The sequence below is a fragment of the Cyprinus carpio genome, chromosome A22, assembly GCF_018340385.1.
Source record: "Cyprinus carpio isolate SPL01 chromosome A22, ASM1834038v1, whole genome shotgun sequence".
Classification (NCBI taxonomy): Eukaryota; Metazoa; Chordata; class Actinopteri; order Cypriniformes; family Cyprinidae; genus Cyprinus; species Cyprinus carpio.
This window is the reverse complement of record NC_056593.1, coordinates 21,322,714-21,466,892: the sequence shown is the minus strand read 5'-3', so window position 1 is coordinate 21,466,892 and position 144,179 is coordinate 21,322,714. Positions and strand designations below refer to the sequence as shown.

Here is a 144,179-nt window from a genome sequence, read left to right as displayed (position 1 = left end):
AAACCTGTCCATTTAAAGGGATAGTCAGGGTTGCCAGGTTTTCACAACCCAATCGCGTTCCTGTTGGGGGTAAAATACATGTAAAATACACATTCCAAGTGCTAAATATCACATTATTGGGGTTGCTTCAAATCACGGATATGAAAAACACCCCGTGGCAACAGTGTAATAGTAGCCCGATTTCACTGGAAAACCGCAGACCTGGCAACACTGGGGATAGTTCATCTACAAATGAAAATTGTCACGTTGTTCCAAACCTGTATGACTTTATTTCTTCTGTGGAATTTGATTTTGAGCTGAAATATTTCCACGTTGTTCTGAATATGAGTCTGATTGTGTGCAGTGGCGCCGTCCATACCTCCAGCCGTCTCTCACACCAAACGCTCTCAGGCCAACAGTGTGGAGGGAGAGAAGAAGGAGGAGTGTAAGCTGCCCTCCTCCAGCTCTAAAGGAGACATGGCCACCTCTCCTCTGGTGGCCCAGGAACGCAGGAAGTCCTCCACAGCTTCAGGGGTGAGAGGTCACACGAGCCGCTACATCACGTGACGAATACATCTGACTAACACTAGCTCACATTCTCAGTCTGTAATAATGTGTTTGTGTGAGCAGAACAGCGCTGCTGGCGGAGTGACGAGGAGAAATACGTACGTGTGTGAGAGATCCAGCACAGACCGGTACTCAGCCGTACCCAACGGCAAAGACAGCAGGTGAGCAGCGTTTGACAAACTGTGTGATGATACGGACCTCACCACATGAACATTAGCTCAACAAAAACACTGACATGAGCTCTCCGTGTCCATTCCAGATCAGATTGTATCACATATCACATATGATGTGAAGACTGATGTTTGCTGATGTTTCCTCTGTGTCTTCCTCACTTCTGTCTCAGTTTGACCGAGATGTCCGCCTCTGCGAGTGCATCTTCCTCCGTGTCTCCAGGAGCGTCCTCCGCGCTGGCGTCCACTCGGCCGCGTCATGTGAAGTCCATGTCGGCCTCAGGCCACCCCAGCAAGTCTCCGCTGCCACCCATCGAGGACAACGCTGAGCTCAAGGGGTGAGCCAGCCCACATGCTCTTCAGCGTTTCACAGAAAGTTATTCTGCTATCATTCAGATACTCTTATAATGTTTGTTTCTGTATTTTCTTATATTTTAGTCTTTATATATTTCCTGTTTTCTTTCAACATTTTTGCTATTACTCGTTTTTTGTCATTTCTACTATTTTTTTTTAATGGCTACATTGTTTGTATATATATATTTTTTTAGTTATATATTAATATTAGTTGTATTAATTTTAAAGAGTGAACAGTTTTGTCTTGAGTCTGGTTCCTTGAGAGATGTCGTCTGTCTGCAGCTCTGGCTCCAGGGCTCCGTCCACGTCTCCGTCAGCTCACAGCATCAGCAGCATGACTCCGGATCGGACCCGTTTTCCTCGGGGCACCTCCAGCCGCAGCACCTTCCACGGGGCGCAGCTCAGAGACCGCCGCAGCGCCACATACAACGGCCCTCCCGCGTCCCCGGCGCTGTCCCACGACACGGGCGCTCTCGCCCAGGCCCGCAGGGGAACCTCGTCCGGGTTCATCAGCAAGCTCACCTCCAAGCTTGTGCGGAGGTCAGTCTCTAGATCCGTCACCAGATGAGCCTGAGTGTGCATGTCCTTTACAGTCTCCTGAGGTTTGTGTGGAAGTCAGGTCAGGATTCAACATAACGGCCCGCAGTACTGTGAACAACTCAGACAGAGCTCAATAATGATGAAGTGCACTACTAGTCAAAAGTTTTGAATAATTACGATTATTTGACGTTTTTGAAAGAAATTGTCTCTGCTCACCAAGATTCATTTGTTTGATTAAAAATGCAGCAAAACGATAATATTGTGAATATAAATCCATTTAAAAGAGCTGTTTCTATTTTAATATATTTTACATTTTCAGAAGCCATTATTCCAGTCTTCAGAAATATGTTGATTTGGTGCTCAATTATTGATAATGGTTCTTATCATTATAAATATTGTTCATGAAAATATGCATATAACATTATAAATGTCTGTACTGTCAATTTAATGCATCTTTGCTGCACAATTTTTGATATTAATCAGTATATTAGAATGATTTCTGAAGATCATGTGACACTGAAGACTGGAGTAATGATGCTGAAAATACAGCTGCACATCACAGAGATAAATTACATTGTAACTGATAATCACATAGAAAACAGCTATTTTAAATTGTAATAACATTTCACAATATTACAGTTTTTACTGTATATTTGATCAAATAAATGCAGCCTTGATGAGCAGAAGAGACTTCTTTAAAAACATTAAAAATCTTACTGACCCCAAACTTTGTGTACCAGTTTGTTGTTCTTATAGTGCTTCTTAGAATTCAAATGTAAGTTTCTCATGTAAGTTAGAAGTATTTAATACTTTAAATTACTTCACCTTGAGGCGCCCTTGGAATTTTGCTGTCGGCCCCCAGTGGATCCTGGCCCCTGATTGAGTACCACTGCTTTACACTCTTTACAAACCATTAGCACAGGAAATCTCCCTGTAACAGCTAAAGTTACTGCAGTGTGTGTGTGTATGGAAGAGAGAGAGCCAGGTGGCCTGACACACACACACACACACACACACACACACACACACACACACACACACATACACTCAGCGCTTTTTTCATTATTCCCTGTTTAAAACTGTAAAGCTGCTTTGACACAATCAGTATTGTATAAAGCACTATACAGATAAAGGTGACTTGACTTGAATGGGTGCCGTCAGAATGAGAGTCCAAACAGCTGATAAAAACATCAGAGTGATCCACAGCACTCCAGTCCATCAGTTAACATCTGGAGAAAACTAAAGGTGTATGCTTGTAAGAGATAAATCCATCAAGACGTTTTAACTTTTAAACTGTTGCTTCTGCCAAAATATGAGTCCATAATCCATATTAACGCTTCCTCCAGTGAAGAAGTTATCTGGTCTGAATCTGGAGAGAAATCTGCACAGATCAAGCATTGTTTACAAGCTGAAACAGCTCTAAACAAACGTGTTGGTGAATTTAATGTGAGAGACAACAGGAGATGGACTTCTTCACTGGAGGAAGTGTTAATATGGATTATTAAATCGTATTTTGGCAGAAGCAACAGTTTAAAAGTTAAAACGTCTTGATGGATTTGTTTCTTACAAACACACAGCTTTAGTTTTCTCCAGATGTTAACTGATGAGTGCTGTGGATGATTGTGATGTATTTATCAGCTGTTTGGACTCTCATTCTGACGGCACCCATTCACTGCAGAGCATCCTTTGCTGAGACACTGATGTGATGCTACATTTCTCCAAATCTGATGAAGAAACAAATCTACATCTTGAATGGCCTGAGAGTGAATTTATATTTTTGGGTGAGCTAGAACTTTAGGTTTTTAACAAATGTATGGTGTTATTATAAATAAATGAGTCTATGTGTGGCCATTTTCACTTTAGTTGATTTATTCTTCAGATTTCATGGCTGACCCACAGGTCTCGGGTCCACGCTTTGGTTTTGAACATGCTGTGTTTGTTTGTTTGTGTTGTAGAACTCTGTCTTTCAGAACGGCGAGGTAGGGAACAATAGTTTGGCATATTTCATATCTGACTTGCGTATGGAAATGTGTCCTCACACACCCTTCTCCTCAGAACTAGACTCCTGTGTGTTTCTTACTAATGGCCTGTGCATCCATCACCTCTGTCAATGTGTGCACGGCTCGCAGACTTCCTCCTGATGATGATGATGTCACTTCCCCCACTGCAGAGTGCTGGTGTTTAGCTGTAGTGTGTCTGGATCTGTTGAATGCTGATGGTCTGTAGTGGTCCTGTACCCGTTCCCCTTCCTCCAACTCTCTGTGCTCAGAAGAAGCTTTCTCAGTTTCCACAATCTCACAATAAGGCAGTTTTTGGACTTCTGTTATGCAGTAAGAATGATGAAGTAAAGAATAAGAGGCTGTTCCTTACAGTGATTTCACTAAAGTTGAGAGAAGTTCACAGGCACACATGAAGCAGTGGTAAAATCACTGTAAAACACCGTTCATGGATTATGGCTTTTATAAAAAAGCAGCAACATGATGAAAACACCAGCAGCAGTATGTATTGTTCTGTTCACATCAAGGACGATAACTGTAAACATAAAGTTTAAATAATAATCCTAATTCTAAGAGAACAGCGACGTCTACACCACAGTTATATAATAACAATGGTGGAGCAGTGCTGTTGGAAACATTTTTTCATGTGATTTTTTTTTTTCACAAGCCAGTTTTTTAGCAAACCAGCTGATTCTAAAGGTTTCATTGGTCATGTTAATCACATCGTTGATTGCCTACATAACAATGAAACAAATACTAACCCCAACATTAACCGTAACTATAAAGTTTTAATAATCATTGTAAGAGAATAGCAATGTCCAGACTAACAATATTGATGGAATGTCTTCAAGGTTTATTTATTTATTTATTTTTCATGTGATTTCCAACCAGTTCAGCCTAAAGTTTTCATTGTCTCTTGAATCTTATCTTCTGTTAATGTGGATGCTAATATAGTTATTATAGTTATTGCTCTTGGTGTGAACGTCCCTCAGCTGTAGGCGGTTTACTGTTGTCTAGGCACTGTTGTACTAATCTGTGGTTTTGGAGTTTAGTCGTCCACTGTTTTCTCAATATGACCTCTGATATTTCCCAAGGTACCCAGTGAAGGAGAGGCCCGCGGTCGGGCGTACAGTATGAGGTGAGGTTTTTATAGATCCTCTGTCTTATGTGAAACTGTTGCTTGTGGGGTATTTGTTGTTGCCTCCTCCAGTCAGTCGAAGAGGCTGTGTCGATTGAAATGGTTCAGACGACCAATGTGCAGTATTTGACTATGCCTGTGTGTGTGTGAGATTTCTGATTGTTTGGTGTATTTTGCATGTTTTCTAATCATTGAGAGCTGTCTTCTATCTTTCTGATACAGGTGTTATCATTATAAGCTACCTTGCTCATTTCTCAGTCCATTTATAGTAGGGAGGCACTGATACTGAACATCTTAATACCTCAAATAAGCAAAAATGGACGTTCAACCTCAGCCAGCAGATGTCTAATGGCAACCAATTCCACTATATTTACAAAATATAATGTGTGTCTAATTTACGGTTTTGGTTTAGCTTTATTGGCCACAGATGTTTTGTAAAGGTGCTTCAGAAAAAAGGCCCGTTCACACCAAGAACGATAAATATACAGATAATATATTAGCGTTCACATTAACGGACAATAACATTCTGTTTATTATAAGTGCGTGTACAGTTATGTTGTCTGCTGATTTAAATGCTTAAGCTCTCTAAATTCAAGCAGATTCTGATTGGCTGTCAATGTTTTTAATTGTTCATTAGCCGAAGAAAATCACTCTTTGAAGTGTTTCTGACGATATTGTTCCTTTGTGTCGTTATCGTTATATCTGTGATATATACGGATATAACGGACTGTGCTATTATCAGAGTATTATAATGCTTATTTTGTTGTCTTCCACTTTAAAAGCTCAAGCGCTGATAAAATCTTATTGGCAGTCACTGTTTTTTTTTTATTCGTTCATCAGTTGGAAAAAAAAAACATTCTGAAAGTAATTCCAACGATATTGTTCCTTTGTGTCCTTTTCGTTATTGTCGTAGTGTGGATGACGCAATTATTTTTAATTATTGTATTTGATGTGAACGGCAATTCAAGTTCTTTTCATGCCGATAATGATAATCATAATAATAACTATATTAGCGTAAAAAACAGCTTTTGATAAAATTGTTTATTACAAGTTCGCACTGCAGTTTTGTCGTCTGCCGCTTTAAAAGCTCAAGTGCTTTAAAGTTGGATGGAATCTGATTGGCCGTCAAAGTTTATATTATTCATAAGTTGGAAAAATCGTTCTGAAAGTAAATACATAGATATATTTCCTCTGTGGTGTTATCGTTATAGTTGTAGCATGGACATCGCTATTCTCATAGTATTTTAACGATTATTAAAACTTTATATTTATAATTATTGTATTGGATACGGCCCTTAAATAACTATAACCATAATGTGCTAATGTCCTATATTAGCACACAAACCAACTCTGACAAAATGATGTATTGTAATCGCGCACTTTAGTTTTGGCGTCTGCCGCCAAAGATGGATTCTAATTGGCTTCCATTGTTTGTTCATTGGTTGGAAAAATCATTCTGAAAGTGATTTCAACGATTATCGTTCATCTGTGTCAATATCGTTATAGCTGTGGTGTGGATTTCACTATTCTCATAGAATGATTATTAAAACTGGACCTGTTACTATAACGATAACTTTATTAGTGTACAAGCCAATGCCTCTTTAAACATTCCAGTTCCTTAAAGTTGTGTGGATTCTGATCGTCAGTGTTTTTATCATTCATCAGCTGCACAAATCGCTCTGAAAGTGATTCCAGCGACATTGTTCCATGGTGCCATTCTCATATCATTAGAATGATTATCAAAGCTTTGCTTTTATTATTGTCCTCGGTGTGAGCAAGCTTTAACTCTTCTAACTGTTGATGAGAATCAATCTGACGGTCTGAACGCTTCTGTGTTGGTCGTCAGGAGCGGATCCGGAGAACCCAAGGAGGAAGGCCGTGACTCGAAGCCCAGATCGCTGCGCTTCACCTGGAGCATGAAGACCACCTCGTCCATGGAGCCGGGAGACATGATGAGAGAGATCCGCAAGGTGCTGGACGCCAACAACTGCGACTACGAGCAGCGCGAGCGCTTCTTGCTCTTCTGCGTGCACGGCGACGCGCGGCAGGACAGTCTCGTCCAATGGGAGATGGAGGTGTGCAAACTGCCCCGCCTGTCGCTCAACGGCGTGCGCTTCAAACGCATATCCGGGACGTCCATCGCCTTCAAGAACATCGCTTCCAAAATTGCCAATGAGCTCAAGCTGTAAGCAAACGGTTCGAGAAAACCATAGGGAACACTAAAAAAGGAATCTCACCAGGAAGTCTTTGAGTTACTGCTTCTGTAAGCTACTGCTGTAATGTGTAGTGGAGAAAAATACGAATGCAAAAAGATGAAAAGAGAAAAACCGCCCCTAGCCTGATCTTCATGACCTCTCGCATATACGCCTGGTTAAAACAACCATCTTGCAATAATATCGAAACCCCTTCAGGGTCGGCAGGACAGAGATCTGTCGAGAGAATTATCGTTACAGACTCAAACCAACTTTTTCCACATATACAGTCAAGATATAGAATGTTTTTGTTGTATTGAATTAATGATAGAGTTGTATAATACAAGACTTTCAGCCTACTTATGTGGAGGTGTTGTAGAGTCACTATTGAGCTCTGTACAGAAAAATTATGTTCAATGTGTCATACTTGTTTAGTTGCTTTATTTCCCAGGTTTTTTTGTTTTCTTTTAGATTTTGACACCACTCAGTTTTAACAGTTCTTTTATAACTTATCAACATTTGTTTTTAAAGGGACAGTTGATCCAACAATGGAAGTTCTATTATTTTCTCACGCTCATGTGCTCACAAAGCCTGCATGTTGTTATTTTTCATGGAAGTAGAGCGTTTTAAAGAATAATGCAACTTTTTCTGTGGTGAACATGACTCCAAAAAGCTCCAAAAATGAGCAAACACCATAATAATATTCCACACATTGCAATAGCCATGTGTTACACTTTGTGTAGCCATCTAAAATGTAAGTTGTTAATCATTGAAAATGTGCAGTCTTTAATAAATAACAGCATGCATGGAATGGCACGAGAGCAGGTCGATAATGACAGAACTTTCATTTTGGGTGAATTATCCTCTTAATTCAGAGTGAGAATTAGATGCGATCATAACATCAGAATTAAAGAGTAAGTGTTTTGTAGAGAAGGCAGTGAGTTTCCCAGATGCAGATGGTTTGGATGTACAATTCAGTTAATAATTAGTAAACGAACCTTGAACGAATCCTTTTTTTTTTTTTTTTTAGTAAAATGTAATTTGTTTTGTAATAAGTGGTGGTGATGATGATGATGATGATGATGATGATGGACTACAACCACTCGTATTGGTACTTTCTACTAGTTCTTTTGTACTGAAGTATCGAAGGTTAAATGTGCAATGCTGTCTATGTTGTATTACTGTAATGCTGATTAAAGAGGTTGTGACTGCACACTTTTAAGGGAAGATGAGCTCAAGTTTAAGTAGTTTGAGAAAAAGGATTAGTGACTAAAAATATTAAAGGGTAAAGCTGTGATGAAAGCTCAGAGAGGCACTGAATGTTGGAATGTCAACTGTGATGTTCCATTTTGTGAAGGTACATTTCCAGGATTTCCTTTCCTGGTTTTTTAAAGGCTGTATGGGTGAAACAGTTTGGATGGGAAGCAAGCTGAAGGCTGAGGATCTCCAAAAATGCAATTAAACTCCAACACATTTCATCCTTCCACACACTCTTCACATTTATTCTCTGGACATAGTACTGTACATTTCTGTGGAAAAATCCCTTGGGCCACCGTGGTGCAGTCCCACTGGAGCACATTAAAGCTTACTTGAAATGAATCTTTGAACTGAAATGTTGTGTGTCCTTTTTCTGGAGTATATAACATAGCTATTTATTAGAACCAACTGAAAACTTAACACTCTGTTCTTCTGTTTTGCAGATGATCATATAAGCTTAGGATATAGTAAAGTGCTGACTGGTAAATGAGTCTGTAAACTCAAATGCAATGAAAATCCTATAATGTGTAGTTTTCAGTTCAAAGAAACAACCAGGTCATATTTCAGCCCCAAACTGAAAAAAGAAAAGAAAATGAAGCCTGTTCTAAGACTATTACGATTCTGTATTGTGACATTTTTGTAAAAATGTGTGTGTTGGCTTAATGAAAAGTTTTTAATGGACCTAAAATAGGCTTCATTTTCTTAGGGTGAAATATAATCTGCACATTTCTTCATGAGATTCACCCTTTGTGAGATTCAATAAACAACTAGCATCAAAAACACTTCAAAAACAAAGTAAAACTTGTAAAGTCTCCTTTTCATCCTAGTGTTGATCAGAACAGAAGAATTCTCTCCAGAGCAGTGATACTTCACTTCTCATAAAACACTTCTGAGCAGGTACCAGGTCATCGATGCCACCGTTGTTTTCCAGTCTTTTCTACATTTGGAGGAGAAGTTTGACCCCATCCACTACTAGCTGGGTCAGCTCGACTTCATTAAAACCAGTGGTCTGCAGGTTGCTGATTTCGTAGATGCCCGGATATACAAATAATGCAACTGATTAAGTTTGTTTAGAGTAGCAACTAAATGAAGTTAGTTTCCATTGATGGACAAAAGGAAATAAAGTTCAACATAGGAGATCAATCTTGAAAAATAGCAGTGGCAGCTACAATATCATTTATGCATGACAAATTAAAATGTTATTTGTCCTTGCCATCATCTTTTTGAGGCCTTGATTAACAAGCTTGGTGTGAAGATCATCTGAGCAGAATTTGGTTAATGTTGCATTAAATTGGTAGAATGAATAGCAAAAATGATAGAATTTAAGGAAATAAAAATGGTAGAAACCACTCGGTAGACCATTTCAAAGTTATTAGCGATGTCAAAATTCGGACTGCTTGTGGCACTAGAAAATTTAAGAGAGACCCCAAAGTTGCAACCAGGAATGTTAAGACCATTCCCAATCAATGTCCAAAATTTCACAACCTTTTACATGTGGCATAGACTTCCATGGCAGAAGAAAAATAAAGTCCAAAGTCACATACTCTCTGAGTAGGTACCTCTTTTAAATACATACTTATTTCGCAACCATTAAAAAAGTATGGTTTATACCGTATGAATGTGTGTAGCATGAATTTAAGCTGGATATACTATATCTGTCATTTTGTCACTGAAATGTGACCTTCAGCATCAGTTGCACTGCTTCACTTTTTTTTAATACTGCAAAGTCTGACATTATTTTTACACACTGTTTTCACCTTCTATTTAGAAGTAAAGTATGTATGTTTGGAATCGGATGCAGCCTAGTTACATTTTTATGTTAAACTGTGGCTGCGTGCATAATTTTACACTACAGAATCTCTAATGAGTTTTGCCATACCAGTTGCTTCCATCTGAAGTCGTAGTCTGTCCAGAATGTCATCCAGGCATTTGTTCTCGGCGAGATGCAGCATTTTCACTGCAAGGCTTGCCTTCAGGCCTGTGCCAGCCTCTGCAGGTGAGCTGACCACCCAACCCAAGTGAGGCTTCCAGATAAATGGATGTCTCAGTTTCTTATAAAGTGTCTCCATCTAAAAAAAAGAAAAAAAAATGTAGATTGTTGGTGTGGACTGAATAGACTATAATATATATTTAGGGCATACCTCAGGGTTCAATATTAGGACCTTTTTACTTCTCACAGAAAACATGATATCAACATGATATTGTATGAGGTAGTTGATTAAAATGAACCTTGAGCACATTATTAATGCAGATTGTTTTAAACGCCTCTTGTAAGCAGGCATCACTTCTGTAAGACACCAGTTTCAGTTTCTTCCATGTTCACCCAAATAGCTAGGGTCCCATCCTTACTTAACCTGATCATAGGGCAAAAACATACTGTAAACTGCTCTGATGCAAGCATATAAAACCATAAATTGTGAACTCTAACCAACCACAGGGCCCTTGCATCAGGCCAGTCACGAGCCACACCAATCTTTATCAAAGACAATGGTGGAGAGTCCATCGTAACCATGCGGTCTTCACTCTCATGGCTGAGTTCATCTGTGGAGTAAAGCTTTCCTGGCAGGTCCTCACCCAGCTCCTCTAAAACTACAAAACAAGTTATATTATCATACAATATATCCTTCTGATCAACTGCTGTACCTGTTTTGGCCAGTGTGAGGAGCTGTCTGTGCTCTCCTCTAGAGCTGAAGATCTTTGCCCGAACCCGATGGGACCCGACGGGTTCGGTCGGGTTCGGGCTTAATTTATATCATCTTACCCGGGCTCGGGTTTGCGCTCCGGTTTGCGAGGTAAACGAGCGGTCATGTGATGTGTTCCGATTAGCGCGAGAAAGATGCGAAAATGAATGCTGAGTGGGTATAACGGAGGCTTGCCTCTGGCGATTACGTTTTGGTTGCACCAGCAACTAAAGCAAGGTCTGAGGTGTGGAAAAGTTTTGAAAAGTTTGACCATGTTTATAATGAGAATAATGAGTGAATGACGCACCATCAGTGAGCGCAGGAACGCGCTGAAGACATCTACAGTGGATTCAATAATTTTCCTCCACAAAACACATGTAGGATTAGCCAAATCTCTGTGAGTAAAGGTTTTTCAAATGATAACTAAATATTCATTAAGTCTAAAAATGCATAATGTGGACAGAGTCTATACGCTATTGTTGGCATTATTCTTTTATTAAATGTCAGCTGATAGTGGCGAAGCAAATCCGGCGGAGCCTTTATCTTAATTTCGTTATTGCCAAATACCCATCTTAATTTAAAATTAATCAAAATTTTAAAAAAAAAAAAAATACTCATATTTCTGAGATGTTAAGATGTTACAGAGAAATTACTCAATCTCTACTATTTAGAGTGCTGAGATGTTAAGATGTTACAGAGTACTTATTTTATTTCTTTATTCCAACTTCCAAGAGGCCTAGTCTACGTTAGTTATGAACAAATTATGTTAAAACATGTATAAATGACTCATTCTTGACAAAAGGCAAAAGAGCTGTGTGTGCGCGCACATTTGAATAATGTCGGGCTGTGAACGGGTTCGGGTTTTTAAAAAGCTGTCAATCAAAATGTACTTGTCGGGCTCGGGTCCTGTCGGGCCTAACTTTTAAGGCCCGATTACAGCTCTACTCTCCTCTGCTGCAGTGTGTGGGGCAGCAGTAGTCCTCAATGCTGTCTGCAGTCACCTCACAACTCAAAGCATATGCTTGGTCAAAGTCATCACCACCCTACACACACAGAAACATTTTACACAGAGGCATGCTACCTCTCATCATTACATCATAATGACAAATTTTACACTGAGATGAAATTAAATGTAATTATGTCTCAGAGTTTATCCTAAAACTAAAATGTGACACTGGTGCTATAAATTGAATGAGTGGTTCTATTCATCTGACTATTCATTGCGTACTTGGCTAGATTAAAATCTATTCCGAAAATACTGAGATGTGAAATTGAGTCTTTTTCTCAGATGAAAAATCAGGATACTTCACCAACATGTCCATTTTGTCTCATTTTGAGATGAGGCGTTGTCATTAGGTATTCTTTTTTTCTTCAGGTTGTCATAATTGAAGTCGCTCTCTTGAACAGAGTCAGTGGTGAACTTGTAGCTGTGGTAAGACTCAATAATACGGTCACAGAACAGGATTGAGCATCAGCCGCTTTTGGTCCTGTAGACTGACCTGTCAGACAAAGTCAGACAAGAACCCAGATGCTAAATAAAAATTAAATATATATATTATATTAGATTAATAAAAAATGTTAATTAATAATATAATTATTATTATAAAATAATAAAACATTGTCATATATATATATATATATAAACTATTTAAATATTGGACAATGAACCACCTGTAGTACCTTCATAGAACCCCAGGGGTCCACAGATATGTAGAAACCAGGACTTGATATTCATTTGAGCCTCATCTGAAATGCTTCCTGTGTGTGTGTGTGTGTGTGTGTGTGTGTGTGTGTGTGTGTGTGTGTGTGTGTGTGTGTGTGTGGATCAGGCAATTTTGTTACCAAATGCCCCCAGAATGAAAGTAAAACTTGAAACCTGAATAAATGCAGTCCCTTGCAAAAAATAAAACTTTGTTGTATTGAATGTACACTTAGTGTACTTCAAATCTTAAAATTACACGTGAGTGAAGTGTGGCCAAGCATAGTCTCCCATACTTGGAATTTGTGCTCTGCATTTACCCCTCCAAGTACACACACACAGTAGTGAGTAGTGAACACACACACCGGAAGTAGTGGACAGTCATACTGCAACGTAATTCACAATTCAATTATTGCATAAATACATTTTCATGGAATTACAATTAACATACAATTAAATGTCCAAAAACATTAAATTCAGTTCACACATATGCATATTCTTTAAAAGGGATATTATTTCTATTATAAGTGCTCATTTTTTTAAAATATGCTAATTTGTAGGCCTGCTTCCTTTCCACATGAAAATGACTTAATAAACATAAATGATGTCTTCAGATGTATTCCCCTCTTTGAGGCTAGTGGGTGTACACTCAGTCAGAGAAGTGATAGTTTCGTTTCTCTGCAGTCTGCAGCCGTGTAAGTGTTCACTGGAGACTGTGACTCATTTGATGAATTGATGCTTTGTGTGAGATGCAAGACTTTGATGCTTCATACTGCCAAATATGTACACACACACACACACACACACATATATATAGTATCAGTAGGCTGTTTCACTAAAATATCTTTCTGTCAAAAAAATAGCTGACCTGGATCCTCAAGTCCGTGGCGTATGATATCATCAATAATGACCCGCTGTCAGTTGCCCGGTCGTGTGCACATGTGCAGGCTGAGGATTCGGCTCATGAGGGTCTGGTTTCTGTCCAGGTTTGGGAACTCATCTTTAGGGGAACTTCTCTTCAGACTGATCCTGTCATTGGGTCACGGGGGAGTAAACTCTGACAGATACTGCTATTAATACATTTTAATTCAATGTTTTTGTCATTTTTACAAGTTATTTATTTATTTTACTTTATTTTTTATATGTCTGTATAGTTTTTATTTTAAGTTTTAGTTTTAGTTATTGTAGTACATAAAGTTAAACTAAACGAAAATGAGAAATGTGTCTTTGGCAGCTAGATGAAATAACCCAGATCTCAGTTTGACGTCAAATATGAGTCCAGATTTATCAAGAAGCTGTAACATCTTAACATCCTGGAAAATAGGAAGTTAATCCTACAATGAAATTGGTTTAATGTATCTGTAAGCCAATATATTTGACATTCAAATTACATCAAATCTACGTCATGGCCAGTTATTGACATCAGATTGATTTGCATATTTGACACTTTTTTTTGGTTTTTAAGTCAGGTATCTTTCCAACATCAATTGCCCACTAGTAATTTTGGTTCGTTTTATTTCAAGTACTGAAAATGATTATTATTATTATTATTATGGTTTTAGTTTTAATGAAATGTAATAAACAGTTATGAACAGGGCCGGCGCAAGCTCAAATGCCGCTCTAGGCAGAGCACGATCGTGCCGCCCCCACCTCACACTCACAATTAGGTATCCTTAAGATGCATGTAAACAAATTAATATTTTCTTTATCTATAAAATTACACTAAGACACCATCTTTAGCCAGAGCAGACTTTCTCTCGCTTTCACAAAAAAGTTTACAACAAAAGCAAAACGTTGCGTCCTTGCTAATCGAATAAACCAGCCATGGTCTGTCAAGTTTTTCCCCGTTAGCTAATGTGCGACTGTAATGAGCCTCTGAAAATCTCCTGTTCCAACTGTCTTTTGGGAAAATAATTCCTTTGGTTTGATGTGGCCCTCCCTGTACCAAAATGTCTTTAAGTCCAGGATTTATTACTGCTGGCCATTTGCCGGGATCGTGACATATTTCCTCACCTTCTGAGGGTAATATTTCTCCCTGCTGTTCCGTCTGTCCCTCATCAGACGAGCTAGTTATGGCTAAGCTGTCTCTGCCTCCTCCAGGACATTACTACCAACGTCCACACCTTCCCTGTCATTAGCATGGTCGCTGCTGATTTTTACTATGCTGTCCTCTTGACTTCCAGAGGCGATGAATTTCAAAAAGGAGCCTCTTTGTTTCTCCAGTGCTTGCTCTTTTAAAATCCGTCGTCTTTTGTACTCATGACCAGATAATTTTATTCGTTTTGACATATTTGAATATACATTAACGTATTGCACGCATATCGATGCCGCTCTTAGTGTGGTGGGGGCAGGGCGCAGCCGGGCGGGAATTTTTATTCTAAATTTAAAGTTAATTTAAATTTATACTAATGGAGTGGGAAAAAATGCTGTTGATATAAGTGCGATAATTGTAACCTAATGTAAAACAAACAAATAATAATATTAAAAAAATCTCTCTCTCTCTCGCTTTCGCTCTCTCGCCTTCTCTCTCTCTTGCCGCCCTGGCTGAGCTGCCGCCCTAGGCGGCTGCCTAGTTCGCATACAGCCACCCACCCGACATCGTTATGAACCAAATTATGTCTCAAACCTGCCAAAAATGGTCAATGTTGTAGAGCAAGCAGCGATCGATTCGAGATCTGTGCAAGAACGAGATTTGAGAACTATGCAGCCTGGCAGCACCTTTTTTTTCTTGGGTTTTTTTTTATTTTTTTGTCCACAAACAGGCAAGAGTACGGGACTTTCCACTAGCTGGGTGTAAATGAGTTTGGTGTATCTGTGAAGGGGAATACCTCCAGCACAGGCCTGTATTTTGACTCCTTTGGGTGCTCAGTAGGTGCTGAACCAGAAATCAGACATGAGACGTGAAGTCTCAAATACCTCTACGTTTTCGGTCTAAAATGAGTAGTTAAAGGACGAACTGGTTCTGGTGTTCAGTCCATCTCCACCACATGCAATGGCATTTAATGCATCCAAAATATGACACACACTTAATCATCCAAATTTTTTCTCATTTCCACATCTTAAGCTTTCTTTTGTCAGTTTTTTTTTCTGAAAACACTTGTACACACACACACACTTCAGTGAAAAACAGCTAGATGTAGCTGTGGATGATATCTATGAATAGCCAGCGGGGCTCATCGTCATATGAGTGGTTACTGTCCCATCATTCACCACACAAAGCACAAGCACCCATGCTGGTGTCATGTTGCCTGTCTGTCATAATGTACCTATTTATACAGTTGTGTTAGTGTCATACTTCTAGACCTTGTAGGCCTGTTCATTACCAGGGACAAAATAATTTTAGTTTGGTTCATGTGAAGACATTTGTGGGACTGGATTTTGCATTGCAAATGAATCTGATGATTACATGCTTCGAGAGGAAAACGCTGCACACCACACACAATGTGTGGTCTAGGTGCGATTTTTGAGCTTTCGCAATGTACCTTCTTTTCACTTGAACACCACAACTGCAAAACATTGCTGTTAGCACTGCTAAAAATAAATGTGAAATAAAAAACAAAAACAAAAACAAAAAAAATAGTCATTTTATTGATACAGACATTTTCAGGTTAAACATAAAAACGTAAATGCACAATCATCATTCATTTAGGAATCAAAATGATCTCTACACTGAAGAGGGTCATATTTCTGTTCACAGTGTGTGAAGTAATGCTGGTGAGCAATGAGATTTTTAGATTTTCTGAAGAAGATTAGAGTGGTTTTTGCTAAAGCCATTACCTTGCCAGGTTAGGGTGTTTCTAAAGGGTGCAGAGTGTTTTTTAGTGCACTTACTTGTGTGTTTTGACAGGGTGTTGTATTTAGCATGTCGATATGCAGTTTAGCAGTGCTTAGCATGATGCTAAGGTGTTGTTAGCGGTTTTAAGCTAAGGTGTTTCATGTGGCTTCCAGATGTTTATTATGAACTACTGTATTACCCCCCCCCCCATCGCAAAAACCATAAAACTCTCATCTCAGTCTGAAAGAAATGGTTCACTTGAGCCCGATCCGAATGAAATATCTATCTGTTGTTGAAAAATAATTGCCATTAAATCTTTAACTATTTCCATAACTGGACTCAAAAACACCACATAGTGTAATACACAGCATGTGCGTCACTACAATATAAAAACATGGTGACGCCATTGAGGAACTGGTCGATAGAAAAGAAGATTAGAATACACTTTACTTCTCTTATTTGTTTGATGTGTTAGAATATGGCAAGTGTTGAGGTAACACATTACAAGTAACGCAATCAGATTAATTTTTAATTGTAACTTGTAAAGGAACACATTATTGCAAAAATTATAACTTTTGTTATTAAAAATCATACAAGCAAGCCCAGCTCAGATTAGAGAAAGTAATGAAAAAGTAATGTAAAACATTACTTTCCATAAAAAGTCACTAGGTAACACAATTACTGTAGTAACTTTTTTTTATGGAGTGATAAACACAATATTGTAATGCATTACTTTTAAAACTAACTTTCTCCAACACTGAATATTGAATATGAACCAGAGGCATTCAGATAGCTAGCTGGAAACCATTTAACTAACTTTAACATGAAAACAACTGTAATGTTTGAAAATATCAGAGCCAGGTGTTGGGGTGGGCTTTTACCGCTGTGAACACTGAGCTTCAGAAAAACAAACTAACCACTGTCCGCTGTCCTCGACAAACACCGAGGATAGCAACGATCAGCCATCAAGACACTATTTGAAGCAATTTTTTTTATTGACTAAGTTGTAGACAGAAAATCAGGGGAGAGAGATGGGCATAGATTAAAAAACATTCAAACATGACCCAGGCCAGAATCAAACCCAGGTCTATATGAGCCAGGCATGTATGCTACGATCTGCACACCTCACTCAGACAAGATCAAGACTTTTAAGCAGACACGGACCTTTGGCTGGAAATAACCAGTAGCCATCATACAGTACTGTAATTGCAGAAACAGTTACTGACACTGTTCTTATGTGCAGAATTTTGTCATTCACATCTAAACTGATATTTTCATAAACGGCACATAAGTGTAGTACATTCAACACCTTCAGCTGGTTTGAACCAAAGACTGTATAAAAACATAGACGCAGTGTCCTTGACGTCACCCGTAGGTTTCTGAAGAGCGTTTTTGAAGCTCAAAGTGGGCGGAGCCGGCCGTCGCCATCTTGGCAGCATGTGACCGCACGTCACTCCCAGATAATCGATATTTTTTTCTGTTGTAAAGAGGCGGGAGCTGGTTGCTGAAGCCACGCCCACCTAGCTTGACGGTGTCAGCAACAGCAATCCACCTGTCACTCAAGTGGCCACGCCCTTAATTATGCAGAACTTTAAGGCTTAATATAATTTAAACGGATGAGTTATAAAAAACTTCACCCCACTCACAGTTGTCATGAAGGGCAAAATTAGCTATATAGACAAAAACACATTTTGTACCAGGCTGTGAAAATAATTTTTTCTGCTGTAAAGTTGGCCGTTTTAACATGAGGAGTCTATGGGACTGACTCCCTTTTAGAGCCAGCCTCTAGCGGCCAGTCGATGAATTGCAGGTTTAGTCAGTTCCGTGTTGGTTTCATGACCGACCGGAAGGTTGCCGCTTGGTTTGTACTCATTCATGAATGAAAATCTGTGCATGTAAACATAATAATCATTGCTACTACAACAAACGCCTTCAATTGACACTCCAGTGAATCCTGAACACTACAAGTCCTCTAATCCAGTTGTGTCCACCTTTACTTTGATGAACAGCGTGTCGTCTCTCACATAAACGGCATTTCGAGGAGCCTCCAGATCGCCGTGGGATATGAATCTCGGGAAACCCGTGGCCACATTAGCATCAGATGTTGGCCGATGGAAGCTATCGCTGCTGGTATCGGGGGTGAAAGTGTTGCTCACGTGGTTCTTGGAGCCGCTTTGGTCCAGCAGTGTTAAGGTTATGTTCTGTCTGAATGGCCACGGTAGGAGCGAGTCGAAGTCTCCGCGCATTATCGTGATGTAGAGCGACAGGTGAGTGCCTCTCCCTGAGTTGTCCCCGCCGAGGTAAGCCCGCACACTGAGCTTGTAGCCGCTTCGACTGGTGTAGAAGGGGGTGGAGTTGAGGGGGGTGCCGGCTTCTTTCCGGTGGCAGTAGTCACGCACTTTCCAGATGAGCTTCCCGTCGTAGGAAGTGGATTCCAGTTGGCGGAAGCGCTGCTCGTTACACTGCAGCTGCTCGACGTGGATGTCTAACAAACGGGTATGACGCTGACACGTCTGCTCTAACACACCTGAGGGACACAAACACACACAGTACTACTGTTACAGTTCTACAAAGACCAGAAACACACTCTAGAAAGTACTCATCCAAGCCTGTACAGGCCACGACACACTAAGCCAGGGGTCTTGGAGGGCCACTGTCTGAAGAGTTGAACTCAACCTTGCCTCAACACACCTGCTTGTAAGTATCTAGCATGCCTAGTGAGAGCTTGATTAGCTGGTTCAGGAGTGTTTAATTAGGGTTGGAGCTGAACTCTGCAGGGCTGTGGCCCTCCAGGAGTGTAACGCTGCTTTGACTGTTGGGTAGCAGTCTGCTGTGGAGCTCGGCTCAGTGTGGCCTCGGCAGAAGTGCACATCGAGGGTGCATATGTCTCTGTGATAGATCTGCTGGTTTGGGAGGTATTTGTTCTATCCTGTCCTGTTTTCATGTGTGTAGATACATGCATGTATGCTGATGCAGTAGCTTGTATTCTTACATGCATTTATTTGGCTGTATTGTCCATTTCTTGTGTCTCCTGCTTTGTTGGGGTTTGTCTCATATATGTGATGTGTGCAGCAGCAGCAGTATTTGTTACATGCTCACAGCAGCATGTCAATGGATGTACTGCAGCAGTGTAGCAGATCTATTCCGCCAAAACCAAACACATTGACATTGCCATGTATATTACCATGCTAAACTCTCCGAGAGCTGTCAAGGCAGAAATGACGTTTAACGAGAAAGACGTTTATTTTTAATAGTCAAGTTTTTGTCACCATTTCTGAACAAGCTTATGATTAGCATTATACACAACAATGTTTTACAACGAGCCGTCACCTTAAAGGAAGCCCATGTCTCAGATCAGCTCTTGTCGAGTTGCGCTGACCTGCAGAATGAATGGAGTGATGGAGAGCTGTCTCTTTTCAGTCACTGCTGTCTGGATTTCATCTGATTCTCATGGTGGTCTTAATATGAGAACTCAGTTTCACTGATTCTTTTGATCAAAGTAATTCCAAACTTCGCAGGCAGACGACGACATTCTGTGATCAAATGCAACTAACTTGTTAACACGCTCCACAGCGCCACCCAGTGCATTGAGTTATAACTGACTTTTATTCATGGATTCCCTGCATTTATAGACAGCATAGCAACACGTCGTAAAATTTGAATAGTGTTTTCATTTTAGGGCTTGGTGATATAGCTAAAAAATGTATCACAATTTAATGTTTCATATCATTCGGGATCGATAATTATTGAAATTGTTTTATAACCTCTCTTAAACAAAGAGCAGTAAAAAAAAAGGTTTACATTTAACCAATTTATGTTTAATTTACCCAGTTTATTGACAAGCACCAACTTATTTTAGTTTTAACAGTCAAACACAAAATAAAATTGAAACAAATATTTCCTTATATTTTATATGCAGATTAAATAAGTGTTATGGAAACATTTGTCCTGTCTCGTGAGGCCACAGGAGAGCGCAATGAGCAAAATAATGCACCTCATCAAACTGCTTATTCAATGCAATGAAATAACGGCTGTCTATAAAAAAAGTGCATACCGTCTAAACTATTATTTATAAATCAAATATGATTTCGTAAATTGCATAAACAATATGAACAAAACAACGATTGCATTAAAAAAACATATGAGACACAGTGGAATGGAATAAAACCCCCACAAATTCTCCAGACATGTTTTCTAAAAGTTGAACCTCTTTTAACTTTACATGGCTTTCTATTCATCTCTTTTGTGAGACACAAGTGCAACAGTCATAGTGAAAGTGAGAGTGAGGTGACATACAGCCAAGTATGGTGACCCATATTCAGAATTGGTGCTCTGCATTTAACCCATCCGAAGTGCACACACACAGCAGTGAACACACACACACACACACACACACACACACACACACACACACAGTGAACACACACCTGGAGCAGTGGGCAGCCATTTATACTGCGGCGCCCGGGGAGCAGTTGGGGGTTCAGTGCCTTGCTCAAGGACACCTCAGTCGTGGTATTACCGGCCCGAGACTCGAACCCACAACCTTAGGGTTAGGATTCAAACGTTGTGTGTCTCAAGAATGTGCTGAATATTTGTTCTGTGTGAATGGCTTGGTTTGGGTTTTAAAGGGGTCATATGATGCAATTTCAAGTTTTCCTTTCTCTTTGGAGTGTTCAAGTTGTTTGTGAATAGATAAGATCCCTAAAGTTGCAAAGACTAAAGTCTCAAACCCAAAGAGATATTCTTTACTCGTCCACAGCCTCCTAAAACACCTCGTTTAAACAGACCCCCACATGTCTGTCACTGTGTGGGAAGATTTGCATAACACCACCCAAATGTTCACGCAAAGAAAGAAGGCGTAAGTTTTTTTATTGTTGTTGCCGCCGGCGTCATGTTGTGGAGACGCTGTTTCGTTGTGAAAGCGAAATTACTTTGTTTGGTCTTTCAAAAGAGGACACAACTAGAAATCAGTGGTTAAGTTGTATTCACAACACTGTTCCAGAACAGTTCAAACTAAATATTTGTGTGTGCAATGCATTTTATGAAGGAATGTTTCCTGGGAGCAGACTACAATGCCGGCTGTTCTGACTCACAGTCTGTAAGTATGTTTTCATATTTAAAGGATTTGCCACTGATGATTCAAACGTGAGTTTTGAGCAGTGTAGAGTAGAGCTTGTTGTTTGTCATTTCTCCAATCACAAATGCAGACAAATGTTTACGCAACACGTAAAACACAGTATAAGTCATTATAATCAGTAATTATGTCCCCACTGGATGCAACAAATGCCTCGTTTGTAATGGGTTTTATTGGTTTTGTCTCGTCACACCGGGACACACAGCACCACAGTATGTTAAGGGACATAACATTTCCGTCACACGTTTGAGGTATTCAACACACTGGATAGCTGGCCAATCAGAGCACACCTTGCTTTTTCAGACCGATGAGCTTTGTAAAAATCAACACGTTTCAGAAGGAGGCGCATAGAGGAGAAACAATAATGTACAGTATGTGGAAAATAATGTTTTTTTAACCTTAAACCGCATATATACATTGCATAACACCAAATACACAAAATAATGTTTGTTTTAGCAACATCATATGACCCCTTTAACCTAATCAATATATTCTCCGGATTGAGCTTCTATATTTCTCAAATTTTCTGAATGAAAAATGCAGCAGTGGCACATCTTGTGGGTTCAACTGGATAGACTAACAAAAACGTTCAAATGCAACGATGACACGTACATCATCACCGCATCTCGTGTGCCGTTGATAAGACTCCTAACATTCAAACACAATGTTTTTGCATTCGAATGCAAATTTTTATTTTAAATTGGACTACTATTCCTTTTTCTATCGTTATTGATGATGGTGTACCGTCGATAATTATCAATACTGTTTTATTTCCCAGGCCTATGTTCCATAATAATTACAGATATTCAAATATTGGACTATTCATGCACACCCCCGGAGGAAACACACAGGGAGAACATGCAAACTCCATACAGTAATGTTTTCAGCTCAGACATGACTCAAACCAGGGACCTCCATGTGCCATCTAAAACTGAGCTTGTGTAGACAAACACATTTGCATTCTCATACGCAGAAGAATGAGTTTTGAGTTTCTCCCATCTTGTCCAGGAGGTCACTTTAAGTAAACTGTGTCAGCATTCATGTGTCCAGTCAGATCTGACTTACCGAGGTGTTCCCTGAGGCTTTCAGTGACGGCCACCTGCTGTCTGAGAGAGTCCAGCGATGCCCGAAGGCTCGGGAGCTCTTCGCTCAGTTCAGAGCCCAGAACGCCCCGCAGATCCCTCAGTTCACGCTGAACGCTGCAGATCCGCACTCGCTGCTCCTCCACGGACCTCTGTCACACAAACACAGAGCAGACAGCTAAATCTGACTGTTGCCTAACAACAACTATGTGCCCATCCATGCATTTGGCAAATAAATACAATTGAGGCAGATCATTTTTATCCAACAAGAAGACAAACTATTATAGAAACACGATTTACAGAGTAAATTCCTCAATGTGCAACGAAAAACTCAAGTGGCTCAGCCTGAACAGATCACATGACTGGATAACTGGACTAACTAGTGGACAGATCTCTTTGCACATCATCTTAAATTGGCTCAGGCATTTCAGGATGACTAAAAAACAAAGTCTGTCATCAAAGTGATTTGGTATGATTACCTCACAGAACTGTTTTCCCAAATATCAGGCATCTGAACGCACCAGCATTTGTTTCACAATGAATTTATTATGTAGCAAAAAAGAAGTTCAGTGGCTTCTATTACTGATCATTTGCGCCGGTTTCCTCAGGAAACTGAACACGTGAGATGGAATCAGTGCTTTAATTTGTGAATGTTTTATGTGATATTCCATTTTTTCATAAAAGTTTAATGCGCAACTTTGGATGGAAACAGAGCTAATGGCACATATTCCAAAACAGCTTTCTACACATGTACAGTATGTTAATTTAAATATTCAATACTTTTAATCACGGCGCCACGGTGACACTGGCAATAATGAATGAATGTACACTGATTGGTGATTATATGATATATAAATTGTAGTTACACTTTAGTGAAAATTATGGTTGCTATATATTCAAAAACAAGGCAACTGTTCCTTTATCTTGGTATTATGAGGGTTTATGAGAAAGACATCGTTTCTAAAGTTACACAGCAATTAGCTGTGTTTTGCTCTTACTAGTGTGACGAAGGGTTTGTTTACCTGTAAGGTAGTAAGTGTGCTGTCACACAGGGTGATATCCCGGTCCAGACTGCTGACCACAAGACTTTTGTCCTTCAGCGCCTCCTGCTGGACTAACATATCCTGCTGCAGCTGCTCCACCTACAACCAGAACCAGTCCTGTATTAGAGCATGTTTATTTAGGCAGAACTATTCAGCACCCAAGAACACAGCAATGCCTTTTGTTATATCTTTTATGTACTTGGAACTATTGTTTCATGAGCCAGAATTTCTCCATGACAAGTTTCATACCTGTTTCTCTAGTTTGGTGTTACTTTCCAGAACAAGCCGCACATGGGAACTGAACTCTGTGTTTTCATGAACTTGCACTTTGCCTCTTTTATCCTGAAGGAAAGACAGAGTTCAGAGGCTGAGATCTGCAAGTGCATTACAGCTCCAGACAAACGGAAACACTTACTGAACGGCGGCTCATTAAACACTGATAAAGACACGTTCCCTTGCTTCAGGGTTAAATTATAATGTTTTCTTACTCTGAATGTGCAGCCATAGTTTTTGTAAATGCAGTCAGCCTCCACTTCAAGACACTCGTCAGCATGAGCTTGCAGCTGCAGTGGGGATCAACAAGCAGCCATGAGTTTCTCTGAGAAATGTTGTGTTTGCTCACAAAACTTTTGTAATGGAAATAATATGAGGTGGGAAGATACATTATATATTGCTTTTGCAAGAGAACGCAGTTTCACAGGAGAACCGAACGTGATACTTTTGCAAGTAAATGCAAAAGCATTTAAATATTATTTTCTGTGGCCTGTTTTTCCATCATTAGGTGCTCCTCCATATTAATCTGTAGAGAGCAATTTGCTGAAAGGCAGGACTAGATGCATGTTCACTAGAACAGAGCTTTCTTAAAGTGGAGTCTCTGACTGCGCCAGACCTTGTGTCTTCTGATCATCTGGGGACACTTGTTGGGACATGGGACTTGGATTTCAGGGCATGAAGTCTTCTGATGGGCCTGTCGTAGTTAAGAGGCAGGGTTAGGAGCGAGCACGGCTCAGATGACTCACTGCAGTGCTGAGAGAGGGGAGCGTTCTGACCTGCAGCTGAGACGTGAGGAACGGCTGTCTGCAGTGGAGGCAGGACTCCAGCCGGAAGGAGCAGACGTTCCTCTGATGCTCCTGCAGGCTTCTGCGTAACACAGTGTCGTTGCACCCTACGTTTGAACATCTAATCCGCTCGTACTGGCAAGCTTTCAGATGATCCTGAGAAAGAGAGGTCGTACTGTGAATGATGGAAACAGATGCTTTTCATCGTCAGTTTACGGCATGTTACGTCATGTTTCGCCCTTTACCTGAAGGTTGCATAAAGTAACCGTCTGTGTGCAGTCTGGGGCGTTGGTACAGTAGACCTCTAAGTTTAGCAGTTCTCTTTTACAGCAGTTGTCTTGAAAAATCTGCAAGCATTGGAGCTGCTATTCAGTGGAATATAATGGCAAATAAAGCTACTCTTCTGATAAGTGCACATAAATATGCATTGAAAATGTTAATATTCTCACCTCTTCTGATTTAATAGGGATGCTGTCTAAAGGACATTTCGAACTTCCTCCATTTTCACTGCGGAGAGGAAGGTTTACACACTGGCAAATCATTTTAGATGCATTTGCATGCAATGCACTTTCAGCAGAAAATTATGCTTATCTTTGTTGATATACAACAAATTGTTTAATTTGTGTAACGAATGAATAATTCTTACATGTACGCCCTCACGCACCGAGCGCAGAAGATGTGCCCGCAGCCCGTCTGGTGAGGGTTCAGGACGATCCCGCCGCAGGACGGGCAGATGAACTGCTGCTCTAAGCGCAACACGAAGCGCAGCGTGCGATTGGTCAGAATGGCTTCCAGCTCCCATGACCTCATGAGCTCTGAGTTCTGCCGGGACAAGCCGGGACACTCGTTCTCCTCTGCGGCCATGAGTCTGACACAGAAACAGACATGAGAAAGTGCACTGATTAAAGCTGATCTATCAAAATCCTCTAGTAACACCTGGAACAATACATTACAAAGAAGCAATAAGGGTTCAATTAAGCAATTTATCATTCTTGTGCTCCAAGTTCAATATATTTTAATACTCGCATTCACAATTTCACATTTTTCTGGCTATTACAAGTTAGGATAGAAATGACCTGGTACCTATTTAAATATATTGTATTTTATATTGTGTTTGCATTATATTCATATATTGTATTATATTACAATGATTGCTGATTTGAAAGTTTACTTGAATACTAACAGTTAACATTAAAATAACAGAAATAAATATCACAATTAAGTTAACAAGGGGTGAATTTTAAATTATTTGTCTGCTTTAGTTTGGATGCCAGCATTTACTCTGTGTTTTATAAAACGTTTTAAAAGATGTTCTTAATTTTTCCCTTTAAAGTGTTTTGAAGCAAACATGTTTTATTGGAAGATTATTTTAATTGGTGATGAATTTAGAATCGTCTTCCTTGTCCTCATATCAAGCTCCATCCTGTTAGTCTTTCTAACTTTTCCTATTTTACCAAATTACAAAAATATCACCCTCATGTACGCTAACTTTCATTCTTTAAATGATATCTGTAATATTCATCAATTATGTAAGCTATACAATTTGAAATCTGAGCTCGATTTTCAAAATTTCCAAAAGTCTGGTGAATCTTTTCACACCTTGAAATTTTAGAAAATCATATGTTTAGTTAATAAATGTGCTTTATTCGATCTAAAAATTTTATTTTTAATAACAGAGCTAAGTTACAAGGCTGTGACAGTTACAGTTTAATTTGACTTTACATTGTAGAAGTGTGAACAAATATCCATCTTCTCGATGAGTAACTTAATTGTTCATTTATAAAATCATGGTAGCAGGGTTGACATTTAATATCGCCAAAAAGTATAAACGCCACAAAACATGGAATAAAGTGATAAAAAGCCGACTTTAATATATCATTGCACAGGTCCCATCTGTAAAAACTATTGTGTTAAGAGAACACGCGTGTATTAACCTGCGGAGCCGTGTGTAGAGTGAGAGGAAGGTGTTGCACAGCGCGCGCTGTTCCTGTGTGTGCCAGAGCGCAAACACACGGGGAATCCCCAGAGCAACAGCAGCACTGTCAGTCTACACTACACTGAGCCAGATCACTATTACATGCCTTTATACGTGCGCGCATTCACCAGCCCAGACACGGACATCGTGAAAAACTCTATTTAACCATGTATTCCACATTTAAACATTTACTTTCACTTTACACTATCAGCACTACACTGTCATATAAATCACAATAATAATTTTAAAATGCATGGGGCTACATACCTGAGGGTGGATGGGCTTAACAGCTCATTTTGACTAACGTGGTAGCGCGTTCAGCTGATATAATCCTAAATCTATCAGTTGACAGCTACTCGGCTCAGTGCGCAGCGCCGACGCACTTAGTACATCACGCTCTTTTCGGGCGCGCAGCCACGCGATTGAAGTGAGCGGAAAACGGAATGACCAATCCTAGCACGGCGAAGCCTTGGCTCATGAATATTAATTAGGTAGAGTCACAGGACAGTTACCACGCAACGTTAGCGCGACCTACTGAATATTCATGAAGGAAGCCTTGGCCGTAATAGGTTTCTTAATTTGTTGAACGGAAAGTGCACCGCAGGAAGTTAAGCGAAACTAAATTAAATGTTCCAGAAATAGAAAGCGGCCGAGACACACTTCAGTGCCTCTTTAGGCTAAATGAGGAAAGAACACGTTAAGCAAACACTCGTGAACAAATGCTGTTTTAATGACGAGCACATATGACACTTCACATATGAACATGCTTTAGGCACAAATTCAGAGAAGAGACTTTTCTTTACTTTACATGTTAATGCCACCACACTCTGAGCTGCCCACAACCTGTTCTTACAATAAGGTTGTGTGTATGTATACACACACACACACACACACACAAATAGATATACTAAAAGGAGTATCACCCTTACCCATAAAATTAAATATCCGAAAATTTTCTTCATATCGTCAAAAATGGTTAAATATGAGACATTAAGCAATTTCCAATATGCAGCCAAACTGCATACAGTAGAAACTGCACTTTTCTGATGAAATAATCATACCAGTACAAAAAAATAAATTAAAAAAAAATAAAACACAAAAAAAACCCCAATTGTGCCAGAAGCACAGCTATACATATAAAAAATCTAGTTAAGACTTCAAAAAACTACCCAGAAAATAAGAAATTATGAAGATCAAAATCGTCCATTAGTGAAAAGTGTTTACACAGTGACTGTTCGCATGCACAAGAATATCCCAGCATTAATCAGTCATATTCTGATTACGTAATTGTCTTGTATAAGCATTAAACATCATACGATTAACATTTCGGTTTTTAGAAATCTGAATAAGGCCTTGTATGTCTGTTGTAATCAGCATTTTGAGTCAAATAAATACCTTAAAAACACTGTAACTGATTATCTGCGCATCCAAACAAAGGCAATGCTGGATTATACAGCTATTCCTGGAGAAAAACTACTTTTTAAATTAACATTCGACAAAGTGTCTCATGACAAATCTCTTATGTTCATGTGTTATATTAACATCAGTCAAAACTTAAATTGCTTAAATAATAGGCAAGAGGATCCTCGTAATTTCCAGAAGAGAGTAAAGGGGAAGAATGTAGACTGGTTTATTCTGATAATGCTCATATGTGCACAGTAACATTCAGAGCCGTGGATTACGTCTTTTCAGAATAAAGGTTTAACCAGAATATAGACCTTTAACTGGAAATGATGTGCACGTGACCCTGCTCTGAATCCCCAGTCCAGGTCCTGCACTGTCACAGGGTGGGAAGGGTAACGCTACGTGCTAAATCCTGATGAACAAACAGCACATCACTACTGAAGAGCTCAGGTCAACAGCTTAGTGTCTGGACACAAAACATGGATCATTTACACATTTCTGAAAGTCAAACAGGTCTATAAACAAACCCAATTACATCCAAATATACAAAAATGATCAAATGCAGTTGAAAATAAGTGTTTATACTCAAAAGTAGTTTTCGGTATCCCATGTTCAGTAAAAAATAAAAAATAAAAAATAAAAATGTATGACAGTAAGAGGTTTCTACGCTTTTCATCAGCAATTGAGTATGAGATTATATTTTGTTGTTAAGAGCACTTTGATGGCAAGAGAACACGGACAGGGAATTTTCTGTCAGTCTGTAGCACCAAATATAAAAATACGAAACTCGTAAAAATGACATGACAGAGTAATCAACCACAAACACAGATGAACAACAGAATGACAAGCAAAGAGCTCTGCCCTCACATGATGGAGACTAACGAACAACAAGAACAAGTGCTGAGACCGAACACAATATTTTAAATACTTCAAGTACAATATTACCACATGATTACGAAATCTAGAATAAAAAAATAAGTTCAAATAAATAGAACGTTACGCAACTAATATATACAGTTTAAAACAATCCTTTTTTTTTCTAGTATTCACAATGAGAACTGCTAACTAATGTCAGAAATACAGAACACATCAGTGTAGAGAGGAGGAGGAGGGCGACTCGGGCGCGGCTGAAGCTGTGGGGCGGGGGTTGAGGCGCGGAGGGAGGGGGTTGGAGGGCCGGATGAGCGGCGGAGGCTGGTTCAGGGCAGGACGGGGCTGAAGGAAGCGCACTTGCTGCTGCAGGGGCGGAGGCTGACGGTGTAGCGCTGGGGTGGCAGGGAGAGATGGACGCAGAAGAGGTGGAGGCTGGTTGAGAGAGGTGGAGCTGCTGGAGGCTGTGGCTACAGGAGACGGACCCGAGGCTGGGGTCACCTGACCCGGATCGTGAGAGAGAGGAGAAAATTACTCTTAATTTAAGAGGGACACAGCTAGGTGCTTAAAGAACTTTAGTCAGAACAACAAGAACTGACATGAGAAAAAAATATTTTCAAAACTGATTTTTTAGGAAGGTCAAACTTACACTACACTCTTACTATACTAAAAAACCTTGTACTTTTATTTTAGGAAGTATAAGGTCTTTCAGTGCAACTATAAAACGTTCACCCTTAGGCCACTGTATATGTGTGTGCTTATACAAATCATTAATTTCTCAAAGTGACATTAGTAATATTTAAAGATGAACACTCACTGGACCAGGGTCGTCACCCGTCCCGTATTTAACGGTAAAATGATATAGTTATGATATAGCACATAGCTGATTAAACACATAAGGATTTTGCAGTGTGGAGTAGAGGTGGGCGATATAGCCTCAAAATTATATCAAGATATTTGCGATAATTATATTTCTGACGATATAGAAAGAAATATGGAACAAGGTTTTATTGGTGACTGCAGCTGGCAAATAAAAAGCAATTATTTATAATATTAATATTATAAATAATATTTTTAAATAATTTACTATTTATAAGCTACATAAATTGTATATGGCAGGATTATTTGTTATGACAAAAAAAAAAAGTTAAATTATTTTGATTAAAAATGAGAAATATGTACATAATGTAGTCCTGATTAAAAAATCATCCCATCCAGGTAACAGCTGCAGATGCACGTTTGCACAATTGTCTAAAGTGATAACTGCTTCCAGAAAGAATGACTGCTTAAAGCACACAGACATTTCCTGAAGGAGTTCTTTAAAGGGATCCCCGGATATAAAGACATGTATAGCTTAATATAACATAAATGATGTCTCTTATTGAAATATGTAATAGAAAACCCACGAAAGATGCATGTTATTTAAAAAAAAAAAAAAAAAATCGACATTGTTTTTACGCTATGGGGGGCGCCATTATTTTATGTGCACAGTACATTCTGCGTTGATGACGTCAAATGGTTGCACCCGGTGAACTACTGGCGCTTTTTACCGCGACACAACTCAAGAAAATAAAATACTGATACGATACCACATTGTGTGGCTTTGGGTTGTAATTTTCAGTGGGAGGGCAACAAAAGAAGCAATATAAGGCTTCACTGATTTCCTAGCGATAAGAAGAGAGAAAAGAGAGAAGAGAGAAAAGAATTGGAAGATGCATGTGGATGAATAAAACTTCCTAAAGACCCGCTTTTTTATCTCCACTTCAGCCCCCAAGCCTTTGAGGTTTTTAGTAGACCATTTAGCCCCTAAAATGTGAATATTACCAAGGGAACCCTGCCAAAAACATGTATTTTTATCGCCCGGAACGAAACGCGATTGGACTAGTTTTGAGAAGCAATTGGGCAGGTTTTGTTTTGAAAACCTGGCAATCCTGATCTGAACGCACGTGCTGGAGATATACTACTAATCACAGGAGCGCCTTTACTGAAGAGATGTGCATGAAAAAAAATTAAATAAATAATTTGCATTCGATTTTTTGCACAGCCCTATAACAAATGGATGAGATAAGAAACGCTATACCATCCTGTTAGGATGTAAACATGCCGACGCTAATCATGATGCTGCGGCCTGCTGGAGGAGTTTCTCAGCGTGGATTTCCCTTGAGATCCGGGGCGTTTAGACACCTTGTGCTGATAAATCGATGGTACGGCATTTGGTTTAAGCCTGTACTTATATCCATCACCACCTGTAAGCTCTTTCAGTAGCTGTAGTCATCATATCAGTATCTTCCAAATTGTCTTTTCCGACTTGTGTTGCAGTTAAAACAGCAACATGTAGCGGCAGCAGCTCACCGAGTGCAACTATTTTACGTCATCAGAATAATGGTGCCCCCATAGTCCAAAATATGTATAAAATGATGTGATTTTTAAAATAACAAATCTTTAATGGGTTTTCCACTACATATTTTTAGTAAGGACATAATTTAAGTTATATTAAGCTATACAAGACTTAATACCCAGGGATCCCTTTAAGAATAACATAATCAGATGTGTTCTGCTGAATGTGCACAGCCTACATGTTCTCATGTTTTATTGTTGAGCGGTCAATTTCTCATGTGTTGAAATAATTTTAAATAATCAGTTCATGTCTTCTTTTATTTGTGTGTGTGTGTGTGTGTGTGTTGGGGAGGTTTACTTGATTTTCTATACATCAATTTTTTCAGAAAAGCCATGGTAATATGCATTATATATCATAACGCAAGCCTTTGAGAAACATCTGTTTGTATATTCCTCATCATCATTGCATTATACGTTTTGCCCGACAATAAAACCTACAAAGCTTTTATCATAAAACCAAGCAATAATCTTAAGAAATTATTCAGAGATGCAGAGTGTCAACTGATATTTATATCATTGTATGAAGTAGTCTGCTATGCTGTTAAAGATCTCATTGATGTACAACACAAGCTATCAGAATTTCTTATTACTTTTTGACGATATAAATATCAAAGTGCATATTTAGATTTTTCTATTGTTTTCTAATGATTCAGTAATGTTCCATTTAGAAAAAATCTAAAAAGAATCAGATTTGTCTGACTGATTTGACAGGATTAAGGCGTACCTCTTCCTCTTCCTCATCCGTGCTCTTCCCTGAGGAGCTGTTGCTGTGTTTCCCGTCCTCACCAGAGTTGGCACCGTCTCCGCTGGGAGTGTGAGTTCCCTGCTCCGCCTCCCATTCCTGAAGCACCTCGTCCAAGTTAAAGCGCCGCCGATAGTTCACAAAGAAATTCTTCACCTGCCCCACCGTTTTATTCCCGATCACATCAGCAATAGCCTGGAAGTCCTTCCCGTATTTCCGTACTCCTGCTTAATCAAGGCAAAAGATGTTGTGAATGAAATCTGGTATAAGAACAGAGATGCAGAATTCATATCATTAACCGTTTGCTTGCCTTGTACTGCCAGAAGCTGCTCATCTGTTGTCCAGCGGGCATTCATTTTTTGGGTGCACTGGAACAAAAACATAACAGTTGGGAAAATGATGGTAATATGCAAACAAACACACACGCCTCAGATTATAATACACATGAGCACAAGTGAGTCACCTCAGGCAGTCTGAATTCATCAATTCCATCTTCAATCTTCTGCTTAAGTCCACTGTTTAACTGCTTGGCATTCTGAACCTAAAGAATGTATTATTCACCAAGTTAAACACTTTAAAATGAGTTGATTTCTGTACTGTGCAGATAATGTATAAAGCATATAATACATTTACTTCCAAATAGTTTTCAGAGGTTGCTCGACTTGAGAGAAAGTCAATATAAATTTAGGGGAATGTATATGTTTAAAAAAATAAGGGCAAGGACAAAATAAATATTTATATTTATATATATATATATATATATATATATATATATATATATATATATATATATATATATATATGTACATAAACATTTTATATATGTATATATATATAAATAAAATATGTGTATCTGTCAAAGTCTGAGAAGAAATTAAAATGTATAGTTCACGTTGTAAATTTAAGGAAATGTTTTAAGACATGGTGGTTAATGGGCATACAACAGAAAACTACTAGTTTGAGATTTATTATTGAATAAATATTTGATATGTATTTTTGTTATGTATGTATATTATAGAAATGTAACCATTTTTTGTTGTCTTATAATTTGTAGTTTTTTTTGTTGAGAAAAGTGACATTTAGATAAATATGTATAAAGGATGTATTACAGGCTTCAGCCTATACCTTTTTCAGTGAATATGTGTATCGTGGAAATTATTAAATAAAATGTTATATTGTTGTGGGTATCAGATAAATGTGTGAGGAGGAAAGAAAACATTAAAAATCTTCTTCTGGCATTCATTGTTTTCAAAAGGATTAGTTCCCCATGGTTTTGATCCTTTTAGAGACTCCTGCGGTACCTGTCTCTTCAGAGACACCAGCTCCATGTCGAGCTGACGCAGGACAGAGTTAGCGGCGCTGGAGCTGCAGGAGACGGCCACCACATCCTCCTGTGTGAGGTACATGCCTTTGGGCGGGCGGCACTTGGAGCGCTGGCTGTGGTGACGGTGCTGCAGGGTCTGGTGCTCTCTCCGTCCCAGAGCAATTTTGGAGCTCAGTATCTGAGGTTCTGCATGAGTCTGTCAGGAGGAAAAACAAATCCCTGCACTGAGACGCTGGAAAAAGATGAGGTATAAACATACGGTTCACAGCAATCTGTAAACAGCTTTTACATGCTGAAATCATTTGAATACGCATTTAGTACAGATGCACATTACCTCCTTCTTCGCCTCTTTCGTGGGGTCATAGTCGCTGTCGTGGGCCTCAACGGGGTTGGCTTCTTCCATCTCTTCCTCACTATTGTCAAAAAAAAAATAAAAAGACCAGAAACACTAAAGACTTGAATCAACTTGTAACTGAGCTCAAAGATCAAAAACGAATCAAGTGACCTTTCATCTGGATTACTCCGGTTTGCCAGCTTTCGTGCCTGTCTGTCCATCAGGCTCGTCCGGGAACGTGTTTTCTTCCACGAATAGTAGTACTTCACAAGACTGGATATGGATTTGTCCGGCAACTACAATCAATTATCAAATTCAAGAATTAATAAGGTAAAATATAAAACTGTAAATAATGGTTTTATGAAGTGATGTGTCTGATGACTTCAAGAGGGTGAAGATCACAAAGAGACATTTATACAAAAATAAAATGGCATTATTAACAAAAAGGTGAATTACATTTTGCAGTAATGTTTTTTTTTTTTTTTTTTTTAGGAAATCAAGGCTGTAATTATTTGATCAAAAATACAGTAAAACAGTAATACAGTGAAATATTAAACATCAAAGAACTGTTTTCTATTTAAAGGAGCATTGCGTAGGTTCTGAAATTTCTAACCGTTACTGACACCAGTGGCCGTTAGAGGAACTGCAGCCAGTCTCATGCTCGTTCTCAGTGCGCACGCTCTCTCTTGTTGCCACACTAGATACGTTTTCTTTTTTTTTTTTTTTTTTTCTTTTTTACTTACGAGGAGTGTTCATGGGTGTCTGAATTGTGCTGCCGGAGGCTGGTCGCTTCTTTCCATCCACAGAGTCCATCTGAAAACACTATTGCCGCTGCTTACTATAATGGCTGGCGTGCCGTACGGTTGTAAGCCCAAGTAGACGAGAACGCGAATGGCGTCACATTTTGTGAATTTTCGCGCCAATTCGGGCCCGACTACTCCACACACAATTGAGCCTACAAGGCTTGATAGAGGCAACCGTGGTGGACAGTCGAGGTGTCATTCTTTTTTTTACATCATGGTTGGCTCATACATGTACAAATGAAAACTCTATCTTAAAGATTTTTTTAAGTAAAAACCTCCACATAGCTCCTTTAATAAATATGAAAATGTAGTTTATTTCTGTGATCACAGCTGAATTTCCAGCATCATTACTCCAGTCTTCAGTGTCACATGATCTTCAGAAATCATTCTAATATGATGATTGCTGCTCAGTTATTAATAATGTATTGTACAGTATTATCTTATTGGTTTTGGGGCTTAAACCAGGATGCATTTTTTCAGGATCCTTTAATAAATAGAAAGAACAGGAAATGTTTAAGGATCAAAAAACAGGATTTATTTGAAAGAAGCAGCACAACTCTTTTACTGATAATAATCAGAAATGTTTTTTGAGCAGCAAATCATCATATTAGAATGATTTCTGAAGATCATGTGACACTGAAGACTGGAGTAATGATGCTGAAAATTCAGCTGCACATCACACCGTCAAATACATTTAAACAAAACAGTTATTTAAAATCTAATACTTCACAGTATTGCCTCGCAGAAATAAAAAATATTTAAAAACATTTAAATGGAAAACAGATTTTTTTAAATTGAAATAATATTTTATAATATTGCTATTTATACTCTATTGTTTCTGAATAGAGAATTATATAATAGAGAAAAATCTTAATTATTCAAGTTTTGTCCAGTGGTGTATATAAGTGTCACAATGATAATTATGCACATGACCTTAATGCTAATTTAAATGAGATTTTATTCTATTGTTAAGGCTTTTTTTGTATATCATGTCTTGAACTTAATTTAGCATAAAGTAAATGCAATACTATGAAAAATTACTGTATTACAATAACAAGAACATAATGATAATTGTTTAAAACACACACAAACCTGGATGCATTATTATAATAATAATGAGAAAATTAGCTCTGCATTATGGTTATGAGAAACTGTTGGTAAATATTGGTACTTGTCAAAAATTTCACAACGCAAAATCTGTTTGTGTTTTCTTTAAGCAGTATATATGATCTGGTTCTGAGATTAAATGTGACCTGGACACATTTATATTGAGCTCTCGTCTCTTAGTTTGAAGACGTGTCATCGTTCCCTCAGCAGCACTAGCAGTGAGGACTCACCATCTGCTGGATCCTGTGGAAGCTCTTCCCATGAAAACTGAACGCTTGTTCAAACAGCACCTTGTCCTCCACCGTCCACTCATCAGGGAAGGGGGTGAAGTTTGGCAGATCAGCAAGGGACTTCTCGATGTTGTGTTTATGCCAGAAGAGCATGCCGAGAGCCTGTGGAGCACAGAAACGTTAGTGATCACTGACAACAAGCGATCGGTGAAGACTGCTCTCGTAACTCACCTGCTCAACATTATATCCATGCTTTTCTTTTGCAATTGCAATGTACTCATCCACTAAGGGGAAAAATAATACACACACAAATAAGCTGCATGATGTTGTCTCAAAAAAATAAAATGACAAAAAAAAAACCAAGCTGCAAATACTTACATTTAGAGTCAACTATTGTGTGATATGGAGACCAAACCAACATGCCACCGCTGTCTTTATCACTGTATTTTGTGGAGCCTACAAAATCCCAATACAAAAAGTGTGCATTACATGTGTCAGTAAGTAAAATAAATATATTCTAATATTAACGAGTTCCTTAAAATGTAAAAATATGTTACAATTTAAATACAGTACTTCAATTCTGCTTTCTAAATGAAAGACCGGAGTAAAGGGACAAATAGGCATATTTTTTCCAGCACATTATTAGAATAATCATTCCCAAATATACCCTACAAGCTAAATAGCAAGAAAATTGTTGATCCAAAACCTGTAAATAAGCAGTAACTTTTTATATGACATTCAATTCGTATTCAGTGTTGCAGGTATTTGAGGGTTAAATCCGATTTCGTTTACAATTTTACACCCCATTTTGCCAAATACACAAATTAATTAGTCATTTAAAAGACACTCTCAATCCAGTCCTGAATACTACACAAAACTGATATTTTACAGCCCTAGGAAATTTGAGACGTTATTCAACATTTTATTTTTTTCGGTTTAAAAAGGTGATTTATAAATGAGCAAAAACCAACATTAAACGGACTCATTTTTAATCATATGTCATATCATAAGTTAGTGGGTATATTAGCTGATGAGTGGCTAAGCGAGAAAGCTAACAACCTTTCACAAGAAGCGTTTCATGAGAATGTAATCATACAGTAACATCAAAAACCGATTTATAATAATAATATTGCCCATTCGATCCCCAAAATCCTTGAATGCACGTTTAAAATATTAATTGTTCTACACGAAATGCTCGGCGCGATAAGTGTGCCGAGGCTACCCCAGTCAGTCAGGTTCTTAAAGGCGAAATGCAGTGCTTTTCCCTACCTGGATCAAATTCAGGAATATAAACTTGATAATCTGATCCCACACGCATGCCCACATCTGAAAACAAGAACAACTGTGTGACGTTTTCAACTTATTAAGAGATCTGTATTTCATTAAACTATATAAACAACCTCCGCAGGGGTGTTCGAGGCTATACCGTGCTCGTCGTCGCTGCCGCTCTCGTCCGAAAAATGTCCATTCGAGGCGTTCGACGGGCTTTTCGTCCCATTTGAGCGACCTTTCCCCAGATATTCCGACCCTTTGTCCATCATTCCCGGCATAATGGCGATACGTTGGATTATTTTGAGCAAAAATTAAATATTTCACCGCTTCAGCATTTATTCTCTGTGCAGTGGCTCTGTGCAGCTGCGCACTTCGGTATCCCTCCGCGGCATCGCTCTCGTGTTCCTTAGCTTCACTGTCTCGCTCTACACCGCTAACATATTCTGTGTATTTTCATCACATGTTCACAGTAAATGTGCAAGTTTGCGTGATTTTTGTTCTTTGTTTATGGATAAACTCAAGTGTCCAGATCTTGTTTTCCTCGCGGAAGGAGTTGTAACGCATGTAAACAAAGGTGAACCGCGGCTCTTGTGCGCGCCACTGTTGCATCAGTGCGTTTTCAGCATGTTTTCATTTTTCCTTTTAAAATTTCAAACTATTCATCTTCTGTGTATTACATTTATTAATAAACTGAGTAGAAATGTTTTGTATCTAGTTATGAATATTAACTATTTTTAATGAATCGCAATTTATGTTGACTATTTATAAACGCGTCTCTTTTAAAAGTGTTTTTAAAATCCCAGTCTTCATGATCTGCAAGCTCCCGTAACGTAAATCTGACTTAACAGTATTTATGTTTATAATAATTACAAAAGGATCTATAGTTCTGGTTTTAATCAGAGCGTGACTAAATAGAGATAATCAGAGTACTGTGACATTCATGATCTGCTTCCCAAATCAGCGGTAGACTTCAGCTGAAGAAAAAACACTCTGTTATTGTCTTCTTGCATTATTGACCATCTATTTTCCTGTTTGACTCTGTAAAGCTGCTTTGACACAACCATTATTGTATAAAGCACTATACAAATAAAGGTGACTTGACTTAACTAGACCCCTGTCAGGAATAGGCTAAATCTCTAGTGATTTAGTACATTATAGACATCATCAAATCAAACAGAATTTGTGTTTTCAAAGTCTGTGGGTTAAATGAAAAGGTACACATAAAATGCACTACCTGGTATATCTCTAAATAACCTATATAACTCCTCTCCTGACTTCAAGTAGAAAACAGGCATGGTGTGGCCGATGCTGAACATGTGTTAGTAAATTAGCTGATATATGCAAACCAGCTGAAAACAATCACTGGAGATGTAAGAGTCTCTGAGCTGATGGTTTCTAGCAGGCAGTCATGTTCTGCATCAAACTCTCAGGAGGAAATTACTTTCTGCACTCTAATTGGTTCTGTACTCACACTGCTTTAATGCTCATTTGCATAACGTTCAGCCTCACAACATCTGGTGAACTCATACCTGCAAAAATCTCATATGCTTGAGTAATAGAGAGACACCTTGTTCAATTCGTAGTCTTAAAACCTGAAACGGAATTAGCACTTTGGAGTCTGAAACAATTAAAGTTAAAGACACATTTCCTCAAAAAAATAAAATACATAAAAAAAGTAAAGTGCCGCTGCTTAAGCAAGGATACACAATGACCTCAGATTCAAACTTGTTTGACACAATCTTTTACCACAGACACTTCATATATGAAAAGCTGATGGAAAGAAATAACAGGACATTATGATGTAAAGGCTAGATGTAAAGACACAGAAACAGCTTACACTCCGGAAAAATGAATGGGTTTTGAGACTTGATCAAAGCACTTGATCTGAGGTACAGTATGTGATACTGAACAGCACTTTAATGAAGTTCAGTTGCTGCGATTGTAGCCTATAGAGAAAGCAGAGGGAAAATGTTTTAGTTCTGCAAGCTGACGAAAAGACTGGACATTTGAGTAACATGGTAGGACATGGATGCTCTTGAATCTGTGAACAGAGCATCGAGTCCTTGGAGTTCACAGATGCCTTGTCTGGAGAACAGCATGCAAGCGTTTCATACTTCATCTTTTCAATGAGGCCACAGGATGATGACATCAAGATGAGAAACAGGCAGACCAATCCACACAGGAGCTGCTTGACAGGGCTTCCTTCTTGACCCTCACTTTAAAACCGTTAACGCAGAATGAGTGGACATGAAGGGCAAAGTTGCACCAGGGATGGAGAGTCTTGAATTTGACACTTTTCATTCATTTCACATTTCGCTTTAGTCGTGACAACCGTAATAGATCTATTAATTGTGCAGGGGAATTTTTTTCCTTTATTCTGAATTTGGGGGGCCATTTTTGTTCATTTTGGTGGCATTTGTATCCTAAGCCCCCGTTAACTTCTGACCCTGATAAAGATGTTAATGAAGAACTATCCTCATGAGAAAGGCCCACAGAGAGTGAGCCATGCTGATTTCGGGATAGTGTAGAATCATATACTACTCTCAGCAGTATATGCAGTATGCAGTTATTCATCCTGAGCACATGTGCGCATGCTCTCATCACACCTTGAATGTGAATTCACATCCTGCAACAACAGCAATCACTAAGTTAAGTGGTCTAAATGTATTTATATGTATTTATATAATCTGTGAAAGGCATAGGATCAGTCCGAAGATTACCAAAGGCTTTTCATTACGCTTACGCTTTACATTACGCATTGTAATTAACATATTGCGCCAATGCGTTGTTTGCTTTCAAACCAAAGCATAAATACACATAAAAAACGGATCCTTGAGGTGCGGCTGACACAGAAGAGCGTGCGCTGCCGGCGTACTAGTCAGATTTTCCATAATGGCGCTACGTTAATTTGGAGAGGAATTGTTGAATAAAGTCGTTATTTTTGTTATCTTCGTGTACAAAAAGTATTCTCGTCACTTCATAACATTACGGTTGAATCACTGATGGCAGATGGACTATTCTGACAATGCTTTTCATACTTTCCTGGACCTTGACACTTTTATATTTTTGAGAGTCTATGGGACAGTCTCAAGCCTCCCGCTTTTCATCCAAAGTATCTTAAATTGTGTTCCGAAGATGAACGAAGCTTTTACGGGTTTGGAACGACATGGGGGTAAGTGATTAATGACAAAATTTTTATTTTGGGATGGAGTATCCCTTTAAGGAGAAGTCACATTTACTGTTGCTCAGTGAGAAAGGAATCAGTGCAGTCATGTCAGCAGGTTTCTCTCATGTTCACCACGCTGACCTACAGAGAGGTGCTTGGTTTGAGAGTGATTTCTGTGTGAGCTGTGCTTTATCCATCACTAAACTATTTACAACGGACAATAGACTTCCTTTTTTTTTTTGAGAAATTTCACTAAAATTTACATAATGTGACAATTTCAAGAACTTAATTCACTTAATTTTTATACTGGTTTTACAGACAAAAGAAAACTGCTTCATAAACCAGTTTTATATTTAAAACTTTATGGTTATTTATATATTTTGCTTTAGTGTACCAGTAGGAAATTTTAGATTTTCAATCATTCTTTTTGCGAATAATGTAATAATTCTGAGTGGACAAGAAGTCCTGTAACAGACGGTGAGACCCACAGAGATGTGTTCACATCTCACCATGACTGATTCAGTCAGAAGCAACTCAGACTACAGCTGAGACCCAAAGAACCGTGCCATCTTCTCCAAGATGACTGGAAAATGAAGTAAACACAAAGTATAGAAATTGAGGATCTTTTTAAATATAAAGCATGGATTGTTTTTATTTATCAAACTTTTATTAACCAAATAAAAGTCATAGTGTACACGCTCTCTCTTTAAAATGGCCTGTTATGTAAATTTGCACAGTTTTAAGGTAGTTCAAAGTAGAGACCTGTGCGGGACGGATTTGGCTCTGTAACATCTCCTAAGCTCCACAACATCCCAGCAGCATAAACACTACCGATAAAATATTTGTTATTTAGGCTAAGCATCAACATTAACCAACCACTGTTATTTTTAACAGAAAAGCAAGCATGGGCATGGTTTGCCATGTTCTATATTATAGATCAGTGGAATTAACACTAAATCAAACTTGATGAACAATATAATGATAAAAAAAATATCCTGAGTGCAGACTTCAGTTTAATTTTGATTATGGAGTAAATTGTGACCACACAGTGTGATATTCATCCAAAAATAATATACAGTAAAATAATAAACAATGTAATAAACCAATCAAAATCCAAGTTTGTCAACAGACGGGTATGAAAGCCAATGTATGTTTAGCGTATTTATTTATTCATGCATTTATTTATTATTTGAAACATTCACACACGTGTTTAGTAGACTGCTTATTTTTACTTTCCATTCATAACCGTGAACAGACGTTTCAGTGTTAATGTTTTTGTGCTGATCGTCACAAGACTGTGTGGCATGTGATATTGATCAGACTGTTGAGCACAAACAGCGATGCGCAGCCAGTGTAGACCGCTACGAGCTCCTCAGGGGGCGCTCACCGGCTCTGGAAGACCAGTCCTCGACTGGGCCGCGTTCAAATCTCTAGGCGATTTTTGTCTTATGTAAAACATTTGAACGTGATCACATATAATCGTTTAAAACGTTTAACAGTAATAATTAGTTCCTGGCAGACAAATTAAAATCAGCCCCATGAATCTTTATAAAATGGTTTTTAAAAATTATTGCTAAATAAACTCAAACGACTGTGATTGGTTCACCCTATCAGCGCTGAGAAAAGTAACAGCTGCCTCGTGATCACCCTACGCCTTATCTGACGCTTCAGCAGTGGTCTGAACAATTTATTATCACTTGAATAACGACAAAGAGAAACTTAAACAGCAACTGAATTAAAAATACACAGTGAATAATTAAAACAGCTAAAAGGATATTTAGACCGATCGCACCTGACCAATTAGAGACCGCTTCCGGGCCGCGAAACCACGCCTCTTTTAAATAGCCGTGTCACGCGAATTGTTATTCTGTCACGTATTCTCTGTTTCTGCAGCTCTTCCGTGGTTCCTCACAGACATGTAGACTCCGACCCCCGCCGCAGAAATGGTCCACGTCTATAACTGTCACCCGTTCGCGTCTCAGCACATCGTGGCGGCGGAGCAGGAGCCCGGGCTGGTGTGCTGCGGCGGCGGGGCGGTGTTCGTCGTCAGCGCGGGAGGCTGTAAGATCGAGGCGTACGAGCTGCAGCGCGAGGGATGTCCGCTCATCTGCCGCTTCAGCAGCATGGGCTCCGTGCTCAGCATCCGCCACAGCGCCGTGGGTCAGTGCCAGCAGCACAGGGGGACCGTGCAATCAGTCCGGGGACATCCAGCACTGTCTTAGCAGAATCTAAACAAAGTACAGCTTAGCCTAATTAACAAAGTCTGCTTATAACGGAAATAATACCCTCTAAAGGAGTATACAAAAGTGTTAACCTGAATGCAATGTTTTTGGACACTTAATTCCATGTTATTTGCCTTTATATATATATATATATATATATATATATATATATATATATATATATATATATATATATATATATATATATATAAAACACACTACAGTTATAAATTATAATCAAGTACTTCACATGCTTTAATATGTTAGTCAACACATCAAAATAAGTGTATTTCTTTAAGGCAGACTATTTAAGATTATGAAAAACAATGATTTAAAATGAAATTTTAAGTATAATTTTTAATTTGAAGTTCAAAGTGCAGTTTTTTAAAAGTACTTATGAAACGTAGTCATGAAAGTACTCTCATTACTGTGTTTGGTGTGTTATTTCTATGGTACATTAATAAATAACGGTGATTTTTGTGTGCGATCATGTTTTTGTTTTGTCTGTGTTTGGTTGTTTTTGTTTGTAGGGGACTACCTAGTGACCATTGAGGAGAAGAACAAGGCCACGTATCTCAGGGCCTACACTAACTGGAGGTACCAGGCTGTTGAGAAGACTCGTGTGGGGGTGCGTCTGTTGGGACACCTCCTGCGGGGCTCGTCCTTCCGCGGGACTCCCAAAGAGCAGATGGAGATTATTGAGATCCCTCTGTTTGAGCCGCCGCTGTGTATGGCGTGCTGCAGTCTTACTGGTGAGAACAGTTTAACACTGAAAACTGTGTTTTGGTGCTGTGTCTCATTCCAGTCCTTAGTTAATATAAAATAGATGTTTTCTATATGAATATATTGTAAACTGTAATTTATTTCTGAGATGTGCAGCTGTATTTTCAGCATCATTACTGCCGTCTTCAGTGTCACATGATCTTCAGAAATAGCAGGTCAGAAAGTGAACAGTTACAGTGCACAGGAACAATCTTGAGTATGGAACAACCCAAGAAATGACCTCTTTATTCTCCCGCCACTGAACTGAAGAGCCATAGTTGTTCTATGTGCTGTCTTACTTGCTGAAGGCAAAAGTGGCCACTCATAAGTCTCTATGATGCTCTCTGTGTCCATAACATTAAACCCTCGAGTTTAATAGGATGTCCCTCAAACCGCTGGTCAAGCCAGAAGTCAGCATGTCAGTCTCAGTGTTTGCATTCATCAGTTCACTCTGCACACTTCATAATCGATTCATATTTCACACATCTTCACAGCTGAGAAAGTTTGCATGTCCTCTTGCGTTACTTTGGCAGGTGATCTTCTGGTGGGCTGTGCTAAGAGTTTGGTGGTGTTCAGTCTGAAGCGTCAGACGCTGAGCGAGCAGCTCTCTGTGCTGGACTTCGAGCGGGTGCTGATTCTTCATATCCAGGGCTGGAGCCCGTCTCAGGTGGCCTTCTGTGCCGGATACGTAGCCCTTCAGACGGAGCTGGAGGTGCTGGTGGTAAAGCTCACCCCGCAGCAGAAGAGCAGCGCGGCTGCAGAGGAGCACGCACTGCTACCAGAAGATATCATGACTGAAACCAGCATCGATGAAGATGCAGGTAATACTAACAGAACTGTGCTGGTGATTACATCTGTGTCATGCACACTTGCTTTCATTTTCTGATCTTCCATATTTTTTGTTTCAGAGATGACAAAAGATGGATTCAGCCCCCTGCATGCGCAAGAGGACTTCTTTCTGTTCCCGAAGCATCAGGAGATGCTGGGAAACGAGGCGCAGGAGTGTGGCATCTCTCTAGTTCTGGAGTGGACTGGTATGGAGGCAGAGAGCCGAGGGGACATGAGCGTGGTTTACGTCTTATTCAGGTATAGTGAACAGCTCAAGACGATCAGCTGCTTTCTGTTTGTCAGATGTTTGTCACCTCTCTAGTTTGCTCTGTCTAGGCGGTTTGCGCCTGATTTCTTTCAAGGTTGCAGCGTTGAGGAGACACGCTTGCATTCCCTGCAGCTCCACCCCATGTTTACTGGTAAGTGAACACTGCATGTGCTGCACCCACACGCCTCTCTCTTCTGGACTGAATGGTTTCCTCCCTCTGTCTGAACAGGCAAACAGAAAGAAGCCTCCGACTCCAAAAGAGGGGAACCTACTTGTGTGTTTGTTTTCTTCTCCTTGCCGAACACTGGCTACATGTACAGCTTGAAGAACACAGTGGAGCTCGTGTCCACCTACCAGTACCCAGAAAAGGCCCATCAGGCTGTGCTCAGTGACCAGTTCCTCTACATCATCACCAGGTAGCACAGACAAACTCTCGCTGAAATTAGAAGTGCTATAAATGGCAGTCTATGGCTGCTGTGACACACTTCATAGTGAGAAAAGCCGGTTTTTAGTTAAAATGGTCTTATTTTGTCATTAACAAAACATTTTAATATTTTTGAAGTAATATATTATGGTATTATTCCATAGTTTTCTGGAGTACTTAGTTTTGACTGGCCAAATGTTGTCATTTATATTTAAATGTTTGTACTGAAGCATTTGGATTCAATTTGAATTAAAAAGCAAACAGACTCGATTGATTGTGGTTGTGTTTGCTGTAGGAATGCTCTCCAGTGTTTCACTGTCAGATGCAGTGCGGTAGCAGCTCGGGTTGATGACCCTTACATCGACACCACCATGAAGGTATATTTTTCTCTTTTTTCACCTGCGTTTTTGAAGCCCAAAAAAGTGCATCCATCCATCATAAAACTACTCCACACGGCTCTGGGGTGTTTATAATTCTTCTGAAGCGAAACGATGAACTTGGGTGAACTATCCCTTTAACATTGTAACAGCTTACAACACTACAGCAGACTGCTTACATAAAGTGTATACATATCAGTTGTCTCTCTATATCTCCCAATGATATGTTGTAATAAGATGATATAAAAATGCTTAGTTTTATGATTAAAGCTCTCTACTTTTTATTGTGGGGACAATATCATATAATGCAATGCAATACAATGATGATTGAGAGATCATCAGGCTCAAAAGCAACTCATACAAATGATGTTTGATGTAATGATGTAAAAAAAAGATATTTTCACAATTATACTAAAAGGCCTTTAACTTGCTAATAAACTAACTCTCAGTCAGATGACAGAAGGTATGAGCATGATTGTGTACAATTATTGTGTATCAGATATGATACTGTAGGCTTTATAGGGTTAAACCTTAAAATTGTTCTGCACTGTTGGCTCTGTGAACCTAAATGATACATAGGGATGCACCGATACCACTTTTTCCAGTACTCGCCCGATACCGATACTTTTATTTTTGGTACTTGCCGATACCGATATATTTATTGCATTTGTAATTTTTTTAAATATTGGGTACAGAAACCAAAAGAGTACAATGTTAGCTGGTTAACTTAATTTATTAAATACAGTCAAACCAAAAATTATTCAGACACCTTTAATATTTCACATTATCACAGTTTATTCGCTATAGTTTAGAAGATGGTAATAAAAATATGACAAGAACTCATAGTTAAACACAGTCAGAACAAATTCATCTTGATTATGTTAGATAACTTTGATAGAAAGGTATGTAATGGATTACAATCAACCAAAAATCCAGGTTCATGCAAACCTGAACTTCAGTTTTTTCCCCAGATTTGGTCTGAATAATTTTTGGTCCCAAATTGGTCCCCACTGTTTGAAGAATTTATGGGTATAATTTGTCACAGTTTTTTTTTATTTTGCTATCCTCACTTACATTAATGAACTATAGTGTCCTGCACCCACTAGTGAAAAAATAGAAAAATTAATATATTAAAATATTATATATATATATATATATATATATATATATATATATATATATATATATATATATATATATATATATATATATATATACATATTGGTTATATCCTTCGGTTATTTTCACACTTAATTATGGCCATTAAAATGTTTTTTTTTTTTTTTTGCTCTATGGTTCATTATCTGTAATTTAATAGCATTAGAGCTGCTCCATTGCAGCGACTTAGTACTGTAATGAGGCGTTTTGCTGTAATAATGCAGGTTACCACTCGTTATAAATCTCCTGTGTTATTTTTCACAAATAGAAGTCGCGGGGGTTTTTTTTTACCCTTTTTTTTTTTTATCTGAAACGTGCTGCGATTTATATTCCAAAGCCACTCATATAATGCAGAAACACTCAAACCAGCAAAACGCGCAATGCGTGCATGTATTTGTACTGTTGCAGAACGAGAGGGACAGTAACATACTGCCTAGCGCACTACACACAGGCTGCTAGATTCACTTTTGCCAGAAAGTCATATATGCCTAAGGTTGAAAATAAATGACACTTATAGTGAATGCCCCTATAAATTCTTTTTTTACCATTGTTTTAATCCAAATGCGTGTGCTAAGTGAGTGAACATCAATGATCACACAACAGAAGTGCACGAGAGAGAGAGAGAGAGAGAGAGAGAGAGCACACACTCTCTCTCTCTCTCTCTCTCTCTCTCTCTCTCTCTCTCCCTACCGTTAAGTAACTTGTGCAATGTTTTACTTACTTGTTTTTGACATGTCCGACCGAACTACAAACTTTCCAGTGATGAAATGTATATCACTCGACAAGCTCGCGCATCTCCGCCGCTGCACACTCAGTCCACTCAGCGTGCTTTATCAGCTCGCGCACATCAGCTATACAGGCGTTAATACTGAATGTTTAACATTATATTCATGGCATAGATATCCTATTTAGACTACCTTAATCTCTAATAACTTCATTCTGCTGTCTGTTGTCTGTGTTTCTTTGTCTGAATATGGCACTTATCACGTGCTGTGTGGTATCAGCGTTTGGTATCGGGGCATTTTAACAAGTATGAGTACGAGTATCGGTATCGGTGCATCCCTAATGATACAACATGTGGCTATTATTCTGCTATTATCACTTTACACCAGATTTTCAATTGCCAGATGGATCAAAATGTCCCAGAAACCTACTCTGAGGAAGAGACTTGATTCATATCTTGACAAAGAAATAGCATAGTGGCTTACAGTCACATTAGTGAAAGTCCTTTATTCCACAGAAATCAGTTTTAAAAAAGCCCCATTCTGTTGATGATCAAAGTGGTAAATTTGTGTGAAAAACTAATGTTGCCGCACCTTTGGAAAGAGCTAAGATTAGAATCACTCAGAAAACCCTTCACAAGACCCTAGAATCATGGCTGTGATTTCCGCATGTCCAGGAACTAATAACATTGTTCGTATCTGAACGCTGTCCTGTCAGGCCTGTCCTCCCGTCACGATGGAGGTGTGTGCTCTGAGGATCCAGCTCTTCATCGGGCTGAAGCTTCTCTGTCAGGACGGAAATCAGATCGTTCTCCTGACAGCAGCAGATGTGGACAGCAAAGAGGACACGGAGAGAACAGCCCGCAGAAACACGTATGTGTGTGTTCACGATCACTGCAGTTCAACACATTTATATCCTGATTACTAAAACCCCTCGGGAAATGTTTCTCAGATGGGGTGAAGTGAAGTGGAATGAATGATGCTGTTTGGTCTGTAGATGTATCGTGGTGTCCTGTGTAAATATGTGCTGTGTAAATGGCCTGTGACTCTGATTGTAGTGAATCGAGGGAACACAGAGCCCTGACAGGCATTTTAGTAGCTGTAGGTCTAGAGCCGTCCTCAACGCCAACACTGGAAAGCCTTCTGTCCAGGTCCTTCCTGTAAGTTAGCGAGTAGCATGATCCTAAGTTTGGACCGGTGTGAAGCAAACCCTAAAGTTCCCCCTAACCCGCTGTGAGTGATACCTGCATGCGGCCCTCATAATTCATAACATTCATAACATCTCAGTCATGTTCAGAGGTGACCATCCAGTCATCGCAAATTAGATGCAAAGCTTTCACTGCGGCTCGGGACTTCCTCTTATTTTGAGAAACCTTTAATGTATATAACTGAATTTAACCAACCACAGCTAAACTAATCCCAGCAATTTGAAAAGTAATTCATTGCAATTACGTTTTTTGAATTGTATTTGTTAGTAGCCTGTTACTGACACATGTAGACCAGTGTATGTGGACTAAAGGTATGGTCATATTTACAACATTTTGTTGAAATTCGTCAAGATTTTGTGGGCAAAAATGGTCAATAGTGCTGTATTAAGTAGAAGTCACTTAGAAATCTGCTTTGCAACCAATTCCAAAATCTTTCCCAAATTTTCTGATTGTGTGGCTTCCAACAGAAATGACTGGATTTCGCCCGTGAAAATTCAGCAAACAGCAGTAAATGTGGCCGCATCTTAACTCTGCAAAACATGAGCAGTAAATGCAGTTGTGATCTATGACTGTTGTGCTCTTCAGGTCCAGGAAGACCTCTGTCTGCAAGCCCACAGAGCCGGCTGACAGCGGTCACGGCTGGAACCTCTACGTCATCACTTCTGTGTCCACCCTGCAGCTCTACAGAGAAATAGTACTGTATCTTCAGCTGTCTTATCAAAACATAAGAATTCAGTTATCACAAACGATTGTAGAGGTCCTATGTTTTATTCTGGCCAAGAGCTGCCCACATCGACAGAAAAAGAGTGTGTGACTGATGTGAAAAGTGACAGACAGTGCTGGGCAGATATGGCCAAAAATATCAAATCTCTGTGTTTTTTGGCTGAAATGCAATATACAGTATATATATTGGTATTTTCTACATTATCTATTTGAATTAAAATAATAAAATAGGTATATATACAATTAATTTTTTAACATCCTGCCCAATGTTGTCCAATAAAACAATGTTTATATTAAAGACACATATAGTGAAAGTAGGCTATGCTATCCATTATGTGCAAAAAAAAGGGCTAAAATGCCATTACTTTCTAACATTGTAACATTACAATCTAAAACAAAAATAATGCTTTTTAAAGCAGAAGTTGAATTCACTAAATTAAAAATGAAAGCAAATAAACACAAGCACAGATTAATTGCATTTTATTTTTAATTACTCCATTACTGCTATCTGCTATCATAAAATACACGTACATATATAACACAGTTATTGCGCTCCTATTCTATTGCGCTCCGTCTGTTTGGCGCTCGTTCACTGAACTCTGTGAAGTTTAGCAGAGACTCACATGCAGAAGGCTCCTGACAGCAGAATGGAAATATTACCATGACTTTCTAACATTTACAGATGGAGAATATAGCTGTGAAATGTAAGTCCTGCATCTCAAGCACATTAAACTGCATGTAGCCTCTCTGTCAGCAGCACTGAGTCTGTCAGAGCCTCTTTAAACTGTACGTGTTAATTATATCTCACCAGTTATTTTAAAGCCCTTCATATAAAGCATGTGTCATGTTTAGGACTGATTGTATGATGCACTTCACCCGCAGCAGCTCACTCTGTATACTCTGCTGTTATATCGATATAAACGCTGTGGCCTCATAACATATCGCCTATTAAAAATATAAAATACAAACTCGATGCACCTCCCAGCCCTACTGGGTAGTAACTGATCACATGTAATCTGGATAATGTGATTAGATTCCACAAAGTAAGTACTTGTAATTAGAGTAAATTACATTTTAAAATTCTCCTAATCAGACTACATTTATTTCTTTATAGGTTACATGATTACGTATTATTCACACAATGGCAGTAAATTATTCCTCATTTTTTGATTCACTTGATTTATTTGTCTTTTAAATTTTCCTTTCTAAATGAACTGACCGCTTATATACAGTTTGGGGAATCATTGTGTCATCAGGTGGAGTACAGTAAGCGATACGAGCAGTCGAGCCCGTCGTCTCAGAGCTGCGTGCACCTGCTGAGCGAGGGTCACCTGCTGCTGCGGACGGCTCTGCTCCTGCAGGACTGTGAGTCTGCCGAGAGAGCGCAGCTGCAGGAGGCCTTTCAGGAGAGCTGCGCTCAGTTAGGAGACTGCTTCAGCAGGTCAGCAGGGTCTCACGATCACCCGATCTGTGATCGCAGATATCATTCTTTGATTTGGTGTTTGATTTGCAGGTTTGATAAGAAGGACTGTCATTTGGCTCTTCCATACTATAAGATGTCAGGCCTCGCCGTGACTGATGTTATTAAGAGGAATATGCCCGTTAGCAGCATCTCAGCTGGTTATGGCAAAGGATTCATCTTCTTCCTGAAGCATTCGCTCTATGAGGAAACCATGGAGGAGCTTAGCAAGGTACCAAAGGAAACGCCAGATGATGATTTTACATAGCGGTCAATCCGATATGGGGACAAGGCAATGCTAAAATGCAGTTCACTTATATCAAATGAGATGTGCAGTGAAATTCAATTAAAGATTTATTTACAGTTTGCTTGTCAGGTGGGCAGGTTACGCAAATGCGAATATAGAAATTAAGATAATCTCAAAATGGCCTAATTCCTCAGGTAATAATTGTAAAAACACAATTCTTTTATATAATTTGATATAATTGTTTTATTCTGCTGGGATTAACTATTTGGAAATCAGTCATTTTATTTTAAGCGCTCTTGCTTATAACAGAAAACATTTTTTTTTGTTATGTTTATACATCTAACAATGTGTAGAAAAATATGTACTGTGTCTACTTGTGCATGGTTTCCAGATAATATTTTAATGATCTGCTTTAGTATAATGACAGTATAAAAGCCAATTATTACATTTTGAGGGGGAAAAAAAAATGATCTTCATTGCAAAATTGTAAATACATTTTTTTTTTTTTATAATTTCACACTTTATATTTCTCTCATTAGGATACATGGGGTAATACACACAAAAAATCTGCCTTTATATTTTAATAAGGGAGTCCCTCACAAGGGTCCTGAGTTTTAGTAAGTTTGAAAAACCATGGTCTGATGTATAAGAGCATGAGGGAAGAGTGAATTATTTTTTGTGTTCATCAGCGTAACATCACAGATGCTGTTGGTTGATCTTAACTTGCTCTGCACCTGGAATATTTATTTATTTATTTAATTTCTTAATTTAGGCTAAAATGACAGTCAAACTACACTTCTTGCTTCATTCATTCATACACAGGTCAACATTGGTGTACCATTATTCAGGTTTGATCTGCAGATTAGGATATAAAGCAGCAGTAACCGTCCTCCTGTGTTGTGTCTGTGCTGTAGGACATGGCTGATAAAGTCCTGGAGATCTTCAGTGTGGCCGAACCCGCTCAGCTTCCTCATGTGGTGAGCAGTCCGTCCATGCTGAATGCTGATCCGTACAGCGCCATGACCCACCTGAGACAGCTGGAGGCCTCGGGCGCCCCGTCCATCACCCTGTCCCTGTGTGTAGCCTCCCAGGCCCTGCGCAAGGGTGACCTGCACACCTACAGGCAGCAGATGGACCGCCACGCTGAGGTACTGCCCTAGCTACAGGTATTGAGTGATCCAGCCAAAGAAACACATCTAAACTCAAAAACACGTGGTCTCCAGATGCTGCAAGTGTACGGCTTCATAGAAGAGCCCAAACTGCTGCTGCACGGCCGAGGGAAGGGCGTGCTGCCCACCATACTGGCCCAGCACCTGCACGACACACACGAGGGGCTGCTGGTGGCGGCGGTCGTGGCGCTGCACGAGAACAGCAAGATCAGACTGGAGGAGGCCGATCTCTTCTTCCAGGTGCATGCAGCACACAGAGAGGCGTGAGTGTGAGTCTGTGAGTCGTTCTCATACCCGTGTGTGTTCATCTCTCTCAGGAGCTGTGTAAGGATGGCGCCGAGGCTGACAGCAGTCCTCAGTTACTGGTGGATTTCTGGGAGGCTCTGTTAGTAGCGTCCTCTCATGAAGCCATCATCCAGGAGCTGCTGTTTCGTCTCACGTCCGTCTATATCGACCGTATCACGCGCAGAGATCGTTCCGGCGTCAAAGCCCTCAAAACTGCTGAGGATCTGGTGAGCAGGATAAAGCACCCTCACATAGCGGGTGTTGAGAGTGCTGGTTTTCTAACTGGGGTCCCATAACCACCAGTGCTTGTCTGTGGAAGAGTTTAGAGAAAAACTAAGAAAATATGTAAAAATTAATAGATAAAAAAAAGAAGTAAATAATAAAAGTGATCTAAATAAATAATGCACTACTAGTACTAGTGAATAGGAAAAAATTTGTATTTTTTTTTATTACTAATATACAATTATATTATTATTTTTTCACTATAAATTGGGTCTTTATATATGAAAATATATACCCTCATATCTTTCTAAATCATATTTATATTTGGTGATCCATGGCATCCAAAAGATTGGATATATACAGGATATATACATGTGTGTTTGTTTTTATATATATAGTATGTGTGTGTAGGTGTACATACATTTTTAGCATGTTATAGCACTTTCCTAGGGTGTTGTAGGTGGTTTTCAACATATTGCTATTAAATTTAATTATTTAAAATTAACTAAATAATCACAGAGATTATTTAATCCTGATTAATCACACCTAACATTAAAATCTGTAATCATAACTATATTTTGACATTGACTTCATGTGATGTCCACATCAGTTTGGAGATTCAGTGTTTTAAATACTTGAATGAGGGCCACTTTAGTTTCACAATGAATAAGTAATAAGATGACTAGTTAAACATTGGCTATCAGTGTTTACCACAGATGGTGCGGTAAAGCTGCTGTTTAATACCCAAAGTACAAATCCAGTTTAAACAAGGTTTTCAAATCAGTATGAACAAGCAATAGTTATTCTCACCTTAGCAGATATTAGCTAATTAAGAAAACACAGACTATAAGCTAAATCATGTATAAAGATGTCATGTCCCTCCTTCCAGTTTAAAATCTATCAAATGCTGTTCATGTCCAGATAAACTCCTGCTCTCATTATGGGATGTTGTATCCGTGGGTGAGCATCCTGACGCCGGTCCAGTTCAACATCACCCATGACCACCAGGAGGACCTGCACAAACTTCAGGTGTGCACTGATGTACTTCTCTCTTTCTGGCAAGCGACAGTAATGTAAATGATGTAAGTGAATAGCAAGCACCTCTAGGAAGTGCAGCCAGATCAACTGAAGTAGCTGAAATTTACTCAGCCTAATGTCTTTCTCATGTGGAACACAAGGTGTGCTGTATATTTAGTTTGTGTGCTGCTCTCCTCACTGTGCAGTCTCTGCTGTGCGGCCCAACGCTGGAGGTCTCGTCTATCCTGCCTCTGCTGGAGCAGCTGACCGACTCTGACCGCACCGGGCTCAGCGTACACGTGCTCTGCGCCACCAAACTGGGCCAACACGAGACATCCATCGACAGACTCCTAGACCGGTGTCCAGAAGCCATCATCCCCTACGCCAACCATGAGCTACAGAACGACAAACTGGTAACACTCTTAACCGCTCTGGTGGTGAGGCCTGAAGCGTGTGAGGCTTCTAGCTACATATGATCAATGAGTCACTGCGCTCTCAATGTTACTGGCCAGTCATAAAATAAATGAAAATGGTTAGAAAGGTTTGGAATCAGCGGTGACTTGACACTCTTTCATGTTAATCATTTTCTGTTTGTCACACCTCTTCTCTGTCTCCAGTCTCTGTGGTGGCAGAAGCTGTTCCCTGAGGTCTGTGACAGGATAAGGACAGCAGGAAATGACAACACCGTCCTCCTCTCAGCACTCAAAGGTAGCAGTCGTTTTATGCTTCTGTCTGTCCAAACACAACTGAATGAAATCTGCTGCTCGTGAAAACACTGTCTTTTCTTTCACAGAAACTCTGGTTGTGGCAGCGAAGGAGTTGAACCCGCTGGACTTCCTGGACTTGTTGCCTGATGATGGAACGGCGCATTTCTTCCTGCCACATCTACTCGAATGCAGCCAGTGAAATCTCGTGACAGTTAGCATTTATTTTAGACAATCAGAGGATCAACACTAAACCTGTTTAAAGGATCTACAGTCTTCCTGCTGCTTTGAATGCTGATAGCCAAAACAATAGTTTGTTCATCTCATCAGTCATGTGTGACCGCTGTGAACGTGATCTGAAAGGAAGCATGTTACAATCATTCATATAGTCTGGAATGTTATAAGTTTACTTCAGAAAACAAGCACTCCCTTTATTATCAGAACAAATATAGACTTCAAAATATATTCTGAGATATATAATGAAATAATGTGCAATTATTAAATTAAAAGTGTCTTTTAAATGCTTTTGATTTTGATTGATTTGTTTTTTTTTTCTTTTGATTGTTAGGCTTGTAGTGTTTTTGTTTGAATATTTGTCTGATGTTGTGTGCTGTCATCTCATTTCATCTGATTTCTCAGAATGAACATTATAAAGTGTCCTTTTTAGTTTTTTTTTTATTATTAAATGATATTCAAATACAGAATCTTGTGTGCCGCTCATTTTGTAAATAATATTTTCCGTGTATATTTAGCATATTTTCTTCCTTTTCTATTTTCTTACTAAATCAACCCTATTTAATGTTTTCTTTCCTGATTTTCTTGTGCAAAAAAGAAAAAAAAAATTCATGAAAAGAACTACGTGTTTGTTTAGAAAAATCATGAACACACTGCAGGAAAAGCCCACTGCCATCACACTGCTACTCTGAAACATTCACACTCAATGAAGAAAATGTGTGTGGTATTTGGATGGATGAATTGCCTTGTAGTCAAAGCTGTGGCCGTGGAAGTGTGCAGTGTGTATGTCCACCTCGTTTCACATTCCCATCAGATACTAGTACACTTTATCTCCAACCTTCATGTTCAGGCCTTTAAGATTGACGTAGACTAAACCATTGATTCCTGTAATGAACAAAGGAATAATCACTAGTTTATCATCAACACATCAGGCCCATTCAATCATTTTGGCCATTTTACACTAGAATTTTTTGGTGAATAATAATAACAAGATGAATATTGCTTACAATTTAATGCTTTGGCAATGTTTTAATTGAGAGGAAATTTAACAGTGCTAACATTTAGCACAATATTCTATGAGAAGGTTTCAATTATTTGCATCTTGATGCTCTCAATAAACTCTTCATCCTCCAGTTCCTCGAGAGGGTTTTGACACATTAGCTTTGATGTTGTCATCCAGATACCAAGATTCATTCTCATCAAAGACCATGAAGAGCCGAGCAAACTCCTCGATCTCTTTCTTCAGCCCCAGTGTTCACGCCAGGCTCTTCTTGCAGATGACCAGCGTCCCGATCAAACCACTGTACATGTCCTGCGTGAGAAGACAATAAGATTTACATAGACTCTGGCTCCATTCCAAAACCTTACTTCTAGAGATGTATAATTGTGCTACCTTCTGACCAAATTCTAAGGCAGCATCACATTTGCACTGAGTGTGTTTCAATGGAAAAATAATTGTTCAAAATGGTAGACACAACCCAAACTTTTGGTTTGCTACTTTAAGTGACTTTGTGCAATTTGATTCTAAATCATTTGGTTGGGTAAAAAAACAAAACAAAAAAAACAAGCATGAAGTAGCATCTTTAACCCCATCCCTAAGCCCTCAGTGGGACGTGAGTGAATTGTACAAAAACGTACAAATGGTAGGAATCCATTCAAATTCGCCACAATTAGCCAAGACAGCGTTGGTAGAAAGCAAGGTCATTAGGTAAGAAACATCACACTTAGATCCACACTGGTTCTAAACAAGGTCCCATGATCTTATTTCATTTGGTGAGAAAGGTACCTTGATAACATCTACGGTTGAGTAATACGCTCCAACACTGCATTCCTGCTGCTCTTCTGTCAGCCCAGAATTCTTTGGGAGGTACCAGGTATAGGTTTGAGTTTCACCTTGAGTAAGCAATACATACATTTAGACATAATAAACAATATGAACCCCCATTTGTCTAAAATACAACTGTCAGATCTTACCTGGACGTGTTAGAGACACCTGAGGACTGTCAGTTTTGACTCCATGGGCGTGTACGGCCTCTTAGCCATATTCTTAAACAGAATCTTCACTTTTTCTCCCACTTTACCATGGATCATGGGTCCTGAGATGAGCATATTTTGAAGGTTTTCAAACATTTAGGCCAAATGATGAGCCAACCTTCAATGTACAGCATTTTCTATAAATATGTACCCATAATTCTCAAGTGTTCCATATCAGCAGACCGTTCCTTAAGGTTTGGTGAAAGTTTCATCAGTGTACTCTCTGTACAGCATCTTCTTATATTCTGAACCAATGAATTTGCCTTCTTTCTTTAGGAACTCGTTGCCTGGACTGAATATATCAAAATAAATATGATTTAGAACTTGCACTTTCTGTACTGACACTGCAAAAACACACAAAATGAATGAAAAGTCTGTCGTTAATTACTATGTAATTAATTAATGTCGTTCCTAACCCGTAAGCCCTTTGTTCACCTTCGGAACAGTAATTAAGATATTTTTGATGAAATCCGAGAGCTTTCTGATCCCCCATAGACAGCAACGCAACTGACACGTTCAGTGCCCTAAAAGGTAGTTAGGTAGGTAGGTAGGTAGTTAGGACCTGGTTCTGTGGTGGCTCTCTAGCCAGTGGAAAGGCAAACCGGTTCTTAGAAGGCTCGCCAGTTGAACCAACTCCAAACCAGCAATAGCACGGGCTCTGAACTAGCACCCGGTTCATGCTGGTGGAAAAGGGGTAACTGATGCAGTTTTTTCACGGACAACCTTACCCTTCACCATAAATCTCAAATCTCATTCACATCTTCATGTTGATGATTTTCACATAACCACGTTTGGTGTCAATGAACACCACTGGTGTTCTTCGTGTATTTTTGTAAATGGGATGTATGAGTTCTGGTGAAGGACTTGGAATACCTGTCTTTCAGACTATGGTGCATTTGTTCCACCTATGTGCAGGTGGGTGAATAGTCCCAGTCCATCTTAACTGCAGCGATGTAATCTCTCAGACGTCGTCTGTCGTCTGTCGTCTCAGACTGACGGTTCCAGAAGCGACGCTTCTCCATGGTGTAGTTGGCTCTCATGCCCACATGATAATGATCTGTGGTTTTACATCCCACCTCAAACTGTCCTGCAGATGCCACGTTACATCATCAGAATAGCACAATATGTCTACAACTTTGATATTAATCTGAAAAGCATATTAATGTAATTGTGTAAATTATGCTGATTTTGTTGTTTTAAGCATAAATCTAACAATGTGTAAACATGTCTAGATAATCATTTTTAAGGTGGAACATTTCTATGTGGATGAATTTCCAGTAATGTGGATGTGGATGAATTTGTCACTGCTGTAAATTCTTTATGTGTATCATATGAAAATGACTGTTTACTGGTTTACTGTACATTGTCATGATGTGAGATGGAAAATATCTTATGTCGCATATAAAATATATATCCATATATATATCCACAACATTACTGTGAGATCCTGACATTTGAGCCCTGAAGTAAAGAGAAAGATTTGTACCCTTTTTACATATAATGAGAGGTCCAATAAGACCTGAGGCGATGTCTCTGGGGGCTTTAACATGCGAGTGGTATATTCTGGTCAGACAGTTAGTGTCATCTTTTCCAGGAGTATGGGGCAACTGAATCATCAGCTTTCTCCACCTTTTCTGATGAGTCGGGATATAGTGCTCCTGGAGAGGAATCCCATATACTAGGGGAAGTTGTGGCCTAATGGTTAGAGAGTTTGACTCCTAACCCTAAGGTTGTGGGTTCGAGTCTCGGGACGGCAATACCATGACTGAGGTGCCCTTGAGCAAGGCACCAAACCCCCAACTGCTCCCCGGGCGCCGCAGCATAAATGGTTGCCCACTGCTCCGGGTGTGTGTTCACTGTGTGTGTGTTCACTGCTGTGTGTGTACACTTTGGATGGGTTAAATGCAGATCACGAATTCTGAGTATGGGTCACCATACTAAGCTGTATGTCACGTCACTTTTTTTTTTTCTTTTTCACTTTCATATTCACAGTTTTCATGATGAGCAATTTGTGCACATGAGTTAAAGTGATCGAATGAATTCACACGCTTATTTGACATCACCATGTGCATGAATGGAGTACTCTCATCTGGCCTTGTTCTTCAGGTGCACAATAACTACGTTATCTTCTTGTGCACTAATGAGGGGTCCGAGGTAGCCCATCCACTTGGGTTTTTCTATCTCCTGCCTGTAGGTGGCGTCAGTATATTGCAGGTACACTGCCTTTTTTTACACCTGTCCAATCTGCTGCTCTCCCCTCTCCAGAAACACCCGTGCTTCTCTGTCAAACATCAAAAGTTTTTACATGCATTGAAATTGTATCCATAAGTAATAACTTAGGGTTAAGGGTTTGTTGAGGACCCAGAATCTAAAGCACACTGACAACTATCTGCATATAAAAAGCAACCAGAGCTCATTCATCTTCATTGCTAAAATCAATCATTTTCAATGTACAGCAACAAAATATTTTTGAAGCGGCAATTCATCTTTAAATGAGCAGTGGTGCAGTGACTTCCACTGGGAGTCAAACAGTGATTCATTAATACAGTTGAGTAGGACTGCCTAAACAATAGGAGCAATATACAAGTAAAATTGTCATTAAAGTTCTGAAGAAGGCTATATATTGCAACTACAGTGTATTTAAAATTATTCAGTGTTAAATATAAAATATTATTATAAACTAATTTCTTGCATACTGAACTCATAGCTCAGAAGTTTTTGTACTCACTCATCTTCTTCTATGGTGTTGTTTTGAATCAGATTTTTACCACTAGGAGCATAATCCCACTGAATCTTGTTAATGGCAAAAAATATTCCCTTGTGATAGAAGAAGCGATTCCAGCACAACACAAAACCCTGAGCGGCGTCCACTGCAGCCCCTTCATTTTGGATCACTGGTATTCGCCTACCAAAATTGTGCAGATGCTTCACCTCTTTAAATGATGAAGAGACAGCAGTCAGCCAATCACAACAGACGTGAAGAGGGCAAAGTTGACTTTTACACACACAGCTGGGCGGTCTGGAAAATACACGACCCCATGAATTTACCGACAGTATGTGACCCCATCAAACCCTGTGTCAGTTTTCTTTGCAATCATCAGCCATTCGTCTGATAAAGCTTGCACCTGGATCAGTGTTAATATCACCAATTTAGAAGCTTTGAATTCATTTTGAGACATTATGCTTTCTTGGTTGAACAGGTTATATATACAATACCAACCAGGCAAACAAAAATGTTTTTGATTTGTAAAGGAAAGTAGTCACCCCATTGCTTGAGTGCGTGGTAGATGGGGAAAACATAGCTGACCAAAAACCCCAACTTGCTGCATTACGTAAAAATCAAAAGGGTATTGGGTATTTGTCTCATGTTGAGTTGAGAAATGTTTATCTGTTGGGACTTGAAAACTCAGCAGTTGAAATGCTTTGAATCCCTATTGCAACGCACTGGAACAAGTCATTTTAAAATAATGAAGCAAGCTTCATATACTATGCTAATATTTGTTGGCAAATCATATCTCACTTCTTATGAACCAGCCAAGGAGAGAAAGTCAAGAATTTTGTTAAACAATGATTGACAAAGTCCTCTTTCATTACATTCAGTTATGGAGCTATTGTATTTCTCAAAATTTCACTTTTTGTGTTCCACAGAAGAACAGGTTTGGAAAGGCATTAGGGTGAATGACAGAAATAAAGGGTGATATAAAACTATTGTTGACTTTGCAGCTTACAATAAAGTCAACCTATAAGCCAGATATTTTCAGCAACATGAAGTCGGCTAAAAGGTCTCACTTATTTATGCCAAATAATGATTATGAGGAATAAAATGTGTGAGATGCAGCAGTCTGGGAAGGGCAACAAAGCTATTTTAAAGGTTCTGGGACTCCGAAGAACCACAGTGATATATACAAATCTCTAAATGGATAAAATGTTGTACCACAATTGGCTGACCTACCAAAATTCCTCTAAAAGCAAATCAACATCTCATCCAGGAAGTCATAAAAGAGCCAAGGACAACATCCTAGGAACTGCAGGAATCTTTCACATCTACAGAGGTCAGTGTTCACAAAGTGGATATCCCATGGAAGAGTGACACGGCAAAGACCACTGCTAATCCAGAAGAAGTCAAGCCAACTTTATTTGTATAGCACTTTTCACTATACACGTTGTTTCAAAACAGCTTTACAGAAAATCTAAATGTTAATGTTTAGAATATCTTAACAAATTCATACCATATTAAGGCTTATCTAAATTTGGCCAAAACACACCTCAATGATCCTCAAAACTTTTGAGAGAATGTTCTTTTTGTCGAAAGTGGACACTAAAACTGTGCCTTTGGCCTGATATGCTGGGATGGGCTCTAGCATCCCTGTGAACAAGCTGATTGGATGGATGGATGAATTCTGTTTTCTACCAGAAAATACCGAAGGAGAATGTCACCAGCAAGTGGTTTAAGTAGCAATGATGCCATGCTTTTAAATAAATACAGTACACCCCCGAATATCTAGTCAGAGTCCTGACTTGAACCTGACTGAAATGCATTTGCAGGACTTTAAAAAACACCAATCAGACTAAACTGCAAAAAAAAAAAAAACAGACCGCAAAAAAGAGTGGGCTAAAATGCCACTTCAGCAATCTGAAAGACTGTCCTCTTAACCAAAGCATTTGGTTGGAATTTTTGCTGCTAAAGTTGGCTTGACCAGTTATTAAGTTAATGGGGCAGATATATATATGTATATATATGTATATATGTATATATGTATATATATGTATATATGTATATATATATATATGTATATATATGTATATATATGTATATGTATATGTATATATATATATATATATATTCATAGGGATGTATTTAAGGGATTGTTTAGGGTTGCCTTGGTTTGAATATCTGAAACTATATTACTAGTATGTTTTTGCATGAAAATACAAGAAGTCACAAATAAATGTTCATAGCTCTGTACCTAAAGACTTTGTGCTCACATACTTGTCTAGCTTATGTTGGGCCAGAAGTCTGCATGTCCTCAAATTATGAGGATTTGGGCAAGTTCTGCAGTGTGACACAGATTTATGCTCTCGAGATTATTGCTGAGACCGGATAAAGAGGCTTACAGCAACCCTTCCCCAGTGGATTTCTGCAATTTTCTTGTACTGCAAAATGTGAAAACCACCAAAATGTGAAATTAACCACAAATTTAACAAAAAGGAGTCTAAAACCAGACCTATTTATTCATTGATGGGAATATTTAAAAGATATTACAGCTTTTATAGGTATATAAAACAACATTCATCATCTGTACTTCTATTACTCTCAACATTTAAATTATTTACAAAACAACTTCCTTTACAAAAAACGAACAGAACTCATGAACAAAATACATTAATATTTTAGCAAAATGCATATTGAAGGTAGTGTACAATAAAAACGTTTGTACAATACAGACAACATGCACTGCTAATACAAACTCGGCTGGAGTGATGTGGAAATGTCCCGATGCATTCAGCTGAAACCTAATGACTTAGTGTTTTTATCCAAAGCGACGTACAGCTGTTCAGAAGTGTGTGATTGACAGATCTGTCGGCTCTGCTGCAGATGAGCAGTTCTGTTTCAGACTGAAGCTGGGAAACACTCAAGCGTTTAGACTGTACTCCTGTTTGTAGCAGCATGGCCGGCACACTGCATTAACCAGTCCGCTGATGAGCTGCAGGAAACAGAGGAGGAACTCCAGGGTGCTGAGACCCAACAGGATGGACAGCAGCGTCACATTCCACTCCACAATGTGTGCCGGCTGAATGCAGTAAGACCACTTCTCTCGAGCAAACAGATACCTGAACAAACAGAGGAAAAAAGTTCAAGACTTTTTTCTCATGAAGTCACCATCAAAGCATTTTGAGCTCATACCTTCCACCATCATTCTCAAAAGGAGACATCCATCCCAGCACAGTGAAGCAATACGGCCCCTTCAAGAGCGCCACAGCAGAGATCAGGAAGCAGTATGCAGAGCCAGCTAATCCCAGCAGAGCCGCAAACACCGAACCACACATCTACACACAATGTGAAACTCATGAATCTGGCTGAGCTGTACAACATGTCCTTGAATGAAGGCTCAAATAAGGGCCTCGGACGCCCTTCCCAACACTCACCGCACAGCTGTCTGTTCCGCAGGAATCCGCACACTTCCCCATTCCCAGAAACACACAGGCCGGTATCAGCATCTGAATGTGGACAAGGTGTTTTTAGTACAATACAACTGTCTTAATGAGAAATCACACCCCATTACTGCATTCTACTCCTGGCATAAACCAAATATTCAACATGAAAAAAACTAGAATGGAATGATGGAACTAGTTGTAAAAAGTCTGGAGATGTCAGCAACAATAGTATAGTAACAAATTAGCAGTCTGAAGATTTTGAGCCAGTACTCGTAGTTTCGATTAATTCATTACAATTTACACAAGTTTTGATTGCTAACTATGAGAGTAAGCACTTTGGTATTCTTGTTTCCTCAGTTGTATGTTTTGAGGAATAAGGTCTCTTCATCCATTTATTTTAGTGTTAGCTTTTCGTTTGAGTTGTTCATTGTCTCCACACTTTGAACAGCAACCAACGCCCCAGAAGTTTACTTTGTAACTCTCATTCCAACCCAGTCTTATGAGAATTGTATGAGTTACCAATTTCATTTCATAAATTCACACCTGTACAAAAAATGTTTAAATGACCGGGACCGCCCTTAGACCCACGCCAAATTTAACCCTCAGGAAGGAAAGGGTAGATTATACGAACAGTTATGAAAGAGATCGTGTGAATGCACCACCAGATCTCTGAACTGTAAAATACTTTCAAATAGTTTTTGAGAGTGTTGATCATTTTACACTCACAGCAGCACAGATAAGCTTTTGTACTGACCAATACACAACCAAGAATCTTGGACACCTTACACTTCTCATTGACTTTTATTATTATTATTATTATTTTATTAAACTTATTATATGATCTACACCCTAAAACAAAATGTTACACATACTTTTGCATCAAGTTGGTGATTTTTCATTAGCCTAATCCCGATTTTAACCATTTAAACTAACCCTTAGTAGCCTAACCCTAGCTCTTAAAATATTTAGCGTTTTTACAGTTGAATTAAGACATTAATGTGTTTATTTCCTCATGGGGATGGTTGGGACACACTGCAGAGAAGGTTTGTCCAGCAACCTCAATCCACCAACACTATTCCACATGTCTGCACACAACCAAGACATTCACACAAACACAAATCTGATACTCACCACCAAACCACCTCCTCCGATTCCCATAAAGTACCAGACATATGTGGTCACATGCTCTTCAGTTACGAAGTTCACCTTTCCGTCAGGAAAGAAGAGCAAGACGTTTGCCACGATGCAGCAGGTGGCGAGAGGGATGAGGGCAAAACCCAGAGACCTGGCGAAGCCCAGAGAACACATCTTCACACGGAGCAGAGGGAGAGAGAGGCGGCTGTAATCCAGGACAGGAAAGTAGGGTGGTGGACGGAGCAGTGGAAGGGTTTTAAGAGACACCCCCCCCCCCCCCCCCCTTGGCCCCCCATGAGCCGCTGTTGCGCTGAGGAGGAGGAGACAGGAAGCGCGCTGACATTATACATTATGACTGGAAACTCTCTGACAGACGATATGACCGGGACTTTGTGGGGGGTTTGAAGAGAGTTACAAGATATTTCCATACCAAACCTTTCTCGTCATTTTGTTGGTAATCAGACAAAGATGCAGCTAACATAGAAGAACCATTTTGGAGCCAGTTAACTTTTCTTAAAAGAACCATTTTTTATGGCATTAAGAACATTTTTCCTCATGAAAAGGTTCCTCATGGAATCATCATGGAATCATCAAAGCCAATAAAGAACCTTTATTTTTAAGAGTGTGCCGTTCAAAAATTCAAATGTTTTTGAAAGAAGTCTCTTATGCTCAGAATGGCTACAATTATTTGATCAAAGTACAGTAAAAACATTTCTATTTTCAAAATATTATTACAATTTAAAATAACTGATTTCTTTTTGAATATATTTTAAAATGCAAAGCTGTATTTTCAGCATCATTACTCCAGTCTTCAGTGTCACATGATCTTCAGAAATCATCCTAATATACTGACTTGATGCTCAAGAAACATTTCTGATTATTATCAATGTTGAACACAATTGTGCTGCTTAACATTTTCGTGGAAATCATCAGGATTTCAGGATTTGATCAATATTAAGTTTAAAAGAACAGCCTTTAGAAAAGATAAATCTTTTGTAACATTATATATGTTTTTACTGTCACATTAAATCATCCTCGATGAATAAAAATATTAATTTCTTTTGAAAAAGAAGAAGAAAAAATCCTACTGATCCCAAACTTTTGAGCGGTTCTGTATGTAGTGTACCTAAGGAACACAAATGTCTTGAAAGGGGCGTGTGGTGGAGATGATGTGCAGATGGCTTGTGTTTTGACACTGTACTGTAGATAGCATCACTTACTGTAAGGTAGATCACACACGTGAAAAGACATTGAGGGGGAAATCAGGAACAACACCTGAGACAATACTGAAATTGGAAATCAATGAAAACAACTAATAAACATTTCTGTTCACTTGCACACTTTTTGTTTACGATGTAAAAATCTCTACTGAGCCAGATAAATCTGTAACAGGATGAAATGTCTGCAGTGTTTGTGTGATCCAGGATTAGCCGCTGGTGTAATCAGGCTTTATGAATAAAATGGCCTGTTATAAGGAAGTATGCCACTATATTATGTAACTCAATAGTATTCCACAAGATACAGACATCCACTGTTGTGTTTGCTGTGCTGTGTGCCGAGGGGATCCGAGAACAAAACATATGCTTGTGCCTTGGGAAGCATCTGTAATATGACAAAAATGAAAGCCTTGATGAACTTCATGTTCATCTGGTAGATGTTGAATATCAATAAATGTATTTAATAATTCAGAATTTACTATGCCATTTATGTAATGGTGTTTTATTACAACTTTATTAAACGTTACTAAAACTTCTTGATTTCTGTACTTAATATGTGGTAATAAGAGTTTAATAACTTCCTACTTGTGTGTTCCCTTGTGAAAAAGAAGTACATTTTAAGTTGAGTCAAGTCAGCTTTATTAGTGTTGCGCTTTATACAATACAGATTGTGTCAAATCAGCTTTACAGTGTCAAACAGGAAAAGTGTGTGCTGATAATGCAAGAGGACAGTTTATCAGTTAAAGTCAGTTCATTGTTGTCTTCCAATAGTGTCTGTGAGTCAATAATGTTGCCAGAAATACTTATAATAAGGGTATATAATATAATATATAATAAAAATATAACGAATATAAGCAAACCTGTAACTGCATGTTAACTGCAATTAGATGAAGATGTATTATAGTTTAAATATATATTAAATGCAATAAGCTGAACTAGTGTTGTTTGACCCACTTAAGTAGTAATTAAGTATGTTTTTTTATGTATTAAGTATTCCAAAATTACTTTTATTTGTATTTTAAATATGTTTAAAGTGTACTGCTGAATGTACTGACAAGTGCTGATAAAAGAAAGAAAAACTAGATATTACTAGATAGTTACTATGTAACTATACAAGTTGCAATATAGTATATTTAAAAAAAAACTTTAAATGTAACATTGAGCAAGTTAATAAGAACTGCTCTTATTATATGTTAAAGCACATGTAAAGCATGAAAAAAGATTATTAAAACATAATTTAAAATGTACTTAAGTAAAACTTTTAATTTGACATTATTACAAAGTGCCCTTTTAGTAGTGTCTTTAAGCATGTTAAGAAACAGTCAGAAAGGTGTTCTCTCTTCAAGTACACTTAAGTGGCCTTTCATTATATTAATATACAGAGACAGAGATGCATGACCCCATGTAATAAAACTATACTTTATGAACATGTTGTAAAGCAGTACTTAAGTGTGGTAAAATCACCAATGTTCAGTTAATAGGTACATCCACGTTTAACAATAATCAGTTATTCATAAATTCTTCTATAAAGTAATATAATTAATTCAAGTGACTGCTGGCTGTTGCCAAGGAATGTGTTAATTTAAAACATGGCTCATCCAGTCAGAACTTTCCCTTTCTCACAGTCCTCTGACAGGGCGTTTTTTGGCCTTAAAAACTTCCTTTTATGAGAGCAAATTAAACACACAAATGGGGAATGAAAACAACGGAAGCACAATGACATGACTTCCTCATTAGTTTCTTACTGAAGTTGGTCAAATCAGCCCTGTGTTTCCTGAAGACACACACTTCTCCTCCACCCAGTTTCCTTTCTTGAGAATGGCTGAGCAAATTCCAGCATCCTGACACATATAGAGGGCATTTCTGCTGTGAGCTTATCATGACCCGCCACTGCCAATACTTGAGTCATGTGTCACAGTGTCACACCCAGCCGCGTGTGAGCGCTGAACTACAGACTATGCCCAGTGACACGAGTGAGAAGAAAAAACATTCATTCTTCTGTTGTAATCAATGAATTCATCTCACCTGTAAGATATTCTACTGCTTTTATTGATTTACTTACTCTGTTGTTCACATAACAAAACAGAAACAGAAAAAATATAAAGTTTGAATGTGGAACTTCCCAAAGCTCATAAGTACTTAAGTAATCATTAATAACCAAATTAAAAAAATGACATCTTCAGTAGCTTCTCTCAATAATATTTACCATCAGTTATGAACGAGACAAAATCATATATATAAATATATAATAAATATATAGAAGCATTATTATTTATTTATTTTCTGAAAACAACTATGTTGTCTGTATAATAAAATGTTTATGGGTAATTAATTCTGGCATTTTAATTCAGAAAAATTAAATAAAAACTGCTCTTATGGTAGTTATACAAATTTATTTAATTTATTTTAATTCTGTTTTAAATTAAACATTTAAATACTATATATATATATATATATATATATATATATATATATATATATATATATATATATATATATATATATATTGCTAGATAAAAAATTAAATGAAATTAAAAAAAAAATGAAATTAAGATAAATTAAATATTAAATTATTCACATATAACCCACAGTCCAATATAATCAGTGTTGATGTGTGCAGATTTATAGTTCTGTAAACGGTAAAAAAGGTGAGATTGTATACAGTATAACCACCTGCCTGTGTAAACTGCTATAATAATTATATTATAACTATAAACTATGCCATCAGCAGGCGCAGTTTATTCTTAGTGATTTGTGTTAATATTTTTAACTGGAATGAATCGCTGGGACTGTTCAAACATGCTTGTGGGATTCATTCTGAACTAGCCTATTAAGTAACATCTGACGTGAGCGTACTATCATTATGTACAGCAGATAATATTACGTCATACTGTATACTCTGAAGTGTGCACAGCAGGCCTGATAAGAATTCTAAAGGGTAATGTTTAGCTTTTTAAAAGCAACGTGAGCAGCAATGATCCAGATAAGACTGAGATTTGTTTGGGTAAGAGGTTGACTATGTTCAGGCTCTTCTGAAGGTTTGTAAATACAGTAAATCTGGGCCGAACTGAGGTAAATGCTGTTCATTCTGAAGGTTTGGTGTCAGTTTGAATCCGGGTTCAGTTTATGAGATTTCTTCTTCCCGTCTTTCCTGTAAACATCTTCTCTCACTTCTGTTTTTGATGATAAAATACATTTTCTTCCCCTATCAGAGTCATACTATAATTAAACCATTAATTTACCAGTAATGGAAGATATTTATATTCACATTTGTCTGAAAATCATTCAGTTCTTGAAATTTGCAAGAGGATCTGAACAGTGACCACGTTACCACGACAACCGTCCTGAGAGAAAATAGCACCTTTGTTCTGTTACAAATGCAGGACAAGAGACAGAGAGAGGGGGAATCGTACACAAATGCTGTTAGACAATACACTATAAACCTTACTGGGACCAGAATATAACCTAATGAAGTCTTTCCTTCAGTCTCCTGCATTTCATCCAACACCACAAGAGGTTCAAAAAAAACAAAAAAAAAGCACATGGGGAAACCATTTCACTTACATATTGACCACAGGTTAGATCACTGCCAGGATGAATTCAACAAAGTATTCACTAAAAGGACAAAACCTAAAAAGTTAACAAGCAGCTAGGATATTTGGCTAATCATTAGAACATGTGTCTCTCACAACATATCTACATCAATACTCCCACTGAAAAGAATTAAACTACAGTTTTTGTTAATCATCATCCTTTGTGTACTATATATACAGTAAATATCAATGGAATAAAAGGCCAATTACACTAAAGTACACTTTTAAAAAGTACAACAAGTAATAATGTCAAATTAGCAGATTTAAAATTCCATTTGAAATCATTAGGTTTAATAATCTTTTGTCATGCATTTTGATGTGTTGACTAACATACTTGCACTCATGTAAAGTGCTCTGAAATAGTTTTAACTCTAGTGTTACAAATATATTGAAATAGGTGATATACAAGTTTCAATCGAAATTAAGTATATTTTAGCTTACCATAAATGCTTGTCAATACATTCAGCAGTACTTTATCCATATTTACAAGACATTAAATAATTATGAATTTATAAAAGTTTAGTTAAATCTGACTTAATTAAATAGAAAGGAATTCCGCTAATTGCATTTTACATAAATTTAAAGTATAATACATTTTCTTTTAATTGTGATAAACAATTTCCTGTAGCTCAAACAGGCACTAACAACTCTAAAGTCATGGCTTTCGATTCCCAGGGAAAGCAAGAACTGATCAAATGTAAATGTGCATCTTGAAGTCGCTTTGCATAAAACATCTGCCAAATGCATAAAGGTTTAAGTTCACTACTTTTTTTCACAAGGGTATATAAAGAATTAATAAAGTCAATGACAATCTAATGAAAACAGTTTTGAGTGCCAAAGCCCATGGTAAGCTCATGTGGGCAAAAAAGCGGGAAATTTCTTCCTGTCCACTACAGACAAATGCATTGTGTCACTTCCTGTGGGAGTGCTGACACACTCCTGGCCCTGTGGACAGAGGGCAGATCAGCCGAAGGGTCAAATGGACTCATATTACAATAAAACAAAGTCTCAAGCTCTTATTAGCATCTGTAATCAGTCCTCTCAATCCTCTGGATGCAGGTTGATTGAGAAACACATAATTCTGCTTATGTAAGTGAAACACCTCTCACAACAATGCATGCTGAAAAGTTGTGGACAGCGAACTGAATTCTTACTCAGTTCATAAATAAATAAATTATATAATATGATTATTGTTCTGATAATCCCCATCCCATCTTCATGTCGGAGCGAGAGTCTAAAGTCTGCAAGTAATGCTGTTCCTCTCTCACCATCGACTCTTAATATTGTCTTATCAAGGCGTCAGCAGATGGAGAAGTGAAAGATCACATGGGTGCAGAAGAGGATAAACAAACAATACTATCTAATGTAAGCACAGGACCTGGCACTGCACGGCACCTACAGAGAGACAAAGACAGAACACATTTAAACATACTTTCTGACTAATAATCACAAACAAATTATTCACAGTCAATATTAGCCAGAAAATATCAACACACCACAGCAGTTAGTATTTATGTGCTCTGTGCTAATAGTAATATTAAGCACATAAGAGAATAATGAAGACTAATGGAGACCTTGTCACTAAATGTATTAAAACCCCTAAAGTTGCAAAGACTAAAGTCTCAAACCCAAAGAGATATTCTTTATAAAAGTTAAAAGCCCAAAATGTTCATGCAAAGAAAGGAGTAACTTTGATTCTCGCTGTCGCCACCGGCGCTATGTCTTGGAGACGCTTCATTGTGATAGCGAAGCTACTTTGTTTGGTCTTCCAAAAGAGGACACAACTAGAAATCAGTGGTTAAGTTGTATTTACAACACTGTTGCAGAACAGTTAACATAAATGATTAATAAATCTTGCTGGAACTGGAAATGTATATTTGCATATGTATATTTGTTTATATATTTAAATGAACAAATTTATAGCACCACATTGACAAGGGTACACAGACAAAATATGTTGAATATATGATAAATATATGTTGTAAACAGTACAGTACATAAAATGTTTTTGTTCAAATTTTAAATTAATTTCTTTTAAACATTCAAATGCCAAAATATATTAGAAAGTATACTTCAAATGGCAAGAAAAACATTTTGGGTGAATGCATATACTAATATGTATATGTACATATATGTATATAAAAACATATTTTGTGGTTCTTTTATTGAAACAAAACAAGCACAATTAAAAGATATACTGGGTCTCAGGAGAACAGGAACACAGAGGAACTAGAAACCAAACCTTCAAGAAACAACAACAAGAATGGATAGCCAAGGACTGAAACACAAGGCTATAAATACACATGCAAAATGAGGGATGAAGAGAAAAAGAAGAGAAGAATTAATGAACCAGTGAATAACTTAGGTAACAAATTATCAGGGACAAAGCAAGCGAATAATCTAGATACAAGGAACCAACTAAACAGATAAAATGTGAGAGTATATTGGTTATATATTAACATCTTAATTAGTGATATATTGGTAGTGCTAAAGCCAGTTGTATACTGAAAAATATAAAAAAAAATCTTCCCATAAATAAAGCTTCCCATTCTCTTCTTCTTCTTCTTCTTCTTCTTCTTCTTCTTCTTCTTATTATTTAAAATTATTTATGGTTTATTTAAATCATTTATTGCCATCTCTGTCAGTATCCTAAGATGGTCATTTTATTATTTTAGTAAATAAATTGAATGTGTGCTCCTTTGCTCATTACATACCGTAACTGATCCCGTTTTTATCCTTAGAGTCTAGCAGTAATTTAAGGAAAAATCCACCGGAATGACCTGAGAATGTTTGCGTGGCTTAGGAGCAAATAATGATTGAACAGAGGGTAACCCTATAACCAGGTCCAGTATCGAAATCCACTGGTTTTGTGTTGCTATCCCAGTTATTCATAAGTAAGTAGCTCATATTTGTATAAGCTGTAGTTGTAGTCAGTGTGGCTTGGTTCAGTGTAAGTGTAAGATATGAAGCTGGGACAGGAGCTGGTGAACATCAGGATGAGATTCCCAATTTGATAATATTTTAAATATATAAATATTGTTAAAAAATTATATAAGGGAATGATTTTAGCAGACTAACTGGTGCAACATATTTAAAAAGTGACTTTAGAGAGTGTATGTAGGTGTACAAGGAGAACAACAGAGGACCTAAGACAGAGCCTTGGGTCACACCATATTTCACTTATGTTAGCAGTGACGTTTCTTTATGTACTCAAAGTTGGAACAAAGCGGTCGGATTTAATCCAGGCTAGTTTCCATCTTTAACTACAGCAACATAATTCTCCAGACTGTCCATGAAAACGGCACAATCATTAGGGTCTGATTCACCCATGATTGTCATTAATTACTGCTGTGTTGTGATTTCTTCATAAGCAGTTTAATAGCTGCCAGTTGGAAAGTTTTTGGCAAACCGTAGGGATTTATTAATAATGAAAAGGGGTTTCATATCTTCAGAAATACCTTTCTGTAGCTTCAAGTGTAGTTTAGCACATCCTGTCCGATAATTGTGAAGGACCAAAGATGTAAATCCCCAGTTTTGTCATGTTTTTTTCCTATCCTCTTTTAAATATCCTTAAAAACTATAATGAAACTCTCAGTGAGCTCAGAAGGAAAAGTGCTAAAGAACATTGAAACCTGTCATTGAGAAAAGCTCTTGATTGGTGTGTTGTGAAAAACAGGTCACAGGTCTGATTTTATAGGGTTGAAAAACAGTGCTAAATGCAAATGCCAGTAATAAAATCATGAATACTTAGGAATAGCAAAATAAATAGCTTATTAGTTCTAACAAGGGAAAACAAAATGTTACCCATGTATATTTTTATTGATGTCAAAGACTCTATTCAACTGTATCAAATATATTTTCAAACAAATGAATCAATTAACAAATTAGTCTGATTAAAAACTGATTCGAAACTTCAAAACTTAGTCTGATTCCAGGAGCAAACAAGAAACACTACTGTATACACTAAAATAGTTACATGTACACAGAGACTAATCATTTTAGGATCTTAAGTATGTTTAGTGGTAAACGTGACAAAATGTCTGTGGTATTAGACTCATCCTCAACTTTGACACATGCTAGATAAATCCTTTAAGCTTAGCAATATGTAATAATTCTGGTGATCATAAATGTGTTGTTCTGATGTTTTACAAGTGTCATAACTGATTACAGTGAGAAGAGTTCTGTGTATGTGTTATATCAGTGTGTCCATGTATATTTTCTCTGTTTGTCACTCACTGTGTCTAATTTAAAAGCCACATGAAGCTGCTTTCAGGCAACTAATAAATGAACAGGCCAAACTACATCTCTCTCCTCTCTTATTATGGTGCACTATATCTGTTGTTCATTAACAGAACTGTGATTTGAATTTCCTCTTTTTACGAAATGGATTGTTTTTTGAAGTTTATTTTTCTCATATAATCAGAAATTCTTCAAACATCTTTTGAGTTCCACATAAGAAAGAAAGTTATACAGACTTAGATGAGTAAGTGATGACAGAATGATCATTTTGGGTGAACTATCCATTTCAGGGTCAGAGTAAAAATAGACAGACTTGCTGCTGGGTACATACTGATGATGTAATCATGGGAGTTTTGTGTGAGTGCATAATTTCAAATGTGTGTCACCCTAGTCCACTATCCCAATAAGTAACTAACCTGTCATTGAAACTGTTGCTCTGGGGAACACGCATGCATTTTATTCATGCACAACAATCTTTCCATTGATTTACTATTGACTTCCCTCCCACCTCCGATAAGATCTGAGTTATAGAGAAGTCCTTTGGACCTGTCAGTCTTACCACTGGCCACTGAAGACAACACACCTTACAAATGGGGAATTGTCTGAGCATACTTCTGTGAGCAGGTCTGATGACGAGAAGTTCAGATTGTGACGATGTGACAATCAACCCTTCCAACAATATACTGTACACTGTTCAAATGAAACACTTTTATAGACCATAATAACTTATTATTATATGGTCATATAATGTCATCAGGATACTTTATTTAGATTCACAAAGCAAGGTTGAAAGGGGTCAAAAGAAACATTCAATATCATAGATTTTTGACTACAGAACAACAATCAAACAGTAGGCTCGCTATGCAGTAAAATGCTGTCAAACATATTTGATATTTTATGTCAAATAAAAGTTTTGTCAAAGCCATAAGCAATTAATTGCCTCAAGTTGTTTATTACATTTATAGAAAAACAACAATGTGAAAAAATCTTTTGTAATACACACAGTATCATGTATTTATTACACATTTATAAACTAAATATCATAAATAAAATAAAGATCATCATCATATAGATAAACAATTGTTCTAAAAGTATTATAACTTTATCATCTCACTATGTTTGGGTGGATGATGGTTAATGTTCAATCCCTGACCTAGCCCATAATGGCCTGCAGTCTTTCAGTCAAGTGCTAAAATTTCCTGGGGAAGCCCTGTGAAACCAGTTTCGGAAATGTTGCCTTGGCAACTAATGGATATAAATGTAGGCTGAAGCACTGAAGCTACTAAATGGAAATAAATAAAAACTAAAACTGAACTCAAGCTAAAACAAAAATAAAATGTAAAGAGTCATAAAAAAAATGTAAAAAAATAAATAAAATAAAATGACAAGCACATATGCACAAAACATTGTTAAAAATAAAATACAATTTGAATGAAAATATAAGATAAAAGTTAATTCAATATATTACTAAAAAATATAATAGATACAGTATAACAAACCTAAACCCTAAACTTAGAATTTAAAAAAAACTTTCGCCTTGATTACTAACTGAAATAAAGCTCAAATGTAAAGCTATATATAAATCTTATATATAACTTGTCATAAAAATTACAAAAGACCTTAACAAAATGATTAAACTAAAATTAAGATATAAATCTGAAAATTATAAAACCATATATTTATAAAATTATATTATTTAAAATCATATTATATAACTATGATTTAATAGAAACTGTAATTTTATAATAAAACTATAAAAACTATAAATCTATTATTTGAAATATTATTAAATTCTATAATAGTATATAAAAATACTAAAATAACTCTTTCATACATAAACACCAGAAAGACGGTATTTAGAGCATAATGCCACCATTAAACAGTTCATTGTTTTTTTTAATACGAATTTGAAACATTGTTCTGAGAAGAATGAGGAATAAAAGGAAACTCCTACAAAAGTAATGCAGATATTCCATTGAGTGAGCCTGGGAACTGAGCCAACATACACTGAATGAACAGCTGGAATCAAGGTGTGGATAATCAGGGTGTGGGTGTTACAGGGGTGAGCTCTCATTCTGCCTGGACAGTGGATATATTTAAAACATGATCAAGCACTATTTTATTTTAGCCAGCGTGTGTGATGAAGCTTCCTTCATACACTGGCAGAACCCTGTCCACAAGATCCACCTTAAAGACTCTGAGAAATAGTTCCATAAATGCTATTTCCTCTCAGTGCAGGCTGTTGCTGAACATTTAAAAGGGTGGTATTAATGGGAGGGACATTGAGAGCATTTGATTGGACAAACATTTGGATATGCAAATACAAAAACTTGACACAGAACACGAGAGCCAGTTTGGTTTAAACTGTCTATTCCACAAAAGGTAGTAAAAGGTTCATTAGATTTTTAAAATGTTCTTCATAGTAAGCCAAAAAAAATTGTTCTTTAAGAATTATTCACTGAAAATTTCTTTGGGTAACTGAAATGGTTCTTCCTTTGAACAGGTTTTGGATCCTTTTTTTTTTTTTTTGAGAGTGTTCAATAAACCCACCCTAAGTAATTGACATATCAGAGCACACTTTTGAAATTCACAAAAAAAAAAAAAAATAAATAAATAAAAATACACTTGATTATTTGCAGTGAAATCAACCATTCTATCATGTCATGTAGAACATCTCTTGCCCTTCATATTCTTGATCTTATTCATCACTGAATGACTTCTTAACTTAAAGCCCCTTGAAGGCCTCAGTATGGTGGCCCAGTAGTGCACAATACAATGAAAATGTAAGATAACAACACTGTAGAATCAAGCAACAACACAACAGAAAATGCTTGTCCTTGTCTGGCCTTGAACTAGGATACAGACTCCTTACCAGCAATACCTGTACTCACCTTGGTGGTTTTGGCTCATAAGACTCCAGTGATCTCCTTTGTTAACTCAAGCGATGTCCTTCATAATCTCCAGCGATTTCCTTTGTAAATTCCAGCAATCTCATTCCACTTTCTTTGTTTTATAATATTCACTGCCTACTCACCATCATCCTCCTGTATTCATATCACCTGCTCCCCTGTATGTGTGCTGATATTCTGTCACTCCGGTAAAAAACAAAAGCATGTCATTCATCCCATTCATCATCACTGACCTGTCTAACTTGCAATACTTACCTTCCATTTTCCATATTTGTCAATAAATACATGCATATTGGGTTTGCTAACATCTGTTTCCGAGTCTGATATATTCCTGACAGAAGGCCAGACCAAACCATGAACCCTGCAGTGTCTGATCCAGTCAAAAACCTTCGCTTTGCACTCACCACACCAGGATCCACTTCAGGCACTGGACACCTCATCACACACCCCATCTCTCCTTCTCCGCCAGCTTATGTCGCTAGTCCCATGGTCAATCCAGCACCCTACTTTGACTTGCTTTGACTGCAATCAATTTATTCTTTAGTGTTCGCTCACCCCAGAAATGCAGCCGCATTGTTTTCCCACTGAAAGAGTGAAAATCTCATATATTCTGTCTCTGCTCACAGGACTAGAACTGCAGCGGGAGGAAACAATATGGCAGCAAGCTGAACCTATCATTCAATTTCTCAAAGCTTTGTGGCACAATTTCATGAGTTTGCACTTAAAAAGCAAAGAGATAAAGCAAAGAGTATACGTAATTGCTGTGCTGTCCAAGAACAGGGCTCTGTGCTCAGGCTTTAGCCCGAACACAGAGTACTCCCCCATCCTTATCTGGAATAGTAACATTTGAAAGAGAGGAGTCTGGGTGGTGGAGGGATGCTAAAAAAACTGTATATATACCTCCTGTTGTTGATTTTCTAAAAGTTTCCTTCTGATAGTAATTGGTTGATTACATGAACGTGTTCCTTCCAAATTTTTTTAAATAAAACATAATTTCATGAGGTGTTTGGATGCCCAGCTGGCGACTCATGAACAACTTTATCTTTTATGTCAGGGCAAAAGTTAATTGAACAAGCTCTCCTCACCTTTTATCACGAAGGTCTTGAACTGACATTGTGGCTGCATCTTTCTACCTATGACCACATCCTTGCATACTCCCAGAACCTGGTCAAACCTCACCACCTCGTATTGCTGGACCTTGAAAAAATGAAGGAAGTCCAACTATACCTACCTCAAGGCAGAAAACTGTACCATCCATCAGACCTCGACCCAGGTCCTGGGTTATTACATCAGTGCTGAAGGTACAGTATCAAGATGAACGAGGGCAAGGTAAAAGCAGTGTGCTCTTGGCCTACACCAACCACCATAAAGATTTACAATGCTTTATTGGTTTTGCTAACTTCTATCAATGCTCCATCATGAATTACAGTTCCATTACGACTCCACTGACCTCCTTCCTGAAAGACAAGCCCAAGTCTCTGCCCTGGACCCAAGATGTCACTCAAGCCTTACAGAACTTGAAACAAGCCTTCACTACCACTCCTCTCTTTGTTCACCTTAGTCCAGATAAGCCATCTTTGGCAGAAATGGACACCTCTACAACCGGTGTAGAGACTTTATTGCAGCAGCCCAGAATGTGTCATGTCCAAAGTCCCTCGCCATTTACCATCTGGCAAACTACTCCCGCTGCCAGTTTCATGGCAACTGTGATCAGTTATCCTCGAAGGCCTTCCCTCTGCAATGGAAACTGCTGAACTCATGTTCAATCACATATTTCATAACTATGGACTCCCAGAGGACATAGAGTCTGACCGAGAACCTCAATTTATCTCCTGAGTCTGGAAGGCCTTATTTAACCTCCTAGGTCTGACCGTAAGCCTCTCCTTAGGATACCACTCTCAAAGTAATAGGCAGATGGAGAGAAAGATTCCTGGAGCAGCTTCCTCACTTAGACTGAGTATGCCCAGAACTCCCTCCGACAGCCAGCCACTGTACCTCAGTAAATACATTTCTGAAAGACAACACCCACCACTTATAAATAAAAAACGAAAACCAGTCAGTATCTGGTGTGACCACCATTTGCCTCACGCAGTGCAACACATCTCCTTCGCATAGAGTTGATCAGGTTGTTGATTGTGGCCTGTGGAATATTGGTCCACTCCTCTTCCATGGCTGTGCAAAGTTGAATCTCATCACGGTATCTCTGTGTATTCAAAATGCCATCAATAAAATGCACCTATGTTCGCGGTCCATAACATATGCCTGCCCATACCATAACCCCACCGCCACCATGGGCCACTCGATCCACAACGTTGACATCAGTAAACCACTCACCCACACAATGCCATACATGCTGTCTGCCATCTGCCCTGTACAGTGAAAACCGGGATTCATCTGTGAAGAGAACACCTCTACATTACGCCACACAACACCGAATGTGAGCATTTGCCCACTCAAGTTGTTTATGATGACGAACTGCAGTCAGGTCGAGACCCCAATGAGGACGACAAGCATGCAGATGAGTCTCAGATGATCTTGGAGGTGAAGATGCTGGATGTGGAGGTCCTGGGCTGGTGTGGTTACACGTAGTCTGCGGTTGTGAGGCCTGTTGGATGTACTGCCAAATTCTCTGAAACACCTTTGGAGACGGCTTATGGTAGAGAAATGAACATTTAATTCATGGACAACAGCTCTGCTGGACATTCCTGCAGTCAGCATGCCAATTGCATGCTCCCTCAAAATTTTGCGATATCTGTGGCATTGTGCGGTGTGATAAAACTGCACATTTTAGAGTGGCCTTTTACTGTGGCCAGCCTAAGGCACACCTGTGCAATAATCATGCTGTCTAATCAGCATCTTGATATGCCACACCTGTGAGGTAGATGGATTATCTCTGCAAATGAGAAGTGCTCACTAACACAGATTTAGACAGATTTGTGAACAATATTTGAAAGAAATAAGCCTTTTGTGTACATAGAAAAAGTATTTGATCTTTGAGTTCAGCTCATGAGAAATGGGGGCAAAAACAAAAGTGTTGCGTTTATAATTTTGTTCATTGTATATGTTTTTTAAAAATCTTATCACTGCAAAGTATGCCAATGAACAGAATGCAATCGAAACTACAATGTAAAAATTAACACTATACAGCTAAAACAGCTAAATAAATGTGAAAACAATTGTACAAAAATGCTTTTATTATGTATTTTTATTTTATAGAGAAAGCTTTGTTGGCACAGAGACAAAAATGCAGTACAAAAACGTAAAAAAAGTAATGTACGATTGTTTGGGCTTTGTCTTAGAAATTCATTTTAGCCTTTTAATATTTGCATATAAATTACAGAATCTGGCCCCATAGTCTACAGTTATATGGGCACTATAAATGGCCAATGTTTACCCCCATTATCCAGAAGATGCTGAACAGATCAACTCTCTGGTCTCCCCATCGAACTTCAAACACATTCCAGGAGGAGCAATTGACCCCTGTGCCAGGCACCAATGGCTCGACTAGACCAGTGGTCTGTCTCCACAATTTCAAAACACATTACACACACACACGCTTCTGAGGTTGAGCTTTGTATAGATCCTGGCCTCACAGTGGTTCCAGTGCTGAAGGAACCAGTGGAAGGGGGTAGCAGAACTTAGTCACATTATTTAAACCTCTATAGTCAATGCATGGCCGTAAGCCTCCATCTTTCTTTTCCACATAGAAAAATCCTGCGGCAGCTGGTGAAGTGGAGGGACAGATAAATCCAGAGTTCATAGCATCTTCTATGTACTCTTCCATGGCTTGAGTCTCGTTGCGTGACAGAGGGTAGACTTTACTCTTAGGAGGCATGGCATTGGGTAACAAGTCAATAGCGCAGTCCCATGGTCGATAAGGTGGTAACTGGGTGGCCTTGATTTTACTAAAAACTTCACTGAACTCCTCATAACAGGAGGGAATCTTAGTAGCTTGAGTAGTGTTTGGGTTTTCTATGCTTGTTGTCAAACAGGGCTTGGTTATAGCGGTTTGTCTGCAGTGGGTTTGGCAGTATTTAGACCAGTGGGTTAGCTCACCATGATGCCAGGAAAAGATTGGGTCATGAACAGATAACCAGGGGTAGCCAAGGATAATTTCATATCAATGACGTAGAAGGAAATGGCCTCTTGATGGAATAGTCCAATATGGAGTTGAAGTGTTTGTGTTTGCTGGTTGATGCCATCTCTTATGGGTGTATTGTTAACAGCACTGATCTTGATGGGTGGCACACAGGGTTGAGTGGGAATGTTGAATTTGTTAATGATGTCCTTGTGGATGAAATTCAGGGAAGCTCCAGAGTTGATCAGCGCTGTTAAGTCGTTGAAAGTAGTTTCAGTAGCTAGCCGAATAGGAAGAGTCATTAATTTAGTTGGAAGAAGGGAAAATTGTTCAACACTCACCCGGGTAGTAATTTTGGTGTTCCTCCGGGCCTTGTGTGGGCATCCTACGCTGTGGTGGCCTGTTTCACCACAGTAGTAGCACAGATTGAGTTGACGTCGTCGAGTTCTCTCCTCTTCAGTAAATCTTGAGAAATCCAGTTGCATGGGCTCCTGGCTAGGCATTGACATGGGAAGAGGAACATGGCAGTGCTGGTGTGTGGTAGGAGCCTGTGATGATTGGAAAGTTTTCCTTTTGGGAGCATCCTCATGAGGTTATCGATCTTAATAGCAAGAGTTATATATTCAGTAAATGAACAGTTCTCACCCTTGCAAGCCAGTTCAGTCTGTAGATCGATGTTCAAGCTTTGTCGGAACACAGCCTTTAAAGGGATGTCATTCCAGCCACTTTGAGCAGGAAGCTTTGTAAACTCAATAACATAATCTGCAGCGGTGCGGTTGCCTTGAGACAAATTAAGCAATTGTGTAGATATCCTTACCCCCAGCAGGATACTCAAACACCTCTCGTAACTGTTTGACAAAGTAATCATATGAGGTACGCAACAAAGGGTCTGTCTCCCAGACTGCTGCAGCCCAATCAATTGCTTTACCAGAAAGCAGTGACATCAAAAAAGCACATTTCTTTTCATCTGAGTAAAACTGTTCTTCCTGGCTAGCAAAAAAAAAAATCTCCACTTGACGAATAAAGCCCCAGCATTGCTCAGTTGAACCATCAAATTTTTCAGGCATAGCAAGTCTTACCGTCTGTGGTGTAGGAGAAGGAAGTGATCAAATGTATTGGGTCAGATACTCATTTGCAAACTGAAGCTTGTTGAGCTGTTCTTGAGCATTTCGCTTTGATAAGCGAAAGCCACTTGAAGCTGAGAAACTTCCGCTGGATTCAATGGAGGCGAAGTATTCTGTAATGAGGGTGAGGCAGAGGCTGTGTTAGAATCCATTTGCAGAAGTTTAATGAGCAAACAGTTCAACAATCCAAAATGTGGGGCAGAAATCAGAGTCGTGGTCACAGGCCAAAAAGTCAAAATCACAATAATCAGTCCAACCACCAAACAAGTACGAGGGAAATCCAAAAGGCTAAATCCAGAGAAACAGGCGATAAATCATACACGTAGCACTCAAAACAAGACAATGGAAACGCTCGGTAAGGCAGTGATAATGGCAATACTTCGCAAAGGCCTGTTTAGCCTGACCATGCTTAAATGGCTGCAGGAAGTGATCAAAGAAGCAGCAGAGGGAGTGGTACCAGTCAGAACTCGGGAGAGGGCTCCCTCTGCTGGCGTGGCATTACACTCTCCCTTGCCTTCGCCTCACCTGCCTATGACAAAACCCTTATGAAAAACAAGTACCCTTCAGATTACTTTTAAAAATAGTACTTATAATAATATATGTTAAAACAATGAACTTAAATAATCAAATGTTTAATCGCATTTTAAACTGAAAATGTGTAATAGTTTAAGTTATATTATAGTAATTGCATTAAATTTATATAAATGCAATTAGCTGAACTTTTGAGTGTTTTTGATCCACTGAAGTATAATTAAAGGGATAGTTTACCCAAAAAGGAAAATTTGATCCCCAGGGCATCCAAGATGTAGGTGACTTTGTTTCTTCAGTAGAACACAGACGAAGATTTTGAACTCAAACCGTTGCAGTCTGTCAGTCTTATAATGGAAGTGAATGGCAATCATGGCTTTGAGAGTCAAAAAAAACATACACACAAAGTGTTGCAACATAAAGTGCTGCATGGTAAAGTGAGGCCGCTGTGACTCACTGGTGATAGTATGAGGGGTCTGAAAGACACACCACAGTTACACATTTACAGAGAGTTGCCCATCACTGACATCACAGCAGCAGGAGGGTATAAATCCACACTGACACTCACCTGCACAAGCACAGGAACGGACACCTAACCCGAACAAAGGATTCTGAGACCCCAGACCCATCGCTCACACTGTGGACTGTATTTGACTGAATTATGTGTTCTGGAAATTGCGCCAAATGCCTGGGGGTAACCCTCATCCCGCTGGCCATCATCTGTATCCTCTGCAACATTTTGCTGTTTTTCCCGGGTGGTAATGTGACCGAGAGCAGCGAAATCACGGACGAAGTCTTTTACCTCGGAGGAATTCTGGGATCTGGTGTGCTGGTGAGTGGATGCGCAAATGCAAATAACTTCTTGTAAGAGGAAAATAGGAAAACTAAATACTATCAATATCGAAGAACTCTAATTTGAGCTCAAATTTCTGTTAAAAGAATATTCTGTGAATTCATTAAAGAAACATTAAAATGGATTTGCACATAAATTTGCTCTGTTAGGGTTAGGGTTAGGGATGAGTCCATGAATGAGTCCACCTGTATTATTTAATGATTTTTCTTTTCTTTTTCTTATGTACTTCACTATTTGTGATTTCTTTCAAGGCTTTTATTTATTGTACTGTAGAAATGACCTTATGGGCAAACGTCCACCTTTAAGTAACGAGCTGGTCTTCGTTTAGATGATTTTCCCTGCACTGGTTTTCCTGGGCTTGAAGAACAATGACTGCTGCGGCTGCTGTGGGAATGAGAGCTGCGGAAAACGTTTTGCGGTGAGAAGTGCCATCTGAGGAGTTCATGTGACAAATGACATTTTCACACCAGTCCTCAACACAATGATCACATTATTCTCGCCATTTAAGAATTCCCACCAGAAAAGGACTTTCTGGGTGAAATATTAGAAATATGCATTTGTATTCTTACTTTTACCATACTTGTAAGTGGTTTTCGCAACACATACTTTTACAAAAGCACCACTGGTACTGTAATAAATTAAAGAAACTGGAAGAAACATTCTGATATACAAGCTAACAGGGAGTCATACTTGTATGTTTGTTTTTTTAATCCAGATGTTTGGCTCCATTCTGTTCGCCGCGGCCGGAGCTGTGGGCGCCGCTTACTCCGTTATTGTGTCTTGTGTGGCCATTAATCACGGGCCCAAGTGCTTCACTACCTTTCCCAATGGGACTATCTATAACCTCACTTACCCATTTGCTGACGGGTGCGTGTTTATTATTAACTGAAATGAAATCAAGTAATAATCCGGTAGCTGTAATGTAACACATGCCACCTGGTTTCTTTCTTTTAGGAACTACCTGTCCAACAGAACGCTGTGGGATATATGCGGTGGTCCGGGTGATATCGTCACGTGGCATCTGACCCTGTTCTCAATCCTGTTGATCACCGGTCTGGTTCAGATCGGTCTGTGCGCTTTCCAGGTGATCAACGGGCTCATCGGCACCATCTGTGGAGACTGCTGCGGCTGCTGCGGGGTACGAGTGAACTCTGATGATGACAATAATAATAAATCATACACAGGCCTTATATCTGTATTTGAATAGATAATTTATGTAAAATCATCATTAGTTTGTAGCAAATATCTGATGCGCTGAAATAACTTGACCATGTGTTTACCCACAGAGCTCCTAAACCACTCAGAATGGACTTGGATCAGTGGATCTTCAGGACTTATCATACATCCATATCTGTAATTGTCAACAGTTTGTCACCTCATAATTTGTATTTATACTGTTTAGATGGATGTTGTTTGTTGTATACCTCATCTGCCTGATGGCTGATGAAGACAACAGATATTTTTATATACTGTTATATACAGTATAGCCTACATATGTATTCATATAGATTTATATGATATAGGATATTGATAAATAGTGTATTGATACATATTGTAAAGAATATTGAATATTTATTCAAACTGTAGGAGAATGTTATTTTCGTACAAGTATTCAGGCTTTTTTTATTGATGGATGAAGGCAACGTGCAAATATATGGAATATTTGATAAAAGTTAACAGGTTTTATCTCAGGAAATTGGTTGAAATGTAGTAAAAGAATATTTGACACTTAATAAACTCTTGAAGCTGTCCTTGTTGCAATTTGGGCTTTTCCATCTCACTCAGCAAGATTTTTGCGATTTTGACTGTTTTAGAAAACAGGAAGCAGCAGAAGGGACAGTGAGAGGATCTGGGAAGTGCCCTGACAGACTCTGGAGAGTTCAGGGTTACTTCATAAACAACAGCTGGGCTGCTGAACATGATTTGTGTCCATTTTTATAACTAAATATGCAAAGAGCATGCAATAACATGATGCGCAAGCTGAAACTGCACTCGCACGTTCTTGATAAGTGTTCTTATGCAATGTTATAACTTATATCCGAGTTATTGCTTTCTGTTTGTTGTTTCCGCCAGTGTGATGTTGATGTGTTATCAGGGGTTTTATGAGGGGAATGTTATTTTATGATGGCTTTATAGGTAACAGTTCTCATCTTCACACAACAAGAAAATGATTAACTTCACAGCAAATAGTCAGCTCTATGATGCATGTAGACTACAAGATGCTTTATAAATATCTGATAAGCTTCCCCCCTCATAACGTTTTATAGCAAACTAAAAATATTGTACAGCTGCTTATTGGACAATCAGCTTACAAGCATCTTCACAAAATAATATCACAAAAAACAAAAACAGACCCACAAAAAATCAACTCAAACATTAAAAAAAAAAACAATTAATAAAAAACAACAACATTCACAAAATAATTTCCCATTAGGGGCATGTATTATAATAATTATAAAACCATTAGGGGCATGTCAGCCAGTAGTACATATGCAGTGTTCTTTTATACAGTAAGCATAATATTAAGTGATGTAACTTTAACCGTGTACGCGTTTCACAAACCTCAGTAAAACAGTAAAAGAGTACACTCTAGAACACCCGTTTTAGCGATGAGAACTGTTCCTTTCTGACGCGCAGACTCAAACTAAGCTTTGATGACGTCAGCACTGTGGACACCTGTGCGTGCAAACTGCTGCCATTTGACCTTGCAGAGACAGTTGATGGGAAGTTCTTTGTCGTTATGAATAATTTCTGTTTTAAATAGTTTGTTGGTCTCCCCGATGCCTGCGAGCTTTCCTCCGTGTCAGTTTCAGACACGAGTATAAAATAATTTGTACAAAACTTTTTTAAATAATGTTTGGTTTATACATGGTTGTGTATCTTATTGGACAATCAGCTTTAAATTGCCCCTAGGATGTGAAGTTATTCCAAATCTGTGACGCAAAAAAAATGAAATGGGATTCAATGGATAGATTTCTGCTACATGCCGGCACTGCGGGCCGTACTTTTCGCCTGCCTTGCCCCCTGATTGGGAACTCAATTGAGAAAGTGCTTTTTTAGCGCCTTGAACTGTTTCAGTCAGAGAAGACACAACTTTGTAAACCTTCACGTGCAAACTGTCGTTTATTTGCATTAGAGTTTGACCTTTGGCGTGGAGTGAGCAAGGAGAGTAAGTTTAATATATCAAAATGTAACATCAATCCTTGACTTATGTTGAACTCTAATTCATTCTAAAAAATACAACCACCAACAAGATACTTTCAAAAATTCCAACAAAGACAATTTGAAATATTCACTAACCATACTATATGATAATTTAAAATCTAATTCAGTCTCTTATATACAATGCCCATCACAACCCAATAAATTCCAGGGTACTTTTACAATACAATTAAAACCTTAAAAAAACTTACAACCAAACAACACAAATAAAAAAAAAAACTCAACTAAACACAAAAATGCTAACAAAACAAATAAATTCTTTTCCTTTTTGATTTCACTGACAATTTTAGACAGGGCTGTGAAAGTCAGAAAGACCAACTTTTCTCAAAGTCAATTTGCAACACAACGTTACAACCACATTTCTCACGTACAGTACACCGCCATCATAACTGACAATTTTAGAGATTTCTTAGAGGTTACAACCACATTTCTCACGTACAGTACACCGCCATCATATTAACCATGCTAATAAAACATTTAATTCTTTTCCTTTTGATTTCACTGACAATTTTTGTAGAGCAACACTCACATCAATTTCTGTGGAACGCAGTTTGTTTTCTGAGCTTTCCAGCATGTGACCAACACTCACATCAGTAATCTAACAAAACCTAAAGCATGCTGAAGTGTGGAGCGCTACATAAATCTGGCGTCAACGGTACAAATTACACACACCAGATTTCATCTCAGCCCATAACACAACAAAAAATTAGCATTTTATGAAACGGAAGCCGTATTCAACTCTGTGGGAAATTGCATGATTTAGGTTCTGGAAAAGCAGTTTATATCATAGAAAATCATTAAATCATTAAAGGTCCCTCTTGCTGAGTGTCTGCAGAACCACCGGATCTCGTCCTTAGTTGTCCAAACCTGAAGAAACCGACGGCTCCACTGTGTGGACGTCTCTGAGGTCACTCGGGTTCGAGAACAGCTCATACCGGCTCTTTCTGACCCGCTCGGCCCTTATAAAGGACGTCATGAGCTCAGTTTGACCTACAGGTACTAAAAATCACCCGCCGCCCAACCGTCTGCACAATCCACAGATCCAGCACACTTCAATTCATAACCCATCTATAAAGTAACCATAAACAATAAAGAAGTCACGGTGAGGTGGGTCTATACACCCCTGATGCTATGAATATCAAACAGATCAAACATGCAATACAAAAAGTAGACCTGTGTAGAAAAAAAACCAAAAACATATATATATATGTTTATGTATTGAACTGGATTTCAGCCGGGGTGCTAAAATCAAGAGTGTGCCCCAATGATCATCCAAATAAAGGCAAAATTATCTCTGGTAAGAGGAAATACTTAATGCAGATATTCCCTGCAGATATCAAGGGACTAGATCAGTGTTGCTGAATCCTTGGCATATTTGTAGTGCTTCGAAAACATTTAAAATTCCTGAAAAAAAGGAAACAAATCTAAAAACTATTTAAAAAGAAGTTCATAGCTCTTGATAAATACTAAACTGCAAACTAATTCAATGCACCAGATGTCAAGAGCACAGAATAGAAAATAGGAATACTGTAGCAGTACATAAAAACATATATGATATGAAACGCTTGTCTACAAATGCCATCTGGAGCATCATGAGCTTCACACAATAGCTAAAACTGGAATAAAAGTAAAACACATCTGAAATAGTTATTCGTTGGATATAAAGTCACAATGTAAAGCTCTGACAGGCACACTTCTGCCACTGATTTGGCAAAATGTGAAAAAGCAGGGTGAATCTCATGAAAACGTAAGGACCGTTATGATTTTCTGACTATTAAACACCCTTGAAAACTGATAGCATCTGAATCAACCAAAATACAGCCATTTATACCAACAAAACTAGTTTTACATTACTGTAATAAAAAAGTTTGATTCTCATTCTCAGTAGTGATTCTCATTAGTGTTTTACGGCAAACATGCTTAATTATTATTCAAAAAATCCGAATGGTCCTACAAAGTGGCTTTATTTTCTAGAAGCATTTACTTTTTAGTTCTTATTCTTGATCCAAATACATTTTTATGATAGCTTATTTCTGCCAAGAAATATCTGATTTTAAAATAAAAAAAGGTAATTGTTCTCAATTTTGACTTTTTTCCCGCAACTGCGAGTTTATATCTTAAAAATGCAAGTTATAAACCCACAATTCTGAGAAAAAAGTCAGTGTTGAGTTTCCATCTCATAATCTTTATTATTAGAATTGTTTAAGTCTCGTAATTCTGACCTTTTTCTCTGAACTCTCAGTGACATCTCACGATTACTTGTTTCTAAATTTTTAGACACCTGACCACATGCAGAATTGCGAGATCTGAAGAGAAAAAAAAAGAATTGTGAATAAAATCGCAATTACCTTTTTATATATATATATTTTCCATGGCAGAAATCAGCTTCCGTGCGTTGTTGACAGGTTTGGTGAGATTCACCCGGTAAAGCTTGACTAACCCTAACTCGGGGTTAAATGTACTAACACACAGCGCGGCTGTTAAACATGATCAAACACTATTCAGGTGTTTCTGCTGTCAACCTGGTCATTCTGAACACAAACAAATCTACCCAACATCAGTTACTGAACAAACACGCATGTCTATGATTGACGCGTGCTCGCTTGTTTGTTCGCAGGCTGAACACTTTGGTATTGTTCTTCAAATCATTGTGATGTGAGGGAACGAATCTGATACCTAAAAAGTGAAACTAGAGGAAGAGGCTGATTGAATATATAATATAATATATGTATTTATATAAAAGAGTCTTTAGTGTGGTGTGAGTGAGTCTAGAGCCAGGTGAGGAAGGGCTCGCTCTTGTTCAGAACCGACTCCACGTCGTTGAGGATGGGCATGAGGTCGGCGCCCTCCAGGGTGCCCAGGTCCACGTTGGTGCCGGGCATGGAGTCCAGGAAGTCTGGGAAACGGCTCTGCGGCGGGACGCTCATACTGACCGGCACCATGCTCTCACCTGCAGACAGGACGAGGCGAGGTTAGGGAGGAAAAATCATTTCACTGGCAGTCATAAAACATTCTTGTTACCCTTCATGGCTTCTAAACATCTATAAACCCACCTAACAATCATACTCATCCATCGAATAGTGCAGGAGTCTGCAAACTCGGGCATGGGGAAAGTTAAACATGTTACACTGTATATGTTTAATTGATTCAGCTGAAGAGATGCAGTATGTAACTGATCAACACACTGGAACTGAAATCTCACAAAACCTGTCCAAAATATGCATATTTTGATCATATTTCATCCCAAAGTCATATGACGGGGCAACACACAAGAAAGACGATGCATTTAAGCCCATGTGCTACCTTACAACTCTGACGTTTGAGAACATTTAATGGGTTTTTACATACTTTTAGTGGACCTGTAGCCCCAGAAACATTAAAAAATATTATATTATATTATATTATATTATATTATATTATATTATATTATATTATATTATATTATATTATATTATGCAGTAGGACATAATGAGAATCTAATGAAAAAAAAATCATGATTAAGAATGAGAATAAAAAAATAATCTCAAAATAGTAATGAAAAAGAGATCCAGAGGAAGATTTGCTTAAATATTGTGAAAATATTGTCATATCATAATGCAATGGAAATTGCTACACAACTAATTAAACCTAAAAATTAAAACAATAAAAATATTTACATTAATATAAATATTAACTGAAATAAATTGTAAAAAAAACAACAAAAAAACGTTAATTTCTAAATCTAAAAACTTAAAGTTAATAAAAACTACATAAACATATAAAACAAGACAAAAACAATTAATAAAAAAAAAATGAAGAACTATATAGACATGCTAAAAAAAAAAAAAAAATTTACAAAACACACGCACACACACACACACACACACACACACACACACACACACACACAAATAAATAAATAAATAAATAAAAATATACCAAATTCTAAAATAACTCAAATAACACTAATGTCATGTACTAGCGTTCCGTCATGATTGTATCTGAGTAGGTTTGCTGGTGCCGTACCTGTGTCCATCTCCTCCATGCTGTTCAGGAAGTCCTCCGGAGTGGAGGGGATGCTGTAGCAGCCCAGTCCCAGCCCGCTGTCTGTGCTCTGCTCCCGCGAGTGATACGGCCCGCTGCACACACACACAGACACGTTAAACACACTTCACACCCTCAATCTGGGAAGTCTGGACCAAATCGAACTCATTTGTATCATTAAACTGAGAGCTTTGAGGCAGTGAAGAACACTCTTGCCTGTTGAGGAAGGGGTCTGAGCTGTTGTTGGGCATGTTGCCCTGCGTCATTGGCGGAGAGCTGATGTTTGCTGCCACCGGTGCCATATTATCAGAGTCCATGGGCAGCTGCCGGAGCGCCACCTCCTGGAGAAACACACACACACACTGTAACCCCAGCACACTCACAGAGATCACTTTCATGTGTCTGCGGTGTCCTTTCATTCACCCTGTTAACCATTACAGACGGTTAAACGTTAACATGAGCAGCCGAAACTAACATTTACACTCAGTGATGAACGTATGAATTTGTTTAAATAAACCTGCCAATCTGTGTCCATAAAACTGCTTTACTGCCTCAATTAAAATAAATTCAATATACCTTGTATATAAAGTTATTAGTGCAAGTATGATTATCAGGAACATACAATATATGTAAATTAATATTAATGTAGTTTATTCAATACCCAAATATCAATTAAAACTAACTGAATATAGATAAATAGCTAAATGTGTTTTATTGGGTTAGGGGTTATTACTATTCTGATGGCACTTTCTGTTAGTAGCAGAGAGATAAAGTCTTTAATATTTTCATGTCAATATTTAATTTTAGACACAGAGGAGAAGAATTGTTGAATAAAGTCGTTATTTTTTTTTCTTCGTGTACAAAAAGTCTTCTCGTCGCTTCATAACGTTACGGTTAAATCACTGATGGCAGATGGAGTATTCTGACGATGCTTTTCATATTTTCCTGGACCTTGACACTGTTATTTATTTGGCAGTCTATGGGACAGTCACAAGCCTCCCTGTTTTCATCCAAAATATCTTAAATTGTGTTCCGAAGAAGAACGAAGCTTTTATGGGTTTGGAACGACATGGTGGTAAGTGATTAATGACAACATTTTCATTTTGGGATAGAGTATCCCTTTAAGGATTACCATTTACTATTACAATCTGAGTGTTGTTATTGTTAATTTAAACTAAAACTACTAAAAAAGTGTTTTCTTTAGTTAAAATAAAGCAGAAATAAGTGAAGTTTAAGCTGAAGTACCAAAATCACTTAAACTGAAATTAATATAATATAAAGCTAAATAGTGATTTCATCATCCAGTTCTGCTCTCTTCCAATAGTGTCTGTGCAATCAGTCAAGCGTCCCCAACTAAGCAAGACAAAGGAACTCAATCGGTGACAGAAATGGAGAAAAAAAACCTTGGGAGAAACCAGGCTCAGTCGGGGGCTAGATCTCCTCTGGTCAGACAAAACCAGCATGATGTGGTTTAATTCCAGGCTGCGACACAGGTCAGATTGAGCAGAGGACTCGTCTGACGAGGTCTTTGCAGGGGATCTGTCTCTGGGGCTCATCTAGTTGACATGATCTGACATTCAGGGCTGTAGCTGCTGTTACACCGTCTGATCTGGATACAGACTGGATCTGGGTGGCTACAATAAGCTCCACATTTCTGTGTACAAATTTGCTGGTCAGAGCAGCTCGGCCTGTTTATATATAGATGAGTGTCTCTCGGCATGAGATTCAGGGTGGAGTACGTTCACAAAAACAGCTGCAAGAATTCAGTCCGGAAGAAATCTGTGGAAGACGTCCAGCACCAGAAACCAATGTCTGACTCATCTGTTTTAAAGCTGTTCTTTTTTCAGCTTTAGTCCACAAACATATGCAAACAGCATGTGTCCTCACACAGAAAAACATGTCGATCATCACAAACCAAGTTAACAGAGTCACCGAAGAGTCAGAGATGTTTCATATAAACACAAGCTGCGTGAGGTCTGTCTGCCGCTGGGCTGATGTGTTCTCGTTCGAATCACTTCTGTAAACCTGAGCTGTGATTTATGTTGCTTGCTGAGAGCAGACACAACTTCAGTACCACTAGAGGGCGTCAAAGTTCACTCAAGACTCTTCTTAAGCTGACTCTTGTGTCACAGATATAATATAGTATTTATTATTAGTTTGAATTAGTTTTTATATTTTCAGTTAGCATTTTAATTTAAATGTAGAATATGTTTCTAATGTGTGCTTTTGTTATTTCTTTTCTTTTTATTTCAGTTTTTTTTTTACAGTTTACATATGTTCATCAAATATTTGTATGTTATTTTATTTCAAATACAAAACAACAAATAAATGATCCTATTTATAAGTGTGATTTATTTTAAATGTTGGTGGGGTTTGAGGCATCAAGAAACAAATTATTTTGCACAGCAGTGAGAAAAGAAGAATTTTTGGTTTGGATTAAAACGTATTGCCACCTTTCTGAAATCCAGTTATTTCCATGTCTGTTTTGCCCTGTATGCTATATTCAGAAGCATGTTTCTCTAGCAGACACTCACCTGTCTGAGGAGCTCCTCCTGTCTCCTCTGGATGCGTTCTCGCTCCATCTGGATGCGCTGGAGTCTCATCTTCTGCTGGTGCTGCTGGGCGCTCATGGGGCTGCTCATGTTCATCATGGGCTGAGAGCTCTGCTGCTGGGAGCCCTGGACCTGGACCTGGACCTGCTGCTGCACCGGGACCTGCTGCTGCTGCTGCTGCTGGAGGTGCTGCTGATGGGCCTGCTGGTTCAGCACTGCCACAAACACACAACAAACACTTACTGAGCAGAAAAATCACAAGAACTTTCTCGATCTGGCAAGCTCACTCCTGATTGGCTGGTTTGAACAATAAGTAATTTACAAGGCACCAGGCATCTACAATGAGAGATACTTTATACTCTGAGTTGAAGTTATGAAATAATACATACTTTATTTTAAAGTCTATATACGTCTACATTTCTGGTCATGTGTCCTGTGATTGGTTGCTTTCCATATCAGTCAGATGAATGGCAAATCATAGTGTTTAGAAATGTGGCTATGTTTCTGATTGTCTGAGGAAAAACAGGTTAAACAAAGACGGCACACAAACACAATGACTCAATTACAGCTGGCCAGAACGCAGCACGGAAAGTGTTTACCGAGAAATCTCTTCCCAGTCCTATTGATAAAAAAAAATACTGGCCTCAAAACAGCTTCAGTGTGGCAAATCAAGCTCTGTTGTGATTGGCTAGGCTCTGGGTACCAGCGTAGTTCACACTGTCGATGACTACTGTAGGGAGGACCTCTTTTAAATAACACAAGAACTTCTAATATTTGTTTTATATCATTTTGTTAAAAAAGAAATGTTTCTCAGCCAGCAAAATGGTCAGTTTTTGTGAATGAAATGTTTACCATAATTGCTGTATTCTACTGTGATTTCATTTATCTCCAGAGTTCTGGATTGTGAAAAGCTGGTGTGTTTCAGTGTAACATCAGAACGTCTGATATTTTCAGAGGCGCAGAAAGATAAGAAACAATGTTTGCTTCAAAGACGCAGGCACAGTTTCTGACCTTTTGATCGATAGCACAGTATGTTTCACATCCTTCACTTCAAACTCAACCAGTTTCAAGATCATAATCGTTTCACCCCACACAGGAAGAAACGAACTGCAGCTCCAGCGAAGAGAGCTGCTGACTCGTGACCATATGGAGCATGTGTGTATCTGTGTGTGCGGTGTGTTTATCTGTCGGGTAAACCACTTTCACATGGACAAATCATTCCTGTAAAAGGCAGATGTGGGCTGAGAGGGTCGTGAGACATGGCACAAACAAAGCACACTCTTTCTGCTCTCCGGTTCATGCTTGTCCTGCTCTTAGATTAATTGTTGTGCTGCTTATTTCAAAATAAAAATGACTCACTGGTGTACGTGACACCATGACCAATGATCAGGTGCTTGGAAGGGACTCAACAACCGTAAGACTCGGTTTGTATTCTGTTCTATTTGGTGCAAACCTCAACTTCAATTTACACTATTTTGCAGGTTCCGTGAAGAACCTTTCACATCTGTAGAACCTTTCCACTGCACAAAAGGTTCTTTATAGTGGAAAAAGGGATATAGTGGAATATTAAAATGATGTAGGTTCTTTGGGGAACCTGAAATGGTTCTTCTATGGCATCACTGCATACTTCATGAAAAAATAAGAATTTGATACAGCATATTAATTATGTGCATACCTGTTCTTACATTGTGCTTACACTAATGTAACTGTTTATGCAATTACACTGTCAACTGTCTACTAAACTTCTCATATCCAAAACTTGGTAGCACTTTATTTAACAGCCCTGTTTTACAAGTATGTAGAGAAATCTAGCATACATATAAACACCAAAGTATACTTTGGGCTTAATCCCTAAATTCGTATCTTTTGTAACTGTAAGTGCACGTACTGTAAAACAAAGTGCAGCTCAAAACTCTATAGCAGCAAATCAGAATCTCAAAACAGTGTTTTTTACAGTACATTTTTTAAACGCAAGTACACAGTTACAGATACATAACCAGGAACCCAATGGTTTTCTTGAGATTTACAGTATGCTTTAGAACAAATAATCAAGCAAAAGAGACTCTTACTATATAATCATGTAATGCTGAAGGCCCGTTCACACCAAGAACGATAACTTTATAAGTGCACACTCTTTAAATTCTCGAGCTTGTTATGGCACGATTGATTCTGATTGGCTGTCAATGTTTTATCGTTCATCAGCTGGGAAAAAATCATCCTGAAAGTGATTCCAACAATATGGTTTCTCTGTGCCTTTATCGTCATAGCTGTGGTGTGGACTGCTATTCTTTAATATTGAGAAAGATTTTTGGAATGATATCTTAATCGTTATCTTTATAGTTATCGGCTTCGGTGTGAACAGGCCTTAAGTGTGCTCACCACTAGAATCACATTAGTATAATGAGTCTATGAGGGCGTTCACATAGGACATGTACTAGATTTCCAAATCTGTTAGATCAGGGTGTCCAATCCAGCTCCTGGAGGGCCACTATCCTGCAGAGTTAAACGCACCTTCACCAGCTAATCACTAGAAACATCCAGACAGGTGTGTTTGGTCAGACTGGAGCTGGACTCTGCAGGACATGGCCCTCCAGGAGCAGGACAGGACACCCCTGAGGTAGATGAAGTGCAATGGACTGGAACGGCTTCAGGATGTTGCGGGTGGTTACCAAGGCATTGGTGTATGGTTGCTATCAGTGTTTTTATGGTGTTGCTACAGTACGTGGTTGCTAATTGATTTATATGGCATTGCTACAGTAGCTTAATGGAAGTACTTAAGAAAAGAAAATCTCAAGAAAAACAGTTCCACTTTATGTATCTTTAACTACTATGTACTTACACAGCAATGCCATGGGTTCCATTCTCATGAATGCAATGTTAAGTTGCTTTGAATAAAAGTGTCTGTCAAATGTATAAATGTAAAAGTACTGGTCAAAAGAATCAAATGAGCCCATACCCAAGTCTCTGTAATTTCCAGGTCTCTAGATATGGTTTGTCTCTCATTCAAGGTGAAAAAATATATATTGTCTATCAGACCTAAATTATAAGTCTGAGTGAATAAGCAAGAGCACACCTCACTTGATTTGAAGTATCATATTTGTAGCTTGTTCAAATCCCCAACCTTTAAGTTGACACAACTTAAAGGTGTGCACAAGATCCACATCTTCTCGAATGTGCAAAAGACTCAATCAGACTTACTGGGTGGAAAAAGTTGAGCCCATCACCCTCTGTGTATCACAGTTCTACTATAAATGGATTTCTGTTGGAGAGGGTTACATAATGCACAAGAGAACGGTTTCAAACTGGCACTTAACCAATTTCCTTGTTAGACTAAATGCTGTGATTCTTCAGGCTTGCTAAAGACATTTTCAGGCTATCAACTGTCTAGTGAACAGGAAGACAACACATTAACTATCGAAGTGTGGTAAATGATAAACCAGGTCAAAATGTCAAGAGATACACCAACTCATCACTCTGAAAGGACTTTTAGAGGAACAAATCTGCTTCATGGAAAGAAACCAGCAACTAAACTCTACTCAACTCCACAATCATAACCAGGCAGGAGCCGAGGATTATCACAATTGGCTTTCTTTATAAGATTTGCAAACAGTTTTTCACATCAAAAAGATCTTCAGAGGATCAGTTTTATGGATGGGGTGGAGGATTTGGCAACCGATATGATGGCCTTATATGGTCAGATGAAGAGCAGACATTCGCTAGTTCAGATCTCACTACTGTCATTGAAGTCATCAACTATTTTTACTACCAATAAGATATTTTGCATTGTGATATTATTTTCCATGACAATTCAAGGGTTAGTTCACCCAGACATGAAAATTGTCATGAATCGCTAACCATCACCGCAATGTAAACCCTTTCATCCTCGAAACAAATAAAGAACTCTTGAAATCTGAGAGATTTCTGTTCACTGAAAGTCCATTCTACTAAAAGATGCTTTCTTGATGCGGATGAACCAGTGAGGTTTGTTCTCGTGTGTCAAGCGTGTAAAGTTGCATTTATTTACCATATTTGATGTGCTCTATAGATATGTGTTGATCAATGTTTTTATGTGAATAAGAGAATAAATTCATTCTGTTCATCATATGAAGCAATCACATCTCTTCAGAAGACTTGGCTGAAACCGCTTAGTTTATATGGATTCGTTTTATGATGTCTTCATTAACTTTTTAAAGCTTGAAAGTTTTGGTGGAATGGAGTTTTAGTGGAATGACAGAAATCTCTCAAGTTTCATTAAAATATCTTCATTTGTGTTTCAAAGATGAATAAGTAGGTTGAGGAGACAATGACAGATTTTTCATTTTTGAGTAAATTTGATCAATGTTAAAATACGCTGTATAAAACTGAATTATTATTTCAATTCTGTTAGGTGTCACTTGTGATGCAAAAATGATTCATCCATTAATTGTGATGAAAATGGTGTCTCGGTGCAAATTTTCCCAAGAAAAGCCCAAAATTTTCACACAAAATACAATTATTATTTAATTTTTTATTTATTCGGGGAATCCTTTTGCTTTTTTTTTTTTTGGCATGGAGGGCAATCAGCCTGTGGCAACACTGCTGAGGTGTTATGGAGGCCCAGTAGCGGCCTGGACATGTTTTCTCTCAACTGACAGGATACCAACAGGTGGGCCTGACTATCGGTTACGATGTATCCCAGTGTGTGCTGCAGCTCCAGATGTAAAGTCGGTTACGATTAATACCAATCCCAGCCGCATACCAAGAATCAAAGCATCGTGTTACTTGACGGATTCAGGCATCCCTTCTCCCCAGTGTGTGCTGCACCTTGTCCAGATGTAAAGAGCTTCAAAAAAAGTACTTTGACACACTCTGGCTTAGGTAAAGCCTTTGGGCCCCCTGACATCTGAGTGTCACAACACCCGCCATGATAGGAAACACATGTGCAGCGGACCAGGTTCGTGAAAGAGAGGGAGAGAGATCGAACAGAGTCGATTGAGTTGCTAAAATCTGACCAACAAAGAGCTTCTTGTTTCACTGATTTCCCAGAAACAGCACAAGCTGTCCAGCAGGGTCAGCAAAAATGACTGGAAAAAAGGAAAGGAAAATGTCCAGTCCCAAAAATCTGTGAGACATTAAAGGACAAATATATGAACATCCTGTCCCAACAAAGAGCTTTTTCATAATCAAGAGCCTTGGTATAAAACTAATTTCAGACCTTGCATGCTCACTCCAGTCACAAATTTAAGAAAAGCCCAAAAAATTTACGCTTTTTTTAAGGATTTTTTTTTTTTTTTTTTTTTTTAGGCAAAATGGACATGTTTTTGACAGGATTTTCACAAATGCGTTCATGTGAGCTTGGCGTATGTCAGCACTAGGGGGGCCTGATGGTTACGATGTATAACGGTATGCTGCAGATGATAACTGGACACACTCTGTTAAGTTCAGTGATTGCCCATGATAATCGTGTATTGAAAATCTGACATCATGACAGCAACTAATATCCTCTATTAAAACATAATACATAGAAACCCATATTAAATGATACATTAAAACATAATACATAGAAACTCAGTGTCAATGATCCGCAACTTGGAGCAAATTCTGAAACTAAAGTTACAACACATTGCACACTGGTCAGTGTACAGTAAATCCACCGAAAGTGGTTTCTCGGTGCACTATTATGGGATAGACAGCATGCAAATTAGGAGTAGCCTGAGCATTCATGTACTGTACTATATTAAAAATTTACTATGTTTGTGGATATATATTTTTCTGTAGAATACACATATCTGTTGCTAGTTAGTCACTAGAAAAAATAAGAATATCCTTAGTATCTTTTGGAAAATGAAAATTTGGTCAACATTTACTAACCCCCATGCCATTCCAAACTTGAATGACTTTCTTTTTTTGTAAGGTTTTTGTAAGGTCCATTTTTGTTTTGGAGCCCATTGACTTCCACTGTATGGATGAAAACAATTCTTCGAAATATCTTTGACTGTGTTTTACAGAAGAATGAAAAGTCATACAGGAACCACATGAGGTTAAGTAAATGAACAGAATTTTCATTGTCCTTGAAGATGGTCATATTAATATATCTGTCAAGGACTGTTAAGTTTTAATAAGTGAAATGATCACTGATCACAAACAACACGTATTAGCATGTATTGCAAATCATCTCTGGATCATTTCACCTTCAGTGTAGGCACATGCTAGTCACAGCACTAGAGCAACACCCTCATGCCATTTCATCATAGTGCATGTTCAGATTAGTGGTAGTGTGGGAAACGGATCAAATTATCAGGAAAGAGATTGTGGGATTGGAGTGGGAGGTGGAAACATGACAGCATTAAATCAAGCTACTGGGCGGATTGGACTCCAGGAACGCTAGAAGGGAGTACTCACCCACCCGTGGGTCCAGCCATGAGCTGCTTTGGGTTTTGTGGTCAATGAAGTATGTTTCTCCCTGAGGGGTCACGGCCTGCTCCCAACCCTCGGGTAACTGTCCTGTTCGGCAACAGCACAACAGCTAGAGATCAGCCAGCAGCCTGACCCACACTCCAGAGTGATGACCAGAGAAGTGGGCTTCATTTACTGCGCTACTCTTTGGTTTGCTTAAATGAGCAAAAATTACACCTTTAGAGGTACAATAGCTTGTCACTGTGGCAGTACTCTTAAAGGGACAACTTTATACTGCATTTACCCCTAAAAGGTACATAGTAGTATCGTAAGAGTATATATAACTAAAGTGCACCTTTTAGGGGTAAATAAGGCTCAAAGTTGTCTGTTTAAGGTTACTGCCCCGGTAACAAGCTGCTGTTCCCCTAAAGGTTCCATTTATTCATACTTGTTCTGACAGCTTAGTGGTTTAATTGAGATTCATCTGTCATAAAAATGTAATTACTAAAATGACGATCCTTTTCAGTTGATGTAACCAAGGTCACAAAGCAGTATTCAGTATTACACAATATAATATAGCTGACTTTTCAAATTCAATCAAAACCAAATGAACAAAATCAAGTTTGTATTCATGGTGGTTTCAAATGGTTGTGAAAATATTTATACAATTTACAAGAAAATGTGAAATTTAATAACTCTTTTAATAATGTCATGTGGTGCAACCATCAAGTAAAAAGAAATGACATAATTTATTTACACACTGAATACATATGGGTGTACACATCTTAATTATAATTATTAAAAAAGTTCTTAATATTTTTCAAGGTAACAAGTTTTTTTTATTTTTAAATCATATTAAATAATATAATCATAAATTCTTTGAGGCATTAAGTTACTGGGAAGTTGCAAATACACATTTAAGAACCTTAACTAACCTTGCCTTGTCATTAAAAAAGTTAAATGATCTGATATTATAAGAGACCTCTCTATGACATTGAATGTTTTTTGTTTTTGAATGTTTCTGCATGTTAGACTACATGATTTTGTTGGAGAACAACAGCCTCTAATTCAATTAAGTAGAATTTGTTTTCAGAAATTGAAAAAAATCCTCATCATATAAGATCTATATTAAAGTCATTGTATGAACGAATTACATCTTGTACATTTTAATACAATTAAAAAAAGAGCATCTCATCATTGACCAGATGACACATTCATACTGGGCTCAATTTCATAAGAGCTAAAAAAAAAGCAGTTGCAGCTGCCTTTAAAACTCCAGAGTGTGATGTAATATGGCAATTGTTGTTGCAAGCGAGGGGGAAAAAAGCTATGGAAAGCATTCAACAAAACTGTATTGTTCTAATAATACACTCCTGCATTAGGGTGTCAATTGCCCATAATCCCTCAATTTTGAGGAGGGCCCACCATGAATTACCGCGAACACACAACAGGTGAAGGCTCAAGCTAGTCTAAACTAAGAATACAGGAAAGCTGCTGCCTCTCAAGTTCCTAGAGGCTGAAAAAAAAGAAAAATCCTCCATCCAGGGACAGAGGAAGCACAAGGAATTGTGGGATTGTAGGCACAGAGTCTGAGTCAAGGCTTTCTATTATGTGTCTTCTGAAATTGTAGTAGTTCCCGGTGAGCCAAAATGGATGACACGGCCATGTCAAAAAAACCTGAGCGATTGAGTCACTGGAAGATCGTGCACAAGAGAAATGAGTTTACAGAAGATCAGGGTGAAAGAGCAGCTGTTTGAATGAGTGCAGCAGGTCGGCTTAAACACACACGATTATTTCAGACTAAGCAGCTTCATTCACATTCAGACAAGCGCAGTGGGACATTATCACCGTCATGATGTCTGATACCTTCACATTGAAAAGGAAAAATACATTTTTCATTTTTGTCTTTTAGGGGGTAAAGGTTAAGAGTATGGGAGATCAAAGTTTTTGTTAAATATCTTTAGTTTGTTATCTTTACTTCCTGTGAATGGAGACAACATCTCGAACTTCATAGTATGTAACTCTATATGCTGAGATAGTTGGCGTCTGCTGTATGCAGTGCTGGAAGGAATCTTTCTCTCTCTGAACTCTTTCGTCTTGTTCTTATGCCTCCATCCCCCACCCCCTCGCAGGAATCTGTGTCTCGGCTGGCAACAAAGCAGAGGCACACCTTTTTTTCCATTTCATCACAAATCAGGATTTGGGAAGAAAAAAGCCAAACAAAGCAAGCACATTTGGAAATCATTTATGGTACTGACAGAGTCAGAGCCGCGGCCCGTGTCACGGGGCAGAGCAAACAACACAGAACGCCTCGCATACGACAGTCAACTAATCTAATGCAGCTTTAAAAGATTTCAGATCTGCCGGATGGGAGACTTTCTTCTTCATTAAATCAGCATTTGACCCCCTCAGAAAAAGCAGCTAAACATTACTCTGATCAACAGACAGACTGCCTTCATGTCATATACACAATCGCAAATAAATTACTAAATGAAACACGTTGTTTCATGTTACTTAGTCTACAGCACTTAGTTTATTAATGTACCTAGTCTAAAATAACACAAAACAGACTAGTAAATGTGAATGATCCCTTAAAAACACATATTAGGTTCAAATACTGTACGTTCTGAATGCAACCTGATCTTATGATATTTTACGCGATTTCGTATGATTTGATTCGTACAAAAATGTTACATTTTTAGAAAAACAATAAGCATGAAGGTCCAATCCTAAAACCTAACACTCAGTGGGGCATAAACAGATTGTACAAAAACATGCAAATATACAAATTTATACTAATTTAGTAAAATGTACAAAATGTAATAATTGCCATTTAATAATGGCTTTTCTAAATCAACCCCTATACATTCAACCAGTATACTATTCCCTACAATACTCCACTAATATAGTCCACTTGAATTCGGAATTTATGAATTCAGAAACTGGGTGCGCGGAAAGTGCTGTGGATGATTTGTGGTGTTATTCATGTGAGTAGCACAAATGGAGTGGGGTGAGTAATGCTCAGGTTTAATACTTTAGGAGTTTGTTTTTAAATCTCTAACCCTTAGCACAAACCTCTAAACGCACAAGAAAAGAACTGTATTTCATTATACTAGAACACAACTACTGTACATCTATTAAACTCCATGAAGTTCATCCCAATTCCACATCAGAGGTGTGATATTAGAGCACTGAGCATTGGAGTTACACAGGGCAAGCACCTGTAGCAAAGCTCCTTCTGCTCCTCTCCAGCTGAGTAAGAGAGAGCATGTGTGTTTTCATGATTAATGGGGAATGTGGACTACTGGGAGGGATGGCTTTCACACTCACCAAGGTTGGGTTGAGAGAGGGCCATGGAGCGCTGCTGTATGTTGCCGTTGTTGGAGGCTTGATTGTGCAGACCTATCTGGGTCCCCGAGGGTGTCATGGTCTTCCTGGGGTCATGCCAAGTGGTGATCTTCTCAATGTGACTGCACAAGAACGAAAACAAAATGTTCACATTTAACACACCTCTGGAGAAGAGTATTCACACTGTTTTGAAGAAAACATGTATTTCTTTAGGTCAAGCAAATCAGAACTTGTTTTTCTTGTATTCTAGGAACACACTGGTGATTTTGAACATTGGACATTTCAGCCTGATCCCAACCCTTCACTCTACTCCAACACCCATTTAAAACCCAACTATCTCTCAAAAGACACATTTAGATTTCCTGGCCATGTCTAATTTGGGGAAGCACTGTGGAAATTACATGGTGATAGCAAAAAAATGAGGAGAAAAAAATATATCAATGCTTTTTTTTTCTTTAGCGAAAAAAATAAAATTAAATAAAAATTACAAAAAAATTAAATTAAATAAAAATTACGATGCAAGATTCTGCCTTAAATCGTTCAACTCAAGCCATTGCTGGACTCAATGCAACCGTTTGACCTGCAGTTCTAACCACAGAGCTCTAAAAGTCCAGAATGAACGATTGCTGAGGTGCATGAATCATGTAACAGATGTACTGGTGTTTTCAGGCTGTGGTGTCCTCACCAGTTCACACTCTTCCTCGTCACTCCTCCACCCTGAGTGAACCCTTCAAAACTACAGCTACGTGAAATTCTGGCTTCTCTTCATTTTTTCATGCAAGGCCACAAGCGTCAGAATGGCGGTTACTAAATGACATTCTCAGTGTCCCTCAGTCAGTAAACCAGTTTAGCATTGCTTTCATTATGAGGTGGGCTTTACTGTCTCGTTCAGTGGTGCTCAAACCTGCTCCTGGAGATATGACTTCCGCTTGAGATTAGTCTCAGTCTTTTCTGACATCTTCAACCTTGATGAGCAGGTTCAGGTATGTTTTACTAGAGTTGTAACTGAACTCTACAGGAAAGTAGATCTGCAGGACTGCAGGATACGGTAATGATGAATAAACGCAACACTGGTTAAGCTCCAAAATTTGGTAAATAAGTAGACCTACTTATTTACAGTTGATCACCTGCAAAGCTAAAGGAGTGGACACACTAATGTTCCATGGACTTCCACTTTACACAATCAATCTCATGCAAAGTTTCACATTCGACTTTGTTTGAAAGATGGGTCAACTAAGACCTGCAAATTCATATGATATGAAAGATATGATATTAGACTGAAACATCACAATGTGACACCTTAGCTCAATAAAAGAAGACAACCTCTTATTGGAAATTTGGTGAAATTTAGTTGCCATAAAAGTTCCAATGTTCTATTGTTAATTGTATAGTGATGCAAGAAGCACCACTTACATGAGTGATGAGTCACTTTCAAACCAAGCAGTTTTCTGTTGGTTGATGCGGCGAATTTGTATGACCGACTTGAATAATTTTTGATGAGCTTATTTGCTTTAAATTTAGTACATACATTTTGTACAGTCAACAATCAAAATTATACCTTAATTCTAACAAATCAATCAATATCAAAATCTGGGTTTAAAGAAGACACATGTACACAAACTGGTCCGAACAGAAAATCAGATGGCTGTTAGTGACCAAATGAGTCACAAAATACACAAAAGCCTCAATCAGAGAGTGACTCACTCAAACTATTCACGCTCTGCTGGGAAGATTATCTACTTCCTGCTGATCTCAGGCCTGCACAGTGGCAGAACAGGAAGCCATGTCTCCACGTGCCGTCCTGACAGCAGACCTCCCGCTGCTTGTTTTGAGAAACTTATTAAACAGTTCCTAATTTTTTACTGGTTAAATTGCCAAGAATTCTGTATTTCTTCATAAGATCTTACAATATAGATCTTACAATTTTTTTTTGGTTATGATGTAAACCCGACTATCGTTTTCTAAAGAGTGTTTTTAAGAGACTCCAGCTGTGTGAAATACATCAACAGTGGGGTTAATTAACAGAGTCTGAGTGGTTTAGATTTCCGAAGGTCTGACAGGAGAGAGAAGGAACGGGCCCTCGGGGTCTTGGGGTCCTGGGTGGGGCTGCTGTCCTGCACTTGTATGTTGGGCCCCTTAATTTTGAGGCCCATCTTCCCAATATGTGCAGTGGATCATTGTTTAGCAGCCTAACGTTAAAGCAAACAACAATTTACCTACAATTAGCCATTAGCACAATTTAGCTTCCTCTCGTTTTACATGTTTTGTAGAATTTTCAGGACTAGTGGCACAGGCATAGCATTTTAGTCTCCTTAAAGGGTCATATTTATCACTTTTACAACATTATATTTTCTCCATTATAATGTTTAAAGGTTCTATTCGACAAAAACTGTTGTACTTTTCTTTTGACCATTTTCCAGTCTTCCTCTGACCTTAATAAACGACAACTGATAAAATTTTTTTACCTTGCAAATCAGGTTGCATGTTATGTGTAAGAGTGGGTGGAGTATAGATTCAACTGTAATCAAACATACCTGAACAAGCTAATCAAATTCTTCAGGATTAGTAGAAAGTTACAGTTAAGTAAGTTTGATCAAGATTGAAGCTAAGCTCTGCTGAAAAGTGGAATTCAAGGGCTAAAGTCGAGAACCCCAGGCCTACATAGTAACTCAGACTCTTACATTTCTAAAGATGAACTCAAAAATTTTGTTATCCTCTAATGGTTCTTTATTTCTTTATTGTGAAACCACAATATTTAATAGATAATTAATATAATCAAATTAATTACACTAATATATTCAAATAAAAACTCATTACCTTATCAATATTAACAACCCGGTCGAACCCCCAATTTTTACTTTTCTGTACCCAGTCTACGGCTTAAATATGGGGAATATAGTTTTTCAGAAATTAGTTTTTGCACTGGTTTGTGAAAATAAAGCAAAGATTAGGAGGCACAGGGGGCTGATGCTCGGGTCTCACGTGGCAATGTTTGGGTCACATGCTGCTTGCAGAGGAAACACACACACATCTCAAAGAAACAATGGCTTGGTGGTGGATTAGTGGTGACATACAGGCTGAAACAACACTGGCACACATTCACAGTCACCAGATGGACACAACACCTCTGAGCTGAGCTTCCCGCTCTTCCTGTTAGCGTGCTAGCTGTGAAAAATAACACACACACTCCAGCACTTGTAATGGGGCAAATTCGTGTCAACAATAGGGCTGCAACAAACAATTATTTTGAGAATCAATTAATCTAACGATTATTAGAACGATTAATCAACTAATTGTCGATTATTTCCCTTGATTAATCAGTAGACTTTGATTGATTATTCAGCTTTTGCAATTAGTTAAAATACTGAGTTGTACATATTCTAACAAATAAAGGTATTCATTTCAGCTTTTGAAAATCATATTATGTAATTACAATTAATATACAATTAATTTATACAAATAAATATATTTGGCACACAAAATGAGATAACAGAGAAACTCTCTCTTTCACCATTTAATTAGCTATATGAAAAAGTAAATGAATGACATCTTTCTGCCTAACATCTCCTTTTGTAAGTCATATGGATAAGAAACAAAATAAAGGTAAGTAAAAAGACGCTTTATTTTTGGAAAAACTATTTTATTCAGAACATAATCTCTCTTAAAATACCTTGTATAGTTATGATAATCAAAACAGTCCTGAGCTAGATCAAGCTTTGATCTCTGCAAACCAAACTATCACTTTAATGAAAAAAAAAAAAAAAAAAACAAATCCCAAAAAAAAAAAAAAAAAATAAAAACATATCTAAACTAAGCAGAGCTGCTTTATAAGAAAATCAAGTTATAATTCTAACTGAAAGAGACACTGATTCAGTTTTTTCATGATGAATACTGTGAAGCTGGTTGATTTAAGGCTCTCTACTGCATTAAGAACTATATAAATAAACGTGACGTGACTGGACTTTATTGGGGTACCGAACTGCAGAGCTCGTGTAACATCCACATTGCTGTAATCAGATGCTTTCTCACCTCTGTCAGTTTTTGTTGTAATGTGTTTATTTCGTTATTTCATGATTATAGCACCTCAGTATTTGACTGTGTCTGTTCCCCAAGCTAGAAAATACAAAAAAAGTCCAAACCAATTTAAGAGTAACAATTTGATTGATGTTCAACAAAGAAAAAACAGATGTAATACGGATAAATAAATGACAAAGCTTGGCTTATTGAATATCAGGTCCCTTTCTACAAAAGCACTTTTTGTAAATGATATGATCACTGATCATAACCTAGATGTGCTCTGTTTGACAGAAACCTGGCTAAAACCTGATGATTGCATTATTTTAAACAAGTCTACTCCCCAAGATTACGGTTATAAACATGAGCCACGTTCAAAAGGTAAAGGGGGAGGTGTTGCTTCAATTTATAACAATGTTTTCAGTATTTCTCAGAGGGCAGGCTTCAAGTATAACTCGTTTGAAGTAATGGTGCTTCATTTAACATTCTCCAGAGAAACAAGTGTTAATGATAAATCCCTATGATTTAGAGACCTGCACTCCCGCAAGAGTACCGTGGGACCCGCGGGACCCAACGCAACTGGGTGCGGCGCGGGGCAACTCTTGATGGGCGAGTGCGGGTGGGAAGAGACTCGTGTGTGTGCGGGATGTGGGAGAATAAAATGATTCGTGGGACTCCCGCAAAATAGAAATTATCTAAACATAAAGTGTCTAAAACATAAAAATGGTTATTTATCTGTTGCACAAAAGCAAAAAGAACAACTAAAATTAACATTAAAATGATTGACATGCGCAATCTAGGCATAGTTTCTATTTATAACAAATGTTTAAAGGGTTGCGCAATGTAGCCAAACACAGACTCAGCTGTTGATTTCTGGAATACAATGGCCAATCTGAGGTGATTAACTTAGAATCTACTCACCGCAGTGCTGAAATTGTGTTCTTACCAGTCCTCTCATTTTAACACACTAAGTGTAGACACTGTGAAAGATTCATTGTGCATATATTTATTGTGTTATAATATAGCTTTATGAGATCGCGATTAACTGAGATGTCAGCTTTTAGTAATAATAAAGGAAGCGTGCTTCTCGCATTCTGCCATATTGAGGAGCTTAGGAGATGTTACAGAACCATTTCACGTAAATTTCTTGGATGTACTAAAAAAAATCTATATAGATTACTTTTATGCGGGTCTTTTGCAGGTGGGATTGGGATAAAACATGAATGTCGTGGGCTGGAGCGGGATCAAATAAGATATATTTCTGTGGGAGCGGGCGGGTGCGGGACAGAATCTTGCGGGAGCAGGACTGAAACTGTCCCGCGCAGGTCTCTACTGTGATGTTTGTACTGGCTACTGTATACAGGCCACCAGGGCACCATACAGAATTTATTAAAGAATTTGTTGATTTGCTATCTGAGTTAGTGCTGGCTGCAGATAATGTTTTAATTGTTGGTGATTTTAATATCCATGTTGACAATGAAAAAGATGCATTGGGATCAGCATTCATAGACATTCTGAACTCTATTGGGGTTAGACAACATGTCTCAGGACCTACTCATTGTCGAAATCATACTCTAGATTTAATACTGTCACATGATGTTGATGGTGTTGAAATTATGCAGCCTAGTGATGATATCTCAGATCATTATTTAGTTTTGTGCAAACTTCATACAGCTAAAACTGTAAAATCTAATCCTTGTTACAAGTATGGTAGAACCATCACTTCTACCACAAAAGACTGCTTTGTAAGTAATCTTCCTGATTTAACTCAATTCTTTAGCATATTCAACAGCTCAGAACAACTTGATGATGTAACAGAAACTATGGACTCTCTCTTTTCTAGCATTTATGATACGGTTGCTCCTTTACGCTTAAGGAAGATTAAGGAAAACAGTCTGACACCGTGGTATAATGAGCACACTCGCACCCTAAAGAGAGCAGCCCGGAAAATGGAGCGCAGCTGGAGGAAAACAAACCTAGAGGTATTTCATATTGCTTGGAGGGAAAGTACCCTATCCTACAGAAAAGCATTAAAAACTGCTAAATCTGATTACTTTTCATATCATTGTCATTAGGACATGTCCCCAAAATAATAGGATATGGCTGTTATTAAGCCTCTCATTAAAAATGCACAACTTGACGCCAAAGAACTAGTTTATTATAGACAGATCTCGAATCTCCCTTTTCTGTCCAATATACTAGAAAAGGTAGTATCCTCACAATTATATTCCTTCTTAGAGAAAAATGGTATCTGTGAGGATTTAGACCTATCATAGTACTGAGACTGCTCTCCTTAGAGTTACAAATGACCTGCTCTTATCATCTGATCGTGGTTGTATCTCTCTATTAGTGCTATTGGATCTTAGTGCTGCGTTCAACACTATTGACCACAACATTCTTTTGAATAGACTAGAAAACTTTGTTGGCATTAGTGGAAGTATATTAGCATGGTTTAAATCGTACTTATATGACCATCATCAATTTGTAGCAGTGATTGAATAGGTATCATATTGATCACAAGTGCAGTATGGAGTACCTCAAGGTTAATTATCAGACCTAAAACCTCTGCATGTAATAACCTAGAACACTGTCTAAGACGTGATGGCTGCTCTGTCAATTCTTCGTCATCAGTTAGGGACCTTGGTGTGCTATTTGATAGCAATCTTTCCTTAGAAAGCCATGTTTCTAGCATTTGTAAAACTGCATTTTTCCATCTCAAAAATATATCGAAACTACGACCTATGCTCTCAATGTCAAATGCAGGAATGTTAATTCATGTGTTCATGACCTCAAGGTTAGATTTTTATTGGGTGGTTGTTCTGCACTCTTAATAAACAAACTCCAGCTGGTCCAAAATGTAGCAGCTAGAGTTCTTACTAGAACCAGGAAGTATGATCATATTAGCCCGGTTCTGTTAACACTGCATTGGCTACCTATTAAAAAAACAACAACAACAAAAAAACAAAAACAAAAGCTCAGTTCAGTTTAAATAGTATCTGTGCAATCAAGTCGATGGTATAGCGGGATATTAAGTGTCCCCAACTAAGCAAGCCAGAGGCAACAGCCGCAAGGAACCAAAACTCCATCGGTGACAGAATGGAGAAAAAAAAAACCTTTGGAGAAGCCAGGCTCAGTCTGGGGCCAGTTCTCCTCTGGCTAGACGCACATAAACAATATACATTTTGGAAATACCAAGTATGTGATATATATATATATAAACTTATTTAGCACACAAGTGATGATAAATACAATAGTCATGTTACAAACGATGCTGTTCTTTCAATTAATAAAAAAATCATCTCTTTTCAAAATTAATAATAATAGTAATAATAATAAATGTTTTTTGAGTAACAAATCAGAATATTAGAAGGATTTCTGAAGGATCGTGTTACTGGAGTAATGATGCTAAAAATCAGCTTTGAAAGCTTTGATTGTTCCTAATAAACTGTTTAACTTCACTCACAAGTGAATCTCAAGTTATTTTGTGGGATAATTAAATATATTCTAAATAAACTACAAACCAAAAAATATATAGATTTATTTTGCCCTCACATTCTTTCTTGTAACTCTTCCCTCTCAGTCACACACCTGACTGAAAGGCTCATTATGCAGCTCATTATGTGGGTCTTTGTCTTCTCAGGTGTAAATCACACAAATATTCATGATAGTTGACGCCTACTCGCATATGCCCTTTAGAAACAAAAAGTGTCTTAGAAATTTTTAATTCATCTATTGTTTTCTTACAGTGAGTAAACAAGATGATTTTCACATCATTTTGAAGCAAAAATTCTAGGCTACAAGGTCCACGTTTGACAGTCTTGTGAACAAATGTTTTTCAAATGTGTTTTATGACCTTATTTCAGTGACTTCAAAATATTAGTTTTTTACTAACCATGCATAAACGTTGTTTTCTCAAAAACGCAATCATGTACATACATGCTATTTAACTATTATTGTAGCCCAGTTTGTACTGAATACAGTGTTATTAGACTTCAGCCATGCATCTATTTATAAGCAACTGAAAAAAGCACAAAAGTCAAGGGATGTCAAAACTTCTCCAGGTCCCCAAAACCCCCTAGACCTCAGAGGGTTAAATTTAGTGTTTACTATTGTCATTTTGTATTATTGACATGCTATTTTCCTATTTAATACTGTAAAGTGCTTTGACACATTCTGTATTGTTAAAAGTGCTATATAAATAAAGGTGACTATTGAGATGAAAGCGTGCAGCATATATTTACATATTCATCGAAACGCCGCTCAGCAGCTTCAGGTTCGGCTGCGTAACTGCATTGAAGAGGACTGAATTACAGTATTGCGCTACAGCGCCGCACTGGTAAACCGTGTTATTGCAGGCTCTTACATTAGGTCATATGAGATCAAACAACTACTTGACATCAAAAATATTTGTCTACATTTTTTTATTGATGATGTTGTCGCTAATGATGATTAATTGTTTCAGCCCTAGTCAACAAACACACTCACAATGTAGAAGTGAGTGAATTTCTCATTCGCCATTTAAAATCATGACTACTTCTCCTTCTTCTGGGCTTATTTACACCAGGAAATGCAGGCGGTTTTAAAATATTAGCCGAGGTTTAAGAGGTACAGCATGTCTGTGACGGGGTTTAGATGGAGGGTCTAGACCAGTGGGCTCCAGCACAGAGCCGGTGGGCACCTGGTAGCCGCATGGAGCCTCTGTGTTGCCTGCAGAGCACATTCATGGCTGCAATGTAACTAAAGCCTATTAAAAAAAAAAAAAAAAAAACAGGCATGGCCTGTTTGATATGTCCTGCCTCAATTTCCTTTTTGAAAAAGTATCAAATGCTACCCAGATCCATCTTGTCTGATGTTCTAATTATAGAGCAGGCAGTGGTACAGCAGACACATCTGAAGGCACCTTTCACCCACAAGCGTGTTCAGCATCCAGCAAGAAAACTCCAGGAATGCGAGTCTGTCTGTAGCCATAGGGATTTCAACACACTCCAGGCAGAGCTGGTACACACTCACATGCGCGCGATGGCACACAAGCAAGACACACTCACTTAAGAAAACAATCTGTGGTAGACATCTATAAGATCTGTACCCACCTCATAGATGAGTGCTATATATAAAGTCTCTTATGCCCCCCAAGGCTGCATTTATTTGATAAAAATTGCAGTAATAACAGAAATATTGTGAAATATTATTACAATTTAAAAGAACAGTTTTCTATTTGAATATATTTTATAATATAATTTATTTCTGTGATACGAATCTGAATTTTCAGCCTCATTACTCCAGTCTTCAGTGTCACATGATGAGAATGAGAAATCATTCTAACATGCTGATTTGTATTATCAATGTTGAAAATGGTTGTGCTGCTTAATATTTTTGTGGAAACCATGATGTATTTTTATTTAAGGATAAAAAGTACAGAAAAGAACAGCATTTACTTGAAATATAACAGTAACATTATAAATTTCTTTATACTTTTGATTTTGGTGAATTTAAAATGCAACCTTGCTGAATAAATGTATAAATTAATTTTAAAACAATCTTACTGAGCCCAACCTATATACTATTGATTTAATAATGAAATATTTGACATTGCACTTATATATTATTGAAATATATATTAATAATGTTATCAGTAATTAATATATCTTAATATAATACATTAATTAATTGATTTTACTGCTGCTAAAAAATTATATCATGAATATCATGATGATTTTAATGTACTTTTTTATTTAGCCATTAAGTTTCCAAAAGTGCAGACAGTTTACTTCAGCCTCCATTAATGTTTTTCCACATTACATTAATGATTTATTTTATTTTATTTAATCCCAGATTGCAATAAGTTACTGAGTGGGTTTATTTATTTATTTATTTATTTATTTTTCCTTTTGACTTTGAGTTGAATAAAACCTTTCTTTACAGTTATAATGAAATTTGTAAACAAATAAATAAATAAATGTTTGATGCATTGTTTAATTTTTTATGCAACCCAGATTCAAAAAGCTTAGTGGATGGAGATTTTCTTTTACACAAAATTCTGAAAAGTATCTCAAAGGTCATTTCACTCAAATGCTCATGATAAAACAGGGTGGACAGTAACTGTGGTCATGTTTGGGCTGAGTCAGTGACATCCTCCCATTCAAAACCGCCCCGTCCGCAGGGTGACAGCAGCCCAGCATGACTCTCTCCACCCAGCTCTGCTAATTGAAAACAGGAACAAAAGAAAAGGATCCACTTTCCCAATTACTCTGAGCTCGGGTTACCGGGGAATTCCTGCACATCCAGCACAAAGGCGACTCCTCCTCAGAAGAGAAAAGAAATCGGTGACGGAGGGCCTGTCCGAAAGACGGATCGCCAGAGGTCAGATTTAGATGTCGGGGACTGTTGAAGGACACCAGCTGGATATTGTGGAATCAGAAGTATTCAACTGAATGTGAAAATGTGAGGGCGGGGCATGCAGGAAATGGAATGCGCTACTAATTATAGTCATCCAGATCACTGCCGCTGAGCTCTGACATCTTCTGTGGAAACGGGGGCAAGTCGTGGCTTGTGTTTGCAGGCCTGGTCAGCAGTGAGGACAACCTGCTACTCTCACATGGTTTGTGAAGCGACAAGTAGTTCAACTACAGTAAAGCTACTTGGCACATTTATTGACATAGCGATTAATAGATAGTCTGAATACAGATTGTTTCAAAGAAGCTTCACATTAATAAACAGGAAACAGTGTTAATGTTGTAAAATTCATCAATTAATAAATTGACATTCAAAATGAATATGAAACATTCAATTTCAGTTGTAAAGCACTTCTACAGAAGACAGTGTCATAATTTAGTTCAATGCAGTTCATGTTATTTTAATTCAGTTCAATAACAGTCTCAGTGTTGCAAAATTCATCAATTAAGAAACAGCTTCAATTTTAGCTTTACGCTTGTAAAAGTAGTTGCTACACTACATGCTACTAAGTGAAAGTTAATGATTAATATATACTGTAAATGACAGAAAAGTTATTTAAGCGGGGCAATATCTTTTAAAATGCATAACTATGAGATGATATGATCTTTTTTGCAATCTGAGCAGTAGTAAGCTATTACACGTTTATTACATGCTACATGGACATTAAATATTATTTATTTTCATTTTTTTTAATCTGTATATAATCTTAAAGTTTCCACTTAAACAAAAAATTCACAACTGGCCTGACAACTAAAACCAAGCAGAATCAAGATTTTCATCTGACAGCGTATGGCGGGACGCTCAAGAAGCCTGTTTTTGCAGTTCCATTAAGTGATGCTTAAGAAATGACTAGCTTTGTTAGTAGCATCACTACATGTACTATTTATTTGTTTTTCAAAAAAAGGATTCGAATATCACAACATGAGCCTATTTACAAGCTATTTAAGAGAGACAATATCTTATTTAAAATGCATCAGATAATTAGATCTTTTTTTTTTTTGCATTCTGATGAGTGGTAAGCTATTACATGTTTACTACACATTTACTACATGTTACATGGACATGAAATATTATTTCTTTTAATTTTTAATGGTTTATTACCTTAAAGCTTCCACTTAGACAAAAATAAAATAATAATAAAGCACAATTGACCTAGCAATTGACCGGGCAGAAGCAAGTTTTCTAGAGACATTTAATAAAATTATAATTAATGGATAATTACTAAAAAAAAAGTACACTAAAGCTCTTTGTGGGGTGTTTTGGGGCCAATATCACATTACTATTGAAGGGAACGATATCTTTATATGGCAAATACTATCAGAAAATATTTATTTTGTACAATCAGTGCAGTATTTATTTGCCACAAAAAGGTATTAGCCAGTTGTTTCACTGCTGAAATACTTTCTCCTAGCAGCTTCATATATAACAGACTGTGTCAGCTGATTCCCCAAAAGTTGTAAACAATGTGACTGTGTGGTTTGAGCATCCCTAACACCTCAATCAGTGGTGTGAGTTTAGAGTGGGACGATGTGTTCATCTCCATTCTGTAATGCTTAAGAAATGACAACTTTATGCTAAAAGCTTTGCTACATTTAGTTAGTTACTACCCTAAAACTAAAACTCACAGTCAAATATTTGAAACACTTTGTTTCTCAAAAATATGACTCTAACATCACAAAAGTCTCAAGCACTAACATGAGCCACTGGATCAAAAGGCAAGGGACAGTTCACGCTAAATAGCTGCTGTGTTGGTGTGGAAACAGACTCCAAAAATACTTAGCAGCAAGTGGAAAACTGAAGCAGTCCCACATCAGATCTTCCTCAGCTGTTGTGAAGGACTTTGGGCGGCTTGTCGCGTTACTGGTTCGGACAACTGGCCCGTGAGTGTGGGAGTGAACGGCTGTGCAGCTGCTATTGGGTGGGCTAACTTTAGACCTGGCAGGGATTTACTGGCTCTGTTCAGTCGCACGAGTGTTTACTAGCCACACTGCTCCAGACACAGAGCCAAATGATCGAGTAAGTTCATATATAGAAAACAATAGTGTATATGCATCATTCAAAAGTCTAGGGCCAGTATGTTTGTTTATTTATATATATATATATTATCATATAGATATATATATATATATATATATATATATATATATATATATATATATATATACAGGTCCTTCTCAAAAATTAGCATATTGTGATAAAAGTTCAGTTATTTTTCCATAATGTAATGATAAAATTAAACTTTCATATATTTTAGATTCAGTGCACACCCAACTGAAATATTTCAGGTCTTTTATTGTTTTAATACTGATGATTTTTGGCATACAGCTCATGAAAACCCAAAATTCCTATCTCAAAAAATTAGCATATCATGAAAAGGTTCTCTAAACGAGCTATTAACCTAATCATCTGAATCAACTAATTAACTCTAAACACCTGCAAAAGATTCCTGAGGCTTTTAAAAAACTCCCAGCCTGGTTCATTACTCAAAACCGCAATCATGGGTAAGACTGCCGACCTGACTGCTGTCCAGAAGGCCATCATTGACACCCTCAAGCGAGAGGGTAAGACACAGAAAGACATTTCTGAACGAATAGGCTGTTCCCCAGAGTGCTGTATCAAGGCACCTCAGTGGGAAGTCTGTGGGAAGGAAAAAGTGTGGCAAAAAAACGCTGCACAACGAGAAGAGGTGACCGGGCCCCTGAGGAAGATTGTGGAGAAGGACCGATTCCAGACCTTGGGGGACCTGCGGAAGCAGTGGAGCTGAGTCTGGAGTAGAAACATCCAGAGCCACCGTGCACAGGCGTGTGCTTTTGAACCAGAAACAGCGGCAGAGAAGCGCCTGACCTGGGCTACAGAGAAGCAGCACTGGACTGTTGCTCAGTGGTCCAAGGGACTTTTTTCGGATGAAAGCAAATTTTGCATGTCATTCGGAAAATTGCCAGAGTCTGGAGGAAGGACTGGGGAGAAGGAAATGCCAAAATGCCTGAAGTCCAGTGTCAAGTACCCACAGTCAGTGATCGTCTGGGGTGCCATGTCAGCTGCTGGTGTTGGTCCACTGTGTTTTATCAAGGGCAGGGTCAATGCAGCTAGCTATCAGGAGATTTTGGAGCACTTCATGCTTCCATCTGCTGAAAAGCTTTATGGAGATGAAGATTTCGTTTTTCAGCACGACCTGGCACCTGCTCACAGTGCCAAACCACTGGTAAATGGTTTACTGACCATGGTATTACTGTGCTCAATTGGCCTGCCAACTCTCCTGACCTGAACCCCATAGAGAATCTGTGGGATATTGTGAAGAGAAAGTTGAGAGACGCAAGACCCAACACTCTGGATGAGCTTAAGGCCGCTATCGAAGCATCCTGGGCCTCCATAACACCTCAGCAGTGCCACCGGTGATTGCCCTCCATGCCCCACCCGCATTGAAGCAGTCATTTCTGCAAAAGGATTCCCGACCAATTATTGAGTGCATAACTGAACATAATTATTTGAAGGTTGACTTTTTTTGTATTAAAAACACTTTTCTTTATTGGTCGGATGAAATATGCTAATTTTTTGAGATAGAAATTTTGGGTTTTCATGAGCTGTATGCCAAAATCATCAGTATTAAAACAATAAAAGACCTGAAATATTTCAGTTGGTGTGCAATGAATCTAAAATATATGAAAGTTTAATTTTTATCATTACATTATGCAAAATAATGAACTTTTTCACAATATGCTATTTTTTTGAGAAGGACCTGTATATGTGTATATATATATATATATATTATTCAACAAGGATGCATTAAATTGATTTAAAAAACAGAGTAAAGACATTTCTAAATCAACAAAATGTAACGAAAGTATATAACTTGATTTATCAAAACTTAATTAATGTGAATCCTTTTCGTTTTTAAAAAATGGGTTTTGACCACTGATCTATAATATAGAACTGGATTGCTCATGACGTCATTAAAGTGAAGCCGCCGCGCCGCCATATTGGTAATCCCTAGTGTGTGTAAACGTTCTATTGAATTAATAGGAAATTGTATGATTTTAATGAGAAAACATCACCTAACAAGTCAGCGTTTTTAAATCTGAAGTATCCCAGTACATTATTACAATGCAAACACCCTAGGCATGTAAACGGTTATTTTTTAAATGTCGGGAATATCCCCATCTTATTAAAAAGCTACGTTCATTACAGTAGCGAACATCATGAACATGATAAACATCAGACGGACACGACCTCAACATATAAACCAAACGACAAAGTGCTCATTCTGAAATCTGAATTTATTCAGAGAAATAAACTGACTATATACAGTACGGATTTAAAGACATAAAGCTTTATTTCCAATATAGTAAGTTAAGATTTTCATTTCATTATAGAGCAACATTAACAACATAATTGTTTTTATTTCTTTGTAATATAATATCAAATCCATTTCTGATACTAATACGTTCATGTTTAATAATTCCTGAATAATTATGTTCATGGATCGTTACCTGTGTCGTCAGTGCGCAGCAGACACACCCACCTAAGCGGTTTAAATATATCGCTTATACTGCCCCAAAAGACCGTAAACACTGCAGATAACATCTGAAGTAAACATTAATTTACATACACATAACATAAAAACTAGTCCTGTTTGACTGATCTGCTTCAAATCGGGTGATTTTAGGACAGCGGTTTGAATGTGACTCAATGGTGCTCTCTGCTGGTAGGGATTAGTAAGATGGCGGATCGAACACTTCCGGTGACTTCACTGCCTGTTAGCAGTTTAGAACGCGATGAGCGATCCAGTCATATATAGATCAGTGGTTTTGACATTTTTATTCATCAGCGTTAGGGATGCGCGGTATACCGGTACTGGAAAAATACCGGTATCTTTTATATTTCAAACGGTACAATATCATATAATATATATATATATATATATATATATATATCCCACATTTTGAAATTAACTCACTGTAAATGTTCTAATGGTTTTTAAGTATGTTTTAATTTTTGATGCGTAGACTGTAGCCTAAGACTATCCCACATTTTGAAATTAACTCACTGTAAATGTTCTAATGGTTTTTAAGTATGTTAAAATGTTATATTATAATGTAATTGTTGTTTTACTTTGTCGTTTTATCTCCGTTTACAAACCAAAATTTTACAGTTACAGTAAGTTTGCAACCCGTGCCTTTGCGCCACCTGGTGGTAGTTTTGTGAATAACTTTAACACGTGACTGACTTGCAGTTAACGGCCCTGCGGCGGCGATACACGGGGCGGTATCACCCATTCTGGTTGTCCACCTACTGTACAGAAGATGTGTAAACACGAAAGCTCAAACATGTGATGCTAGAACCAGTGACATTTTGGTCACATAATATTTGCACATTTCAAACAATCAAATATTAATTTGATTAGAATGAAACGAGTTGATTCAAATGAACAGTTTTGCTGTATTAATTTTAGTATCAATAATATGAAGGGAAAGTTTCTGCCACATTGTTGACCGCTAACATGAAGCAGCCAAGAGAGACAAGAGAAATAAACAGAAATAACAGAAATAGATCAATATATATATATATATATATATAAAGCTTTTTCTTTGCCTATCTGAGTCTGAAATACTAATGAAAGACAAATAATAATGTGAGTAATTAACAGCATTAACAGTATTACAGCACTTACTAATGTAGGTCAATGACTGCTTATAAATTATAAATGTAGGCTACTAATACATGTTTAGTATGTTGACATTACTTTATGCATTAAACACATACCTAACATTAACCAAGATTAAAATTATTTAATAATTGGATTTTTTTTTCTTCTTCTTCTTCTTCTTTTTTTTTCTTCAGTTCACTTATTTTTTGAGGCTGGTTATTTGCCATCTATGGTATTGATTTAGTATTTTCTGGCTTTTTAGTACTTTCTGGTATCGTACCGAAGCCAAAATTATGGTATTGAGCCATCCCTAATCAGCGTCATGAAAGAAAAGGATTTCATGGCTTCCACAAAAATGTTTCTTGAGCAGTAAATCAGTATATAAGAATGATTTCTGAATATCATGTGACACTGAAGACTGGAGTAATGATGCTGAAAATACAGCTTTGATCACAGGAATAATTTTAATTTTAACATGTATTCACATATAAAACCCATTTTTTAATTGTAAAAAATATTATTTCACTATATTACTGTTTTTGTCTTTTGATCAAATTAATGCAGTTTTTGTGAGTATAAGAGACTTTAAAATGGACAATGTGCCCAAACATTTGAACAATGTGCATTACTTTATTATGTACTATTAAAAATAACCCCAAAAAAATTATCACATGAATAACGGCTCAAAAATATTTACTATTCAGCCCAGTCCTACTGTTCACAGAAGAAATAGATAATAATCTCAGCACAGATATCTGTGGAAAGCCTCAGATCTCTTGTATTGAGTGGACAGACATGCGGTCATACTGTCATACTACGGCTCAAACTGAGGGTCTGAATACAGAGATTATGACAGTAAGCCAGTGACTCATGACTGCTGCCTTTCCCGTCAGAAACAAAGCAAAGCCTTATGGGAAGTTTGGGAGGTGCTTGGTCCCTAGCACAATTAAGAGGTTTGTATCACTGCTCTGCTACACTAGTAGAGTTAAATAACTGCTACATTCAGTATTTTGATTGTTTGACAGAAAAGTTTGTCTAGATCTCCAGATCCAAACTCTTGTGTTGGTGCTGGTGTCGAGACACTGCATGATTTAGGAGGATCTCATTAGGACTTTATAATGCGGCAGGTCTGGTCGGCGGCCCAGTATGTTAAATAACTCCAGAACGTCTCTGCCCGACTGCAGACCAACAAGAAGCAAATTGTGCTGCGGAAAAGAATTTACTGATCCGATCTCTTAAAGCAGAGAGCTACTGAACCTCTCATGAACCCACAGAACTCATGAATATCATGCAGCTCGGCTCTGAGCGTCTGTGAGAATGTGAGGGTCTGTCTTCAATTCAAAATAACTGTTTTCTAAAATACAGTCAAATGTAAGTGATTGCTGTGATCAAATCTGAATTTTCAGCATCATTACTCCAGTCTTCAGTGTCACATGATCTTCAGAAATCATTCTGTTATTGTGTTATTGTGGAACCATGATTGATTGATTGATTGATTCTTTGGATTCTTTGATGAACAGAAAGTTTAAAAGAACAGGATTTATTTGAAATAAAAATCAACATTATAAATGTCTTTACTGTCACTTCTAATCACTGTAATGTGTCCTTGCTGAATATATATATTTCTTTTAAAATTTAGAAAGTTTGAAATGAAATTGTGAAATGTGAAAATTGGAATTTTCTTTTAAAAAAGGAAATTAAAATACTGACCCCGGCTTATATATAGTCTCACTAAATTGTCATTCACATTGGCACTCTGATCTTAATGTTCCTCAAATAAGCTTTTGTTATTTTTTATTTGTTTTTTTGACATATGACCCAGAAAAAATCAGAGATTCACCTTTAAGCACTGTGAATGTCTGTAGAAACTCCAGCAGCTTTCACAAACCCCTTTACAGATCCTTGCATTGATGAGTTCCCTCGAGTGTGTGTGGGTTGCTGGAATGCTGTGTTAAATTCTGGCCCAGCGTCACCCTGACAACAACCCGCCAGCCGTCACCTGTGACCCGTCCCCTCATCACACATTAACATATCAACCCCCAGACCTGCAGCGCTCACTCTGTTAATAGTTCACTTCAGTCATTTTCTGATGTGTTTGAGTCTCATCACTGGACTCGAGTACCAAAACATTTAGTTACACATTGCTAATGATGATATGGTGAAATATTACTTGTTCAGTTTTGTCACTGTATAACTGTGCTCTAGATCACTGTACAGCTCCAGTGGCAGATGATGAAATTCACTTTCAGATGAATGAAAATATACACAATTCCAATTAAAAAAAAAAAAAACAGTATGTTTTAAAACACTTTTTTGAACAGTAATTTGGACCATTTTTTTAGGTTAAAGAAAGTATTTATAAAATAAATAATTGATTAATTAAAAAAAATACAATTATTTCTTAATAAGAAATTATTAGAAATATTTAGAAATAATGAATAAAATATAAAATATATTTTTTTAAATAACAAAACATTTGTTTCATTTTCAGTGGTACCACAAAATAAAAATACTTGTATAGAAAAGCCCAAAGACAGGCAGACAATTATTGAAATATACTGAAAATCAATGTGAACATTTTTGTTTTTATAACGCCTTCCTCTATCTTAATAATAACCTTTATTGTGAAATTAGTAAGTGGTGTAACTGGTTAAAGGTGTAACGCCGCTAACACAAGAGCATGTGAGTCAACGGTACATTCAACTGACTAAACTGACTAAAGTCCTACATTTATTGAGAGTGGCCATAAGTGGCCAAATCATTCTAACCCCAATTAAACCATCTTTACCATTTTAGTTTGCAATGCATTATGGGATTGCCTTGTCCATGAAGGCTACACACAGTTCTGAATGTAACCAAAACTATAGATCTATAAACTAGGATTTGGAATTGAGCTTGTAAAGTGAGAAACAAGAATGATGGTTTTATTTTTGGCAATTCGCTTTCAATTGTAGATTAAACCAAATAAAGAAGAAAAGACAGAAATATAAAATATTTGGGAAATTTTGTTCGTACTGAATCCATACAGCAGATTCAGGGTTATTATCATTAGCTGAAACTAAAGCTGATTCCATAAAAAAATTCATTACTTGAAAAAAAAGCAATTGTTACATTTAAATATAAAGTAGCTGCTACGACATCATTTCTTATTTTAGTCTAGTTTAGTTAGAAGTACTAAAATAGCTAAGATAAAATACATTAAAACTACACCTCCACCTATAAAAGCTCCACCTATCAAAATATTCCCATCAGCTGGAAAGGTTAAATCGAGTCAGTTCCTCAGTTAGCGTGCTCAATACATCAGCAGCACGATAACAGCCCTTTCCATGTGGCTGCCAGGACTTTGAGTTCAGCTGGAAAACAGTCTGCCCCAGCGCCGCTGCCCCATGCGTCCTTTCCCTCCAAGATAAAGAGCACAGTGTCTGACGTGTGTTTATGACCCAGAGCTGGAAGAGGCTGGGAGAACTAGAGCACTGAAGGTGAAGTCATCAGCCACGCTGGGCTCTTTGACAGCTCTTTCAAACAGCTTTCAGCATTATTTTGCTGCATAAAAATACGCATTTCATTCCCCCCCTCAAAAACTCTCTGGAAACCCTGTACGGGACTCAACAGCATCTGATAAGTGTGTCCATATGCCAGCCGACAGTAAAGCAGGGCCGCCACGAGACGAGAAAAAAACAAACGAGCGTTTGACACAAACCCCTGTCAGCTCGTGACGGCACACAAGCGTCTTTCTCTTGTCTCAGAGTAAGTACAAATATAAAGACTGGACACATATTAGCCTCATGTCTGCGGGACAAAGCGCTCATTGTGAATAATCCTGCAGGAGACATGGGAATGAACTCTGGCTCTCTCACACACACCACCACTTTCCTTTCCCTTCGCTGCTCTGGCTCGCTTCATTAATGCACTCGGCTCCACAATGATCTTTTTTCATTTCTCTTATTTGCTGTTCTTCTTTAAAAAAAAAAAAAAACTTCATATACATGATTATTAACAAATCATTTTGATAAAAAAATTACATTATGCATTTGACAAAGATTCTCTTGTTATCCTCATTCTCAAAAACATAATCTTATTTAATGTAAAACACTTTTATCAGCTCATTTTAGCAACCTAATCAAAAAAAAAAAAAAAAAAAACTAATCTTACAAAATATGCTTTTGGTCAGTAAGGTATTTTAATGTTTTCTTTTTTTAAGTCTCTTTTGCTCAGCAATGCTGCATTTATTTATTAAAAATACAGAAAAACTGTAATTTTGTCAAATATTATTGTGATTTAAAATAGCTATGTGAATATATAGTAAAGTGTCATTTCTTCCTGTGATCAAAGCTGAATTTTCAGCATCATTACTCCAGTCTTCAGTGTCACATGATCCATCAAAAAACATTTCTGGTTATTAAAAACCAAGACATGTTTTTTGTAAGATTCTTTGATGAATAGAAAGTTCAATATATATATATATATATATATATATATATATATATATATATATATATATATATATATATATATATATATATATATATATATATATATTTAAGATTCTTTGATGAATAAAAAGTTCGGCATTTATAGTGTGTAGTGTGAAATAGAAATGTTTTGCAATATTATCTCAATGCATCCTTGATGAATAAAATTATTAATTTCTTAAAAGAAAACTCTAAATCTTACAAAATCTTAGCTCATGAACTTGAATGGTAGTATTTACCTAAAACTGTATAAAAACCTCCAAATGTGTTGAGAGATTGTGTCGGGTAAACTAATATATTTAAAATAAATAGTCAATACAGTTTTAAAGCATTATTAGCTGACTGCATGCAAAACCAAAACAGCAGTGCTACAAGCTTTCCAGTCTGCAAAAGAGTTGCTTGATGTGTGCAGGTCTTTATATGAATTTGTCAAACAGATTCACGAATCCTTCTAAACTGACTTGGGTTGCTAACTTTAGGAGGCAATGATAAAAATGCAATTTTGTCAGTAAAATCTATCTATCTGTTTGTATAAACAACATAAAACATAAAACACATAAAATGAAATAATTGGAAAATGAAATAGGGGCCAAAATCAAAATCCTGCAGAAAATGCTGATCTGTAGTTAAGGAGTTAATTACAATCAAATGAGCAGTAATGAGTGATGAGGCTGTCAGAGCCACTGCAGACATCGATACTAGTGACAAACCGCCACTGAGGCGTAGGATAATGGGGAGGCTGGGTTTGGCTCAGGTGTCTCTGTGCCTGTAGGGCTAATCTGTTCATGCATCGGCCGGCCCACGGCTCTCTGAAACCTCCAGTGCACAGTTATGCAGCGTTACCTGTTCTACTCTCAACACCTGTCTAACCACGCTCACAGTGAGTAAGAGACAGATTACATCTACAGAACATCTATACAGACTGCTGAGCGCTGCTGGTGCTCATGTGAAGTGTGGCACAGCAGCACATGACACCCAGAGCTAAAATTAAACCAATACAAGATACACTCAACATACAGCATCTGTGACGTGTTGACTAGCACCGAATATCATTTCACAATTTTGCAAATAAAAACAAAAATCATTGTTTTATCACAATTTTTCAGTTGTTTTAGGGTTTATGCCATTTAATGTCATTCCAATTTCGTATTGTATGTCATGTATTTAAACATATGTGTAATTACACACGTTTTGGCAACTGTAAGGGCCCTTTCACACCAAAAGTGTACTTAAATGTGTTAACAGTCATGAAAGTGTTTCTCTATAAGTCAATTAAGTGGCCTTTTATTTTATAAATGTTATTTTATTTGCAAATTTTTCTAAAAATATACTTTTAAGATTTAAATTACACTACACATTGCACATTCAATACAACTCAAGGCACCTTGCAACAAATGTGCATATATATATATATATATATATATATATATATATATATATGTAGTTTTAACTCTTTCATAGCTGGTATGCCATCGTATTTAAAGTAAGTAAATTCTCTCAATTCACTCTCCATTGGCAGGTGTGCCAAACAGCTTTAATTTTAACCTGACGGCACCTGAATCAAGACCAGAGTAGAAACTTTGAGGGCTGTTTGTTAAATGGTCTGTCAAATTCAATTAAACTCAAAGAAAATGACCCCTGGGAACTCTCTCTCTGCTCTTTAGACGATACAGATTCCTCGGCAGCGGCATAAAGGCATTGCTCTCCTGGAATGTGTATTCTTTGGAGGAGCCACTTGGAGCAAATTTGACTCTTTTCTCTTCTCCTCTTGTCACCCACCATCGTGCCGGTGATGTGGTGAGTGGAATGCATGGGTGTCTACTGCGTTTCAAAGATCAGACGCATGCCGGACCCTTCAGCAGAGACAGACAATAAGCATCACGCTTAAGTTGTCCTTCAGTGAAGCCCCCTCTGAATCCAGCAATGCATCACACGGGACGGGGTGACACTGCTGAGAGTCAGGGGCAGGCCCATGCTGCTGCTGCTGCCCCTGATCTGGTCCAAATCAAATGCGACCACACACATTCCCCCCTCGCTGCTGACTGAGACGCCCCTGCTAGAGGAGCGCCGAAAACAATACATCCACATAACTGAGAGACACAAAAACCCAGTGAGAGGGAGGAGTCTGTCACACAGTCTGTCAACAAGTCTAGAAGGGGGCTTGTTTTTGTGGATATAAAAAGTCTGCTGAACACCAAAACACGAGCAGCCCTGGTTGTAATGACAGTGAGCATAAGTTTAATAAGTAAAACTTCTTTAAACTGATTGATATCCAGAGAACAGAATATCATGCACTCTTTTGACCACCAACCTTAGCAACAACCCTAAAGTCACAAAGCTTTGTACGATAATTGAGGTGTAAAATCACATTCACATTTCTGCATATTCAAAACTAGTGTGTTTTTTTTTGTTTTTTTTGTGAGAATCAGTGGTGTTTGATTGGCATCATTAACATCAAACATGATATGCCATGTTTAACACATATGGGCTACTTTTCTGATTGATTGATTTATTTGATTATTTTTATAATTATTTTTAATATTACATTGTAATATTGTTAAATTACAGGTTTTAATTTAAAGTACATTTAAAGTCATTAGGTTTTAATAATCTTTTGTTGTGCACTTTGACTTATTTGGATGATGTGACTAACATACTAAAGCGCATGTAAAATCCTTTTTTTCATTTTAACTGTAGTGTATGTAATATTACATTAAAATTGAATATATTTAAAATTTACTAAATTGCAACTTCTTGCAAAAGTGAACAATGATACATTCATTTAATTGCAATTAATAATTAAGTCAATATTAATTTTAAGTATTTAATGTTTGTAACATTTTTTTTTTTAAATGTTCTTTTTCGAAAAGGTCTGGAAAAGAGCAGCATGAACATTCTGTTAAACATCTGCTTTCATGTTCCCCCAAAAATTATGGGTTTGGAATATCATGAGGGTGAGTAAATAATGATAGAATTGTTGTTTTTGTGTGCAATTCAATATATATAATATAATAACTGTGACATGTATGCTTTGTCATCCTTATCAGTTGACCTAGTTCCTTGTTGGTTCCTTCTGATTATTTTCATTAGTCATTCTATTCACCTGGTGTTAACTAATTATCTCATTAGTCCCATTGTTTTTTATCCATGCATTTAAACCCTGAGCTCTCCATTAGTTTCGGTCCGTCTTCTTTTACACTTAATAAAAGAAGTTTGGTTGTGTTTGTCTGATCTATGAGTATTTATCATTAAAGCCTGTTCCAGAGTATATTCCATCATTGTGCCATTTCTTATTGCAACCAATGTGTAACAATAATAATATATAGTATCATTTAATTTAGTTTTTAAAATACAGTTAAAGTTTTGAGTAGATACTGGATAGAGAAAAGCACAGACCTACATCTGAGGGGATTTTCTATGGAAAGACACTGTCAGACAGCAGGTGTCAAAACTGTAAACTAACTCTTTTGGAGGTACGTAATTCTTATTTTCATCGTTTTTCTTTTGAACCGCTCTTTGAAGTGTGTAATGTGTGTTTATTGTTTTTACTTTGCCCAGAGCGTCCCTCCTGCCATTATTCTCATGAACAAAAGGAAATGAGCAGCTCCATATCCTGTAGACAGAGCCATCGCTTTCAACTGCTTATTGGAGAGGGGGTGCGGAGAGCAGCAAAACACATGGAAAATACTTCTCAGAGACAAGCCGAGAAAATAAAAAAAAAAAACATCAAAACCACAACAAAACAACAACATTTAAAAAAAAAAACATGTAATTATTCCACTCTATTTGAAGAAAGTAAACTTAAACAGGTTTTAAAGTAGAAGAAATCTGCAGTTTTTCCATGCAAACTCTCTGCCGCAATGATAAGGTGCTGTTCTGAGAGCGTTTCTCTGACAATGAAGCATCGGCAAACAGTTTTTTGGGCAGTACTTGTAGTTCACTATCAGTAAACTGACAGAGATATGAGGGCCGTGTGCATCGAAACCTCCCATCCTCCCCTGCTAAAGGGTTACAGATGTCTTCCCAGAAGGGGATGTCTGTTGACGGTCAGCAACACTGTGTGCAAGAGCCACTGAAGAGCTACAAACCTGCTTCTTTATTTAAACGTCTTAAAACACTTTGGCATGGAGCTCAGAGGAGCAGTGCAGTACACAAAGCAGTCTCTGTCAAAACACTTTCATCCTCTATCTGGCATCATGTGCAAACTAAAACGCATCTGGACGACTGATCGACTGATGGGTGCAGAAGAGCCTAGTTAAGTTTCTTTTCTCTACTGCCAGGTGTACATTAATGAAATCAAATCCCAGAGTGCAGAAATACACTCTTATCTGCTTGATAAGACCGTCCATGGAGAGAATTGAAGGGGTTCTTTGTTTTCAGATGTTTAAAGTGATGGAATCATGGAGTAAGTTAGGGCTCGGTCCACAACTGCACCCTAAGGGACCATTCACACAGAATGTGTTTTTTCCATACCATTATACTACTTTTCCATGGTTTTTCTGCAGAAACCCTCTTGACGGACGTGTTTGACATCTCACATCACGCGGTGTTCTAAAAATGTGACGCTCAAGTTAAAATAAGTTAAATTTTTGGGTTCACTATTTACTATCAATAGTTTAGTGAAGCAGAAAGCACAACTCAAACATATTTTGCTTCCAAACCAAGCAAATTGTTGGTCAGTGTGGTGAATCTGCATGGGAAATCTTTCCCCCTCACACAAAATTCCTAATTGTGTGGAATGACAGGGTTTTTGGATTTCTTCATCAAAAATTTGGTGACCATTGGTAAATGTGTTTGCACCTTAAAGGCTAGAAACACAAACACTTATTGTAGATACTTTCTAACTGTTCTTGCACGTTACTCAAGCACAGAGCAGTTGCCTTCAAATGACTGTTCCAATAAACATGTTATTACTTACACAACTAGGTATAAACATGCTAACTGTTTACTTTAACATCAGCTATGTTTTCCTCAAACTGTTACTCCAAAATGACAGTAGTTGACCTGTAGAAGACAAGTTTACATTGACGTCTACAATAGCTTCCCTTGTGACACTGCTGAGAATTCGTAGAATAAACTGAGTGCTGGTGTTGCATTATAAATTGCACTCTTACACATTTTTGAGTAGAACGATATGTAAAATTAAGCTTTTTCAATATGAAAATTCTATCCGATTTTCAAATGCAATTTCCAAATTTTGAAATAAATGCCAATTGGCTTAATAAAATGCAAATTTACTCCCTGACAGTAGGTGGCGCTTATAGAATGCAAACATGCAATTTTCTGTTTCTCAGATAAACATTCGGTGCGACAAACATTTTTACTTTGAATGAATGCCTGTTAATGTGTCTGTTTACACCTACACGAACATTTGCATGCCGTCAACGCAACATTATTTACAGAAAGGTGTTCTAATCTATTTTCCATTGGACTGGGAAGAAAACTGGACAAGATTTGTGCTTTTGGTCACATGCTCAGAGCCGCTGCCGTTCAGTATGGTGGCCCTCACAAACAGGCTATTTTGCTAAGTGACAGTCAATCGTAGAGTAAAAATCTGATACCTGTTTTCATCTCTTGTCTTTGTGTAACAGGGTATTTCTGCTGTTCTATCAGCGCCACCTACTTTCAGAGAGTATTTTCATTTTCATTCCATTTGTCTGTTTATTGGTCTGAAGAGAAAAATTGCAAGCAAAAACAATAGGATGATTTTTTTTTTAACAAACATTCTCATTAGTGTGATGAAATCTTGAGATCTGCTTGTCCGTAAAAAAAAAAAAATCTGTCACATTTATGGCATGTGAATATTCACGATAGTCTAGCATTCAAATTATGATGTTTATCGGACAGTTTTTAAGGCCTCAGTTCAGAGTATGCAGAAATGCACAGGAGATGATGTGTACAATCTTTTGAAACCTTCAGTAAAGATGAGGCTTCAAACAAAGGCTGAAGAACACAGTGTAGTTGTAAGGAGCATGAATGACAGATGTTTTTTTTTCCTGTATTGGATATGTGTGTGATCCCAGAAGCCCCCCATCAGCTGCTGCGGTGTGTGAAACGCAGCTCTAGTGTTGCTGTAGATGTCAATGAGCTTACTGAGCACTTCATAACACTGGCCTTCGTCTGAAAACACCACAATACCACTGACTGCTTCAATGGACTACCATGTGTTTGACTTACTGAGTAAATAAAACACATTTTAACACAGAGCGTAGCATGTGTAACTACACTGTAAAAAGTGGCAACCTGCATTTGTTACCTTAAATAGCTTTCTCTACCTGATTTAACCCCCAAATTCAGCTTATATCAAAATACCTAGCCTTAAAGGGATACTCAATCCCAAAATGACAATTTTGTCATTAATCACTTATTCCCATGTCGTTCCAAACCCGTAAAAGCTCCGTTCGTCTTCGGAACACAATTTAAGATATTTTGGATAAAAAACCGGAAGGCCTGTGACTGTCCCATAGACTGCCAAATAAATAACAGTGTCAAGGTCCAGGAAAGTATGAAAGTCATCGTCAGAATACTCCATCTGCCATCAGACGTGCAATCTGGGTTATATGAAGTGACGGGAACACTTTTTGTAAGCGAAGAAAACAAAAATAATTACTTTATTCAATAATTCCTTTGTCAACGGTCTCTTCTGTGTCTCTCCATATCACCGTGCTGCATATGCTCTTCTGTATCATCCGCGCCGCAAGGATGTGCTGTTTCTACGTGTATTCAGCTTTGATTTGAAAGAAAACAGCGCATCCTTTCATTTTGGGATGGGTTATCCCTTTAAGTATGAGCAATAATAACAGAGCACTGCTAACAAAGTTTATTTTGCTAGTATCCAGCCAGTAAAGATATAAGAGCTAGTCATATTCTTTATTCTGATGTCCAGATGCTAAGAATTACTCTTTAGTGTAGATTTCTCCAAGTGAATCTACATTTTATTGCAGTAAGAGGCCCATCTGTTTACATCAGTCAAGTTTGGTCTCTTTTACCTCTATTTATTTCTGCTCATCTCTACAAAGACACTGGTGTTCAGAGCTCCCCACACGGCATTTCCTTCAACTTTAATTGCTTTTATACCGTTTATATCGGCGAGTCACGCAAGGCCCTGAAGTGATTCGAAAAAAAAAATCACGGCTACAAAGACACTTTTGTCTTTTGATGGCAGCTATCGGCGGAGAAGAAAGAGCCAGCCAGATGCGGCCCGGCCAAACAGCATCACACGACCTGATCTTCATGCCTTTCCACTTCAAGCGCTGGACAGGAAGTCCCTCCAGCCACAAGCCCAGAGCCTCCCGTGCCACCAGAGTCTCCTCTCGAGCTCCAGAACAGACCGAGAAAATCCTGACTGGCCTCCGTCTCCACAAACACATGTGTTATGTCTGCAGCACAGATAGCAGCGAGCCTGGGATTCCATTACGGGCAGCTTTTTGCCACTGTGCCCCAATAACCATTGTTTTGCTGCTCACCCCTGCCAAGCTAGAAACATTGTCCTGACATTCCTTCCTTCAGCATCAGCCCACGAAAAGGGGGATATATTTAATGACTTCTTTGGTAAACATTTCCCGCAGGCCGGACCCAAAAGTAACTCTGCTAACGTGTTTTAAAATGTAATGCTACTGAATAAAAGCTGAGACTGATTCGCTGAGAGACGTTACCTCTGCTTGACACAGCACATCTGGACTTCAGTAACAGTTGAGCGGGATTTTGTTTAATAAACCTCCAGTTGCCACAGCAGATGCATTCAGTTTACAGAGTGAGTCGGATCAAGCAAAATGTCCCTCTCTCTACGTCACAGACTTCCAACGCGACTGTTATATATCAAACCCACAACTGCTCTGAGTTTATTTACCGCAATATGAGCGTCATCACTGCCATATCAAACGCCAGTCAAACAACTGATAATCACCTCTGGATGGTAATAAAGAGTCTGTGTTACATTTTCATCTCACGAAACCTGTCAAGAACATGTCCTGGTTATATTTCTCTCCAAAAACAAAATTAATTAGAAATTAGATATAATACAAATGGTGTTTATGTAGAAATTATATTTTGGATGATGACAATAGCTGGGTTTTCATCCAAACCTGACTCTTTTCAAAGTTTGCGAAAAAAATAAAAATAAAAAAATAACTGTGAATTAGGTGCGTTTCGAACTTAACCTAGTTACCAACAGAAAATAAAACACCATCAGTGGAATCAGACGATTAGTCACGAGGGTTTAATGTTTGCTACATCTGAATTTATCCGGAAATTGTGTTTCCATCTCCCATTTTTCACATTAACTCTTTTTCGCACAAGTCAAAATCCACCTCAAGCGTGCATTAAAACTTTTTGCAAATTAAGGGATTTTTTTGGGGGCTGTTTCCGTCACTCTTTTTCTGATGTGATACTTCAAAATGCGCATAAAAACAGGGTGAAAAAAAACATAGCTAATGAAGCATTTAGGACCAACCCCAATTTTTTTTTTTTACTCTGACATTATTTTCATAAAAACAGATTTTTTTCCTACAAATTCTCACTGCTGTAATGTGAAAAATATCTTATTTAATTTTTAAAGTGAATACATCACAGTAGTTTTTATTGTGCTGCCTTTGCACTGAGTGTGAAAATAACAAATACAAAAGAAAAAAAATAGTATAAACACTGTATTGCAGAGTAATGGGAATTACAAAAAGTCTCATTTTATTTATTTATTCATATTGAGTTAATATGTGATGCAGGCAGTGTTTATGACATTCACTTATCTCATGTATCAAATGAAGAAAACATACTTTAAAAAAATCTTTCACACAAACACAAGTGAACATTGAGTAAAATTTGATTTGGCGGCGATAAAAACTTATTCACAACTTATCTTCAACATAATGGAGAAAAATGGCCATCAACAGAGCCTGAAGGGAAGACCTTCTCATGCTTCACGTGGCACCAAAAGGAAGCATAATTACAGACTGCCTTTGCATGAAGAAAGAACTACAAACAATTATTTTGCCTCACTTGTTTGGATCAAAGCTGCTTTGGTATCAGAGCAATAACGATAAAAAATAAACCACTAGCTGAAAGATTCTGAAGGGCGATCCTTTAATTATCTCCTGTTTCATGAAGAAATGCAGGTTTGATTAATAAGACAAACAGTTAACAATTCTTTTGCTATTTTTGAATCACTAGTGTCCATCAATGTGTATATAAACATTTTAGATCAAATTTGGTTTTAATACCTCAGATCGTAGCTAATACTTCCACACATTAAGAATGCAACAGGATCTCATGAGAAAACGTAATTATTTTACAAGGTGATTTCATATGAATTTGTAAAAAATTTCACAAATTTTAGCCAAAAGTAAGCATGAAGGTCCACCCCTGAACTTAACTGTCAGTAAGCAGATTGTACGAAAACGTACAAATGAGAGCATACGAATTCATACGAATTAGCCACCAATTCAGCAAAACATAAAATAGTTACGAATTTCAATGAGATTGTGTTACAAAAATGTGCTGCTGCCCTTTGTTATCAATCAACTCAATCATTTCAGCAGAGACAGTCAAGCGCCTTGAATTGCAAGTTGTAACAAAGATATCCTGAAAGATGTTGAAGCAGAAAGAGGGGGGTTGTGTGACGCTGGGAAGAGATCCATGTGCCCTAATAGTGGGGGTGAACCAACAGCTGCAACAATCTCTCAGAGCCACGTCATGACCACAAGATTCACTTCCTGAGCCTCAACAAACTCGTGTGTTTTCTTCTGTGTATTTCCTTCAAAAGAAAAATCAATCCTAAAGATATGTGTGACGTTAGCAGGAAGAGATTGAGTGCTGGAGATGTGAGCGCAGGCTGGTCATTACTGACGGCCGCTTGGCTTCTCCTGAAGGTTTAATTGCAGGGCGGTGTGAAGCTGTGTTGGTGGCGGAGGTGTCCTCTGAATGTGTGGCAAGCCCTGGCATGTTTTTTATGGGTTTCACACCAAGAGTTTCAGGTAAAAGAAGGAAGGGAACGTAACGTGCTGCAGTCAGATTGTCCCTGTAAAGCCCAAAGCCATTTGAAATGAGCCTCAAAATGAACACCTGATCAAAGCATCGACGTGAATCTGTTATGTAGCTGAATTTATAAGTATTACCACATTTAAACAGGGTTTGGTTGATATAATCTGATAAAAGAACATGGAAATTCCCATACAGGGCATGTATTTACACTAGCAGTCAAATATTTGGAATAATTAATTATTATTATTATTTTAATGTTTTTGAAGTTTCTTCTGCTCACCAAGGCTGCAGATTAAAAGTAGAGCAAAAACAGTAATGTTGTGAAAAAAAAATCTTACGTCTAAAAGAAGTTTTGTGTTTGAATATATTTTAAAATATAATTTATTCCTGTGACACACATCTGAAACAGTAATTATTATTTTTTTTTTTTGGAATCTTTGATGAATAAAAAGTAACAACATTTAGTTGAAATAGAAACCTTTTGTAACATTATTAATGTATTTACTGTCACTTTTGATCAATTTAATCCATCCTTACTGAAAAAAAGTGTTTATTTTATTTTATTTTTATTTATTTTTTTTTATATTACCCCAGACTTTTGAATGGTGTTTATCATGGTTTACACAAAAAAATATTTATCACCACAACTGTTTTCAACATTGATAATAATCAGAAATGTTTCTTGAGCAGCAAATCAGTATATTAGAATGATTTCTGAAGATCATGTGACACTGAAGACTGGAGTAATGATGCTGAAAATTCAGCTTTAATCACAGAAATAAATTATCTTTAAACAGAGATTCACATATTTTAAATGGTAATTACATTTCACAATATTACTCTTCTAACTGTATTTTTGATCAAATAAATGCAGCCTTGATGAGCAGAAGAGACTAATTATGATTTTAAAAAGCTTAATATTGCTCTGTATTGTATAATTATTTATTTTGCACAATGTTTGTCAGCTGGTGGATTATGACCCAAAAACGGGTTCCAGGGCTGTGTACATCACGGGAAAATGCTAAATGCAAAAAATGAAATATTAACCATGAAGTCAGGCACATTATAACAATTGAATAGAAAGCTAAAGAGGCTGATCAGTTTTTAAATATAATTTGTTGTTGACATCAGTGTGTCCAAACAAATGCCACAGTGTTTTGATTCTTGATACTGATACAATATTTAGCCTACTATTTGTTTCTAATGTTAAGCAATGCATTCACAAAACTGCCAGTTTTCCTATTCAGCCATGCCACGTTAATATTTTGAATTGCATTAGGCCTAAACGCAGTGAATAAAAGTTGTTTCCTTTTGCATTGTGTCGCTATGGCACATGGCTTCCAGCGTAAAATCTGGGTCCTGGAGCAAAACTGAGATTTGAGAAGCACTGATTTAACAGCCGTGTTTATCCACAAACAGGACAACTTCAACCCAAAGAACAGCCGAAGACTTACTAGTAGGAGAGAGGAAAGTGGGCAACTGCTTGTTTTAACATGTAGGTGAGAACTGATGTTGTTCTCTAGTGTCAGCAAATAAGATTTTGAGCTGAGGGGGATCCTGGTGGGCGAGACTGTCGACCGACCCCACAGTCAACGTCCCACCGAGGTGATCACAACACTGGTGACTAATCAGCCCTACCGAATCAGATAAGAGCAGAGTCCCCAGGGCCACAGAAGAATAGCTGTCTCGTTCCTACAGAGACGCGAGTCAAAACACACATTTACATTGAGACGCGCTGGAGAGATAGGCTCCCTCCGAGATATGCTAAACACATCCTTATCAAGGTGAGAAAGGGCCTTGATCATCGGCCTGCTGTGTGAAACGTGTGCTACACATGACAGTCAGCAAGACTGGCTGTTTTCTGTCTTTCAGATCCACACCCAGATACTGTTCTGTGTGTTTCCGGCCCACGCCTCCTCCACGAGTGTGTTCAGAGGTCACAAGGAAAGCTAAACGTGACTGCAGAGATTTCATCAGTGTGAACGTGCACTGATTCAGAGCAGAAACTGGTTTAGAGATCACAACCTGTTTTGTAGCCTACACTGCTTTTAAAAACAATGTGGTGGTGTTTCTAGACGAATGCAAGTAAATAAAACACTTAAAATTGAAATAATGAAAACAAATTAAAAATGATTATGTTTATTGTTCAACTGCTTGATGTTCACGTTTGGTTTTGTATAAAGCGACTTTAAATGATTCAGGTAAATGAGTCCGTGTATATTACAGTAAGTGATGTATGGCTCGGTTAATGTAAGTGCTGTGCTGGAATGTGTTGCGCGTATATAATAAATGTAGCACTTACTTGAGAAAGTACTTCTGTCCGTTGGCGGTGTACGCCATCTCCCAGCCCGGCGGCAGCGGCAGCTCCTCGGCCACATCGAAGGACTGGTGTCGGATGTGAGAGTGGTGTCTCCCGGGGCTCGGAGCGCCCAGCGCGCCCGCGGGCAGCTGCAGGGACGCCGGGGACGAGTGCGAGCGGACGTGCACCGCCGGGCAGCGCGGCGGGAGGCTGCCGGAGTCCGTGCTGGACTGCCGAGAGTGAGAGCCCGAGTCCGGCTCCTTAAAAAACGACTCGGGCAGATGCTTGTTCCTCCAGGAGCTGGGCTTCGGGTTCATGACGGAGTTAAACAGAGCCTCCAGATCCGTGTCAGGGTCTTTGGCGACATGGATCACCTGCTGGCCCGGTAACGGCTGGAGAGGGTTACTGCTCATTTTGTTAGATAAAAAAACAAGCAAACCCCGAAAATCTTATTAAAATACTCGGATCCTGAAAAAAATTAAAATAAATAAAATTCCTGGAAGTTGTAGGAACTTCTTTGGTTAGGCCTGTTTTTTTTTTCTTCTTTTTTCTTTTTTTTTTCCTTCTTTCTTTTTTTCCCCTTTTCGTTGGTAAAAGTAGTCACGGCCTACTTGAAAAGTCTTGCAAAGTCTTTAAAAAGTTGTCATAAAGCTAAAAGAGTGTGTCATGTTGTCCCGCACTGAGAGTTTCAGCGTTCCAGTGTCCCGATGGAAAGTTTGTAAACTCGAGCTTTTCTCTCTCTGCGTCTCTGAGCGGCTCCTGTGTCACTCATGAATATTCAGAGACTCCAGCCCTCATTAATATTCAGTTCACCTTTAACACACAGCTCATTATCAACAAATTAACAAATAAACTTTACTTTGATGTTATTTTAAACTGCAGTGGCACTCAAAAAAGGTTTAGGAATCTGCCACAATTGTCTAAACATTTTATTTTAATCCATTAAACCTGTTTTAAAATTTTAATTTGCTATTTTACTGCTATGCTATATTAAAAATAATAATTTATTTATTATTACTACATGTTAAATATTAAAAATAGTAAATGTTTTAAAATAAATTTAAACCAATACATAGGAAATAGGCTACACAATAAATACAATTTAAATAAATATGACAAATTATACATTTAATCATAACTTTGTTAGTTCAAACCAATTTAAAATATCATAAACACCCAATATTTTTATCCAGAATTCCCAAACTTATTAATGTATTAAATATTGTAAAATAATAATAATAATAATAATAAAATAATAAATGAATATATATTTCATGTATAAGTTGCTTAATATTATATAATCTGTATTTAATTACATGTGTAGTTAGAAATGTTGCCTTGGCAACTAACTGAACTAAAAAAAAGATGAGGTACTAAATTGACTAAAACTAAAACTGAAATAAAAATAAAGCAAAATATAAATATTTGAAAATTATATATAAACACTTAAAAATACAAAATCACATAAAAATGCTAAAATGTAAAGCATATCAAAATGACAGAAAACAAAACTAAAATATAAACAAACACGAAAATATAAAAATAAAAGCTAATTCAAAAAATATTAGTACTATAATAGTATATAAATAATACTAAAATAACACTGATTTAATGTTGAATAAAAAATACAGTGTAAAGTTATCAAACTGTTTTTGTTTAAACTGTTTACTGAACAAAATAATTTATTAATAATGTGTTACTGTTCTTAATATGTTATTTTAATTATAATAGCGTATTGGACTGACTCATATTAAATGCAATTCAAATGTAATGTATTAAATAATGTACTAAATAACAAATGTAATATATAATAGTAATAATTTTATGTGTAGCATTTGTTTGTTTGTTTTTCCTATGTAATAAAAGAAGTGATATTCTCCATTAGCAAAGAATAATGTCTCTTTTTGCAGCTCGGTCAGGCTTTGTATAATTTTTTTTTTTTTTTAATCATATTTTTACAGCTTGCTTGTATTTGCTGGTGTGAGCGGTGTGTGTTCTGTTGAGGGATGTTCTGCAGGATAAAGATGTGGCACAGATAGATGTGAAGTGTTTTCCAGATCCACGGTGAACACCTCATCATCACGTACATGTCTAATGCACATGTTCATATGTGGAGATGATTATACTCATTTGACAAAAGAATGAGCCAGTGATTCATATACTTGCATTTCAAGTCATTGTGACTCGATGTGGCTCGGACTAAAAGTCTTTCTGAGAAGCCCAGCAGAAGTGAGCAGTCCATCTGTGACGAGCAACAGTTGACATCGGCAGGAGCTGAGCTAAAGTTAGCTCTGAGTTCAGACTGCCTTCATGGAAACACACCTGTCACTCACATCTACACCTCAGGTTAAGATATTACACAGAAAATATCCATTCATGTGGACTAGACAGTTTTAACATAAATACACCAATAAACTGAATGTGATGCATATTTGTCAGTCATAAATGATTCACCAATAACAATTAAATATTGCTTATTTATTTTAACCATGTTTGTAAAGGAATAAACATAATTGTTTTCACGGTGAACAGATTTATTCTGATTCCTTTGAATAAATGCATTCTTAAAACTTATTGAAATGAAATCTATATAATTATTATTACATACTCTATATAGGCTTAAACATTCATTCACTCATTCATTCATTCAGGGTATAAGGGACTGTTTCTGTAAAAAGCATTTGGAATGTTTTCTAACCAAGTGATAAGTGACTTATAAAGTACATATTTATATTGAATATTTTCATAAATTCTAAATGTCAGATAATTTTTGATTAAAAAGAAACTGTATAAATTGTTACAATTATTTCTTCTAAAAGTTAAACTGTACTGTACATTGTTAGTGTTAACCAAAACCTAAAACTCCAAAAATGTTGGTAAATTAAATATTAGACCAAAGAAAAAAAAAAAGTAAACAATGAGAAATACTGCTTTGGCAACTAACTGAAATAAATACATTTAAGGTTAAAGTACTAAATGACTAAAACTAAATCTGAAATTAAAATAAAGCAAAAAATAAATATAAAAAATAATAATAAAAATGACAAAAGCGCATAATATAAATATTTCCAAGTTAACGAAAATGAAAAAAAAAGTAAACTTTACTGTGTAATGTTAACAAAGTTTATTGAAAAAAATAATAATTTAGTCATAATTTGTTACTGTTTTATGTTATTGTATAATAAAATAAAGATATTGAACTGGCTACTATTAATTAATAAACAAAATCAAAAATAAGAAGTGAATGAATGGACAGAGCAGTGGTAGAGAGCCTACAATCCCTGCAGCACTTCATCAGCGAAGCTAACACTGTCACACTCACATGTGTTCCTAATCATGTTAAAGTTCCAGCACAGCCTCGAGCAGCAGGGAGTGATGACTGCGCTAACATGGAGATTAGAAGTTAGCAATTAGCAAATTAATCATTGTCCTGCCACAAGGAAACTGTTTCTCTGAAATTCAACAAAGTCTAAATGACTCATGATCATGCTGAATCACTCCAAAAAGAACATGTGCTTCAAGCTATCTTGTGTTCAAAGTAAACCTGATACCTGTTTTTGCATTTATTGCATCCATAAAATCATACATGTTACATTTGAAGGATTATGATTTTATTACATGTTCAAATGTTAACAGTGCAACGAGGAAACAGGCAGTTTAATGCTCATCTAACCTCATTATCATTCTGCTCTGAGAGCTTACACATTAAAGTGTGGCACTTTCAGAGCTTTTATTTTTGCAGAGTTCTGAAGATTTCCTCTCAAAATAAGTGCATAAAATGGATATGACGTTCAATAACTTGGTCCAAAAGATGCATGTGTTGCTGGGTTTACATCATGGGGTTAATACTTATGGCACAAATGAAACAAAAAAATCAGCATCGATTGGTCTCTGAGAAACATCTGGAGCGCCAGTGGAGCATCACTGGTTTACCGTCAGATTCATGCAAACAAGTCTGATCCCGAGTGAACGGCTGTAGTGTCATACAGTGGAGTGCTTCTATTGGATGTTGTGGAGGATGCGGCGGCAGTGGCTGCTCTTGAGCTCTGCGAGCGCTCGCTCCAGCTCATCAATGAGATGCTGCAGCGTGGCTGGATCCGTCTGCAGGACATGGGCGCTGCGCCTCGCACCGTCCTCCAGGTGGAGCTTCAGGGTCACGGTGGGCTTCAGCTGGTGCCGGAGCGGCCGGCTGGACAACTACCAACAGAACACACACACACACACACACACACACAGACTCTCACTAACCCTGTCAGCCTCACAGTCTCTGATCATGCACACGACGTTAAACATTTGACCTAGCTGTTTGAAATACATGAAGCTGTCAAAAGTACAATTGAACTTAATGCTGTCTTTATTATATAATTATAATAACTTTAGCATTTTCAGTTATTATTCTTATTTTCTTTACAATGTGTTTTTTTTTTTTTTTTTTGGATGGTTAAATGTATAATTGCTTGTTTTTAGTTAATTTTGTCATTGAACTTTTGCATTGCTGCAGTGATATTTTAGTATTATTTATATACTAACAGCATTTATTCATATTTTGAATTAGCCTTATTCTTAGATTTTGAAGTTTTTGTACTTTTGTTGTTGTTTTTATTTAGGTTGAATTTATTTTTACTTCAGTTTACATTTTTTAGTCATTTTAGTACTTAAAGTTATTTAATTTGAGTTAGTTGCAAGCCAACATTTCTAATCTTTTATTTTTAGATCTTTAATTTTCATTTGAATTTTAGTTTAAGTTTCAGTAATTTTGTAATTTTTGTATTTAAACATTTCATTGTAGTTAGATGCCAAGTCAACAATCCTAATTTTAAATTAGTTTTTATCTTTAGATTTTTAGTTTAGTAAGTTTACGTTTGAATCATTTTGTTTACTTATGTCATTTTTATTCGTTTTTTAAATATATTTTTATTTATCTTTTTTATTTTATTTCATTTCATTTGTTTAATCTTGATTTTTATCAAAGTTGTAGTTTTGTAATCTAATATAAAATTGTATATTTTAAGTTTAATTTTTCATCTAATATTTATATATTTTTTCAACTCCATTTACCTTCTTTTTTTTTTTAATAATAATTTTAAATAGTTTTAGTTGACAGTCTCAGCGCAGCTCTGCTGATGGTTTGGAAAGGGTTTGTAATCAGACTGCACATGTTTGTCAGAGTCTCACCTGCACATCGAGCCTCCACTCCAGGCTGTGGTAATGCGGGAGGCTGGGGGCGGGTTTGCTGAGAATCTGCCGGATCTCCTTCCTGTTCTCTAAATACAGCTGGAGCAGAAGTTCAGTGAGCTCCTCTGAGAATCCCAGCACCAGCACAGAGTCCTGGAAATCCTCCTCCGAAATCTGCAACATTACACAAGAAACGTAGCTATACAGTGATGGATGGTCATAGTTGATAGTAGAATAGTAATTTAGCAGACACGCTGCTCTTGCGTGCAGTGATCAGTGTTTGAGCAGGAGACGCACCGTTAGCTTGCAGCTCTCTGTGAGCAGGTACATCAAGCCCTCCAGGCCATGCTGCACGCTCCCTGACCACACATTCAGCTTCCATACAACATCACTCAGCATCAGCCTGCAGGTCTTTAAACTTGGCTCTACGTAAAAGTCATGAAGCTGGTGGACACATACCAGGTTTTGGATTATTTTACAGCAAAAGTGTTTATGAATTCATTGTGGTCTCAAGAGCTTTCTGTTTAATTATAATATATGAGTATCATTTTCAGCTATCAGTGCTCATTTTCATTTTACTCACGTGCAGCTCCCTCATAGATTTTAGGGTTTGAGCCCTTTTTCAGAAACTCCACAGCGATTCTGCCGGATTCACCAACAACTGAGAAACAGAAAATTACAATGAAGATCGTCAATAACGCTTTATTATAGTGATTATGTTAATATTATATACCAGAAAAGACATTTAGATCAGCTCTAAACTATTCTCTCACACATAAAGAAGGTTTCTGGTAAATACAGTACACAAATATCTCCTTTCATTTAAACACGGAAATAAAGAGCACGTTTTTACATTTTGAATCATAAAACTAACGAATGTTAAATAGAAATAGTTAAAAATATAGATAGAAAGAAATATTACTCCGGCTGTATAAACGCAAAAGTTCAGATTTTCCTTCTTAAATCATGGATAACACTGGAAATATGGATAAAACTAAACATACAGTAAGTTTAGAAAAAAAGTAACACACAAAAGATATTTAAACGCCATAATCTTATATGAAGAATGTAGTTATTACCAATAAGCATATCACAGATATAAACACAAACACAAGAAAATACTATAATGTGATCTCTCACCCGCAGGATCCACTTCTGACAAGAACCCTAAATGCTTATCAACCACAAATAAAAAAAAAAAAATTAAATGATGCTTATATTACATTCTCATGATCAATGATGTTTAGTTACGCTTCTCCTGTATTACAGTCAAACCATCATATGGTGCATTACCGCCACCTACCACTAAATCTTCTTCTTCTGAATTTTTATGGCGGTTGGCAAACCAGCTTATGGTGCATTACCGCCACCTACCAAACTGGAGTGTGGAGCCCAGACAAGCAAGGAAATGAAGAAAAAAAAAAAAAAAAAAAAAAAAAAAAAAAAAAAAAACTAAATTATCCCGTATAACCCTATGTCTTTAATAAATTTAATAATGGCTCTATACTTCTTCCATTGCTCAAAATTACATTCCAAAAAGCTTTGTATATTGTAAGTATTAATGTCCAATTTTTCCATTTCTTGAATAAGCAATATTCTTTCATTTTCGTACTGTTGACATGAAAATAAAATATGCTCTATTGTCTCTAATTCATCACAATTTCTACATTTTACCTGTTGCATGCTTTCCTATTTTAAAAAAGGGAATAATTTAGTCCAGAATGTCCAATTCTAAGACGTGAAATGATAATATCTTCCTTCCTGTTCTTATATACACTTCTTCCATTTCCTACAAGTTGTTGGATGCTATTAAGATGTCTGCCCTTGCTATCAACATCCCATGCTTCTTGCCATTTACTATGAGTGACTTCTTTCACTTTAGCCTGAACCTCTTTTTTACTAAGAGCCACTTGTATGTCAACATCTGCATGATTTAAAGCTTGCTTAGCTAGTTTGTCAGCCACTTCATTAGCCTCTACTCCCACATGAGCAGGGACCCACAGAAACATAATAAGACTAGTGTAACACCCACAAGGGCCAAATAAAACAGAAAAAAAAAAAAGATCTATCAAAAACAATAAGTCATAGAAAAAAACGAATTCTTTATTAAACAATACCATAAAAAATATTCAGGACATGAACGGAGTCAGCTAACAGGGGGAACAGTTTCTTAAATTGACCAACTAGCAATACAAAGAAACCTGAGCTACCTATACAGGAGACATTTCACTGCATTCTAGGAAAACCACAGCAAACCCCCATATGCCCTTCACTACAAACTGGAGTATGTGATACACGTTCACAATTAGTAAACACCAAATCCACCCACAAGACCTATAAGGGCTCTGTTACATTGTACTCCTAGTTCTCCACCGATCACGATGGGAAAATACCCCCTGCTGCGTGATCCAGGGTAAAGAACAGCTTAAATTAAATACATAAAGGAAAAAAAAGACAAAAAAAATTACATCAACAATTCCACTAGCCAGCCACCAATACATCAAACAAAAAGACCATAAACAAACAACCACACCTAAAGCTGGCTAGGAAATTAATTACCACAAATAAGTCAGGGAGCAGTCACTTTCACAGCTATCACATAAAACCAAACAAACAAACAAACAAACAAACAAAATAATATCGAGAACAGCGACTAGCAATCAACATCCAACACCCTTTAAGGTGCACAGCCAAACAAATACATGATGATCCTGAATTTATTCCATCCGGCAAACAGTTCTTCAATTGCAAGAAAGAGCTACACCACAGGACACCCAGCCCCACACGGGTACTAGCCAAACGGCTAACTGGTGCTACAAGGACCCCAGCTGACTTTCCACATTGCCTGTCCTTTAAATTTGGCCACCCTATCAGCAATCTGCAATGGGATTGGTAGTGGCTCCCCAATCACCCCTCCCCTTCTCCTACTTACCTTGCTACAATCCACCCCCTACAATTTTGGTCATTGCCCCAAGGACAAAAACAAACTCCTACTGTTCTTCACCAATATTTGGCTGCCCTACAACCAGAGGACGTGGCAATCTGTTAGGGTTGGAATGATGGCCAGCCGAAGACCTAGCAGACCGTCGCAGAGGAACAGAACTCTGCAATGGCCCTACCTCCCTACATTCCCTGACCTCATTAAAGCCGGGCGGAGAAGGTATCAACTCATCTGACTGGACAAGATGGTCTGAACTACCCTCCAAGAGAACCACCCAAGACTCCCCAGCAGTCTCCTCATCAAACGACGAGCCGGAGACAGAGCCCTCCGGATCCAATACCATTGGAGAATCAGGCATTTCAATACTTGGTCTACCTATAGCCTTCCTTAACTCATCCCGATGTACGGTTCTGACTGGACCGTCTCCAGATACTGGCGTCACTGCGTAGACTGCCCCATTTCCAGAGGGACCTCGAATGACCCTATAAAGACCAGGATCCCAAAAATCCTGAATTTTGTTTCTCCCCTTTACATGATTCCTCAAGTGCACGAGCTGCCCCTCTTCTAAACCTCCATCATTTACTTTCTCATTATATCGTTGGTTCCGCTTCTCTACTTTAGCCTGCACTTGCTGCTTCACATGATCATGGGCTACTCTCAAACTCTCTTGATGGTCCCGCACACAATCCTCTGTGGGACTAAAACTACCCTCTTCACTCCTTCCCAACAAAAAATCCACTGGGAGTCTGGGATCACACCCAAACATCAAATAATAAGGAGTCATACCGGTAACATGATGAGCAGTGGAATTATAAGCGTAAGTAACTTGTGAGAGATGACGAGGCCAATACTTTTTTTGTTCTGGTGGCAACGTTCGCAAAAGGTCATGCAGGGTACGATTAAATCGTTCACATTGACCGTTTCCCTGGGGGTGATAGGGAGTGGTTCTACTTTTTTTTACCCCATAGATTTTACATAACTGCTGAACCACCATACTCTCAAAGTTTCTCCCTTGATCAGAATGAATTCTACTTGGAGGTCCAAAACGATGGAACCAATGTTGTACCAACATCTGGGCCACTGTACTAGCTCTTTGGTCTCTAGTAGCCACAGCCTGAGTATACTTTGAAAAAACATCGGTAAAAAACAAGAATATTTTCACGGCCATCACTGGCCGGCTCTAAAATTGTGAAGTCTATAGCCAGAATCTCATGAGGGCGGGAGGCTTGAATTGAACCCTGAAAAGACCGAATCTTTGGTTGAACTTCCTTACTTAAAATACATCTTTCACATTGTTGACACCACTGCTCCACTCTCCTCGTCATACCCGGGCCAAAAACACACCGACTACGAACCAGCTGAAGAGTACGATCAATGCCTTGATGACCGTGGCCATCATGCACACTTCGAAGTACCTCTTCCTGCAAACACTGGGGAAGTACAACCTGAAAAGTATCCTTACATTCCCCTGGTAATCGTATTACCCGGTACAATGTCCCTCC

At 37.8% G+C, this 144,179-nt stretch overlaps 8 protein-coding genes and 1 pseudogene across 13 annotated transcripts in view; 3 read left to right on the top strand and 6 right to left on the bottom strand.

Annotated features, from left to right (window-relative positions):
• The window catches only part of LOC109060472 (serine/threonine-protein kinase MARK1-like), a 32,999-nt gene extending 24,463 nt beyond the window's left edge, over nt 1-8,536 (top strand). The window contains exons 13-19 of one of the 3 annotated variants that reach the window (XM_042712238.1): nt 344-513; nt 610-707; nt 890-1,054; nt 1,353-1,610; nt 3,566-3,589; nt 4,701-4,745; nt 6,592-8,536. In XM_042712238.1, coding sequence (XP_042568172.1) covers nt 344-513; nt 610-707; nt 890-1,054; nt 1,353-1,610; nt 3,566-3,589; nt 4,701-4,745; nt 6,592-6,934 — 1,103 coding nt within the window. In that variant the 3' untranslated portion in view covers nt 6,935-8,536. The remainder of the gene's footprint in view (nt 1-343; nt 514-609; nt 708-889; nt 1,055-1,352; nt 1,611-3,565; nt 3,590-4,700; nt 4,746-6,591) is intronic. The other 2 variants (XM_042712239.1, XM_042712240.1) reach the window with 2 other exon arrangements.
• A 9,506-nt stretch (nt 8,537-18,042) lies between these two features.
• LOC109060473 (TNF receptor-associated factor 5-like) lies at nt 18,043-27,067 on the bottom strand. Its single transcript, XM_019077650.2, has 11 exons — nt 26,909-27,067; nt 25,313-25,534; nt 25,116-25,173; nt 24,912-25,013; nt 24,658-24,822; nt 24,498-24,575; nt 24,097-24,171; nt 23,858-23,950; nt 23,588-23,707; nt 22,549-22,717; nt 18,043-18,876 (listed from the first exon to the last, which is right to left on the bottom strand). The coding sequence occupies exons 2-11, from the start codon at nt 25,528-25,530 to the stop codon at nt 18,311-18,313; spliced, it is 1,644 nt and encodes a 547-aa protein (XP_018933195.1). The 5' UTR covers nt 25,531-25,534; nt 26,909-27,067; the 3' UTR covers nt 18,043-18,310.
• Nucleotides 27,068-27,350: 283 nt separating this feature from the next.
• LOC109060474 (REST corepressor 3-like) lies at nt 27,351-38,416 on the bottom strand. Of its 2 annotated transcripts, XM_042712234.1 has the most exons (12): nt 37,279-37,760; nt 37,122-37,178; nt 36,231-36,308; nt 36,084-36,136; nt 35,853-36,014; nt 33,884-34,008; nt 33,713-33,791; nt 33,356-33,574; nt 32,518-32,595; nt 32,365-32,422; nt 32,037-32,278; nt 27,351-29,416 (listed from the first exon to the last, which is right to left on the bottom strand). In XM_042712234.1, the coding sequence occupies exons 1-12, from the start codon at nt 37,400-37,402 to the stop codon at nt 29,135-29,137; spliced, it is 1,557 nt and encodes a 518-aa protein (XP_042568168.1). In that variant the 5' UTR covers nt 37,403-37,760; the 3' UTR covers nt 27,351-29,134. The 2 variants fall into 2 exon arrangements, with proteins under 2 accessions (XP_042568168.1, XP_042568169.1); XM_042712235.1 differs by lacking the exons at nt 37,122-37,178; nt 37,279-37,760 and adding an exon at nt 38,359-38,416.
• Nucleotides 38,417-42,108: 3,692 nt separating this feature from the next.
• hps3 (HPS3 biogenesis of lysosomal organelles complex 2 subunit 1) lies at nt 42,109-54,786 on the top strand. Of its 2 annotated transcripts, XM_042712232.1 has the most exons (19): nt 42,109-42,450; nt 43,043-43,264; nt 43,808-44,095; nt 44,183-44,360; nt 44,439-44,521; nt 44,600-44,786; nt 45,090-45,171; nt 47,770-47,924; nt 48,110-48,211; nt 48,845-48,953; nt 50,239-50,423; nt 50,496-50,673; nt 51,603-51,836; nt 51,912-52,097; nt 52,175-52,369; nt 53,286-53,393; nt 53,588-53,794; nt 53,999-54,089; nt 54,175-54,786. In XM_042712232.1, the coding sequence occupies exons 1-19, from the start codon at nt 42,234-42,236 to the stop codon at nt 54,285-54,287; spliced, it is 3,120 nt and encodes a 1,039-aa protein (XP_042568166.1). In that variant the 5' UTR covers nt 42,109-42,233; the 3' UTR covers nt 54,288-54,786. The 2 variants fall into 2 exon arrangements, with proteins under 2 accessions (XP_042568166.1, XP_042568167.1); XM_042712233.1 differs by lacking the exon at nt 48,110-48,211 and having other exon boundaries at nt 42,110-42,450.
• Nucleotides 54,787-55,022: 236 nt separating this feature from the next.
• Nucleotides 55,023-59,267, bottom strand: LOC109112136 (annotated as a pseudogene).
• Nucleotides 59,268-61,562: 2,295 nt separating this feature from the next.
• Nucleotides 61,563-63,885, bottom strand: LOC109112135 (transmembrane 4 L6 family member 1-like). The gene is made up of 4 exons (XM_019125135.2): nt 63,641-63,885; nt 62,501-62,572; nt 62,259-62,401; nt 61,563-62,185 (listed from the first exon to the last, which is right to left on the bottom strand). Exons 1-4 carry the CDS (start codon nt 63,815-63,817, stop codon nt 61,987-61,989), a joined length of 591 nt encoding a protein of 196 aa, XP_018980680.2. The 5' UTR covers nt 63,818-63,885; the 3' UTR covers nt 61,563-61,986.
• An 18,008-nt stretch (nt 63,886-81,893) lies between these two features.
• On the top strand, nt 81,894-83,934 carry LOC109112461 (transmembrane 4 L6 family member 4-like). Its single transcript, XM_019125382.2, has 5 exons — nt 81,894-82,163; nt 82,513-82,602; nt 82,900-83,051; nt 83,139-83,322; nt 83,471-83,934. Exons 1-5 carry the CDS (start codon nt 81,993-81,995, stop codon nt 83,477-83,479), a joined length of 606 nt encoding a protein of 201 aa, XP_018980927.1. The 5' UTR covers nt 81,894-81,992; the 3' UTR covers nt 83,480-83,934.
• Nucleotides 83,935-86,295: 2,361 nt separating this feature from the next.
• Nucleotides 86,296-135,308, bottom strand: LOC109112134 (WW domain-containing transcription regulator protein 1-like). 2 transcript variants are annotated; one of them, XM_042712229.1, is made up of 6 exons: nt 134,565-135,308; nt 101,687-101,826; nt 91,964-92,196; nt 89,646-89,767; nt 89,412-89,524; nt 86,296-88,356 (listed from the first exon to the last, which is right to left on the bottom strand). In XM_042712229.1, exons 1-6 carry the CDS (start codon nt 134,972-134,974, stop codon nt 88,175-88,177), a joined length of 1,200 nt encoding a protein of 399 aa, XP_042568163.1. In that variant the 5' UTR covers nt 134,975-135,308; the 3' UTR covers nt 86,296-88,174. The 2 variants fall into 2 exon arrangements, with proteins under 2 accessions (XP_042568163.1, XP_042568162.1); XM_042712228.1 differs by having other exon boundaries at nt 89,646-89,770; nt 134,565-135,307.
• A 2,803-nt stretch (nt 135,309-138,111) lies between these two features.
• On the bottom strand, nt 138,112-140,924 carry LOC109049180 (COMM domain-containing protein 2-like). Its single transcript, XM_042712230.1, has 5 exons — nt 140,877-140,924; nt 140,320-140,397; nt 140,034-140,116; nt 139,737-139,910; nt 138,112-138,758 (listed from the first exon to the last, which is right to left on the bottom strand). The coding sequence occupies exons 3-5, from the start codon at nt 140,064-140,066 to the stop codon at nt 138,561-138,563; spliced, it is 405 nt and encodes a 134-aa protein (XP_042568164.1). The 5' UTR covers nt 140,067-140,116; nt 140,320-140,397; nt 140,877-140,924; the 3' UTR covers nt 138,112-138,560.
• Between the last annotated feature and the right edge of the window lie 3,255 nt (nt 140,925-144,179).

Bases quoted from the DNA above. Each gene is read 5' to 3' on its own strand.
- LOC109060473 (XM_019077650.2), bottom strand. From the start codon at position 25,530: ATGGCCGCAGAGGAGAACGAGTGTCCCGGCTTGTCCCGGCAGAACTCA. The intron at 24,576-24,657 runs GTCAGAACGCTC...TAACTACGACAG, and splicing joins TCCTCACGTCTCAGCTGCAG to GCCCATCAGAAGACTTCATG. The intron at 18,877-22,548 runs GTAAGTCAGATC...TGTGTCCCTCAG, and splicing joins AAGCCTCAGGGAACACCTCG to GTGTGTTAGAGCAGACGTGT.
- LOC109060474 (XM_042712234.1), bottom strand. From the start codon at position 37,402: ATGCCGGGAATGATGGACAAAGGGTCGGAATATCTGGGGAAAGGTCGC. The intron at 36,015-36,083 runs GTGAGTTACGAG...TGTGCTCCACAG, and splicing joins ATGGATATAATGTTGAGCAG to GCTCTCGGCATGCTCTTCTG. The intron at 32,423-32,517 runs GTGACTCACTTG...TTTTTGTTCCAG, and splicing joins ATGAATTCAGACTGCCTGAG to TGCACCCAAAAAATGAATGC.
- hps3 (XM_042712232.1), top strand. From the start codon at position 42,234: ATGGTCCACGTCTATAACTGTCACCCGTTCGCGTCTCAGCACATCGTG. The intron at 44,361-44,438 runs GTATAGTGAACA...TGCTCTGTCTAG, and splicing joins GTGGTTTACGTCTTATTCAG to GCGGTTTGCGCCTGATTTCT. The intron at 48,954-50,238 runs GTACTGTATCTT...TTGTGTCATCAG, and splicing joins TGCAGCTCTACAGAGAAATA to GTGGAGTACAGTAAGCGATA.
- LOC109112135 (XM_019125135.2), bottom strand. From the start codon at position 63,817: ATGTGTTCTCTGGGCTTCGCCAGGTCTCTGGGTTTTGCCCTCATCCCT. The intron at 62,402-62,500 runs GTGAGTGTTGGG...CATTGTGTGTAG, and splicing joins GCGGAACAGACAGCTGTGCG to ATGTGTGGTTCGGTGTTTGC. The intron at 62,186-62,258 runs GTATGAGCTCAA...CTGTTTGTTCAG, and splicing joins TTTGAGAATGATGGTGGAAG to GTATCTGTTTGCTCGAGAGA.
- LOC109112461 (XM_019125382.2), top strand. From the start codon at position 81,993: ATGTGTTCTGGAAATTGCGCCAAATGCCTGGGGGTAACCCTCATCCCG. The intron at 82,164-82,512 runs GTGAGTGGATGC...GTCTTCGTTTAG, and splicing joins TTCTGGGATCTGGTGTGCTG to ATGATTTTCCCTGCACTGGT. The intron at 83,052-83,138 runs GTGCGTGTTTAT...TCTTTCTTTTAG, and splicing joins ACTTACCCATTTGCTGACGG to GAACTACCTGTCCAACAGAA.
- LOC109112134 (XM_042712228.1), bottom strand. From the start codon at position 134,974: ATGAGCAGTAACCCTCTCCAGCCGTTACCGGGCCAGCAGGTGATCCAT. The intron at 101,827-134,564 runs GTAAGTGCTACA...GTTCTTGTGCAG, and splicing joins GGACAGAAGTACTTTCTCAA to TCACATTGAGAAGATCACCA. The intron at 88,357-89,411 runs GTACGGCACCAG...TCCTGTCTGCAG, and splicing joins CATGGAGGAGATGGACACAG to GTGAGAGCATGGTGCCGGTC.
- LOC109049180 (XM_042712230.1), bottom strand. From the start codon at position 140,066: ATGTACCTGCTCACAGAGAGCTGCAAGCTAACG. The intron at 139,911-140,033 runs GTGCGTCTCCTG...GTAATGTTGCAG, and splicing joins CAGAGAGCTGCAAGCTAACG to ATTTCGGAGGAGGATTTCCA. The intron at 138,759-139,736 runs GTGAGACTCTGA...TTCTGTTGGTAG, and splicing joins AGTGGAGGCTCGATGTGCAG to TTGTCCAGCCGGCCGCTCCG.